At 45.8% G+C, this 123,692-nt stretch overlaps 30 protein-coding genes, 1 long non-coding RNA gene and 1 pseudogene across 46 annotated transcripts in view; 19 read left to right on the top strand and 13 right to left on the bottom strand.

Annotated features, from left to right (window-relative positions):
* LOC9631055 (RNA polymerase I-specific transcription initiation factor RRN3) overlaps positions 1 to 2,214 on the top strand; it is a 2,758-nt gene extending 544 nt beyond the window's left edge. The window contains exons 4-14 of the mRNA XM_002967922.2: positions 1 to 24; positions 78 to 377; positions 439 to 549; positions 606 to 716; positions 775 to 978; positions 1,033 to 1,139; positions 1,193 to 1,276; positions 1,330 to 1,426; positions 1,480 to 1,599; positions 1,652 to 1,836; positions 1,892 to 2,214. The exon at positions 1 to 24 is cut by the window's left edge and continues 48 nt beyond it. Coding sequence (XP_002967968.1) covers positions 1 to 24; positions 78 to 377; positions 439 to 549; positions 606 to 716; positions 775 to 978; positions 1,033 to 1,139; positions 1,193 to 1,276; positions 1,330 to 1,426; positions 1,480 to 1,599; positions 1,652 to 1,836; positions 1,892 to 2,150 — 1,602 coding nt within the window. The 3' untranslated portion in view covers positions 2,151 to 2,214. The remainder of the gene's footprint in view (positions 25 to 77; positions 378 to 438; positions 550 to 605; positions 717 to 774; positions 979 to 1,032; positions 1,140 to 1,192; positions 1,277 to 1,329; positions 1,427 to 1,479; positions 1,600 to 1,651; positions 1,837 to 1,891) is intronic.
* Positions 2,215 to 3,442: 1,228 nt separating this feature from the next.
* Positions 3,443 to 4,924, top strand: LOC9631054. Of its 2 annotated transcripts, XM_024672943.1 has the most exons (6): positions 3,443 to 3,678; positions 3,738 to 3,955; positions 4,070 to 4,198; positions 4,261 to 4,392; positions 4,452 to 4,611; positions 4,667 to 4,924. In XM_024672943.1, the coding sequence occupies exons 1-5, from the start codon at positions 3,459 to 3,461 to the stop codon at positions 4,581 to 4,583; spliced, it is 831 nt and encodes a 276-aa protein (XP_024528711.1). In that variant the 5' UTR covers positions 3,443 to 3,458; the 3' UTR covers positions 4,584 to 4,611; positions 4,667 to 4,924. The 2 variants fall into 2 exon arrangements, with proteins under 2 accessions (XP_024528711.1, XP_002967967.2); XM_002967921.2 differs by having other exon boundaries at positions 4,452 to 4,924.
* Positions 4,925 to 7,660: 2,736 nt separating this feature from the next.
* Positions 7,661 to 10,590, top strand: LOC9633139 (probable adenylate kinase 5, chloroplastic). 2 transcript variants are annotated; one of them, XM_024672445.1, is made up of 18 exons: positions 7,661 to 7,871; positions 7,951 to 8,046; positions 8,106 to 8,234; positions 8,288 to 8,422; positions 8,478 to 8,624; positions 8,679 to 8,744; positions 8,809 to 8,877; positions 8,938 to 8,967; positions 9,041 to 9,169; positions 9,236 to 9,271; positions 9,334 to 9,414; positions 9,497 to 9,635; positions 9,709 to 9,788; positions 9,857 to 9,922; positions 9,993 to 10,022; positions 10,077 to 10,186; positions 10,245 to 10,382; positions 10,439 to 10,590. In XM_024672445.1, exons 1-18 carry the CDS (start codon positions 7,680 to 7,682, stop codon positions 10,482 to 10,484), a joined length of 1,719 nt encoding a protein of 572 aa, XP_024528213.1. In that variant the 5' UTR covers positions 7,661 to 7,679; the 3' UTR covers positions 10,485 to 10,590. The 2 variants fall into 2 exon arrangements, with proteins under 2 accessions (XP_024528213.1, XP_002967965.1); XM_002967919.2 differs by having other exon boundaries at positions 8,670 to 8,744.
* LOC9633138 (E3 ubiquitin-protein ligase HOS1) lies at positions 10,210 to 13,726 on the bottom strand. Of its 4 annotated transcripts, XR_002992078.1 has the most exons (11): positions 13,591 to 13,726; positions 13,113 to 13,503; positions 12,913 to 13,047; positions 12,691 to 12,857; positions 12,245 to 12,634; positions 12,031 to 12,189; positions 11,491 to 11,979; positions 11,307 to 11,432; positions 10,716 to 11,256; positions 10,576 to 10,638; positions 10,210 to 10,503 (listed from the first exon to the last, which is right to left on the bottom strand). XR_002992078.1 is itself a non-coding variant. In XM_024672444.1 (9 exons), the coding sequence occupies exons 1-9, from the start codon at positions 13,663 to 13,665 to the stop codon at positions 10,807 to 10,809; spliced, it is 2,382 nt and encodes a 793-aa protein (XP_024528212.1). In that variant the 5' UTR covers positions 13,666 to 13,726; the 3' UTR covers positions 10,210 to 10,806. The 4 variants fall into 4 exon arrangements, 1 of the variants encoding a protein (XP_024528212.1); XR_002992076.1 differs by having other exon boundaries at positions 10,210 to 10,638; XR_002992077.1 differs by having other exon boundaries at positions 10,210 to 10,627.
* Positions 13,727 to 13,787: 61 nt separating this feature from the next.
* On the bottom strand, positions 13,788 to 19,964 carry LOC112345528 (DDB1- and CUL4-associated factor homolog 1-like). Of its 3 annotated transcripts, XM_024672443.1 has the most exons (14): positions 19,718 to 19,964; positions 19,555 to 19,636; positions 19,383 to 19,496; positions 19,171 to 19,325; positions 18,489 to 19,107; positions 18,348 to 18,436; positions 17,864 to 18,290; positions 17,240 to 17,812; positions 17,005 to 17,187; positions 16,523 to 16,954; positions 16,367 to 16,474; positions 16,198 to 16,313; positions 14,610 to 16,140; positions 13,788 to 14,544 (listed from the first exon to the last, which is right to left on the bottom strand). In XM_024672443.1, exons 1-14 carry the CDS (start codon positions 19,942 to 19,944, stop codon positions 13,864 to 13,866), a joined length of 5,337 nt encoding a protein of 1,778 aa, XP_024528211.1. In that variant the 5' UTR covers positions 19,945 to 19,964; the 3' UTR covers positions 13,788 to 13,863. The 3 variants fall into 3 exon arrangements, with proteins under 3 accessions (XP_024528211.1, XP_024528209.1, XP_024528210.1); XM_024672441.1 differs by having other exon boundaries at positions 17,864 to 18,436; XM_024672442.1 differs by having other exon boundaries at positions 17,864 to 18,436; positions 18,489 to 19,104.
* A 111-nt stretch (positions 19,965 to 20,075) lies between these two features.
* Positions 20,076 to 25,724, bottom strand: LOC9631051 (annotated as a pseudogene). The gene is made up of 8 exons (XR_002992074.1): positions 24,439 to 25,724; positions 23,980 to 24,179; positions 23,617 to 23,660; positions 23,092 to 23,331; positions 22,788 to 22,905; positions 22,052 to 22,205; positions 21,241 to 21,609; positions 20,076 to 20,899 (listed from the first exon to the last, which is right to left on the bottom strand). The product of XR_002992074.1 is annotated as an uncharacterized LOC9631051 (transcript).
* On the top strand, positions 22,023 to 23,988 carry LOC9633137 (dihydropyrimidine dehydrogenase (NADP(+)), chloroplastic). The gene is made up of 8 exons (XM_002967918.2): positions 22,023 to 22,355; positions 22,460 to 22,714; positions 22,770 to 22,940; positions 23,014 to 23,126; positions 23,183 to 23,369; positions 23,418 to 23,527; positions 23,587 to 23,769; positions 23,825 to 23,988. Exons 1-7 carry the CDS (start codon positions 22,095 to 22,097, stop codon positions 23,741 to 23,743), a joined length of 1,254 nt encoding a protein of 417 aa, XP_002967964.2. The 5' UTR covers positions 22,023 to 22,094; the 3' UTR covers positions 23,744 to 23,769; positions 23,825 to 23,988.
* Positions 25,725 to 26,751: 1,027 nt separating the features above from the next.
* On the top strand, positions 26,752 to 28,665 carry LOC9631050 (serine carboxypeptidase 24). 2 transcript variants are annotated; one of them, XM_024672932.1, is made up of 9 exons: positions 26,752 to 27,071; positions 27,121 to 27,228; positions 27,282 to 27,377; positions 27,441 to 27,533; positions 27,585 to 27,667; positions 27,727 to 28,049; positions 28,094 to 28,195; positions 28,254 to 28,362; positions 28,425 to 28,665. In XM_024672932.1, the coding sequence occupies exons 1-9, from the start codon at positions 26,837 to 26,839 to the stop codon at positions 28,602 to 28,604; spliced, it is 1,329 nt and encodes a 442-aa protein (XP_024528700.1). In that variant the 5' UTR covers positions 26,752 to 26,836; the 3' UTR covers positions 28,605 to 28,665. The 2 variants fall into 2 exon arrangements, with proteins under 2 accessions (XP_024528700.1, XP_024528699.1); XM_024672931.1 differs by having other exon boundaries at positions 27,121 to 27,234.
* On the top strand, positions 28,642 to 30,120 carry LOC9633136 (pentatricopeptide repeat-containing protein At2g33680). The gene has a single exon (XM_002967916.2). It carries the CDS (start codon positions 28,642 to 28,644, stop codon positions 30,118 to 30,120), a length of 1,479 nt encoding a protein of 492 aa, XP_002967962.2.
* Positions 30,121 to 57,140: 27,020 nt separating this feature from the next.
* Positions 57,141 to 58,934, bottom strand: LOC9631049 (shikimate O-hydroxycinnamoyltransferase). Its single transcript, XM_002967654.2, has 2 exons — positions 57,512 to 58,934; positions 57,141 to 57,364 (listed from the first exon to the last, which is right to left on the bottom strand). The coding sequence occupies exons 1-2, from the start codon at positions 58,932 to 58,934 to the stop codon at positions 57,141 to 57,143; spliced, it is 1,647 nt and encodes a 548-aa protein (XP_002967700.2).
* Positions 58,935 to 60,509: 1,575 nt separating this feature from the next.
* Positions 60,510 to 61,679, top strand: LOC9633135 (protein TONNEAU 1a). Its single transcript, XM_024672461.1, has 6 exons — positions 60,510 to 60,615; positions 60,693 to 60,819; positions 60,878 to 60,966; positions 61,021 to 61,128; positions 61,218 to 61,314; positions 61,370 to 61,679. Exons 1-5 carry the CDS (start codon positions 60,529 to 60,531, stop codon positions 61,308 to 61,310), a joined length of 504 nt encoding a protein of 167 aa, XP_024528229.1. The 5' UTR covers positions 60,510 to 60,528; the 3' UTR covers positions 61,311 to 61,314; positions 61,370 to 61,679.
* Positions 61,449 to 65,119, bottom strand: LOC9631048 (ubiquitin carboxyl-terminal hydrolase 5). Of its 3 annotated transcripts, XM_024672455.1 has the most exons (15): positions 64,834 to 65,119; positions 64,636 to 64,770; positions 64,371 to 64,580; positions 64,178 to 64,316; positions 64,073 to 64,126; positions 63,923 to 64,018; positions 63,575 to 63,871; positions 63,376 to 63,516; positions 63,139 to 63,309; positions 62,827 to 63,081; positions 62,637 to 62,773; positions 62,135 to 62,584; positions 61,803 to 62,073; positions 61,578 to 61,741; positions 61,449 to 61,533 (listed from the first exon to the last, which is right to left on the bottom strand). In XM_024672455.1, the coding sequence occupies exons 2-14, from the start codon at positions 64,749 to 64,751 to the stop codon at positions 61,583 to 61,585; spliced, it is 2,496 nt and encodes an 831-aa protein (XP_024528223.1). In that variant the 5' UTR covers positions 64,752 to 64,770; positions 64,834 to 65,119; the 3' UTR covers positions 61,449 to 61,533; positions 61,578 to 61,582. The 3 variants fall into 3 exon arrangements, with proteins under 3 accessions (XP_024528223.1, XP_024528222.1, XP_024528221.1); XM_024672454.1 differs by having other exon boundaries at positions 61,449 to 61,741; positions 64,829 to 65,119; XM_024672453.1 differs by having other exon boundaries at positions 61,449 to 61,741.
* Positions 65,120 to 65,293: 174 nt separating this feature from the next.
* LOC112345531 (uncharacterized protein At4g15970-like) lies at positions 65,294 to 66,920 on the top strand. Its single transcript, XM_024672456.1, has 3 exons — positions 65,294 to 65,769; positions 65,860 to 66,228; positions 66,361 to 66,920. The coding sequence occupies exons 1-3, from the start codon at positions 65,494 to 65,496 to the stop codon at positions 66,859 to 66,861; spliced, it is 1,146 nt and encodes a 381-aa protein (XP_024528224.1). The 5' UTR covers positions 65,294 to 65,493; the 3' UTR covers positions 66,862 to 66,920.
* A 109-nt stretch (positions 66,921 to 67,029) lies between these two features.
* On the top strand, positions 67,030 to 68,922 carry LOC9631047 (putative low molecular weight protein-tyrosine-phosphatase slr0328). The gene is made up of 6 exons (XM_024672460.1): positions 67,030 to 67,322; positions 67,369 to 67,481; positions 67,553 to 67,688; positions 67,740 to 67,807; positions 67,887 to 67,973; positions 68,052 to 68,922. Exons 1-6 carry the CDS (start codon positions 67,094 to 67,096, stop codon positions 68,112 to 68,114), a joined length of 696 nt encoding a protein of 231 aa, XP_024528228.1. The 5' UTR covers positions 67,030 to 67,093; the 3' UTR covers positions 68,115 to 68,922.
* A 33-nt stretch (positions 68,923 to 68,955) lies between these two features.
* Positions 68,956 to 69,641, top strand: LOC9633134. Its single transcript, XR_002992079.1, has 2 exons — positions 68,956 to 69,097; positions 69,153 to 69,641. It is a non-coding gene; the product is annotated as an uncharacterized LOC9633134 (long non-coding RNA).
* A 65-nt stretch (positions 69,642 to 69,706) lies between these two features.
* On the bottom strand, positions 69,707 to 70,935 carry LOC9631046 (carbonic anhydrase 2). 4 transcript variants are annotated; one of them, XM_024672457.1, is made up of 8 exons: positions 70,742 to 70,935; positions 70,615 to 70,700; positions 70,510 to 70,558; positions 70,349 to 70,465; positions 70,246 to 70,299; positions 70,109 to 70,194; positions 69,955 to 70,060; positions 69,707 to 69,890 (listed from the first exon to the last, which is right to left on the bottom strand). In XM_024672457.1, the coding sequence occupies exons 1-8, from the start codon at positions 70,913 to 70,915 to the stop codon at positions 69,720 to 69,722; spliced, it is 843 nt and encodes a 280-aa protein (XP_024528225.1). In that variant the 5' UTR covers positions 70,916 to 70,935; the 3' UTR covers positions 69,707 to 69,719. The 4 variants fall into 4 exon arrangements, with proteins under 4 accessions (XP_024528225.1, XP_024528227.1, XP_024528226.1 ...); XM_024672459.1 differs by having other exon boundaries at positions 70,510 to 70,555; XM_024672458.1 differs by having other exon boundaries at positions 70,611 to 70,696.
* A 211-nt stretch (positions 70,936 to 71,146) lies between these two features.
* Positions 71,147 to 74,469, top strand: LOC9631045 (sulfoquinovosidase). Of its 2 annotated transcripts, XM_024672901.1 has the most exons (8): positions 71,148 to 72,446; positions 72,493 to 72,625; positions 72,681 to 72,896; positions 72,970 to 73,125; positions 73,183 to 73,435; positions 73,489 to 73,883; positions 73,934 to 74,050; positions 74,117 to 74,469. In XM_024672901.1, exons 1-8 carry the CDS (start codon positions 71,470 to 71,472, stop codon positions 74,450 to 74,452), a joined length of 2,583 nt encoding a protein of 860 aa, XP_024528669.1. In that variant the 5' UTR covers positions 71,148 to 71,469; the 3' UTR covers positions 74,453 to 74,469. The 2 variants fall into 2 exon arrangements, with proteins under 2 accessions (XP_024528668.1, XP_024528669.1); XM_024672900.1 differs by having other exon boundaries at positions 71,147 to 72,446; positions 72,970 to 73,435.
* A 45-nt stretch (positions 74,470 to 74,514) lies between these two features.
* On the top strand, positions 74,515 to 75,250 carry LOC112345661. Its single transcript, XM_024672902.1, has 3 exons — positions 74,515 to 74,737; positions 74,801 to 74,908; positions 75,000 to 75,250. Exons 1-3 carry the CDS (start codon positions 74,531 to 74,533, stop codon positions 75,117 to 75,119), a joined length of 435 nt encoding a protein of 144 aa, XP_024528670.1. The 5' UTR covers positions 74,515 to 74,530; the 3' UTR covers positions 75,120 to 75,250.
* Positions 75,251 to 75,389: 139 nt separating this feature from the next.
* Positions 75,390 to 84,226, top strand: LOC9633133. The gene is made up of 11 exons (XM_024672373.1): positions 75,390 to 75,944; positions 76,006 to 76,536; positions 76,594 to 77,661; positions 77,726 to 78,004; positions 78,136 to 78,326; positions 78,380 to 78,565; positions 78,661 to 79,515; positions 79,563 to 80,826; positions 80,875 to 81,138; positions 81,282 to 81,486; positions 81,585 to 84,226. Exons 1-11 carry the CDS (start codon positions 75,390 to 75,392, stop codon positions 84,224 to 84,226), a joined length of 8,040 nt encoding a protein of 2,679 aa, XP_024528141.1.
* A 54-nt stretch (positions 84,227 to 84,280) lies between these two features.
* On the top strand, positions 84,281 to 84,722 carry LOC112345676. The gene is made up of 2 exons (XM_024672940.1): positions 84,281 to 84,352; positions 84,410 to 84,722. The coding sequence occupies exons 1-2, from the start codon at positions 84,300 to 84,302 to the stop codon at positions 84,663 to 84,665; spliced, it is 309 nt and encodes a 102-aa protein (XP_024528708.1). The 5' UTR covers positions 84,281 to 84,299; the 3' UTR covers positions 84,666 to 84,722.
* Positions 84,645 to 86,960, bottom strand: LOC9631044 (excitatory amino acid transporter). The gene is made up of 10 exons (XM_024672939.1): positions 86,549 to 86,960; positions 86,368 to 86,473; positions 86,147 to 86,314; positions 85,935 to 86,086; positions 85,809 to 85,870; positions 85,541 to 85,746; positions 85,276 to 85,468; positions 85,053 to 85,175; positions 84,817 to 84,993; positions 84,645 to 84,751 (listed from the first exon to the last, which is right to left on the bottom strand). Exons 1-10 carry the CDS (start codon positions 86,694 to 86,696, stop codon positions 84,737 to 84,739), a joined length of 1,350 nt encoding a protein of 449 aa, XP_024528707.1. The 5' UTR covers positions 86,697 to 86,960; the 3' UTR covers positions 84,645 to 84,736.
* Positions 86,961 to 87,637: 677 nt separating this feature from the next.
* On the top strand, positions 87,638 to 89,798 carry LOC9633132 (abscisic acid 8'-hydroxylase 1). The gene is made up of 9 exons (XM_002967910.2): positions 87,638 to 88,083; positions 88,145 to 88,454; positions 88,517 to 88,672; positions 88,728 to 88,988; positions 89,042 to 89,131; positions 89,187 to 89,265; positions 89,320 to 89,426; positions 89,481 to 89,599; positions 89,662 to 89,798. Exons 1-9 carry the CDS (start codon positions 87,878 to 87,880, stop codon positions 89,753 to 89,755), a joined length of 1,422 nt encoding a protein of 473 aa, XP_002967956.2. The 5' UTR covers positions 87,638 to 87,877; the 3' UTR covers positions 89,756 to 89,798.
* On the top strand, positions 89,786 to 91,597 carry LOC112345578 (zinc finger CCCH domain-containing protein 32-like). The gene is made up of 3 exons (XM_024672661.1): positions 89,786 to 89,906; positions 89,999 to 90,109; positions 90,209 to 91,597. Exons 1-3 carry the CDS (start codon positions 89,844 to 89,846, stop codon positions 91,532 to 91,534), a joined length of 1,500 nt encoding a protein of 499 aa, XP_024528429.1. The 5' UTR covers positions 89,786 to 89,843; the 3' UTR covers positions 91,535 to 91,597.
* LOC9633131 (GPI-anchor transamidase) lies at positions 91,536 to 92,721 on the bottom strand. The gene has a single exon (XM_002967650.2). The coding sequence runs from the start codon at positions 92,693 to 92,695 to the stop codon at positions 91,568 to 91,570; it is 1,128 nt and encodes a 375-aa protein (XP_002967696.1). The 5' UTR covers positions 92,696 to 92,721; the 3' UTR covers positions 91,536 to 91,567.
* Positions 92,722 to 92,790: 69 nt separating this feature from the next.
* Positions 92,791 to 94,558, bottom strand: LOC9631043 (lipid phosphate phosphatase delta). Its single transcript, XM_002967649.2, has 7 exons — positions 94,365 to 94,558; positions 94,209 to 94,304; positions 93,919 to 94,124; positions 93,738 to 93,844; positions 93,549 to 93,677; positions 93,376 to 93,491; positions 92,791 to 93,327 (listed from the first exon to the last, which is right to left on the bottom strand). The coding sequence occupies exons 1-7, from the start codon at positions 94,530 to 94,532 to the stop codon at positions 92,911 to 92,913; spliced, it is 1,239 nt and encodes a 412-aa protein (XP_002967695.1). The 5' UTR covers positions 94,533 to 94,558; the 3' UTR covers positions 92,791 to 92,910.
* LOC9633130 (thioredoxin domain-containing protein 2) lies at positions 93,137 to 95,286 on the top strand. Its single transcript, XM_002967909.2, has 5 exons — positions 93,137 to 93,289; positions 93,613 to 93,870; positions 94,344 to 94,799; positions 94,865 to 94,987; positions 95,045 to 95,286. Exons 1-5 carry the CDS (start codon positions 93,137 to 93,139, stop codon positions 95,189 to 95,191), a joined length of 1,137 nt encoding a protein of 378 aa, XP_002967955.2. The 3' UTR covers positions 95,192 to 95,286.
* Positions 95,223 to 98,204, bottom strand: LOC9631042 (uncharacterized GTP-binding protein YjiA). The gene is made up of 11 exons (XM_024672663.1): positions 97,843 to 98,204; positions 96,944 to 97,665; positions 96,799 to 96,864; positions 96,557 to 96,737; positions 96,297 to 96,493; positions 96,178 to 96,228; positions 96,042 to 96,133; positions 95,897 to 95,970; positions 95,715 to 95,848; positions 95,565 to 95,669; positions 95,223 to 95,512 (listed from the first exon to the last, which is right to left on the bottom strand). The coding sequence occupies exons 2-11, from the start codon at positions 97,268 to 97,270 to the stop codon at positions 95,369 to 95,371; spliced, it is 1,371 nt and encodes a 456-aa protein (XP_024528431.1). The 5' UTR covers positions 97,271 to 97,665; positions 97,843 to 98,204; the 3' UTR covers positions 95,223 to 95,368.
* A 142-nt stretch (positions 98,205 to 98,346) lies between these two features.
* On the top strand, positions 98,347 to 99,954 carry LOC9631041 (protein FMP32, mitochondrial). Its single transcript, XM_024672665.1, has 8 exons — positions 98,347 to 98,736; positions 98,804 to 98,935; positions 98,986 to 99,045; positions 99,104 to 99,180; positions 99,236 to 99,292; positions 99,346 to 99,412; positions 99,463 to 99,526; positions 99,595 to 99,954. Exons 1-8 carry the CDS (start codon positions 98,521 to 98,523, stop codon positions 99,648 to 99,650), a joined length of 729 nt encoding a protein of 242 aa, XP_024528433.1. The 5' UTR covers positions 98,347 to 98,520; the 3' UTR covers positions 99,651 to 99,954.
* Positions 99,955 to 100,267: 313 nt separating this feature from the next.
* Positions 100,268 to 103,280, top strand: LOC9633129 (polygalacturonate 4-alpha-galacturonosyltransferase). The gene is made up of 10 exons (XM_024672660.1): positions 100,268 to 100,667; positions 100,733 to 100,770; positions 100,847 to 100,903; positions 100,958 to 101,083; positions 101,138 to 101,231; positions 101,296 to 101,348; positions 101,404 to 101,675; positions 101,734 to 102,091; positions 102,145 to 102,720; positions 102,785 to 103,280. The coding sequence occupies exons 1-10, from the start codon at positions 100,520 to 100,522 to the stop codon at positions 103,058 to 103,060; spliced, it is 1,998 nt and encodes a 665-aa protein (XP_024528428.1). The 5' UTR covers positions 100,268 to 100,519; the 3' UTR covers positions 103,061 to 103,280.
* Positions 103,281 to 103,323: 43 nt separating this feature from the next.
* LOC9633128 (E3 ubiquitin-protein ligase RNF216) lies at positions 103,324 to 105,352 on the bottom strand. The gene is made up of 10 exons (XM_024672662.1): positions 104,633 to 105,352; positions 104,440 to 104,577; positions 104,302 to 104,391; positions 104,170 to 104,253; positions 104,054 to 104,116; positions 103,969 to 104,004; positions 103,835 to 103,909; positions 103,688 to 103,765; positions 103,563 to 103,622; positions 103,324 to 103,504 (listed from the first exon to the last, which is right to left on the bottom strand). The coding sequence occupies exons 1-10, from the start codon at positions 105,347 to 105,349 to the stop codon at positions 103,388 to 103,390; spliced, it is 1,458 nt and encodes a 485-aa protein (XP_024528430.1). The 5' UTR covers positions 105,350 to 105,352; the 3' UTR covers positions 103,324 to 103,387.
* Positions 105,353 to 109,204: 3,852 nt separating this feature from the next.
* Positions 109,205 to 112,234, bottom strand: LOC9633127 (uncharacterized abhydrolase domain-containing protein DDB_G0269086). The gene is made up of 8 exons (XM_024672659.1): positions 111,892 to 112,234; positions 111,649 to 111,828; positions 111,478 to 111,586; positions 111,359 to 111,424; positions 111,282 to 111,313; positions 111,076 to 111,228; positions 110,174 to 111,020; positions 109,205 to 110,106 (listed from the first exon to the last, which is right to left on the bottom strand). The coding sequence occupies exons 1-8, from the start codon at positions 111,948 to 111,950 to the stop codon at positions 109,327 to 109,329; spliced, it is 2,226 nt and encodes a 741-aa protein (XP_024528427.1). The 5' UTR covers positions 111,951 to 112,234; the 3' UTR covers positions 109,205 to 109,326.
* Positions 112,235 to 112,359: 125 nt separating this feature from the next.
* LOC9631040 (40S ribosomal protein S3-3) lies at positions 112,360 to 113,515 on the bottom strand. The gene is made up of 6 exons (XM_002967645.1): positions 113,412 to 113,515; positions 113,213 to 113,360; positions 112,991 to 113,162; positions 112,881 to 112,935; positions 112,687 to 112,818; positions 112,360 to 112,625 (listed from the first exon to the last, which is right to left on the bottom strand). Exons 1-6 carry the CDS (start codon positions 113,439 to 113,441, stop codon positions 112,470 to 112,472), a joined length of 693 nt encoding a protein of 230 aa, XP_002967691.1. The 5' UTR covers positions 113,442 to 113,515; the 3' UTR covers positions 112,360 to 112,469.
* Between the last annotated feature and the right edge of the window lie 10,177 nt (positions 113,516 to 123,692).

The raw sequence follows: 123,692 nt of genomic DNA, 5'->3' as shown, positions 1-123,692 counted from the left end.
ATTGAGAACCTTGTCGTGAATTTGGTAGGTAGACAGATGATTTGTTTCTCCGGAATGCTTAGATGTTTTCATTTCAGGCGACTTCTAGCGGTGTTTTGGTGCCCAGATGCTTGGACATGCTAGTGCGGAACTTTTTGCCTCCCTCATGTGGTATCAAGGTGCATCTTGACTGTTATACACAAGACAGGCTTGCTAGAAAAAAGATGACTTTTGAAAGTCTTAAAGGACTAAAACCGCTACATTTGTCCATGAAAAGTGACGTCGTGAATCGTGTGCATCTAGCTCTACAACGAATTTTGGAGTTGGTCCCAATTGCCGCTCTGAGGCTTCATCCGATCGTCCAGCAAAGAATGCCTCATCGAAGGGTTGACAAAGATGTAAGTTCGTTCTTCTTTTTATGTGATTCAAACGGCCTTACCTTGAACAAGTTTTGTGCAGTGGAATTCTTTGTTCCTGGAGAATATGTTACTTTTAGATAGCAAGCGCGTTAGTCCAGCTATAAGCAGCCGGATGCTGTTGGGGATAGTCGACAGGCTGATCGAGATAGATGTAAGAGCTTACACGGTTTTATTATTTTTTTTCTCTTATTCTCATTATCCTTCCAGGTAGAGATAGCTTGGGAGGACATTTTGAAGGATGAGGATAGTAGCAAAGTTTTGGTCTTCCATATGGATGTTGATGAATCCGATGACAAACAAGCGGCTCCCGGTAGTGAGGTAAATATCTCATCTGTTTATCTTTAGATAAGAATTCTAATGCGTGAGTTTCTTGCAGGCTCAATTGGAGCATGCGTTAGCAGCGCATTCAGGGAAGAAGCCTTTAGATGAAATAGCAGACAAGATGGACCATTTGATGGAACTGGTGTTTGAGCACTTGCATCAATGTGCGAAAAATGAAAGGCTCGACGAGGTGTATACAACACTAATGGTTTCTTTCAAGTCGACTGTCCTTGACACCTACAAGTCAAAGTTTACGCAGGTATGTCTTGTCGAAGTGAAGTGTGAATTTTAGTAACAAGCTTGTTTTCTTCAGTTCTTGATCTTCTATCTGTGCTCGTTATCTCCTTCAAGTTGCGGGGTGAACTTCGCTGGGTTTCTTTGCGAGACATTTGTGACTCGGTCTATTCCTAGCAACACAAGGTACAACCTCTGAGCTTTAGAAGGAAACCTCTCTAATTATGGTTCTTTTCCAGGATGTCTGCTGCCGCATACCTTGCGAGCTACCTTGCCAGGGCAAACTTCTTACCTTTGCCTGTGGTGCTTTCATCCGTTTCAAGGTACTGCTTTCATAAGACAAAGGGAGTCATTCTAATGAGATTATTATCTACAGGCTAGTAAACTGGTGTGTCAGCTTTACTCCTACAAGGTTCGACGTGTTCAAATTGACAGACACAGCCCTTCATGGAGTCTTCTATGCTGCTTGTCAGGTGATCATTTTACTCTGGCTTTGGACGGTCATTAACTTTCATGTTTCATGCAGGCAGTAATGTACATTCTCTGCTTCAGATTGAGGGAGCTTCATGCGGATTCTACGCAAAGACCCTTGCTGAAAGGCTTGAGATTGCAACAGCTGATAGAGCACAAGCTTTGCCCTCTTAAGGTAACCCGCAAGAGCATAATTGGTTGTGTGCTAATGCTCGTTATGCTACTAGGTGTGTCTTCCCTCCGTCGTCGAGGAGTTTGTCAGGCAAGCGACGGCAATTCAGCTTATCAGCTACAGCGGCACTGTAGAGCCTAGCTCCGGATTCGAGGTCTTGTCATTCAAATCCTATGGAGGTGACAACAGGCTAGAGATGTTCTTCCCATTTGATCCTTACTTGCTGAGACGATCGGACAGGTAAGACCATGGTAATTGTTTCTACTGTGCTGAGTAACAACAAAATGGTGGACAGATTTATCGAGCCAATCTTCACGCACTGGTCTGCGGCTCACTCGGCAAACGAAGTCGAGGAACAGAGCAGCGACGAGGAGGAGCCTGTTGTGGAGGAGGAAGAGGTGTTAGATCCGGATGATCTGATGGAGGCCGAAGAGGAAGGCTACGAGCACCATGATGGTGGCGAGGAAGCGTTCCGGAATTCTTTGGAGTGCATGTCCATCACGCCGCCTCGGATGCTACCGGCGAATTTGGCACAGATGCTTCCAATGTCTTGAGATCATCAAGTTTGTTTAAGGAAATGCTTCAAATATATATTTGTAAACTTAGGGTTGGATTTCATGGATTCCATTTGGAAAGATTCAGATCTGAAGTTGGACGGATATCTCTGCGTGGGGCTTGGGCACCTTCACCAGAATGTCAAGAACTCTTCACGGATGAGCTAATTGATTTGATTACTAACAACTGACAAAGTTGATTGATTTGATTATTAACAAGGCACCACTGACAAAGGTACCAGTTTTCCACAAGCTCATTGGGAAGAGGCACAGCCGCATTGTGATCCGGAGGTTTCTTGATGCTGAGTTTGCAAACGATGCTCTGGACTCGCTTACCCAGACATGTGATCAGGAGACTTTCACCAGAATAGTTGCTTATCCTTTTAAATGGGTTCCCTTTCAGAGAGACAAAGAAGAGTTTGAGCTACAAACCCTGCTCTTTCGCGAAATGGTTAAGGAACATCCAAATGTGGCTGCAGAACCAGATGTCTATCAAATAGTGTTTGACACGGTCTGGCCTATGGAGTCTAAACACTTCGTTGGTTTAGGGGCAAAAGCCAAGGGTTAAGTCGTTCTTCATAAGCCATGGAAGTGACGTGGACAATGGTCTTGGTATATTGCTTGAGATTGCTGATCCAGCACAAGCTTATCAGGTTGGGTTGGATAGTATCTCTCTTTGCATCTATTTTGAAAAGGGCTGTAGATGATTGTGAATCCAACTTCAAAGCTTATTGAAACGCTTGTAACGGTGAACAACAAACTGGGAGATACGTTTGTGAAGGATGCCATAAAGGGAGGCCGGCTCAAATTGGATGATAAACAACTAGCATAATGTCTATCATTACCACCTTTAGGTTATGATCGTAAGTGGAAAAGTCTTTGGGAAAGTCTTAGGACTAAGCAAGAGAATGCTAAATTACTTTTTAAGTTGGCATGCCAGCCATTCCCTTTAGCCCTGAAGGCAATACTAAAAAGAGACTTGCACGAAGATTGGGTGTCGCATTGCTACATTGCATTTTGCAACTTGATGAAACCTGATGCGGATACATGTCATAAAATGGCTGAAAGACTCTCTATAGTTATTTGCGGGATTACCTCGAAACCGTTTATTATTTATTAATCCAATTAGAAGTTTATAATTATAAACATACCATTAGACTAGAATATACTAGAAAGTAGTTTATAAATTATAAATATTTAAATGTCCAAGGATCGATTGTAGAATATCCTAAGATTTTCAAACATATTCTAAATATATCCATTAATTGCTTAAACCCGAGTGCCAAGTTAGGGTTTATCGCTGAAACCATGGCGGCATTTGTGGCTTCAATGCTGCCGCCACCGGCAGTGATTGTTGGGCGGGGCCGAATTGGGTCGGCTCTTGAAAAGCTGGGGCATGGCAGGGACGTTGTTTTGCTGCGAGGCCAGCCGTTTCCATCCAGTCTCTCTTCCGGCCCCATCTTTGTTTGCACCCGGAACAACGATCTGGACGCTGTCGTGGACGCTACCCCGGCACACCGTCGCGAAGGTATCCATAGAATCCATGGAATTCTCTCTAGGCTTCCTCTCATTCGCTTCTTCTCCCAGACTTGGTGTTCTTCCAGAATGGGATGCTGGAGCCGTGGCTGGAGAAGCGTGGATTGGCAGAAGCTACGCAGGTCCTCGTCTACTTCGCGGTCGCCAAGCTCGGGGACGAGCCCGTTGATGGCAAGACGGATGCCAATCCCGAAGGCCTCACTGCCGCGTGTGGGAAATGGGCTGCTGCCGTTGCTGCAAGGCTACACGCTGGAGGATTGTCATGCAAGGTACTATCGCAAAGAAACTCTCGTGAGAACCAGAGAGAAAAGAGAACTTTTCTTTCTTTCTTCTTTCGAAAGAAGCTCTCTCGACTTACTCCAATGGCAGGATGGATTCAACAGGTGCTGGACGCCCGCGAGTTTGCCAAGCCCATGCTTGAGAAGCTGATATGGATTTCAGCTTTCATGCTTGTTGGTGCCCGTCACCCTGGCGCAACTGTGGGAGACGTCGAGAAGAGGTACCGTGACGAGGTATATCATGTTCATCTCATTCTAGAAAACGGAAAGCTCCCTCTTTTTCCTACTTGCAACAGGTCTCCGAGCTTATAACCGAGCTTGCTGCCGCAGCCTCTTCGGAAAAATCCGTGGCTTTTGATCCCGGGCTCGAGGAACGCCTGTGTTCGTATGCCAGATCGGTTGCTTACTTTCCCACCGCTGTGAAAGAGGTCGTTACTCTTTTTTTCGCACTCTTTTCCTGTGATGACATGCTTCGTCTATGTCTCAGTTCGAATGGAGGAACGGATGGTTTTACGGGATCTCGGAGCGAGCAATCGCGTCTGGGACGACCGATCCCTGCCCTTTGCACTCTCGGTGGCTTCAGGAAGTGGAAGCGGTCCCCAAAGTTCTTGCAAAGTGATCACCCAAGATTTACATCGTTCTGAATCGTAAAAAACTCTACTGTGTGAGCGTTAGCTTGACAGCAAAGGAATCACATTTCAGGAATGCGATCTGGAGTTTGTGGCGGAAGAAAGTATTATCAAACTGTGTGATCTTCGCAACCAGGAGACCAGACACCGAGGCAACAACGTGTGTGCCAACAATTCCAGGATCTAGAAGATCAAAGTTGTGGCTTCGCAAACTCGAGAAAGCTCCTTTAGTGGCAGAGTGGGAATCGCTGGGTGATGCTCTGGGCATCCAAATAATGCTTGTATAATTGTGACGCGGTGAAGCAAGCAGTGCTAGTAATGCTCCTTCGAATCTCGTGATAGTCTTTAGTAATTTAGCTACTTCTTTGGGGATTTTGCCAGCAAAATCCAGTTGTTCCAGTAAGTTTGGGGGTGGAAACTTTGGGTGGTGCGCACAAATACTCATTTTCTTTGTTTTTTTTTCTGTCTCGTGTCACTTGCATGATTTTCCGGATTTTCGCACAGAAGCTTTGACAAGTTCTCGGTACTTAAAAGTTTTTTGGCGTAGTGTGATTCTCCACAAAGAGGAGAAATTCAATTATAAAAGTTTTATCGGCAAGGATCTTGGCTGGAATCTGTTTGAACAAGAAAGAGAAGAGCATCACTTATCTAATGATCCAGCTTGTCGGCTGCATTATATAAGCAAGCTTTGCTTGCTCTCTAAATCACTAGAAAAAAGAAAGAGCCGAGTCGGTTAGAACTCGCTCTTTCTTTTTTTTCTCCGCTCTCTCGCTCGCTTACTCGATTTCATCGTTGTTTGATCGACATGGAGAAGCAGCAGCAGCACGTCGAGCTCGAGTCCGGGAATTCGAAGATCATCGATGACTGCTGCAAGAACCCGGAGCAAGACAAGGAGAACAACAAAGCCACCTTGTTCCAAGCGTCAGTAAACTCCATCGTCCTGCTCATTGGTATGCAAGGACACCTTCATAATCTATGATTCTAACTTTCTTTGCTCGCAGGCCTGGGAACGCTCTCCTCCGCGTACGCGATAGAGAGATCGGGCTTCTTCGGGCTGTTCGTTCTGCTTATCACCGCATCCTTCTACTGGTGTGGATCCAAGCTCATCTCTAAGTGCCTCGTCCACGATCCAAGTCTCGCAAACTATCAGGACGTAGCAACCAAGGCCTTCCCATCCTGGGCTCCAATTCTTGTCCGGACGCTCTTCTACCTCCGGATCCTTGGAACGCTCACGGGTTACCTCGTCTCCATGGGTGACACCCTCACGCACATATTCCCGAGCTCCAGGATCAACGTCCTGGGCGTGATCCGAGGCAAGGCTCTCTTCACTTGCATGGCGTTTCTCCTGGTTCTTCCCACAACGTGGTTCCGGAACTTGCGGACGATCTCTTATCTCACGTTTTGGTGCGGGATGAGCATCCTCGCCACCATTGTGTGCCTCGTCGTGGCTGGAGCAGACTATGGAATTGGATTCGATCAGCCCGTGGCCGTTGTCAATGTCAAGAATCTTCCCCTTGCGACTGGAGTGTACACTTTCACGTTTGGATCCACGCCAGTGTTGCCAAACATTCAAAGATCCATGGAGAACCAGGGCGATTTCCCAAAAGTAAGCTTCCTGATGATCTTGTTCTAGTGCATTTATGTTATCAATTTATTTTGTTCTTCTTGCTCTGTCACCTTTTGGTTGGACCATGAAAATATTTAAACTCACAATTACACTCTTTAACAGGTGATGGTCATCTCCTTTGCGACCGCGATCACGCTCAATGTCATCGTGGGCATCCTCGGCGCGATCATGTTTGGCTCCCAGACCAGGCCCCAAGTTCACCTCAACATGCCGCCACACCTCCTTCCCTCCAAGATCGCAATCTGGGCGACATTTCTCACCCCTGTTACCCAGTTCGCCCTCCTCCTCTCCCCAATCGCCCACGAACTCGAGCAGCTCCTCCTGCCAAATCTCTCTGACTCGCGGCACAGCCCAAAGCTCGGCTACCTCGCCTGCGTCTTCCTCCGCAGCATGATCCTCTCCGGCATTGCTCTCGCCGCCGTGCTCTTCCCGTACTTCGTGAATATCATCCAGCTTATTGGATCGTCCCTCAACGTGACGCTGTGCATCATCATGCCGTGCCTGTTCTACGTGAAGATCTTTGGGGATAAGGTGAGCCGGATGGAGAAGGCGGGGCTGTGCGCCATGGTGGTGCTGAGTGCCATTGCTGGGATCACTGGAGCGACAGTGTCGATCAAGAATTTGATCCACAAGCAATAGCACAAAATGCGAATCAATCCATTATTTGAGAGCCCACCAATAACTCAATGAAGAGACTTGGTTTTTGTTTTCGGAAAAATGATAAGTTTTAAGTATACATAAATCTTAAGATTGACAGCTGCAATTAGGTCACATAACTTTTAGGCTGATGCACCTCTCTTATGAAGCAACAAAAGTAATCCAAAGTTAGAAGGTTGTGAACTACACATGTTTCTCCAGTACAATGGTTGATCAAACGCAATATTTTAACTTCCAAATACATCTAACTCTGTTTGTGCTTTTTAACTTTGTTTGTTAGAATGGGACTGAGTAGTTGGAAATTTGACCCTAGCAAGTAATAATGCCATAGAAGAGACATGAAAATAAAAATGGTTTACCACATAATGTTTTGTGCGTACTCATCCTAATGTGGAGTTTATTTAGCTAAACTAACTCAGAATGAATAACAAATGAAGTAGGGAAATCGGCTTGCCTATTTTTTACTTGGCTTAATATTTTCTTTAACAGGTTTTTCAATTTAATTATCTAATAATCCTTAGACATAGTTTCAGCAAATTCTCTATAAATTATAACTATCAATCTCAATTTGATACTTTTCACACGAAAGCATCTAAATCCCATCTTATACAGTGACTTCTATTCCATTCCACCTCTTTCAATAAGTAGCAATTTTATTTGGCATAAATAATCCACTAGTGTCGATAATCCTTCACCTTTCAGAGGTTCCAGGCATATTCTTGGGTCATTTTCAAGTGGCCGCGAGAAATCATGTTAAAATTACTAAAATATTTTCTTTTTCATTTGGCCGAAGTGAGAAGCTATGGCTTCGCACTCGCTTGGTGTTCTGGGCTCGCCGTGCTCGCCCCACAAGAGCACCAATGGTGCTTCCAGCTGTGGCGTGGCCTCCTGGTCCTTGTATCCTCCGGCCTGGAAAGAGAGGCAATCGATCATTACCAATGCGCCCTATAAGAGCGTCTCAATCTCCTCCACAAAGAAGACCACTCGGATAGTGGTATGGCCTCAATCCAATCCTTGATTTGTTATCGGCTTTGTGTGTGTGGTTGTCAATGGATTTGCTCGTTCTCGTGTAGATTTACGCTCGGAAGCAAGGGGGTGGCCTCAACGTTATGATCTCAGGCGCCCCAGCGTCAGGCAAGGGCACGCAATGTGAGATGATCAAAGACAAGGTATGATCCATCCACTGAAAGTTGTGTTGCAAGCTTACAATTGTGTGTGACAATTCTAGTACAATCTGGTCCATATTTCCGCTGGAGATTTGCTACGAGCGGAAGTTGCCGCAGACACTGATTATGGGAAGAGGGCCAAGGAGTTTATGAATCAAGGCAAACTTGTTCCCGATGATGTTGTGGTCTCGGTAAGTTCTATCGCATAATTCTCTTTCATTCTCACTCGCGAAAGTTTTCATAGATGGTCAAGCAAAGATTGCAGCTACCAGATGTTTGCGAAGCTGGCTGGCTCCTGGATGGATATCCCCGGAGTTTATCACAGGCTCAAGCACTCGAAGCTCTGAAAATAAGACCACAGCTTTTCATACTACTGGAGGCAAGTATTGCCTCTTTTCTTCGACTTGGTTCTTCCTTCACGCTGAATTTCTCAGGTGCCCGAAGACGTCTTGATCGAGCGAGTGGTCGGAAGAAGGCTCGATCCCGTGACTGGAAAGATTTACCACCTCAAGTATTTCCCTCCCGAGGATCCAGAGGTTGCCGCGAGGCTGATTCAACGCAGTGACGACACCGAAAAAAAGGTAAAGATGTTGTTTTTAAGAATGTTTCACAGCTAAACTTCCTAGGCAATGGAGCGCTTGCGAACTTACCACGAGAACCTCGCTTCTGTGTTGTCTGTGTACGAGAGCTGCATCAAAACTGTATGTGGTGATTGATTGATCTTTTCTTTTTTCGAGAGAAAAGCTTTGATGCATGCAATGCCAGGTTGATGGTAATCGACCCAAGAGCGAGGTTTTTGGAGACATTAGTAGCTTTCTGGACGATCATATCAAGGTTGGCTAGTTCGTTCTCGGTCATAGTTTCTTTCTAAACAGCGTATTTTCCTCTTTGAAGGCTGCTACAAAAGTATCCAAGCCTAAGCAGGTATTTTCTCAACTCGGTAAGTTAAGAAGCTTTCCTTTCCAGCTGAGAGCTCCATGCTAGAGCAAACTTCCAGGACAGCTGGAGAGGGATGCCGACTAAACTAAATAGCATCCCGCACTCGAGAGAAATCCGCGAGTATTTCTACACAGAGGTCTGCGAAGGCGTGAGAAATGCGGTTGAAGACGGCCTTCACAAGCTCAAGGTTTGCTCAGCTGATGATATATTCGCATAATAGGTACAGAAGCAAACAAAGTCTTATTACAATCAGGTTGAAATCACAATACCGGAGCTGAATCCTGAGATGGTATTTATCAAAAGACACAGCCTTTTTGTTCTGGCTTTTGATGATCAAGCTCTCTTGTGCAGGATGTTTACAGAGCTGGAACCTTGCTGGAGCTGGTGCGAGAGCTTGCATTTACGTTTGCCAACGATGGGAAAAGAGTCAAAGTATTTGATCTCTTCCTCCCTTATTGTTTCTCTTTTCAGTTCATTCACTAGGAAGAACTTGACGAGCTTAAACATCTTTCAGGTTTGTGTACAAGGCCCAATGGGAGAAGGGATCTTCAGAGGAATGCCACTGCAACTCTCGGGCTCCAGGAGGATGCTCGAGGTTATGGACTGGGGCGACTACGGAGCAAAAGGAACGTTTGTCAACATTGGTGCAATAGGTGCCAAAGTCATGAATGCTTTTTGTTTTTTATTCTTTCTGGATCGATGGATGTACTGATCTCTCTCTCTCAGCTGCAAGCGATGTGTTCGAAACGGATGACATGTTCATCCTCATGGCTCCGCAAAATGCCGTCGGAAATTGCATCATAGAGGTGAAAGTCGCGTGTTGATTTTCTCCTCCTTTTTTGTTCATTTCAAAGAGAGTTTTCTATTGTTACAGGATTTACAAGCAATGGTGCAAGCAGCCGGAGACAGACCAGTTATTCTCGTCAATCCGCAGCTCAAGGTGACGAACTCAAGTTAGAACATTATGGAAACTAAAACTCACAAGTAATGGTTTTCTTATGTGTTTGCAGGACGTTCCAGGCGCCGGAGGAGTGATGCAGGTAAACTTTAACTTGGAATGTATAAGAAAGCTTCGTTGTCTTTGATTTTCCTAGGTGATTGGGAGAGAGCAAAGGATGGAGTTTTCAGACTCTTTCTTCGTTTGCTACTCTTTCAGGCTCCTCTACAGAGCTGGAACGTTCTATCCAATCATGGGAGCGCTCAGGTGAGAGAGAGACCGAGCTCAAATTCCTCCGTTGAAAAAAAATTGTTTGATGTTGCAGGATGAAGTATCCTGGCCCCTACGAAGTCCACAAGCGAATTGACACAGGCTACAGCAGTGAGACATACATCCAGGAAGCAACATTCGCAGGCCGCCCCACCCCAACAGAGCTGCAAGACGTCTTCGCCGGGCGATCGAAGTAAGTTTTCGTTGCTCGTGACTTCTTCCTCACAAGGAATGCTGGTTGTGATCCAGAGAGGCAAGCAAAACCAAAAGCATCTGGTCCTTCTTCGGGATCTAGCAAGAGCAAGCGTTTCACTCTGTGTGTGTGTGAGAGAGAGAGAGAGAGAGGACGAAGATAAGAAACAAAGCACTTGCTTAATTCCAAGTACCTATCATTTTTCTCCCACTCGTGTCATCCCAAAACGGGGGTGTGGCTGCGCTCTGGAGAATTACTACCACAAAAAAACAAAGGAAAGAAAGCTTGCTCCTCGTGAGAAACTTGCGAAGAGAAACTAGAAAAGATGCGTACCCGAAGAAAACAACGAATGAATGCCTTGCAGAAGCAATTGGAGGAAGCTCCAGATTTTCAAAACATTAGCAAAATTAGACATGTTTACCAGCTACCAGGAGACAACCATGGCGTGGTTGCGGTCTTCGTTGGCAGGGACATGCTCTCGAGGAGCAGCTTCAAAGTCAGTAATGGTCTGCCCATAAAAGCTCGCGTCAGTGTCGTATCTCAAGCGCTTACCGAGCAGCGGACTCATTCCCGGGGTCACGAGTCCTCCGGGCTTGTTGGCCGCTGACAGAAACGGAGATCTCAGCGGCGACAGCACGGGACTCTTGGCCGGCGTCGTCGCTCGTTGTCTAAAGCCTGGAGTTTCTGGTATTGTGCTCGTGAGGGGCATGCTCGAAGGGAGCGTTGGAAGTTGCCGAAAGCTGAATTCCTCTACGCGCGAGGTTGCTTCTGCCGCCTGTGATGGATCAAAGTCCATGTTGTCGAGCCGGCCATCCTCCGTAGCGTTCATTAGCTGCTCACGCTCCACTTCCGGGAGTATCTCCAGCGATTTTTCCTGCACAACACAACGTATATTAGAGAGTCAGGAACAGAAGTACGACGTACCATCAGTTTTGTTCGCTGCTCACATATCCTTTGCACCACGTCTGTGCTCATGTTCTCCATTATATATTGCCGCTCAAGGCTGAGCAAGCGCCTATGGACTGCATACGCTTCTGAGAAACGGCACCGCTGGAAGAAGAAAAAAACAAAAGAAGTTAGGAAACTCAACAACTGCATAAAAACGTACCTGAAGATAGAAGACGGCCAGAAGACTTCCAGAGGACGATGATGGATCCTCAATCGCCTGCTCAAGAAGACATTTCCTCAGAACTTTCTCCTCGTCCAGCTTCCAAGGCAGCTCCAACACCTTTACCATGCAGTTCTGCCTTATGCAGATGAAGCATACTTCCCCTAACAAAACGTCCATTTCCTGCACCCAGTCACTGGCAACTACATCTTCGTCCTTCTGCTGCTTGGTGTTAGTTCGGATAGCCTTGACATGTGATTGTTGGTAGAGGTAAGCTTCACTTAGCATGCTGCATTCAAGCAACACTCTGACAACCGTCACCGCCTCGGACAGTGGTAGCGGTGTCAATATTTCCTCGCGTGGCCTAAACCGACCAGTTGATTGTAGAACCGACAAGGCTGCATCAGGCCTTCCTCTCTCCAGCAAAACGAGAGAAACTTTTGGATGTAGACTCGGACTAACAATCTCTGGGATCCAGCGACAGGCCTCCTGAAATAAGCGCATCAATACAAGTATTGTTAACCGCTGCCAAGACCTTACCTGTAATGCCTCATCACTTTTGTTGTCAAGAAGGTAGAAAACGAAGGACTCCAGCATTGACTGTCTTGGTATCGAGAAGGTCATGACGTAATCTTCGATGACATGTCTCCATTGAAGCTCGGGACACGTCCAGTGCCGATCAAACAAGTAATAGAGAAACTGGCTGTGTTAAGGACAACAGAGAAAACGTAATAAAACAATTGCAGAAGGATACGATTGCCTTTTTGGCGAAGAAGAGATCAGAGCTTCCTTCCAGAAAAAGAGCGTCAACCGCTGCACGAGTACTTTCTGGAGGATAGTCACTGTCAGGTGCCTGATACGTAGCGAGGTTTCCATGCTTCAATGATCCGAGATCAAGCATCAAGTTGCTCGAATCGCCGTCGTCCTTTCCAAGACCAATGCTCAAAGCGTCTTCGATGAAGAGTGCGCCCGCATGTTTTGGTCCCAGCCGTCCAGTGTTGGCCATGTACTCTGGCCATACTCTATCGTTTGCAGCCCATTTTCGTTCTTGAAAGGCAACCTTCCAGTGAGCAATGCTCGTAAAGCAGCTCGGAACATTATCAAGGAACTTTTGCCGTATGCACCATGTCATCAGATCCAAATGCTGGAACAAAGCTTCCAGCAATTAGTAAAACATCAGGAGAGAATATCAGCTCGTACCTGGATCACTATCCTAACGCTTTCTAAAAGCTGCTGCAACTCCACTAGAGATGCCGAACTAGCAGTAAGTGGTGCCTCAAGTGCATCCAGTACGTAGCACAACCCCTGTAGTCTCTTCCCATGCCTGTCTAAAACATCGGCTTTGCTTTGTGTTGGCTTGGAATTATCTGAAACGATGACAAGAGAGCTAGTGAGAAGAAAAGGAGGAAAGAAAAAACTTACATATATCGCGTAGCTTTCTCACTGTCGTGAGGAACGTTCTCTTGCACCACTCCTTCACGACGGATCCATCAAGAAGCATAGAGATGACAGGATCACTTGAAATCGCAGCTTCGTCCATGCAAACGTCGGTCACATCTGGCCACTTGTCAAGGAAGAACAAACAAAACGAATCGAAACAACAGCACGTCGAAAAAGGATACAGTGACAAACCAAGGATGCCATGCTGTTCTCCACAGAGATGTCAAAGAAGGAGCAAAGTCTCCAGGCATCCAGCGTCCAGTAAGGCCCGTCTTCTTCTTTCTCTTGAAACTCTTCCTCCTGGAAGAAAGGGAGGAGCCCAGCATCCACGCATTCGTCGTAGAGGCGGAGCTTGAGGGCCTCCCCACTTCTCGGAATTGGCATCCGGCAGATCGGGCAAATGTCGCAGCGGTGGCAGCATTCCAGGCACAGGCACGCGTGGCCGCAAGATGTGAGGAGATGCTGCACGGTTCTCCCACAGCTCCTCAAATCCCTGGTAGCCCTGCATTTCTCCACCTTGGCCTCGCTACACAGATCCCAGGGCTCCAGCCCCGCCAGCCGCTCCAGCACAGCCTGCACAACCCACAATCTCCATCACCTCCGGCCACATTCCCTCGCAAAATCTCCCGAAATTTGCCCGCAAGAACACACACAGCACACCTGTTTCCGAGAATCGCCGCCGCCCCGCGACGAGGAAGAATCGCCATTGCCGTAGCGCGTGGGCGCGTCCTCCATCACCAAAAACCCTAGACTCTAAAATTTCAACCAATCCCAACCGTTGGTATCCGACGGCTGGATACAACACAGTGCCAAGATCTCGACCGTTCCTAAACGAACGGCCCAGATGAGCGCAAGACTTCCCCGTGAGATCTACACATTATCCGTTAGAGCAGTTCCTGTAGAAGAGATACAAACATCTCTCCACTCTAGCGATCAAAAATCCAGCAAAGAGAACTCGGGCGATTGATCGCCAAAATCGCCATCGTCGCTCTCTTCATCATACGAGCTGCGATCGCCATTGTCGTCCGGCTCGGATAGAAACTCGAAGATCCCATTGGCCGAGATATCAGCATCCTCGTCGCTCAGATCCAGCTCCAGTTGCTCCTCGTCCTCCTCGCCATCTTCCGACGATCCGGGTGAGAGCAGCCGGGGGCCATCGTCGTCATCGTCGTCCTCCTCGTCATCGTCTCCATCCATCTCGTTCTCCTCGTCCGTGTCCATGCCATCGTCCGGGTCGGAATCATCGTCCGTGGGTCTCCTCCTTCCAACCTCGTAGAACTTCACGTACGAGTCCATCACCTGGTTGGGCTCCATCGCCACCACCCCGATCACCGACTCGCTGTTCTCGGTGGCCAAGTCGAGCACGCAGCGGTCCACCTGCGTCGTGGCAATGTCCGAGTAGTCCACCGCGTCGATGGTCCGGAACGCCGAGAAGAGAGGGTGCCGGGCTCGCTTCGAGTTCAAGGCCATACCAACCTCGTCCGTGTTGCGCCGGAGAGTCGCGTAGATCACGTCCCCTCGCGGGTTGAACGTAAGAACTGTCTGGTCCAGCGACGGCACGCTTCTCAGCAGCTTGAAAGTTCGAAGGTCCCATACTTCCGAGTTGATGATAACCTGGAAAAGATCCAAAACCAAAACTTTAGACTCAGCACGAGCTAGAAACAACACTAAAGGCTCACCTCGTTTCCAGCCGGATGGAAGCCACCACCGCAGTAGTCCGTGAACTGATCGAACCGGTGGACGGCTCCAGGGATGCGGTGATCCCACAGGACACCATTCCAGAGAACCATGATGTCGGAAGGACTGAAGTGGATCTGAGACGGAAACTGGCCGCGGACTGGAGTCGTGATTGAAGCGTCCGTGAGTGTGTGCGATAATGTGTAGTTATTTACATCATAGAGCATCACTTCCTTGGCGTGTTGCCCCGATCTCGTGACACCGATCATCGTCCCAGCGTGATTAAACCGAGCCGACTTGCAGTTGTCAAAGGTGTGAAGCGGGCCTGGTGTCAAGCCTGCCGAGTTCCAAAGCTTCACATCCGAGGTTGACGACGAAAGGAGGAGCTGTCCCGAGCCGGAGTCACCTGATATCGAATGCGGGGCCGATTGTAAGCTTGTTACCGGGGTCAAGTGGCAGCCGTGTCTCTCGAGCGTGGTTCCGTTGTTTGCATCAAACAGCACGATGTTTCCGCCGTGACAACCGGCAGCAAAACATCCGGTTTGGCCCAGCACAAACGTTCCGCACGTAAGTATCCTTGCGTCCTCGTCTCGGCTCACACGGACTAGCCGGAACCTGCTGTAGATGAAGTGCCTGTTGTGCCGTCGCCCGTGCATGCCACCGTAAGGTGGGTTGATCTCTCTCGTGCCGAGCCTTGTAGAAGTGTTATACGAGGCGTAGAGAGTTCTGCTGGCCTCCGGGCAGACGTGAGGATGAAGTAACGAGAGCGGCGGCAACGTGGTTATTGGAGCCGGACACTGGCGGTGTTGGTGCTTGAGGTACTGCACCACGAGGCTGTCTAGCGTTGCTCGCTCGTTCGCGTTGTGCTCCACGAGTAGATTTGGATGCGAGCCGTGGACGGCCGGAGTCGTAAAGCTCGAGGGCTCTGGAAAATCGTCGAGCTTCTCCGAGGCCTTGGCTCCCAAATCTTGAAGAGCTGGAGTTGTCGTTAAGGGAGTCTCACAAGTGTTGTCGGTGGTCTTAAACCGCACCTGTGGAGTAGTAAGCATTGCCGGAGCAGCGCCGTTAGTGGAGAGGTATGGCCTCTTGTTTGGGGATGCATCCTTATCGCTTAACTTGCGTTTGAGTGAGCTCTTTGGCAGCACCGGCGTTCTTGACGTGCTGTCCTCGGTAGTATTCAATCTAGTCCCCGTTGCATGTGTGTCCTGTCCCTCTAATGTAACCCCTTCTTTACCAGCACCTGTTTTTCTAGGAGTCAAGGCTAGCCGCCTCCTCGAACAATCAAAATTTTGTCTGTCGTCATCGCTGCCCTGCTTGTTGGCCAGAAATGTACCACCGTTTAACCGACCGCTTGGCCATTGCATCTCCACCTTTTGATCAGTGAGAACTTCTTGGGCGGTGGATGAACTTGGAAGTGATGCCGCTGGCAACAAGGGATTCAAAGGCGCCAGTTGAGCTTCTTTGAGCAGCGTTAAAGCTGTGCTTGTGAACCCAGAAGCTAGAAGATGCTCGTGGATAAGCTGTAAAAGCTCCCTGTGAACACGAGATATACAGTCAACTGAAATTGGAAATAAGAAGGTGATCACTTACCTGGAGTGATAATTTATCGGTGTTGCCGCAGCAATAGCAGCCCTCTCTATTCGTCGCAATGTAGGCGCCGCTGCCTCACTTGCAACAGTGCTAGCTCGACCTGCATTTGTCACAATCTGCCGTCACCAGGAAGTGAGTACAAGCACAACGAAGTTGGAATCTAACTTACCCCTATCAAGTCCAAGGCGGCCTGACTTAATTCAGTTTGCCATCTGTCTTGTCCTGCACGATTTGCTTGTGATCCATCCCTCAGAAGTTCTGACAAAAGTTTCCCAACCTGCAGCGAATAGAGGTGGTAAGAAACAAAGAACTATAGAGAACTTACTTGTAACTTCGTGAGGATTTGAGCAATGGCTTCGTCCCGTGCAAGTCCCAGTAGCACCCGACAGGCAAGGGCACGAATGTGAGCGGAGGGTGGCAAAACTGTTCGCGGATACAGCAAGTGCAAAAGAACTTTGATGCCGTTATTAGCTCGCACTGCTTCACGAGCAAACCGATAGCCTTGCTCCATAGATGCTGCTAGTCCAGGCCCTCCAGATCCTGGTCCCAACGATATCCTCGTGTCACCAACTAGAGGTGAAGACAATGAGAGAGATGTCCCGGCTCCGTTATCAGTTCTGTCGTCTCCTCTTTGCCTATCTTTCGTGTCTGAAACTGGCGCAGGTGTTGCACTAGCACCACCAGGCGCGGAGCGACTTGAAAATGCAGGAGGCGGACATACAAGATTTACCAGTATTAACAAAGCAGTTTGTATAACCTGCATAGGTACGAGCTCGATTAAAAAACAACAGTAGGAATGCATATTACCTCTGGCTGGTCTACAAAAGCGGCTCCACTAGCTGCATCTAGAAGAACTGACATTCCAGAACGTCCATTGCTCAAGACAGAACCGACCACCACTTTCCGATAACCTGGTACTAGAGTCACGATTTGCAAAACCGCAAGAGCATGTAGAGCACTTTCGTGCAGGTATTTTTCCCCTGGCGCAGCCTGAAAGAAACAAAATGAAATCATTTTCCACCTACAATACCATCAGACGTACCTGAGCTAGCTCGAGTAGATATATGTGTCCATTCTGGCTGATAAACTTCTCCAATGCGGGCCATTTGATTTTAACAAATTGGGCAGCGAGCTTTTTATCACGCCACAGTTGCTGTATGACCGCCTCTGTAGCTTCATTGCTCACGTCAATCGGTTTGTAGGAGTCCCTGGTGTGATTTGAGTTGCGAGAAGCTCCGCGATGGCCCTTGCAAGGCTTCAAAGAGTCCACCCAGAGCAGAAAGCTAGCTCTGAAGTACTGTCTCAGCGCAACACAAGTGTGATAAGTGATTTGCTTGTCAGTGGAAGTTAGCACTTCCGCAGAAGAACCACGATCGCTACGTAGATTTCCACCAGATCTTATAGCGACCGTATCCCGTAAAAGGTTTAAAAACGTTCGGAGGCCGTTTTGGCTTTCAAAAGCATCGATGATAGCTCGAAAAACGAACGACGATCCAAAGAATAGAGCAGCGTTTCGTCGTGGCGTATCTTTGGGGCATTCTAGCAGCTGAAATGCTAGCGCCACCAAGTCATGTATAACTGTCGGAGACAAAGCACAGACTCTCTCCATAACACCCTGCAATACAGTTAAACGTTAAATAAGAGATGGTGCTAAAAGTTTCCATACCTGTAAAGAAGCAATAGCGAAAAGGCACAAAGAGACACCAGTATAATGTTGCGGAACTCGTGGAATCGAGAGAAGCTGCTGTATACCTCCCAAATCAACGAATAGTGTGGCAAACTTTCGATGAGAAGCGAGTGCACAAACCAGCCTTAAAACATCTGCAGCCATGGCCAGCGCTTCAACGCTTTCCCCAGGACGGGCATATCTCCTCAGCAACTCAAGGCAAACTTCAACACCTCTTTCTTGCAGTATAGGTCCCAGTATGTCGATATACTCTCCAAGCTTCTCCAAGCATTGCACGCAGTATTGCGCTTTCAAGAAGTTCAAGCTTTTCGGATCCCGAATATGTTCTGTTTCATCCTTTTCACCTTCCTGGATTTTTGGCTCCATCTCCTTTGGCTTGGCCCTCTCTTTCAAGGAAGATTCCAACCTGGAAATTCCGAACAGACATAAGAGAGTAAGAAAAAGGAAACGGAAGAAAACAAACCTGACAACCCCGGCCGCATCTACAACTGTTGCCGCTGCAGCCTCTGCAGCAGCCAACACAGATGCTTCGTCTTCAGTTGTAACAAGTGCCTGTAAAACACAGTCTCTAAGAAAATATCTTATGAAAGGACGTAAGTTCTACCTCAAGTGCTGCGGCCCTCACAAGTTCGGCAGCCGCATCTCCGGCGGCCTTGATCGCCTCGTCGGAAGCATTTGCCCCTTTAGCTTCTGCCTGCGCAGCAGAGACCGCTCTCCTGGCAAACACCGAAACATCTACCTTCCCAGCCATGTATATTTTCACATCTTCATTCGTGCTGACCTGCGTCCTAGCTTTCTCCTTTCTGACATGCTTCTCATCTGTACCACTGTCGGACAGCTTCGTTTTCCCCCGACTTTTCCCCCCACCTCGATCACGTACCTCCGGCACTCTTAAACTCTCATCATCGTGGTTGCCTCTGATTTTACCTTCCGGAATGTCTTTCTTACGAGGTTTCTCCTCAGGTATACCGTCAACCATATCTTCTACAATCTGTCTCCCTGAACTTTCACCACTGCCACCTTCAACATTCGTTACTCGTTTGTCGAGTGTAGCAGCATCGACATGTTGCCGAGGCCGTATTCGACCTTCTTTGTGCCCGTTAGCTACACCACCGTTGCCATGGTCAGGTTTAACCGAGTCACCAAAGGTCCATACTCGTAAGTAACGCATGAATTTCGCAGGAAGGCCAGTGGCAAGAATTTCTTCCGCAACTTCCTGACTGCTGCCAAAACAGTTTTTTAAGCTCCAAAGTCATATAAGAAAGGAAGAAAAGAAAAAAACTTACCCGGAGAGGGCACATGAAAAAAGCCCAATAGCAAAAGTCCTTAATATTTCGCCATCACTCGGCTTCTTATTTGTGAACACGCATGGCCTATCTAGTTCTTCCGTCACAAGCTGCTTAATCAAGGAGAGTAGCAAATCTTCGAAGGAATAGGAATACTGCATAAAAAGGAAAATTTTGTTAGCTTCTATATCTGATGTAGAATAAGAACTCACCATCCAGCAAGACACGCAAATAAGTAGTAGTCTAGCGGCAGCAGCCCGGAGAGGCAATGGATCATTCTCCCTTAGCAGAATACCCGAAATTGTATCAATGAAATACTCATCTTCCTGGAGATGGAGAAGAAATGAGCACGAAAAAAAATAAAAATACGACCATTGAGCTTACTTTGATCATGACCAAAAGCCTCCCTATAGTGTGAGACGATCGCGAGAGTGTAGTTTCCGACGCCCCAAGCTTGAGCTGGAACCTGGAGAGAAGCCAAAGAAAAACATTACCGATTGAATTTCCTCGATTGCCCTAGAACACTGGAGATTTTCTCTCCAAATACCTCGTCTCCTCCTGCTCGAGGATCGCGGCGAGCTTGCTCACAAGCGCCGCGGGGGGATTGGGCCGGGAGTCTAAGATCCCCCGCATTAGCTTGTGCGCCTCCTCCACGACGTGATCCCGCCCGGGGCTGTCGCTCCCGAAGCTCTGCAAGAATGCCTGCCCCACCCCTTCCTCATCCAAGAAGAGCATCCCAGCTCCCGGCCCTAAAACCTCCTCTCCCTCCGCCATAGCCTAGCTCCGCTCTTACACTTGCTTTCTCCTCCTGGAAGCCCTCGAGCTTTTTAAGTGGACTCCGTACTAAAGTACGGCTCACGTGGACCCTGGATCGATTCCCTTGCCAGACAATCACTAAGATTCGAGAATATCCCTATTCGTTTCTTCGGCGTTATCTCTATTCACAACACAGGGATTTCCAAGCAAAACAAGACCAAACAAATCGATACGATCAATCGGGCACTCTCCCTATAACTCACGGTAGCGTCGCCTCCTCGGCTCCTTTAAGAAACGCTTTGGCGTCCGGAGCTCTCGACGCCGAGAGGAACCTCAAGCTCATCTCGTAGGCCGAGAAGATGGCGGCGTTCACCAGGTACGCTCGAGCCAGCGCGGTCCCCAATCCACGCCACAGCACCCCTCTCCCCTCCTCGCGGACGCTAGTCCTCAAGCAATCCACGATGCCCGTGTATCTCATCTCGGCTCCGGGACCCTGGGACTGGAGCCTTGTCTTGATCACGTCGAACGGGTAGCACACGATCCAGCTGAGAGCCCCCGCAAATCCTCCCGCCGTGAGCAGCGTGAGGATCGACTCACCACCGTTTTTCCGGCAGCTCGGGTGGAGCTTCTCGCGCAAGAACTCGTAGGAGCTGAAGTAGACTGCGTGAGCCGGGGCGTCCCTGATGAGCGTGATTCCAAGGCCGCGGTAGAGCCCCCGGAGGCCCTCTGTCTGGGTGATCTTCCGCGCGACTTGGAGCGGCCCGTGAAGGTTGGCGGACTTGGAGCACCCTTTGAGCGATCGCTGGATTTGCAGCTTGATCTTGACGAGTTCCACGGGTGTCAGTATCAGCGTCTGGAGCGCACCTGTTCCAAAGCCAGCGACAGCGACTCTTTGCAGAGGAAGCGTCTCGTTTCGTTGATCCGGTGACTGTACTCGACAAAGAGTAGCGTAAGTCTGGAAGGCGACGGCATTCTGTGCACATTAAAAAATTAGTATTGCGAACACCGCAAAAGACCAGCTTTAGAAAGAAACCACCACGAGATTTGTGATAAAAAAGACGTGTCAGAGACAAATTTCTCACTCTCAGGGACACCAAACTCCCAAGTTAAGCAACTCAGAGCACGACACTCTCACCAACAGGAACAATGGCAGCAGTACACTAGCAAGCAGCATTGTCTACTTTGAAACAATTGTACCTGGCAACCGGCACAAATTTTCTTTCTCAGGTAGCTAAATGCGAAACCTGGCATGAAAATCGATCCAAACAGGATTCCAACAAGGAGCTCTGAAGTAAAAATCATAAAAATTGGTACCTGGAGGGCAACGGTGGCCAGCGGCGACGACATTCCCTTGTAGAGCGCGCGCACACCTTCTGTTCTGAGCAAATGCCTCACCATTCCAGTGGCGGATGACGGCACCGACGAGAGAGCGTGGCGCGGCTGCTGCTGCCGGATCCTGATGGTATCAAGCGGATGCCCCGAGATCACGCCCGCCATTCCTCCCAGCCCGCCCGCCACGAACTCCCTCCCCCAGGATTTCTTCTGATCATATGCCTCCATCGCTGCCAAGAACCGAAATATTTCGGCGGAAGGGAAGATCAATCGATCGCACCGATCCCCGCCGATTGATCGATATCGCTGGCGCAAATCGACCGCGCGAGCTAGAGGCGATGCCGCTCCTCCCTAATCCATCCACCAGGGCGGGGATTTCCAATGGCGTCGGGGAATAGGCAATGGCTCCGCCGAGGCCACACACTGGGCGCCTGCCCTACAGAGAATAGCCACATCACCCTTCCTGCCAAATGGGAGCGCCGCCTAGACGCGGGCGGATATTCCGGTGGCGTTTCCAAGGTGTCCCAAGGGAAAGCGAGAGAGCCTTTACTTATTCTGGACTAGAATCTCCTCTATAGAAACAAAGCCTTGTCCAGCTTTCAAACCATTCCATGGGAGATTCTTCTTCGTCCATGGAAGATAAAAGGTGGAAATGGCATCAGCAATGAGTTTGTCCGTATGAACGGAAAAGAGCCCTAAAATATGTGTCCGTACGTTTTGCGTAACTAAGCCCTAAAATACAAAACTTTTGATTGCGGGGATCGAACCGCGACCTTTCCCTCGTGCTTATCACAGGGTTATCGTGGAGGGAGGGAGGAAGGTCTAGCGCAGGCGCTATGGCGGCAGCGGTTTCGATGCGAGGGCTCGTCCCAGCTCTCGCCTGTGATCGTCGCGGCGGCGGCTTCGATCGCGGCATTCCTACCAGGATCGCGTGTTCTTCCGAGAATCTGGCAGATGGAGCGCCTGATCTCAGCGTCAGTGTCAATGGATTGAGGCTCCCGAATCCCTTCGTCATCGGATCGGGGCCCCCGGGGACGAATTACACGGTCATGAAGAAGGCATTCGATGAAGGCTGGGGCGCCGTGATCTCCAAGACGGTAAGTCGATCGATCTCTTGCTCATCTGGATAAATCTGGAATCTTTATTCTCGGGAATGTTGGGCAATATCCACTGTGCGAATTTTTTTTCTTGTTTTGGACAGTTGTCTCTGGATTCCACGAAAGTGATCAATGTAACACCAAGGTATGCCCGCATGCGATCGGGGAATGGTCCCAAGGACGTGATCGGGTGGGAGAACATCGAGCTTATCAGTGACAGACCTTTCGAGACAATGCTGGCCGAGCTGCGGAGATTAAAGCAGGAATACCCCGACCGGATTTTAATCGGCTCGATCATGGAAGAATACGACAAGGATGCGTGGGAAGAAATCATCGAACGAGTTGAGGCCACTGGTGTTGTAAGTTTGATCACACTTGGTTGCTATTGCTCTAACATAGTTTTTTCTCTTCCAGGATGCTTTGGAGATCAACTTTTCGTGCCCGCATGGAATGCCCGAGCGAAAAATGGGAGCTGCTGTTGGAAAGGATTGTGATCTTCTCGGCGAGGTTTGCAGCTGGATAAATGCCAAGGCAACAGTTCCAGTCTGGGCTAAAATGACACCAAATGTCACAGACATCACTCAGGTAGTGGAGCTCTCACACTTTTTTTATTCTTTTTTTTGGTGCGTGATCTTTCTACTCATGGTGCATTTTATAGCCTGCGCGAACAGCAATCGAAGCTGGCTGCGAGGGCTTATCAGCAATCAACACTATAACGAGCATCATGGGTATCAACCTCGATACTTTACGACCTGAGCCATGCGTTGAAGGGTAATGCCTTTGAGTTCTAAAACTGGGATTTTCACGGTCAAACGTTGTTGTCTCAGGTACTCTACACCCGGCGGATACTCGTCCAGAGCTGTGCGTCCAATCGCTCTTGCAAAAGTGATGGCGATTGCGCAGATGCTCAAGTCCGAGTATCCCGATCGCAACATTTCTCTCTCTGGCATTGGTGGAGTTGAATCTGGAGACAATGCTGCGGAGTTCATTCTTCTAGGAGCTAATACAGTACAGGTTAGCTTGCTTGCTTGCTTCTTTCGACGTCTAGGCTTGTTTTCTCAGGTTTGCACAGGTGTGATGATGTATGGCTATCCACTCGTGAAACGACTTTGTAAAGAGCTGCAAGCGTTCATGGCCAAGCATAACTTCACATCGCTGGACGACTTCAGAGGGTATTCTAAACTCTTTCTCTCTCTCAAACTATATCTTGACTCGTGAATTTTGGTTCCAGGACATCTTTGCAGTACATGACTACACACACCGATCTCGTCCAAAGGCAGCAAGAGGCGATTAGGAGCCGACGCGCTGCTCGCAAGGGCCTAGCCTCGGACAAGGACTGGACAGGCGATGGTTTTGTAAAGGAGACGGAGCTCATGGTTTCCAATTGAAAGTACTTCTGTACAGAACAAGCAAAGTAAGTATTTTTGCATTAATTTCCCGAAGCTTTGATTAAATCACTGACTTTGCAGCGCAAGAGAATATAAATAAAATGATACATAATAAAAGAAGAATTACGGAAAGAAAGTTCCATGTATGAGTGAATCGTTTTCTCTAACTAGAGAAATAACAAAACCATAGCTATTGATTACTTGATTTGCAACTATATTATTAAAACAAGATTCACATTCTTTTCTATCCATTCCATCTTTGCAAGAATGACTTTCCCGCTTCGTAAGTCGCCCAACTGATGGCTGCCGCTGGGGTGTGGAACAAAATCCTGGGCATCATCCCTTTAAACAGTGCCCCTACCCCTTCGTGCGACGCGATCGTCCTCGCTACTTCTAGCACCGAGCTGGAGCTGAATCTCTCGGCGCCACAAACTCCCTACACGAGCAAAGCCCCAAAAGAGAGAAAACTTTAGCCTTCCGAGCGTGCGGAGGGGCGTCCTACAAAACTCCAAAGCTGGACAGTCAATCATGCAGCTCTTGGGAATCTAAAACAAGCCAGGAAATCTAGAACAACGAGCAAGCAATCTAAGCTACCAAGAGAAATAGAAATATGACAAACCTCATCGAATCTAGAAAACATCTAAACTAAACCGAAGAGCACACAATCAATCTCAAAGCAAAAGAATCCAGCATACCTGGCACTGGAGCCGGGTCTTGACAACATCCAGCGGCGTGGTGACAGCGCTGGCGAGAGCTCCCGCGGATCCACCAGCGACGACGTGAGTAACGAGGTGTTCCTCACTCATACCACCAACACCACCACCACCACCCTGGAGCTCCCCGAGCGCCTTCTTGGCCGCCTCGTACGTAGCAAAGTGAACGCCAGTGAACGGGACGTTCATCACCACCGTGGTCCTATACGAGGCATAGAAGCCTCTCAATCCCTCGCTCCTCGCGATCTTCCTCACGCAATCGCCCAGTCCGGCGTAGGGGCTGTTCTTGAGCTGGAGCCTTTGCTTCACCACGTCCATTGGAGTGGAGACCGCGTCGCTGGCAATGGTGGCGCAAGCTCCAGCGGACATATGAGCGATTGGATGGTAGCCCCCTCCCCCCCCGCCATCCACCTCAAATCTCCTCTTGCATTCTTCGTAGGCTGCGAAGTAGACCGCGTGAGAAGGCCCGGCTCCCAGAACCATGGCTCCCACGCCCCGGTATAATCCCAGAGGACCCTCATGCTTGAGCAAGCTTACGAGCGATCTGGAAATCGTGCTGCTCGATCCAACTGTAGCAGCGGCAGTAGCTCCCGACCCTCCGCACGGGCTTGTGATCATTTGGATTCTCGTCTTGAGCGTGTCCACTGGAAACATCGCGACGTGCTCCACGATCCCGGCCAAGGAGCCGGCTAGCATATGTTGCCGGAAACCGAGCTCGCCTTCTTCTCCATCTTCTTGCTGCTGCTCGACTCGGCGATCTTGCACGACCTGTAAGGGATTCTTGTGGAGCGGCACTCTTTCCCGCAATTCCGATGCTGTGTCGGTCGCCATGGCCGCGAATCTGCGAGGATCCGGCGCTCAATCCATCGCAAGAACTGGGAAGAGTCGAAATATTTCCAGAGAGAATGGAAAGGAACAGAGCCTCCCAAGATCTTCTCTCAAATAATTCAGCCCGGAAGAAAGAAAAGGAGTGGCCGACGACGGAAGAATCTCTCGTCCTAGCGACGTAATCGCTGCATAAGCACGAGGATCAAGCTATGGCGCAGCGTCGCCGCACATACCCTAAGATGAGAGTCACTAAGAAACGAGGAATTCCCGCGAGTCGCGATGGGATCGATCTGGCCGCCGTTACGTTGCGCAGATGGTACGATCCTCCAAAAGCTGCGCTTGCTGCTACTATGATCCGTGCTAGCGCTACGATCACACAAGCGCTCTTCACAGCTCTCTAGGGCTGTACATTTCCGTCGTGTTCTAGCCCTCCCATTACATTGGCGCGCGAGAAAGAGCTTCCATAGCCCTCTCCATCCAAGCCGTCCGTGCGCCAGGCGCATCCACGGTCGCTGTTGCGCCAAAACAGCAAGCTACGTGGGGTGATCCGGACTGTCCAGGTTTAGCCTGCCGACGGACGCGATGATGGCCCCTGACACGTCGGATTTAGGGCTCGCCGCGTCGCACTACGTGGCGGGAAGCATATCCCGCGGATATTTTGGGGTATATTCTGCGTGAAAGTTTTGTGAAAGAGGGGGTGGACCACATATCCAACTTTGTTTCTTGTCATTCATATCGTGGGTGGGCCTCCAACAAAGCTGCTCCAAGCTACAATGACAACATTTTGTATGGTTTTAATTGTTTATTCCTTTCGCGGTTTTGACCTAATAGCCCACCGGTGGAGGTTGCAAACGTCTTTCACCATCTTTCCTTTGCATTGTGAACTTTTACGTCCATACAATGAGCTGCTGTGTTGTTTGTACGCTTGCGTGGGCTCGATTGACGCTTCTTCGAGAAATCTCAGTCGCGGACATTTATCCGAATCGCGTGCCGAGCACAAGCTCCAGTCCCACACGCAATAATGCAACCCCACTTTTCTAATGTCCAGCCAATCCCATTTTGCCTATCAAAGGAAACGTATAAAGACTTCTTGTAGTCAAAGTGTCACTTTTGTCAGTGAGAGACACACAAGTTGTAACAAAGAAAAATGAGAGGAAAAAGCATTAGAATAATTTGCTGCATGTAGCATGCTTTGCTTAATAGTAGTATCATTCATAATCAAATTGATCAATAATTATAAACATGTTTATAATTTATATATCAAGATTAATATTATTGCATATTAAAACAAGAATACACTAGAATGTGTTTAGGAAAGTTTATAAATTTAAATGAATACAACAGTTAAATAGTAAAATATTCAAGTATATTCCAAGTATGTTTAATATTAGTCAATGAAAGTCAACAATAGTTTTGAAGATTTTCGTTAACCCTTGAGAAATAAATTACTAAGCTGTTCTGGAGCAATTGAAAGTCCTCTTCAAATCGATCAGGCCTTGATCTGTGTGGATAAGAGGTACGTGTCACTGTTGTGCTCTCGACCGTAGAGAGAATGGCGAGAGGATCATGGGTACTATGCGTCATGTTGCTCGACATCGCTTTGGCATTTGCAGCAGATCCACAACACCTGGTGCAAGACCTTCCAGGGCAGCCAGCAGTGGGATTCAGGCACTACGCAGGCCAAATCCAGATCAATGCCACTGCAGATCGTTCACTCTTCTATTGGTTTTATGAGGCAGATCATCCAAATGCTTCCTCATTGCCATTGGTGCTATGGCTCAATGGAGGTTTGTAATAAGATACAACCTGTAGATCGAGTTCTCTTTTCTCTCGCAGGGCCAGGGTGTTCATCCATTGGAGCTGGAGCTCTCGAAGAAATCGGCCCTTTCCGTGTAAATGCTACAGGCACAGGGCTGTTCCTCAACCCATATTCCTGGAACAAAGATCTTGGTTGTGATTAAGTCAAAGTTAAATTCAATAGTAATACTAGTTTACAGCTGCAAATTTTATCTTTTTGGAGGTTCCTTACAACACCGGATTCTCGTTTACAAATTTGCTATCAGATGATGGGTTCTGGACAGACAATCAAACTGGTCAGTAAACTTATGAATTTCTAAGTACTTTTGTATTATGAAGTTTTGACTGTGTAACCACAGCTGTGGATTCGTTGTTGTTTCTCATCGAGTTTCTATCCAAGTTCTCAGAGTATAAGCAGAACGAATTTTATATTGCAGGGGAGAGCTTTGCAGGTCCGATCTTTTCCATCCTTTATGGTTTTTTTTCATGTCCTTATATAACAGGGCATTTTATTCCAACATTGGCTTCTAAGATTATTGGGCATAATCAGCAGGGTGACAATCCAATCAAGTTTAAAGGATTTGCGGTAAGTGGTTTTCATGTGCTTGGAGAAATTAAAACCCATGGTTTTTTTCCTTTCACTAGATTGGCAATCCTTCTACAGATGACTTATACGACGTCCCTGGTAACAGAGAGACACTCTTCGCCCATGCGGTAATCTCCGAGGAACTTTATGAAGGAGAGAAGCTCTACTGTAACAAACCAAATGCAACCGAAGAAGAATCCATGAAATGCTCCAACATCTCTTTGCAAATCTTTATCTTGCAACTCCAAGTCAGTCCTTACAATCTTTACTCAGTGCCGACGTGCAATCCCTGCCTCGATGCTGTGACAAACTATCTCAATCTTCCGGAAGTCCAAGCTGCATTACACGTTCAGACCAGGCCGGTGCGCTGGACTAGATGCAAGTAAGTACAAATTACTAATAACTTGCTAATATCATTCTTTGCAGCCCAAGCATCGACAGGAGCTACTTGCCAATCGACAAGCAGCGGTCAATGCTTCCAGTGTACAGAGATCTGTTTGAGCATAATCTAAGAATATGGATTTACAGGTTGGTACATAAATGTTTTGATTATACTGCATTTTGTGAAATATTTCTTTAATTGCAGTGGGGATGTGGATAGCGTGGTTTCCACACTCTCGACTCGACGCTGGCTCAAAGCACTCAACCTGAGCGTCGTGACCTCATGGTATGGATGGGGGTACCCAGGCGAGGGGGTGAGTGAATCTTTAGAGTATCAATTCAATCATCTAGAGTTTGATGATGTTTGCAATTTAAGATTGCCTATCTGGGAGGGCGAGCGGAGGTGTATGATTCATTGACATTTGCGTCGGTGAGAGGTGCTGGGCATCAGGTTCCAAGAGACAAGCCAGGAGAGGCGCTGTTTCTCTTTAAGCATTTCATTGCAGGGACACAACTTCCACCAGCAAATGATCTACTTCTTGTTAATAGATTGTAGAGATCTTTGTCTATAGATAAAGGATATTTTCGATGGAATGCCTTCCATCGGAGAAGCCCAATGCCGAGACTCGCCCATCTTCGCGTCTCTCTTGCGGAGCTCCGGATCGGCCGCGGAGGTGGAGCGCGCACATTCGCAGATCGCAAGAAATGGCGGAGATCGCGAGACCTTTCTTGGGAATCTGCTGGTTCAGATGTATGGGCGATTTGGGCGCGTCGAGAATGCCGCGGCTGTGTTTGAAAGGATCGCCATCAAGAACGTCTACTCCTGGAATCTCATGCTCGCAGTATTTGCCGGCAATGGGCATTTGGAACGAGCGATGGAGAGTTTTGAAATGGCGCCAGAGAAGGATGCATGCTCGTGGACGACAATGCTCGTGGCTTACGCGCGCAATGGTTTTGTGGATCGAGCTAAGGATCTCTTTGATGCGATGCCGCGGCGAGATCTTGTGGCCTGGAACTCGATGATCGCGACTTATAGCCAGAACGGGCATCCCTGGCAAGCGATCTCTCTGCACAGGAGGATGAACCTCGAGGGGATCAAGCCCGACGAGCTGACGATCATCAGCCTCCTGGATTCCTGCTCGCTGGGAATTGGCGATCGCTCTTTGCTCGACGAGGCAAAGTCGATACACTCGACGATCATCCGGCACAGCAGCGAGCTCTCCACCAGCCTCAAAGTTTGCAACGCTCTCATCCACCTCTACGGCCGATCCAAGCTCCTCGAGCAAGCCATGGAGATCTTCCAGGGAATGGTTACCAGGGATTGCATCTCCTGGACATCGATCGTCGCGGCGCTCAACCAGAGCGGCGACTCCAAGCGCGCGCTTGCCGCCTTTCGATCAATGGAGCTCCACGGGATCAAGCCCAGCAGCGTCACCATGATCGAGGCCCTGGACGCGTGCGCGATCGCGGGTGCCATAGCCGAGGGCCGGGAGCTCCACGCGAGGACGGTGGCGGCGGGCTCATTCCTGCGAGAACTTAGCGTACGGAACGCGGTTCTTAGCATGTACGGCAGGTGTGGCAACTTGGTGGAAGCCCGGCTGGTGTTTGAGGAGATGGAGATTCCCGGCCGGGACGTTGTGACTTGGAACGCGATGGTGGCGGCGTATGCTAGAAACGGCGCTGGATGGGAAGCTTTCGAGCTGTTCCAGCGGATGAAGCTCGAGGGGATTGATCCGGATGGTATCACCGTGGTTTGCATCGTGTCGGCGTGTAGCCACTCGGGGCTGGCTCGCCATGGTTTGAGCTGCGTCGCGTCGATCTATGGCGACTTTGGAGTGGAGGCGAGGGCGGAGCATCTGAATTGCGTGCTGGATTTGCTGGGGCGGATTGGGTCTAGCGTGGAGGAAGCTGGGGATTTGAGCAGCGTGGATGAGGTTGGAGTGAGGACTTTGCTGGGAGCTTGCCGGGTTCACGGTGGTGGTCGTGGTTTGATTGGCTCGTCGGGAAATTTTGGTGGTGCTTGTTCGACGGAGCGGTATGTGATGATCTCCAACATCTGTGCTCAGAAGTAGCATTTTATTGTTTATCAAAAATGTAAATTCAAAAAAAATCTAATTCCACCAAGTCCATGCAATCTTCTTCATTTCCAATTCTCCATTTTGTAATTGGAAACCCACGGCTCGAGTTCAGATTTGAAGGGCAATTGACAGGATCTCAGTCTCACCAAGCTCATGGGCTGCTAGCAAGACCAAGAAGACCAAAGTCTCAGATAGGAAAATCAAGAAAAAATAAAATAAGGCACAAAGTAACAACACTTCGCAGTTTCACCAGATTGTCAATGCTGTGACATGGATTTTCACATCTTAATTTTAATTTCTGTAAATTTGAAGCAGCTAATGTTTTTTTGTGAATTATTCTATCCATTCTCGCTAAAAAAATGCTTGTTATCTCACGCAAATCTTGGTCTTCTTCTTTGTGCGAAGAGGAACTGATCCAAAATTGTCAAAGCTAGATAATTTGAGGCCTAATTTTCTCCAATCACTTATAACATGCACAGATTAGTTATAAGCGCAAGGATTACTAGAATGACTAGGAAATTTAGTGTTCTTTGAGGAAATCAGTGGACTGAAAAATAGTTGTCCATCTTAAAGTTTAGTGAGGGCAATGAGCAGTTCACAAATTTGTCCCTCTTCCATATTGAGTTTTTATTATGCTATTCATGTTTTAATGCAATTTTATGATTTTTTTTGGAATTTCAGGAATTATATTTATTACATGTTTCTCATTTGGTTTTTAATTATTTTTAGGTTTCTTATTAGAGAAGAATAAGATGAATATAATATATACCAAAAACCAAAAACATATATTTTTTAAGTTGATACAGTTTTGGTTTGCTTAAGCAAACATTTAAGGTGGTAACGGATATACCTAGAATATTCTTGGATACTCTGGGATATTTTACCATCTAACAGTTGTTATTCATTTAGAATAATCTTGTATAGTATATTCTAGTTATTCTACCGTTTAATAGTTAATATACAACATTTATCTTGTGTTTATAAATTATAAACATTTTATAATTATAAACTTTAATTTGATTAATTTGATTAATAAATAGGAATAACACTATTATTAAGCAAACCAAGGGTTGCTGCATGCAACATACAACAAATTATTTGGATTTTTATGTATTCTATTTTATATAATATTGGTGGCTAATTATAAATTTGTGATATATATTATTGCTTAAATATTATTTACATATGGCAAGTAACTTATGATTGCAAGTTTTTAGGAGAGGTACATCTTTCAAGGCGAGAAGTGTACATAAACTGGCAACATAGCAAAAAAATATATTAGCCTATGTAAGATATATGGTTTTCACCCTTTACCCTATGATAATTTATTATAGGATAATCATAAAACTGAATAGGGCAGTGAAATGGATTTTGAGTTTCAAGGCTTTAAGCCACTAAACAAAAGGATAGAGACCAACTTTCAAGCATACAACCAAGGATGAAAGAATTGGAGCACAAAATGATTCATAAGTGTAAGGCTCAAGGAGCATAGGGATAGGAGAATAGAACAACAAAGGAAGTTTTAAAGCATTTAACATAATATGAAATGCTTAGGCTTAGACCCAAGCTAAAACCAATAGGCAAAATGGAGCCAAATAGAGTTTGGTACAATTTCCCCTTAATACTATAGGTATTCTATCAACTAACATAGTATGGAATTTGGGCTTAGACTTAAGGTAAATGCAAAATAAAGACAAACACACAAGTAGGGAGTTAGACTATATCTTAAATTGGCTAGTCATACTTAATGAAGAATGCATGCTTTGGGCTTTCACCTTAGTTTGAGGAGTTAGTGTTTATGACAATTATGAAAATTTACTATATATGAAATGGTCATAAATTGTGAATCTAGATGCAAAAACAACACCATTGTGTTCAAGATAATCTCTACATTCTGCAGATATGTCTAACTAGTAAATCTAAACATTTTTCATGAATAGCCAATGGAACTAACACATAAATCATTATAGCAAGAGTGTCTTGGCAAACATGGTAAACTATCCATTAGTAAGTATTAAGGGACTAAACTTAATATTACAGGAGTTCTTAACATTAGTAAGTGTAAATTAATGAATGAATTTTTTTAAGCAAGTCAAGTATGCTTGACTAATAGCATTTAGGAATTTTTTTTTTAGCCAAGTGTACATATGAAAATTAATTTTTCAACTAGCTTATGTAGAGATTGATAAAAGGTTTAATAATACCAATCTCTTGCCGTCTTGGTAGTAAGTGAAGAATATCTAAAAAGATATACTAATAAATATCTTTTGATACCTGTAGTCATATTTGCGATAGTCTGTAAGATATATAAATTTATAACACATATACATGAATTATTTGAAGACATATATGTGACTTATAAAATAATCTTTTAGACACTATTGGTTTTCAAGATATATATGTTTACACATATATATATATATCTTTGTGTGTGTGTGTATGTATGTATACATATATATACACAGATATACATAAGTGTGTATGGAATATGGAAATAGAATATAGAAATATACATATCAATTAGTCCAAAAACCCTAGCTTATTTAAAAGAGCAAATGGTCCAAACTAAAATCAATTTGATAGTTATCAAAATCCCACAACGCTAATATTAGTATATGGCATAGTACCTATACACTTAGACATTATATCATCCCCTCTTAAAAGGGATAAAAGGTAGTTAGGGTTCTTTGGTTAACATCTAGAAGAACATTAGGAAGAGACACTAGTGCATTTATAGGTTGTGCCAATTGTTCCTAGTCTTTTGTTTTACCTATTACATATGTATAATTTTGGAGGATTGGCCTATTGAATGCCATGCTAAATTTTATAAACTTACAGTCTAAGTTGCCATAACACCCAATACAATCCCTTCCATTAAGCAATAAGCTCTTAAGACAAACCATGTACCATAAGATTATGAAAATGGATTAACTCCAAGTCATCAACTTTATACTCTACAAATGGATGATGATGGGAGTTGTAATGCCATTGTTATCCCATTAATACGTGGCCCAAGTGTTCAACAACTTGGACAAGTGGAAGAATGCTCTTTAAAGAATCTAACAGCAGTAGCTCATAGTAATCATGAAGGGGAACTCAACTCTGTTAGCAATATCTAATCATGACCATATAATAGTTTATATGGTGAAGCACTAACAAAGCTTTGTACCCATATAATATACATATACTGAAGGGATGGGAAATAACCATCCCAATCTAAATGTTGAAAGCTCATGTACTTTGCAATCATCCTTTTGAAGATCTAAACAAGCCATTCCATTTATCTAAGTATTTGTGAAAGTGTAGTATATCTCCAACTAAGACTTTAAAATATGAAATGCTCAATCATAAATATGGGACCATTATCCAAGAGAAATCCACTCTAAATAGAAATGTTGGAATACCATTCAATTGAGGAGGAAGTACTTAATAGCAATCGCAAATGCACTAGTGTAGCACATGTGGTTTGCACCTTTTACTTTGTGGTGATTTATTATAGGAAAACCATTGAGCAGAACCATAACCTTCAGCCATGTGTCAAAGGGTAGTGGAGTGAGTTTCAAGACCTAAGGGACAAATCCAAACTCTTAAATATGGAGCTAAAGAGCAAAGAAACCTAAGCATGAAACAACTCTCAAGTGTACAACTCAATGAGTAAAGGGACAAGAGCACGGAGTAACTCCTGAGCATACATCCCAAGGAGTGAGCGACAAAAGCACAAAGCAATATTAGGACAGTCTTAGAGCTTCTAACATTCCATTGCTAAAACTAGTATGCAAAATAGAACCAAATGAAATTTAACGATATTTTAACATATTAGTGGCCTAACAAAAGGATATGGGTACACCACTAATTAGCATGGTATAGAACTTGGGCATAGACCCAAGTCAAACACAAAACAAGAATAAGCATACAAAAGAAAGTTAAACTATACTTTAGGTTAGTTAGCCATGCTTAACCTACCCCATTATCCCTATTATACATTTGATGTTTAGTCCTAAAAGTTAATTTTTGGAACAATAATAAAAATTTACTAAATATGGAATAACACTAAATTGTAAATTTAGACAAAGGAACAGCACCATCATGTTTAGGACTTACATTTTATAAATATGTTAAACTAGTAAATCTAGACACTTTCTATAAATAGCTAATGGAAACAAACAGAACAAACATATGGGGGAATGATAATGAAAGTGTCTTAGTGAACACAATATGCTATCACTTAGCAAGTATTGAAGCACTAAACTTAATATCATGAATTCCTAACATTAGCAACTAGCAAGTGCAAGCCAACAAAATAACCAAGTCAACCAGAGTGTAAGCGACTAATTTTTCCATTCTACTTTAGTCACTTAACCACACCTCCGACCACTTGGAGGAGTCTCATTCACAACCTCCATAAGTCCCATTCAGGACTTGGGGCTTGCTATCCCCGAGAGTGGCATCCATGCCACTCAACCTTTGCACTTGGTCCAAGTGCTCCACGTGTCCGATCCCATGACTGACACCCAAAGGTACCACTGACATCTCGGCCCGTTACGCTAAGGCCATGCCCATTCACCTTTGCTGCGCAAATGGTCCAATACCACTTGCATCACCATCCCGTCTCTCCAAGACTGGGCCATCTATCTACGAGGGGTCATCCTGGATCCACTCCTTAGCATCCTTAGGATGCCCACAGACCTGGGGAATCGCCTTCCCCAAAGTCCCTTTGTCAGTTCCTACCAAGTCCCTTTCTGCCCCTGGCCGTGTTTGCCAACACTGCCACTGGATCGAGGCCCACAGGCTCGACCACTAAGTCCCACGGTCCTCTGGGACTTCCTCACCACACGACTGTGTCCTTGGTCACTACCCCAGAGGACTGCTCCTCTTCCTTTCCACAGTCTGGGCCTTTGGGACGACATTTCGGAACACCGTGGCCTTACGCAAGCCACCTGGTTACTCTCCCCACCTATCGCCTTTGGGTGCTCTAGCCATGGGCTTAGAGCGAGGTTCCGTTGAGCCACGCCTGGTATCCAAGTAGGTAGTGCCACCCACACTTGGACTGGGAGCATCGGCCAGTCGATCTCCCGGGGGAACTAGAGCCGGCTCTTGAACACTTCACCAAGCTACCCCGCTTGTCGGTCCGTATTCACTCTAGTCTTGGACTTCCCAGTGGTCAGTTCATCACCCAACACTGGGTCTGGCCTTCCTGGGCCAAACTGGCCTTTCCTGGCCAAACTGGCTCCACTGCAGTCCTCCCCCTACTATACTTTTGGAGCTCACCAAACCCCCCAGGGTCTGGGAGACGAACGCTTTGGGCTTTCACCCTCTCAGGCTCCGGACTCGGACTCGGACTCGGACTCGGACTCGGATTCGGATTCGGACTCGGACTCGGGCTTGGGCTCGGTCTCGGCCTCGGCCTCGGTCTCGGTCTCGGTCCCGATCTCGGTCTCGGTCTCGGTCTCGGTCTCGGTCTCGACTTCGGACTCCATCTCGGACTCCATCTCGGACTCCATCTCGGACTCCATCTCAGACTCCATCTTGGGTCCATCTCGGGCCCATCTCGGACTCCATCTCGGACTCCATCTCGGGTCCATCTCGGACTCCATCTCGGACTCCATTTCGGGTCCATCTCGGACTCCACTTCGGACTCCAACTCGGGTCCATCTCGGGTCCACCTCGGACTCCATTCGGGTCCATCTCAGACTCCATTTCAGACTCCATCTCGGACTCCACTTCGGACTCCAACTTGGGTCCATCTCGGACTCCATTTCGGACTCCATTTCGGGTCCATCTCGGGTCCATCTCGGACTCCACTTCGGACTCCAACTCGGGTCCATCTCGGACTCCACTTCGGACTCCATCTCGGACACTCCCACGTGTCATGTGTTGGTCCTTTTGGGTCCCTTTTTGGAGCCTCGCCTTTTGCTCGCTTCGTGCTCGTTCCTCGAGCACTTCGTTGGGAGTTCCACTCCCGCTCTTGACTTTTCAAGTCGGAGCTTTTGGTCCAAACGTGTTACGCTCGTTTGGCTCTCGCTTCGGCCACTACCATGTGGCGCCCTTCCGGCTCCACTTTGGGGCCTAGGGATTTTGTGTCTCACAACTCCACCACCCATAGACGAAGTTCGATGTCCTCATCGAACAGTGAACCATTTTATAAAGTAACACCCGCATGTGTTACCATTTCCATCCTTGGCGCGTAGCCAATATTTGTCAATGGTGTGACATTGAAGGCTCACCATGCCTTCTCCATATTCGTCAATGGTTGGACATTGAAGGCTCACCATGCCTTTTGCATATCCTCTAAGAAGGGTAGTCTCTTCAACTTAGAGACTGATTGGACCACATATAGTGGTTCTCTCCTTTTATTGGTTTAGTTCTCGCTAAACCTCTTAGAGACCCTTCTCTAAGTCAATCCCACTACTCCTTCTCGAGTAGTCTCAATTTCCATCGATATAACCTTTGCACTTTGGAACTTTGAATTTTGACTTCTTGGAGTCAATTTCCTAGGTGTCTCCGACACCTTGCCTTGCACCTTTTGTGCAACTCCACTTCCCATCCTAGGAAGTTCTTTACTCGAGGGCACCATCATCCTCTCTTCTATTTCGTGCCAAAGTTCCAGTTATCATACTTTGTGCTAGGGCTGTTCATGGCCCTATCATTTGGCTACCTTACCGCTCCCTCCCTTGGAGCTTCCACTTTCGCCAAACCGGAGCATTTCGGAATCCCTCCTTGGAAACACACTTCCTTTCCCGCAACTTGTTAGCGTCCAACACATTAGTGTTCCTCGCCTAACTTTGTCATTTGGATTCCCCCCAAGGGATTCCACGGCCCTATCTTGGCCAGTCATCTTTTGCTCCTATCCGTTGATTGTTGCACCAAGCAACATCGAATCTCTACCTCCCTCCTTGAGGTATTGTTTCGGTTCCATAGCAAAGACTCTTCTTTGCCAAGTCCGGAGGATGTTCACCCCTAGTACGTCTCTTTAGCATCTTCTGCTATGGGCTCTATCCACGGCCCAACTTCGTGACCCTCCCATGGGTCTTTTATAGAGACTACTTTCCTCGGACTCACTATGCCATCTCACGGACATAGTTTATTTCCCTTAGATGCTCTTCCCACTTGGTCATCACGACCAAGCCACACCACCTTAAACAGTTCAATTTCAACATTTTGAACCAGGAACTTCATTCCTTAGCCAACCAAGGACCTTGTCCTTATCTGGCCATAAGATCACCTAGTGATCTCACCTTGGCACCTTAACAGAGTTGCCAAGAGGTACTTGGTCTTCTAGACCTCCAAGTTGTTGACTATAACCCTGGGGCATCCCCCACACTTGGCGGTGCACCCAAGCCAGCCCTTACGGCCAAGGGTTCATAGCAACGGAGATTAGGTGTCCCCATCTCACTCACCACGACCTTGGTGCCACTTGCACCAAAGCGTTCAAGTTAGATATGCTGAGCTTTCACACTAAGCAATCTAACCGTGCATCACGACTCCGAGGCATCCCTCGCTTGGCGGTGTGCCCAAACCAGTCTCCCCACTGAGAGTCAATGACCACCGAAATATGAGTGTCCTCATATTCCAAACCATCACCACGCCCTAGTGATTTGGGACTCGAACCCAAGCACTAGAGGGTTGGAACTCGAACCCAACCTCCGTATATGTATCTACGGACGGCATCACACAAGATGCCTGGCGTGACTCCCCACGCCGGTGCACCAACTTATTTTTAAAGCGCGCTATAGATCACAGCTGAGGAACCTAGTTCCTCCACACTGCCAAGTCCTCTCACTTGACATGTCTGTGATCATGCATGGACTCCTCCATGCTCGGCCCCATGGCCCACCCTTTTTGAAGTTATCACCTTCAACTAGGGTATTTGTTCCCTCGACGTGCCAATCTCGCTTGGCAAGTCCTCCGACCACTGTAACATGGTTCCTGCATAAGCGTGAAAGTCCTTGACCATCGACTTTCGTTCAAAGCCCTCTCTTTGAACACTCGGGAACTACTTCCCTAACCTTGATAGCCTTGCCTCATGGCAAGCTTCAAGACCACGCTTCTGCTGCGCCACTCTGATTTCGCGCGTCCCATGAACCATTTACACTTGGCCTTTCTAGGTACTAAGCTACCTAGAATCGTCTTTGGGAACCTTGAAGGAACTCTGTCCCTCAGCTTGCTAAGGCCTCCCTTTTTGCAAGCCTTCCAAATGCCACATAGTCTAACATGGACAATTCCACATTTTAGACTTTCCATGGCATCACGGTTGCTAGCGGCAACACCCTCGAGCCCCCACTTGATTCTCCACTCCCAGCTGGCATAACCAACCTTGGTTATGCCCTTTGATTCCTACGGTTCGGTTCTATCCCCTTATTTCTTGCTTTTTGGCTTCACACCTTTCCTTTGGTCATTCTCCTCCAGACCCGGAGGATAGCTTTGCACTTTCTATCTTGCTTTAGCAAGTATTCTTAGGGATGAACCTACCCAATAGCCTAGGGAGTGGTTCCTCAATCCGGGCATACTCACCTTATAATCCCACACACTGGGATTACATGGTTGCTTATGGGCCTTTACATGCCCATCACTAGCCTTGCCAAAATTCCATTTTTGGCTTTGTCCAACTCGGGTAGACAGTCCTCTCCTGTCTCCGCAACCTTGGACATTTGGATAGCACCTTCTATCCATCATTCGCTAGGGACTTAGTCCCTTGGGCTTTATCCATTGCCCTCGCGACATCAAACACCACCTTCTGGTGTTCTAGAGTGTTCGGGTGTCCCAATGATGGCTTTCTTGACAATGAGTATTTCCTTTTATGACATTGACTTACTATATCGCAACACAAGCAACTTATCCCCCGTAAGGGTATATCCAACTTCCCTATGCTATTAAGAAGTCTTGGGTAGCTACCTTCTACCTGTTTAACCAGTTATTTTGCACCTCTTGCTTAGTTGCCTCATAGTTGTCAAGTCCTACAACTCATTGCTTGGTGCTTTCACACCTCCATCATTATCTGGGTCACCACACTCCAACTGCATGCTCTGCAACTTAGGCTATGCTATTCCCATTTCCATTGGGATTCCTTTGGCAAGGGGTTCTCATGAACCCACCAACATAGCCTCAAGGTATCACACCTTGGCACATTTGGTGTCTCCACACCATCGGCTCTATGAGCCTACCTCTATGACATTTCCCCTTCGTGTCTAAGTCTTTGCCAAGACCAACACCGCTCTTTCTTATGCCAACCATCCGTTAGCACTGCACCATAGAGGTCACACACAACTTTATGTCAAAGTTGTTTTCTTCTGGGAACACCTTTCCCATAACTTTAGCATGGCACATTCTGCTATTGATGAGATACCCTCTGTTCTCATCCTTGGATCCTATAATCCCCCCCCATCCTTTGTGGGGTACAACACACCTCAGTCCAAATGCTTCTATCAGTCCTTTCAGGACCATCCGTTGACTCTACTTGAGTCATCCAACAGTTTTGGACTTGGTTAATCTACAGACCCGTAAGGTCCTACTTGTGAGGCGCTAGCTCACTGGAATACACTTCTTGCATTCCTGTCCTACTCAAAAGGACTATTTTCACAAGTGTTACTCCGACACTTGATTTTGTTCTCTGGGGGCAACCTTTGCCCTTTAGGACTACTTGTCCATGTGATGAGAATACCAATTCATCCACTTAATACACCCCCAACTCCTTGGGTTGTTCCAGCATTTATTAGAGGTAGCCCCGGCTACCTTTTCAAGGGCTTGAGTCCTCTTCCATATTTGACCTCCCACGGTCATTACTTCTGGTCTCACATTCATGAGCACCAACCTCAACTATATGAGGAAAATCTTGTGACTCCTTTATTGCGTTGGAGTCTTTATCTTTCCCGTGATCCCAACTGTAGTTGTTTACCACAACTACATTAGCCAGTTTGCTAAGTCAAACGCTCATCTGGATCACATCCTCAACTTTTTTTTTTTTGAGGAAAACCATATACTGTTCCCAAGATCCCAAAGTCGTTCCATTATTGGCCCTTTTCTATCCACCACCCCGTCTACAAGTTCACACATGAACTATAATGGAGAGCCATGTCTTCCCGACTTGCTACTCCTCAAGGATAGGCCCACTACTCGGACCTTCCGATGCCAACACTAGTGGTGATATACTTGAGCACCAATAAAAGTCGGACTAAGGAACAGCTCCGAGACCAAATTGTAAGCGACTAATTTTTCCATTCTACTTTAGTCACTTAACCACACCTCCGACCACTTGGAGGAGTCTCATTCACAACCTCCATAAGTCCCATTCAGGACTTGGGGCTTGCTATCCCCGAGAGTGGCATCCATGCCACTCAACCTTTGCACTTGGTCCAAGTGCTCCACGTGTCCGATCCCATGACTGACACCCAAAGGTACCACTGACATCTCGGCCCGTTACGCTAAGGCCATGCCCATTCACCTTTGCTGCGCAAATGGTCCAATACCACTTGCATCACCATCCCGTCTCTCCAAGACTGGGCCATCTATCTACGAGGGGTCATCCTAGATCCATTCCTTAGCATCCTTAGGATGCCCACAGACCTGGGGAATCGCCTTCCCCAAAGTCCCTTTGTCAGTTCCTACCAAGTCCCTTTCTGCCCCTGGCCGTGTTTGCCAACACTGCCACTGGATCGAGGCCCACAGGCTCGACCACTAAGTCCCACGGTCCTCTGGGACTTCCTCACCACACGACTGTGTCCTTGGTCACTACCCCAGAGGACTGCTCCTCTTCCTTTCCACAGTCTGGGCCTTTGGGACGACATTTCGGAACACCGTGGCCTTACGCAAGCCACCTGGTTACTCTCCCCACCTATCGCCTTTGGGTGCTCTAGCCATGGGCTTAGAGCGAGGTTCCGTTGAGCCACGCCTGGTATCCAAGTAGGTAGTGCCACCCACACTTGGACTGGGAGCATCGGCCAGTCGATCTCCCGGGGGAACTAGAGCCGGCTCTTGAACACTTCACCAAGCTACCCCGCTTGTCGGTCCGTATTCACTCTAGTCTTGGACTTCCCAGTGGTCAGTTCATCACCCAACACTGGGTCTGGCCTTCCTGGGCCAAACTGGCCTTTCCTGGCCAAACTGGCTCCACTGCAGTCCTCCCCCTACTATACTTTTGGAGCTCACCAAACCCCCCAGGGTCTGGGAGACGAACGCTTTGGGCTTTCACCCTCTCAGGCTCCGGACTCGGACTCGGACTCGGACTCGGACTCGGATTCGGATTCGGACTCAGACTCGGGCTTGGGCTCGGTCTCGGCCTCGGCCTCGGTCTCGGTCTCGGTCCCGATCTCGGTCTCGGTCTCGGTCTCGGTCTCGGTCTCGACTTCGGACTCCATCTCGGACTCCATCTCGGACTCCATCTCGGACTCCATCTCAGACTCCATCTCGGGTCCATCTCGGGCCCATCTCGGACTCCATCTCGGACTCCATCTCGGGTCCATCTCGGACTCCATCTCGGACTCCATTTCGGGTCCATCTCGGACTCCATCTCAGACTCCATTTCGGGTCCATCTCGGGTCCATCTCGGACTCCATCTCGGACTCCATCTCGGACTCCATTCGGGTCCATCTCAGACTCCATTTCAGACTCCATCTCGGACTCCATCTCGGGTCCATCTCGGGTCCATCTCGGACTCCATTTCGGACTCCATTTCGGGTCCATCTCGGGTCCATCTCGGACTCCACTTCGGACTCCAACTCGGGTCCATCTCGGACTCCACTTCGGACTCCATCTCGGACACTCCCACGTGTCATGTGTTGGTCCTTTTGGGTCCCTTTTTGGAGCCTCGCCTTTTGCTCGCTTCGTGCTCGTTCCTCGAGCACTTCGTTGGGAGTTCCACTCCCGCTCTTGACTTTTCAAGTCGGAGCTTTTGGTCCAAACGTGTTACGCTCGTTTGGCTCTCGCTTCGGCCACTACCATGTGGCGCCCTTCCGGCTCCACTTTGGGGCCTAGGGATTTTGTGTCTCACAACTCCACCACCCATAGACGAAGTTCGATGTCCTCATCGAACAGTGAACCATTTTATAAAGTAACACCCGCATGTGTTACCATTTCCATCCTTGGCGCGTAGCCAATATTTGTCAATGGTGTGACATTGAAGGCTCACCATGCCTTCTCCATATTCGTCAATGGTTGGACATTGAAGGCTCACCATGCCTTTTGCATATCCTCTAAGAAGGGTAGTCTCTTCAACTTAGAGACTGATTGGACCACATATAGTGGTTCTCTCCTTTTATTGGTTTAGTTCTCGCTAAACCTCTTAGAGACCCTTCTCTAAGTCAATCCCACTACTCCTTCTCGAGTAGTCTCAATTTCCATCGATATAACCTTTGCACTTTGGAACTTTGAATTTTGACTTCTTGGAGTCAATTTCCTAGGTGTCTCCGACACCTTGCCTTGCACCTTTTGTGCAACTCCACTTCCCATCCTAGGAAGTTCTTTACTCGAGGGCACCATCATCCTCTCTTCTATTTCGTGCCAAAGTTCCAGTTATCATACTTTGTGCTAGGGCTGTTCATGGCCCTATCATTTGGCTACCTTACCGCTCCCTCCCTTGGAGCTTCCACTTTCGCCAAACCGGAGCATTTCGGAATCCCTCCTTGGAAACACACTTCCTTTCCCGCAACTTGTTAGCGTCCAACACATTAGTGTTCCTCGCCTAACTTTGTCATTTGGATTCCCCCCAAGGGATTCCATGGCCCTATCTTGGCCAGTCATCTTTTGCTCCTATCCGTTGATTGTTGCACCAAGCAACATCGAATCTCTACCTCCCTCCTTGAGGTATTGTTTCGGTTCCATAGCAAAGACTCTTCTTTGCCAAGTCCGGAGGATGTTCACCCCTAGTACGTCTCTTTAGCATCTTCTGCTATGGGCTCTATCCACGGCCCAACTTCGTGACCCTCCCATGGGTCTTTTATAGAGACTACTTTCCTCGGACTCACTATGCCATCTCACGGACATAGTTTATTTCCCTTAGATGCTCTTCCCACTTGGTCATCACGACCAAGCCACACCACCTTAAACAGTTCAATTTCAACATTTTGAACCAGGAACTTCATTCCTTAGCCAACCAAGGACCTTGTCCTTATCTGGCCATAAGATCACCTAGTGATCTCACCTTGGCACCTTAACAGAGTTGCCAAGAGGTACTTGGTCTTCTAGACCTCCAAGTTGTTGACTATAACCCTGGGGCATCCCCCACACTTGGCGGTGCACCCAAGCCAGCCCTTACGGCCAAGGGTTCATAGCAACGGAGATTAGGTGTCCCCATCTCACTCACCACGACCTTGGTGCCACTTGCACCAAAGCGTTCAAGTTAGATATGCTGAGCTTTCACACTAAGCAATCTAACCGTGCATCACGACTCCGAGGCATCCCTCGCTTGGCGGTGTGCCCAAACCAGTCTCCCCACTGAGAGTCAATGACCACCGAAATATGAGTGTCCTCATATTCCAAACCATCACCACGCCCTAGTGATTTGGGACTCGAACCCAAGCACTAGAGGGTTGGAACTCGAACCCAACCTCCGTATATGTATCTACGGACGGCATCACACAAGATGCCTGGCGTGACTCCCCACGCCGGTGCACCAACTTATTTTTAAAGCGCGCTATAGATCACAGCTGAGGAACCTAGTTCCTCCACACTGCCAAGTCCTCTCACTTGACATGTCTGTGATCATGCATGGACTCCTCCATGCTCGGCCCCATGGCCCACCCTTTTTGAAGTTATCACCTTCAACTAGGGTATTTGTTCCCTCGACGTGCCAATCTCGCTTGGCAAGTCCTCCGACCACTGTAACATGGTTCCTGCATAAGCGTGAAAGTCCTTGACCATCGACTTTCGTTCAAAGCCCTCTCTTTGAACACTCGGGAACTACTTCCCTAACCTTGATAGCCTTGCCTCATGGCAAGCTTCAAGACCACGCTTCTGCTGCGCCACTCTGATTTCGCGCGTCCCATGAACCATTTACACTTGGCCTTTCTAGGTACTAAGCTACCTAGAATCGTCTTTGGGAACCTTGAAGGAACTCTGTCCCTCAGCTTGCTAAGGCCTCCCTTTTTGCAAGCCTTCCAAATGCCACATAGTCTAACATGGACAATTCCACATTTTAGACTTTCCATGGCATCACGGTTGCTAGCGGCAACACCCTCGAGCCCCCACTTGATTCTCCACTCCCAGCTGGCATAACCAACCTTGGTTATGCCCTTTGATTCCTACGGTTCGGTTCTATCCCCTTATTTCTTGCTTTTTGGCTTCACACCTTTCCTTTGGTCATTCTCCTCCAGACCCGGAGGATAGCTTTGCACTTTCTATCTTGCTTTAGCAAGTATTCTTAGGGATGAACCTACCCAATAGCCTAGGGAGTGGTTCCTCAATCCGGGCATACTCACCTTATAATCCCACACACTGGGATTACATGGTTGCTTATGGGCCTTTACATGCCCATCACTAGCCTTGCCAAAATTCCATTTTTGGCTTTGTCCAACTCGGGTAGACAGTCCTCTCCTGTCTCCGCAACCTTGGACATTTGGATAGCACCTTCTATCCATCATTCGCTAGGGACTTAGTCCCTTGGGCTTTATCCATTGCCCTCGCGACATCAAACACCACCTTCTGGTGTTCTAGAGTGTTCGGGTGTCCCAATGATGGCTTTCTTGACAATGAGTATTTCCTTTTATGACATTGACTTACTATATCGCAACACAAGCAACTTATCCCCCGTAAGGGTATATCCAACTTCCCTATGCTATTAAGAAGTCTTGGGTAGCTACCTTCTACCTGTTTAACCAGTTATTTTGCACCTCTTGCTTAGTTGCCTCATAGTTGTCAAGTCCTACAACTCATTGCTTGGTGCTTTCACACCTCCATCATTATCTGGGTCACCACACTCCAACTGCATGCTCTGCAACTTAGGCTATGCTATTCCCATTTCCATTGGGATTCCTTTGGCAAGGGGTTCTCATGAACCCACCAACATAGCCTCAAGGTATCACACCTTGGCACATTTGGTGTCTCCACACCATCGGCTCTATGAGCCTACCTCTATGACATTTCCCCTTCGTGTCTAAGTCTTTGCCAAGACCAACACCGCTCTTTCTTATGCCAACCATCCGTTAGCACTGCACCATAGAGGTCACACACAACTTTATGTCAAAGTTGTTTTCTTCTGGGAACACCTTTCCCATAACTTTAGCATGGCACATTCTGCTATTGATGAGATACCCTCTGTTCTCATCCTTGGATCCTATAATCCCCCCCCATCCTTTGTGGGGTACAACACACCTCAGTCCAAATGCTTCTATCAGTCCTTTCAGGACCATCCGTTGACTCTACTTGAGTCATCCAACAGTTTTGGACTTGGTTAATCTACAGACCCGTAAGGTCCTACTTGTGAGGCGCTAGCTCACTGGAATACACTTCTTGCATTCCTGTCCTACTCAAAAGGACTATTTTCACAAGTGTTACTCCGACACTTGATTTTGTTCTCTGGGGTCAACCTTTGCCCTTTAGGACTACTTGTCCATGTGATGAGAATACCAATTCATCCACTTAATACACCCCCAACTCCTTGGGTTGTTCCAGCATTTATTAGAGGTAGCCCCGGCTACCTTTTCAAGGGCTTGAGTCCTCTTCCATATTTGACCTCCCACGGTCATTACTTCTGGTCTCACATTCATGAGCACCAACCTCAACTATATGAGGAAAATCTTGTGACTCCTTTATTGCGTTGGAGTCTTTATCTTTCCCGTGATCCCAACTGTAGTTGTTTACCACAACTACATTAGCCAGTTTGCTAAGTCAAACGCTCATCTGGATCACATCCTCAACTTTTTTTTTTTTGAGGAAAACCATATACTGTTCCCAAGATCCCAAAGTCGTTCCATTATTGGCCCTTTTCTATCCACCACCCCGTCTACAAGTTCACACATGAACTATAATGGAGAGCCATGTCTTCCCGACTTGCTACTCCTCAAGGATAGGCCCACTACTCGGACCTTCCGATGCCAACACTAGTGGTGATATACTTGAGCACCAATAAAAGTCGGACTAAGGAACAGCTCCGAGACCAAATTGTAAGCGACTAATTTTTCCATTCTACTTTAGTCACTTAACCACACCTCCGACCACTTGGAGGAGTCTCATTCACAACCTCCATAAGTCCCATTCAGGACTTGGGGCTTGCTATCCCCGAGAGTGGCATCCATGCCACTCAACCTTTGCACTTGGTCCAAGTGCTCCACGTGTCCGATCCCATGACTGACACCCAAAGGTACCACTGACATCTCGGCCCGTTACGCTAAGGCCATGCCCATTCACCTTTGCTGCGCAAATGGTCCAATACCACTTGCATCACCATCCCGTCTCTCCAAGACTGGGCCATCTATCTACGAGGGGTCATCCTAGATCCATTCCTTAGCATCCTTAGGATGCCCACAGACCTGGGGAATCGCCTTCCCCAAAGTCCCTTTGTCAGTTCCTACCAAGTCCCTTTCTGCCCCTGGCCGTGTTTGCCAACACTGCCACTGGATCGAGGCCCACAGGCTCGACCACTAAGTCCCACGGTCCTCTGGGACTTCCTCACCACACGACTGTGTCCTTGGTCACTACCCCAGAGGACTGCTCCTCTTCCTTTCCACAGTCTGGGCCTTTGGGACGACATTTCGGAACACCGTGGCCTTACGCAAGCCACCTGGTTACTCTCCCCACCTATCGCCTTTGGGTGCTCTAGCCATGGGCTTAGAGCGAGGTTCCGTTGAGCCACGCCTGGTATCCAAGTAGGTAGTGCCACCCACACTTGGACTGGGAGCATCGGCCAGTCGATCTCCCGGGGGAACTAGAGCCGGCTCTTGAACACTTCACCAAGCTACCCCGCTTGTCGGTCCGTATTCACTCTAGTCTTGGACTTCCCAGTGGTCAGTTCATCACCCAACACTGGGTCTGGCCTTCCTGGGCCAAACTGGCCTTTCCTGGCCAAACTGGCTCCACTGCAGTCCTCCCCCTACTATACTTTTGGAGCTCACCAAACCCCCCAGGGTCTGGGAGACGAACGCTTTGGGTTTTCACCCTCTCAGGCTCCGGACTCGGACTCGGACTCGGACTCGGACTCGGATTCGGATTCGGACTCGGACTCGGGCTTGGGCTCGGTCTCGGCCTCGGCCTCGGTCTCGGTCTCGGTCCCGATCTCGGTCTCGGTCTCGGTCTCGGTCTCGGTCTCGACTTCGGACTCCATCTCGGACTCCATCTCGGACTCCATCTCGGACTCCATTTCGGGTCTATCTCGGGCCCATCTCGGACTCCACTTCGGACTCCAACTCGGGTCCATCTCGGACTCCACTTCGGACTCCATCTCGGACACTCCCACGTGTCATGTGTTGGTCCTTTTGGGTCCCTTTTTGGAGCCTCGCCTTTTGCTCGCTTCGTGCTCGTTCCTCGAGCACTTCGTTGGGAGTCCACTCCCGCTCTTGACTTTTCAAGTCGGAGCTTTTGGTCCAAACGTGTTACGCTCGTTTGGCTCTCGCTTCGGCCACTACCATGTGGCGCCCTTCTGGCTCCACTTTGGGGCCTAGGGATTTTGTGTCTCACACAGAGTTATAGTTTCCCTCTATTGTCTAGCTCCCACTTGTGTGCCTGTCTTTGTTTTACATCCAGTTTAGGTCTTAATCTCCATACCATACTAGCTAGTGGAGTACTTATATCCTCATGTTAGGCCATTAATATATTGAAATAAAGCCAAACTCCATTTAGCTCTGTTTTGTGTGTTAGTCTTGGCATTGGGATGCCAGAAGCTCTAGGACTATTTTAATGTCATTTCATGCACTTGTCCCTTCACTCATAAGTCATTCTATACTTTAGTTCCTTTACACCTTTCTGTATTGCACATGAATTTGGAGCTGAACTCCAAGCTCATTGCACTACAAAACAAGGGTCCAATACAATCCCACAAGCACTAACTCCTTGTATTTAGTACCTACATGTAAAATGGTGTCAAATGGTGTTTGGCACAATTTTGGCATACCAGTGGCTTAACGCGAGGAGAAGGATACCCTACCAACTAGAGTAGTGTGGAGCTTGGGCTTAGACCCAAGTCAGACGCAAAACAAGGAGCAACACAACTTAGTGGGAGGTAAATTAATATTTCAAATGGTTGGACATACATTCCAATCACTATCTCTACTATACATTTGGAACCCCCTTACTAGAAACACATAAGAGTTCCTACCTTATGTTCATTTGGCTAAGTATAAATGCTAAACCTAGTAAACTAACACTTGGACAAAATGGGCTACTAAAGGGAATCAACAATACCAATCTTTTGCCATCATGGTAGTAAGAAAAGAGTGTCTATAAAGATTGGCTATGTCGCAAATGTGACTTTAGGTATCAAAAGTTACTTGTCAGCCAGTCCTTACGGACACTCTTTCCTTACTGCCACGATGGCAAGAAGTCGGTATTGCTAGACCCTTTATTAGTACCTCTTGTGCTAGTGGAGTTAACTAGGCATTTTGAGTGTACTTAAACCGGACGAGTATAAGGACGGAATTCCTACGTGTTATTACCTAAGCATACTTAGCCCGGTAGGGAGTTCCCGCTTTGTTTTGTCTTGCACTTGCTAGTGACAAGAACCTTTGCATATTGAGATTAGTCCCTCAATATCGCTAGATGATAGCTTACTGTGTCTACCAAACACCCTTGCTATCATGCCCTTTATGTTAGTCTCATTTTGGCCCTAAATGCTATTTATGGAAAGTGTCTAGATTTGCTCATTTAGCATATTTACGGAATGTAGAGATTGTCTTGAACACAGTGGTGTTCGTCCCATGTCCAAATTCACATTCTAGCACCATTCCATATTTACTAAGTTTTGAGCTTGTCCCAGAGACTAACTCCTAGTACTAAGGGAGGCTTGGGGTGAAAGCCCAAAGCATGTGTTTCTCGGGGGGGGGGGGGGGGGGAGGGGGGCTATGGGGGGTTCCAAATGTATAATAAAGATAGTGGGTAGGTTGGGTATGGCTGACCAATTTGAGGCATAGCCTAACTCTTGCTTGCGTGCCTATCCTTGTTCTGTGTCCGGCTTGGGTCTAAGCCCAAGTTCCACACCCTGCTAGCTGGTGGAGTACCTATGCCCTCACGTTAGGCCACCGGTATGCTAAAATAGCGCCAAACTCAATTTGGCTCCGTTTTGCGTGTTAGTCTTGGCATTAGGATGCTGGTTGTTCTAGGACTGTTCCAAGTCGCTCTAGGCTCTTGTCCCTTCGCTCCTTGGGCTGTATGCTCAAGAGTTGCTCTGTGGTCCGGTTCCATCATTCCTTGGCTCCATGCTTGGGGGTTTGGCACCATTCCTTCATTCAGTGGCCTAAGGCCTTGAACCTCAGGTTCCACACCACTATCCTATGGACACGTGGCATGTAACATGTGGCATATGACACATGGCACATGGAGAGTTTAGGGTTTAGGGGGGCTATGGGGGGCTCCAAATGTATAATAGAGATAGTGGGTAAATTGGGCATGGTTGACCAATTTGAGGCATAGTCTAACTCCCGCTTGCGTGCTTGTCCTTGTTCTGTGTCCAGCTTGGGTCTAAGCCCAAATTCCACACCATGCTAGCTGGTGGAGTACCTATGCCCTCACGTTAGGCCACCGGTATGCTAAAATAGCGCTAGACTCTATTTGGCTCCATTTTGCATGTTAGTCTTGGCATTAGGATGTTGGTTGCTTTAGGACTGTTCCAAGTCACTCCGGACTCCTGTCCCTTCGCTCCTTGGGCTATATGCTCAAGAGTTGCTCTGTGGTCCGGTTCCATCATTCCTTGGCTCCATGCTTGGGGGTTTGGCACCATTCCTTCGTTCAGTGGCCCAAGGCCTTGAACCTCAAGTTCCACACCACTATCCTATGGACACGTGGCATGTAACATGTGGCATATAACACGTGGCATATGGAGAGTTTAAGTTCCACTTCGTAGTGTTATCCTATGATAAATCACCATAGGATAAAGGGTGAAAACCACATGCACTATAGGCTGACAAGTATCTTTCAATTACCTGAAGTCATATTCATGACACTTTCACTCTTACCCTTGGCCCACATGTCCAATAGTTAAAGTTTTGCTTCACAGTTATTCTATGGTGGGTAAAGGGTGAAAACCACATCAAAAAATGACTCTCAACGAGTACTATCCAATAAGATTAAGTAACTAATTTTATTACATATGTAGAGATGAAAATGATGATTTAAGTGGGTATATATTTAGTTAATATGGCTTTGCATGTGTTCCTTAAGTATGGATTTTGGTTACCTTTTTATACTAGATTGTATGAGCTTTCGCTTGAGCTCATAAGATAGATTTGAGGTGCACCATTTGCACAAGTTTGTACTTGGGTTTATGAGTGAGGCACATTAGCAACTTAAAGTTACAGATTGAGTTGGCAAAATTAATATTTGTTTAACAATTATTACCATAAATAATTCTATGTTACTATGGGTAAAAGTAAACCTCCCTTGAGTTTGCTATAAGTGGCAAATAGGTTGGTCTATAGCTATTTAGTATGGCACTAATGGATCTTTCCTAAGCATGAATATGAATTAATCAACTAAGATTGTAAGGATTAGTCTATTGGTTTAGGTAATTGTTGTTATGCTCTCTTATACACTTTTCTTAGATTAGACTAAAGGCAATGTGAATATAAGTTTGAGGTTTAATCAAGTTGAGATTGATAAGGGATCATTTACAAAAATAATCTTATCTTTTTCGAGGGATGATTTGGCAATGAAATGTGACTCATTATTTATGTTCATATCATGCAATTAAAGTCCCTACTTCGATGTATATTGGTTATGATAATTTTACAAGTGATAGATAATAGTGAAACACTAAACCATTTGCTTAGACTTGTTATTGGAAGGGTTGGGTTGCAATGCTTAATTTGTTTTCGGCGAACTTTATTATTCCTCCTTGAGTAGTTTGGTATTGAATTAGTTTTAAGCTTGGTCAAAAAGAAAGTGCATAAGCTTATTTATATTGTGAACAAAGTTGATGGTGTTAGATATTGTAAATCTTTATCGATAGGGTGTGGCATTTATAATGCATTTTGTCAAATCTAGTTAACACTTGATACTCATGTAAACCTTTAAAGTAATAATGTGGGTTAACCCGTGATATTGTTCAATTGATGATCAAATCATTGTGATTTTTTATTTCATATCATAGTGATCATGACTGATGTGTTTACAAAGTTGTTTGGTCAAATGATGATCAACCCCAAAGTGGTTGATGGTAATGCTAATCTACTTGCACGTAGTAGCATTGTAGTGGCTTTGACTGGATTCTCTAAAATTGATCCATTATATTAAACTAGTGATATGAGAATTTATTTATTAATGTATGAAAAAGTTGTACCATTCATTTGTTATAACTTGTTGGTGAATTTATTAGCACTTGGATTAAATTGTTGAATGGTGGTGTGTAGTTGAGGCATTAGCTTTATGTTCTTGTGCTAGTGGAGGTGGTATTACTATGTTAAGTGATGAGGAATATTCTTTAGAGCTATGTCATTTTTCTTGTTAGTATTTTAACTTCATACTAGATTTTCAAAGTGATTAAAGAAGAATGCTAGTGCAATATATATATTCATAAATACGGTCTTCATGATCAAATCTTGGGCATTCATTTGCATTTTGTGGATGTCAATGTTTGATGTTGAATATATAAGAATGATATTTGATACTTAAGCATAATGTTGGTTCATAAAAATTTATGTTAAGGTGAATTTATATGAAGTTGTAAGTAGGAGGAAGTTGGTTGAGTCTTGAAAGTTTACATTTCTAAATTGAAAGTCATTTTTAGCTTTAGGATGGAAAATTTTCACAAATTTTCATAGGTTTTTTTAATGGTTGATTTATTGATTATTTTGTTCAAAAACCATCTTATTTTTATAAGCTAGCACAAATTAGTGAAAAGGTTGAAGTTTACTTCAGTTGGCTTAAACCCTACTAAGTAGTTTGTATGATACGGCCCGAAAGGGATGTTTACTTTTAGGGCTAAGGCAATTGAGTTGAATAGAGTCTAAAGATGGTGTAGAAAAGTGGTTGTTGCATTTTTCTAAAAATATAACTCTTGTGCCTTTTTTTTGTAACATCAAGTTTAGTAGTAGGTTGCACTTTGCATTTCATAAACTCTATGAGAGTAGTAAACTTACACTAATCTTGACTTAATTTTGGTACTCTTGTGCTTTTGTTGAGGATGGTGATATCTAATTTAGTTGTTTGTAATTAAGGTGTTAATACTTGTATTATAACTTTGTCTATTAGGAGGTTGTATACCTAAATGAGTTTATTTTATGGTCTTCACTTTAGTTTCAATTGAGTGTTGATCGTGCATATTTAGCCTCTTCAAAGTATGGTTAGAACTATTAGTTATATGTGTTGGAGAGCTTATTGTAGTTTGATTAAATTTGAATGGTCATTTAATTCATGTCTATCCATGATTCTTTATGTTGTACTTAGAGTGTTACCTTCTTCTTGGACAAATATATAACTCGATAACATAAGGTTACTGTTTGGCTCTTGTGAAGTGAGCTGAAAAATGATTATTACTTGTTTTATAACTAGTGGTTATTGTAGACTTCGTTGAGGACTAATGACACTTTCTTCACTCGATAATGATTTAGCATTGGTAGCTTCTTTTAGCAAATGGTGTTGCAAAAGATTCTGTTATTAAACTTTTATGGTTTTTTCATGTTAGTATGTTGATTTTACCTCTATCTGTATCATTTGGTTGGATTTAGTTTATAGTATTGGACTTCATTGAGTCTTAGATGTGGTGAATCACTCCTTGATGATGTATTATTTAATGCTAAGTACTATTGCAGGGTTAATCTCAGATATAAAGTATAGTATTTTTTATCTTAGTTAATTTGGTTGCTAAAAAGAGTTTTGAGTGGTGATTCATTTTTGCTTTATTCTAGCTTTATTTTAATGTTCATGGCATTAAAGTGATGCCATATCATTGACATTATTGATGTTAAGATTCAAGTGAAATGAGATGTCTCTATATAAGATTGATGTTGAGTTTGATTGTATCAATATAGATAGTGTTGATGATTTTGTTGTAACTTCATATTTTTGGCATTTATGTATTTGTTAGTTAGTAATTATGTTAGTATTTAAATAATTAAGTGGCAAATTAAGTTAATTTTGTTCTATATGGGGTTTATCTTTAGTTTTTCCTTGAAAAGTGATTTTGTCATAAACTATATTACCCTTGTAAAAGGAAGAGTTAGTGATTAATATTAGAGTGATTGATTCTTTATTGGATTGATTTTAGATTATATCATCATTAATGATTTTTTTTGTATTTATTATGAAGTGGGTTACATTTTGTTATAGAAAATGGATTCATGAGGACCGTTTAATGATTATTTATTGAGTATATCTTCATTATACTTAGCTTTTGGATTGATGCAAACATGCTTTTCATTAGCTTTAGCATTATAAAGTTGAACTTCTAAATATGTTGAAAAGGATATTGCGGGTTGTACCAATGATTACTTCTTTAGCATTGATATTAGTTCATTTGAGACTCATCATCACTATTATATGAGATTTATCTATAGGCTTCTTCAAGCTTTTACATCATTAAATTCTCATGCTCATTATTCCAATTGTTAATAGTTGTGAAAAAAGATATTTATGCTCTTTAGTTTCAATATTTATGCTAGTGTTTGCATTGGTGATCATTAGTGATGATTGATTATCATTTAGGATAGTTAATTATCTTCTTCCTTGTAACACACTTTATCTCTTAATTTATCCCTATTTATCCCTCAAGGTTTCAAAAATTCACAGTGACAGTATATCCAAATCTCATCCCATGATCACATGTGCTACACTCACCCCCCTTCAGAGATGTTAATGTCATCCACCCGTACTGCAGTCCCACGGTGAATACCTTCATACCTAGGAATATACTGAAGGGATGTTAATGTCATCCACCCGTACTACAGTCCCACGGTGAATACCTTCATACCTAGGAATATACCTTGTTTAGGGGTATATTATATTTTTAAGTAGCCACTAATCAATGGGAATTGAACCCGTGCTATTGGCTCTGATACCAACTATAGTGCACCTTATCTCTCTCCCCTTAAGCCAACTAAAAAAAGGGCAATTGCTTGATGAGAAAGCCCTTATTAATTATTTTATCCCCATTTATCCCCTAAGGTTCTAAAGATCCACGGTAACAGTATATCCAAATCTCATTCTATGATCACATGCGCTATAGTCCTCAATCGAGTGGTGTTTCAGTATTTCTGTTCGGAATAAATTATTTCAGATAATAGTTCCACATTTATGGGTGAGGCATTTCATGTTTTGATGCCTCAATTGGGGATTTGCCACACTTTCATAAGTGTTTATCATCCATATACAGATAGTGTGGTGGAATAGCTCATTTGAACCTTTATAAAGATGATTGTGAAGTATGTAAACTTTCAATATTCAGATTGGAATGGTTATTGCTGTCTTTTCGATATACATATGTCATAAAAATGTAAAGTTCTATTAGTGCTTGACCATAATATAGTTATAATTTGATATTACCAATAAAGTTGAGTTTACCTTCACGATTGCCACAAGTTGCCAATGATAGGTTTTGGGATTAATATTTGATGAACATTCTTCCATTTATTTGAGTAGAGTCTACTGAACACTTAGGCTACATATAAGTGGGATAACAATGGCACTACAACTCCTATCATCATTTATATGCAAAATATAAAATGGATGACTTCATGTTAATTTGTTTTCCCAATCTTATGGTACATGGTTTGTCTAAGGGGCTCCTTGTTAAGTGGAAGGGACTGTACTAGGTGTTGCGGCAAATTAGACCACAAGATTATAAGGTTTAATATGATATCTAATAGGCAAATCCTCCAAAATTATACATGTGTTGAAATGCTTTGTACAAAGAGATTAGGAACAATTGACATTATCAACAAATCCACCAATACCTCCTTTTTATGTTCCTCTAAATCCTAGTTCATCCACGAGAGAACTCTAATTGTCTTCCATCACTCCAAGAGGAAGAAATAATGTGAAGTCCAAGTGTATAGCTACAATATTATATATTAATATTACAATAGTGGGATTTTGGTAGTTGTTGGATTAATTTCAATTTAGACCACTTGCTTCTGTCTTGTTGTTAGCAAACTTAAGGATGCTTAATCTAACTATCTTAAAATTTAACTAATTAGAAAAAAGGGGTGCACTCTAATTCATGGCACTTTTCCTTTATATTAAAACCCTTATAAATCATCTTTTGAATCATTATTTTTAATTGTTTATATATAATTCAAAATGTTTGAATAGCTAATTAATTTTACCAAGATTTTAACTTTTCTTTAAATATAAACAAAACGACTTGCTTTTTTTGCAATGGGGAAGAAAGGAAGAAGCATCTCAAATTCAAGTAAAATTTTATTTTTTTATAATGTGAAGCTAAACTTTTATTTTTAATAGATCCCACAAATATTGAGAGTAAATTTATGAAATTTAAAGAGCTTCTAAAAAAACAAAAGCTTCAAAACATGATTTTTTGAAGTAATGAAAGAGGCGTTTCATGGATCATATTTTAGTGTGGATGCTAATATGGTTTTACATTTGTTCTAATAATGATAGTAAAAACAATATTATAAACAACACATATAAGGATTAAGCTATAGTCACCTATAAGAATTGAGCCTAGAAGGATAGAGTTGCAATAAATTTCTATAAAAAATAATAAATGGATATGTTTTAAATAGTTATTCATGGTTTTTGTGTAGGAAAAAAAGGGCAAATAAAAACTAAAGATCCATTCATGAAATAAATGGTCATCCTTCTCCTATGATCAAAATTTTCAGAATTTCATTTATTAAAATCAATTAATGTTTTGGGATAAAAATTAAAACTTTTTATTCTGAGAAAAATATAAACATCACAAAACTAATCAAATTGTTTTAAGTATTTTGGGGTAATTTCAGCTTCTTTTTTTTTATCACTTATATGTACCACTGTAATGTGTAATTGCTTTATAAAGTAATTTTTTTTGCAAAAAACTACAATAGATTTAAAATAGTAAATCTATATTTAGATAAATTTTTAGTACTAAATTTAGTTATTATTATCAGTAATAACATATTTGAAAAATAAGATATAATTAATATTAATAACTTCCTATTTTTTTGTTAGAAAATAAGATATAAAATTTAGTAAAAAATTAAGTTAGCAGTAGCAGTAAGGATATAGATAATAATTTCAGTAAAAATTTACTTGGATGTATTATTTACAAAATATATTCATAAATATGTAAATCAACTTTTAGCTATAATTTTTAGTTAGAATAAGCTTTTGAAAGTAACCCGATAAATGAGTTAAAATTTCAACATCAAATTTTATTATGGTTAAGTGTTTGCTTTGGCTAGCTTTCATTGCTAACAATATCTTTTTGCCATAAATGGCCATGGGTGTATCACTGGTGCTGACAGAACATATCTCAAGCAGGTATAGAATGATTTTGGTCAACACTCTTATGTTCTTGTTCTTCTTCTCATGTCTGGGCAGTGGTTAAAGCTTTATTGGAATTTGTTACTACAATGCAAATGATTGGAGATTTTTAAATCTTACATAGAAAAATTTAACAATGAGGAATATCTTAGAATATACTTGGATATTCCAGGTATATTCTTTACACTTGTTTTCGTTTCACACAATATTATTTTTATCTAATGTAAATTATATCTAGGTTTTCTAAAGAAAATAAAAATTAGTAAGATTAAAATAAATGTGCACCTTTGCACTGAGGTACAGGTTCACTCAATCTTTTTTCTTGTTTGCTCTTTTTTTTTCGTTTGCTATTAATGGAGGACTGGCTTTGTGCACAAGAGGTGTACAGCATGGTCTCCAGCTTTGGATCAATCTCTCCTGCAAGTTGAAGTTTGTGTTTTCTTTGTTCCATCAGAGTATCAGGATCGAGCCAAAGTGAATCCGGTGAGCTGGCCTTTGCTTCCAAAAGCTGGCCAGCCTTCCAGAGTATAAGTGAAGGTGTTCCGATTTCCAGTTGCATGGTCACGTCGAGGTACATGGTTGGTGGTGCTTGGAGACGGTGTCATGGTGTGAAACCTGTAGCCATCGCCAGGCAGCCTCTCAACGAGCCGTGTTCCAACACGGTCCGTTGTCATGAACACGACTACATTATTGCATTTTGAATGGGTGTTAAAGTTATAAACAAACAATACAAAATAATTTGTCACACTATTTAAGCTAACAAATTACAATGCAATATCATATTGTGTGAAAGGCAAGAACTACTTTGGGACTCTCCTTAATGCTCTACGTATGCGATCTCCAGTCCACAGCTTAATCTCTGACGCTGAGAAATAGCGTGTGAAGAGATGGTCTTGTAGCAACACTTCTCTGTCCTGGTGATGCAGCCCAATGACAATCTCTATTGACTTGGGTCTTGGCGAGGGCAGCATTGCAACAAATGGCATGTGTGGTGGAACTTTGCTGGGCAGAAAGCAAAGTTGGGAAAGTGCTCCTCCTCGCCACCCAAAATCGAGACCATACATGTGGAAATTGGTCATGGTCGTGGACATGATTCCCCGCCTCCAGTGAAGTTCCTTGTGAAGATGAGCAGAATTCAGCTCCAGCCAGTCCAGCATGCTCTGCACCGACGCTCTATTGCAGGAGATCTTTGCTTTGTGTATGAGATGCGCAGCATACGATAAGTCCGAAGCAACTATGTCGCCAGCTCGAGACGCATGAACCTGACAATTGGCAACGGCATTGCCGAAATAATTTTGGGGGACGACTGCTAGCTTCTGGCCCCGCAGGTTGATAGAGAACAAGATAGCCGTGTCAAGGTGTTGAGGGACTCCCTGTGCACGTAGTATGGACGACCACAGCAGGGACAACACGGCCTCAAAGCCCGTAGCTTTTCCACCGTTGTATGCAAAGGCGCCGGTTTGAGCTTCTCGCTTGCAAGCGTCTATAGCAGCTTGCTCCATTCGAAGTGTCACCAGATTGCAAGGCGTGATGTTGCTTGGATCAATTTGCTTGTCGCGTGCAGCAGCGTCAATGATGAAAGGCACCGGTGCGTCCACCTTTGGAGGATCCCGAGCCAAGAGCGCCCGTTCTCTTCCAAAGCTCTCACAAAATAAAGTGCTGCCACGGTGAACTTTAGCCCATGCGTTGAGGAAGTTGTAGAGGCTGGAGCCGTCCAAAACGATGTGCAAAAAATGGACTGCTATGGCAATGCTCCCACAGTGAAATTGCGTCAAGTGGAACTTGATAAGAGGAACATCGCTGGGGTTGACAACTCCGGTGTCGAGTGATAAATCTATGTCTAGTGGACACTGGCGTATGTCTTGCCAATCTTGGAAGCTCGAGTCCACCTTTGACTCCACAAAGTGGACACCTTGACCGTTCATGTTTACCTCGATCCTTCCACTCTCGTTTACCCTGAGCCTTCCAGCGAGAACAGGATAAAATACTAGCACCTTGGAAAGTGAAGACCTGAGGCTGTCTACAAGACTCTTAGCTCCTGTGGAAGGCGAGAAGCAATCCTTGAAGAAGAGCACAAGTGTGGAGAATTCTGGCTTGCTGTAGCAAAGATCAATGCTTGAGAGAAAATGAGGTGAAGGTGGTGGAACTTTCTTAGGCCGAACGACATGGAAGGCATATTGAACAACTTTACTGCTGCTTGGTTGATTGCAATCTTGAAGAGATTCAGAATTCACCTTAGTAATCGCATCCATTTCTGGTGCAGCAGTGTGTAAAGCATGATTTTTTATAGTAACTGCAGGTCAAACTTCCCCAACGTGAAACAGATGCAACAGCTAGCTGGTGGATTCTGGTTTAAGCATCACTTGTTTAAGAAGAAGTGGAATCTATATAATATAAATTATTGCTTTTCCATAACACGTTAGGGCTATATAAACGTCAGCTTTTTGTTTTGATTTCGCGTGTCATTTCTTCTGGATATGGCCATAAACTAATTGGCAGTCAGCAAAAAAGATGATGTCATATATGGAGTAGGCCTCTGCTCTCGTGGCCTCGTTTCACATCTGGCGTAAAAATTATTGGTGCAGCATCAAAGACTTGGCAAACGGTCAACTGGCAGCGCCAGACTTGGTCACCTTCCAAACACTGTAATGCATGGGAACGTTCGCCGCCCGTGGGGTTCGAACCCAAGGTTAAAAGCCTGGCCGGCTTGGGATTCTTAAGCAAGCTTATTCAATAGCACCGTTTTCGCGCCAAAGAGAATCGAGGAAACCTGCCGCGACTTTGCAACGACGGAGGAATATAGTTTGGTAATAATCTTAACCATTAATTAGCTAACCTTAGAATATGCTACGCTTTTCCTGGTTAACTCGTCACCAAAATGCTGGAGAAGCTCGGGGATCCGGTAGATTTCCCTGTGTCATGCACTGAATTCTTCTAATCCCCTTTTGGCGCAGGCAGAGCTCCGGGCTAATGTGCTTGAGACGCCAATGCCTTTTCTCTCAGCGATCAGCAGCTGCAATGATCGAGCAATATCAAGGAAGCGTTTGTGATATGCGCATGCTCTTATTTACCGGAATCCAACGTTGTGTACCACTTTCATTCTGAAATTTATTATTGTTTTCACAGGAAATATCGAAATGTTTTTGTTTACAGTTGAGGTCAGTTAGAGTATGGTTCAGATCTCAGTTTCAAGCTATAACGTGACTGCACGTGAAATTTGTTTAGGAGACATGTTTGATGAGTAAGAAACATTGCATTCCAAGACATTTCCAGGACACTTCGTTTTCACGAGCCATTTCTTGGAAAGTTTTTACACAAGCATTGGAAGCGTGAGTGTGAGGAATTTGCAGCGATAGAGTCATTTAATATCAGTCTCCAGGCACCAAGTCCGTATTTTCTCTGTTTTCATTGTCAATTCTCCATTTAAACCCAATGGTTCATGCTGTGTAATCATCAGGATCTCAGTTCCGGATGGAGTCCAACAAGATCAAGCCCAAGAAAAAACAAGAAGCAATTTGTGCCATACTTTGCAGCTGTAATATTTTTTTAATGTTATTCCCAGGCAAGATCGATCTAACAAGAGGGTTCTTTTGACCATCCATCTTATAAGGCTTAGAATTTTGGAGAAGCAGAGCCCTCGACTTACAAAGTGCAATGAGGCCAAACCTAATAATCACCCGGTCAAAGACCTAACTACGTCGTTATGTTAATGTGGCTGTAGCTTATTGGTTAGAATTCCAAGTTGTAGCCATGGAGACGTGGGCTCGAATCCCAGCAGCCACATTCTTTTTCGCTCCATGTTAACGCATTAATACAGGGCAGAATATACTAGGGTTTGGGTAAACAATGGACGATGCCGCGCGGGAGCTCATGGAGCTCAAGGCGCTCATCACCAAAACGCTGGAGAAGCGCGGCGTCCTGGCCAGGATCCGGGTGAGTGCCTGTCGATTTCCCCGTGCCAGATCTGGGCCTGCATTGTGTGAATTCTTCTCATTCTCTTTGGCGCACAGGCAGAGCTCCGGGCCAATGTGTTTGCTGCCATCGAGGAGCAAGAGCGCGCCGATGGAGACGCCAATGCCTTTTCTCTCATCGGCGGCTGCAATGATCGAGCAAAGGACCTACACTCGTCTCAAGCCGGCAAGTGGAGAAGAAATTCTTTTGTTGTCCAAACTAATCCCCGGGTCCTTTCGATCAGGAAAGCTCTTGAGTGGCTTGATATGCGAGTATCTGGAGTGGTGCTCTCTCGATCGGACACTCAAAATCTACTTGCCGGAATCCAACATCGTGAGTGGTTTTAATACCTCTTTCGTTGCTGTCTCACTGTCCCGATTTGTCCAGCCCAGAGGATTTTCCAGAGCTGAGCTCCAAGACAAGCTTGGATTGAATGGAACCGACGAGTCGTCTCCTCTTCTACTAAAGATTCTAGACGAGTACCTAAAGCTCGAGGTAGATCACTGGCAAGTATCATGTCTTGCTAGTATTGTCTCTTGCTCTCGATCAAGCTTTCTGGTTTCTTACTGGAAATCTTCACGCAGAAACGAGGAGGAAGAGGCCAAGCGCTAAAGCAGCCATCGTCTAGCACTGGAGAATGTATAGAACAATTAAGGGGACTCAACATCGGCTCTTAGAAAGGTACGTAGCTCGATCAAAAACGAATTTTGCTTGACAACTTTCGCTTTTCTTGCAGCCTCTTACCTTTCTATGCTTGTACAATAAAGTGAGACACAGCCACACACAGCAGCAGCGTACTTATACTTTTCATTCGCTAGCTTGAATGTTTGTTTGTGATTCAATGGAAGGAAATTACAGCTCTCCATGGCAGTGGGAGGAACGAGACAACGCTGTGCTTGCCTGCCGCTACACAGAGATTAGATCGGAAAGAGAGAAATGGTTACCAGCGTCACAAAATTGGGCTGAGTTGCCCATTACTGGTGGCATTATCGGTGTTCTTCTTTCGTCTATAGAATAAAACGTACGCTGCGGGACTCTTGAGATGATCTTCGCTTGCTGGGGTGACGTGACTGTCATCGAAATTGTACCACTGGCCGTCAAGGTCCAGCTGAAAAGAACAAAAGGAAACAAGAAACTTTAGATGCGAAACCTCTATAGATCGTTCTTACGTTCACAAATGCTGTGTAATGGCCACCTCCTGTTCCACCGTAATGGTTGCTCACTGCGTAGAGCTCGTACTCGTGCTGCTGTGGAACGCTGCGGTGTGCCAGGTACTTGGTCAGATCCAAGTCGTGAATCGGGAAGTTGACGAACGTTTCCAGCTTGTTCTGGTAGCGGACGTAGGAGAATCTCTTGAGGTGGACGACCAAGATCTCGGGTAGTCGCCACAGATCTAGTTTCTTGCTCGCTTGTTGCCTTTGCTTGCAGCGCGGGCAGTACCTTGGGATGGGAAGAACGCGGCATTAAAGACGATCCAGAGGAAAAGAAAAGTTCTACATACCACATGTCGTGCGGCCCCAGTGGTTCCTCCTTTAGAAACGCTTCCAGGCAAGTGTAGAGAGACACTGCCTCCTGCCTCAACTTCTTGGAAGTCGCAGCCTTGCAAACGTCTGGGAGCCTGTCCAGGAAGCTCAAGTCGTAGAACTCTGAGACCCTGTCGGACCACTCCACGAACACGTACGTGTACTTTGTGTTGATCCGCGCTGGATAGAGGTCCGAGGGGATCGGTTTGTCAAACTCGATCAGGTGCGACTTTGTGGCTCTTTCGTCCGTTGTCCACAAGCTGAACGGGCAGTCCGACGACGCCCGGTCTAGCATATCGGAATCAAACATCTCCGAGTCCGTTTTCATCTGAGAGAGTAGCTTCTCGAAGGCACGCTTGATGTCTTCGCCCGTCCTGAAGCCCTCCGGTGGTATGGGAATGATGAAAGGAACTCTGAAACGATCCTTTCTGCCACTTAAACAGGTTAGCATTTCCACGGAACATATTAACACAGACTTACTCTTCCAGTTGTTCCTGGATGAAGGCCACGAACTGCGCACTCTCTGACAATTTTGGAAGCCTATAAGCCACCAGCTGGTCGGTATCTGGTATGGTCGACAGACCCAAGGTGTCCTCTAGTAAATGCTGGCTTTTGAGCTGCAATGAAAGGTTGAGCTATGGATCCAGAAAACAACCATACCAGCGCCAACCTGGAAAAGCTGCAGCATTTCGTCGGTGCTCAAGCCGCAACTGTTGCCTACGGCTTTTGCTAGCTCCCTACATTTGCCCTGTCGTGGAACCACAACTGCGTGTGCCTTTGGCGGTGAGCTGCCGTCGGAACTTATCACCGTAACTGTCATAGTACGAGTGTTCGTAGGGAGAGGCAAAGACAAATACATGAAAGGGTCGAATGTCACTGACACTTTGCTGCAAACTGGACAGACTAAAGTTGATTTGTACTGGCCCTGTGACAACATCAGCGTTAGCAACTATCTTCTGCTCGCCAATCATAAACATAATACCTGAAACACATCAACAATTACTGAATCGTTCCGAGCCCTGTGAGCTTCCCAATATTCGTCAGCGACCTCTTCATCTGGCCGACCATCCTCATCTTTCACTTCGATGTAAGGCTTTGTTTTTAAGCGGTTTAGATCTTCGTGCAGTCCATCCAGTAAATATGCCAGCAACTCCTGCAAAACAAGTTTGAGAAAAAAACTAAGAAAACAAAAACTTAACGCCAAGAGATTTATAATTACCTGTGAATCGTGCTGATTAAACCCACTGAATTGCGGAGCGAAACGAGAGAGCTTCATCTTGAATGAACGTGGAGAATACGGGGATGATTTTGGTGACCATACTTTGCGTAGAAGCTCTCCAAATGCGACTGCCAGTTCTCCCTAGCATCAAAATGCAAAATTCAGTACAAGATTTAAAGAAAACATTGAACCCACTCACTTTTGTTCCCATCATGTTGTCCCTGTTAATTTCCTTACTGTAATCTTGGAGGAAAAAAGTGGTAAGCTGAGGCGTGTGCACTAAACATTGAAGAGCACTGTTCATGAAGCATGTGTTTCCAAGGTTCTGGAGCCCCACCAGTCCTTGCGGTCCGCCTCCCCAATAGGCAATCGAGCCAGAGTGCTTTGTGATGGTGCTGCTAGCTCTGCTTCCGCCAAATGAAAAGTTAGAGCCCCTTCCACCGTTGAGAAAAATTTCGTCTGGCCATTTACCATTCACTCGAACTTCAGATAGGATCTGCGTTCATCAAACGTGAGAAAAAGATAAGATTATAATCATTCAGCTTACTTCTTGCCCCATTTGCAAGGCTGCGTCTTGTAAAGTCTGACTGACATCAAGAAGCTCTTTTTGCCTCGTCCGCCAGCAGTATTTCCAAAGTCTTATCTGCATACGATTTAAGAATTAGAACCATAACATGGTAGACAAAGACGGACATACTTCACTGGTTTCCAATAATTCACAAACCCTTCGATAGAGTTCCTTTACAGTTTCCTGCCAAATTTCCCTCCCATTAAACATGCAACAACAAATGAAAATTCCTACCTTCGAACTTATATTCACAATAGTATGATCACCACTTGGTTGGACGATAATCTTGAGCTGCAACGGGTAAACTTCGACGCAGAGTTCCGTCGAGCCTACACTGATCACCTTCCTGGATAAAACTGGACCTCCTCCATACCTGCAAGAGCTTGTTAAACTTTGGCACAAAGCTGTACGATAAGAAAATACGTACCACTTGTGTAGCGATTCCCAGACCCTCTCAGGCAAAAGAACGTAATCACGCTCTTCCACCAATGTGTTCCGGAGCGAGTCAGTGGATTCCTCTAGCAAATCAGAGTTATCTATACTAGGGGGGCGCTTCGAGCCATTTGGTTCGAAGTAAAACGCCTCCAGAGAGTCTGCACAGTCCTCTTGAATGTACTCTACCCATTTCTTCCACCATCTAGACAGAACGAGACCAAAGCTAGAATTTTTGAGCAAAGAGAGCGAGCACTTACTTGGCAGAAACAAGGAAATACGTATCGCCTTCTTTCGTTTGCACTTCCTCCGTCAAAATTTTGATTGCTCCTTTCTCCTGAGCAGCATTCTCCACGCATGCCTGGGGCGCGAGCATGCTTGATTCGCCTGGATGCCTGCATTTTCGGCCCGGGCGCCACTGTGAAGTGCAGCATTGATCGGGATTGCGAGAACCTTACCGAATCTAGGCCGCTGTCATCCGCGCCGAGGAGGAATTCGAAAAATTCCGAGCCGCTGGGGTGGGAGGGGGAGAGGAGGCGCTCCAGCGACTCGATCCGGGGCGAGCAATCGTCGGGCCGTCGACACTGGCGCGCGGATAAACCCTAGAAGTAGCAAAATGCATCTAGCATAAACCCTAGGTGGGAGAGAAATTGAAATCCTCGTCGAGGGAGGGACAATGTGGCCGCGATTATTAGGTCACCAATTTGGCTAGATCTCTATCCAGGAGGCCACCAGGAAAGAAGATCCTGGAGGAATTATTCTCGATCATAGCAGTCACAAATATTTCCCTAGGACAAGATCTCTGGAAAATGTATATAAGTTTGCTAGCTAAGCTTGGCTTCATTCCCATTGACTGGTCAACGACTCTAGACTTCCACTCGAGTTTTGGCGATGGTCATGGTCGGTCAACATCGATTTTTCTTGCTAAAACATCAAGGCCGATAGCGCTCTAGTTCTTGGGCAAACTCTCTTGGGCGAGAGAATCACCGACAAAATTCCAGTTTCGAAGGTACGAGATATCACTCCAACGCTCCCCTGGATTGGATTGGCGGGGCGCCAGTAGAAATGTAGCTCGGGAAGGCCGCCGCGCGGCATCCTCGATCGATTCCTCCACAAAAATGGGGGCAAACTCTTCCAATCCATGCTGCTGCCGCGGAAGATCCGCGCTCGAGGTCACGGTGCTAGCGCTGTGCGTGGGCCTGGCTCTTCTCCCCTTCGCCGCCATTGGATTCTTCTCGCGCCCGGCGCTGATCTGGAAAATGGAGCTCGTCTTTGGCAGCGAGAGGATCTGGAGTAGCAGCGGTAGCAGCGGGTGGTATGGCAGGAACACGCCACAGCGCTCACGGAACTTGGCGGCCCCGGCCTTCGCAGATCTTGCCAGGAGCAGTAACTTCGTAAGTCATTGTCTCCCATCAAGTTCTAGATTATCTCTTCGTCTCACTCTCTCTCTCTCTCTCTCATGGTGATTTCTTCGTTTTCTCTAGAGTGTCAGGGAGCTCTTGCATCTGGATGCGCTCTTGAGCAAGGCCGCGTTTCGCAACAACACGGTGATCATCACCACCTCCAACCAGGCCTGGGCCGCCAAGGGAAACATGTTGGATATGTTCTTGGACAGCTTCCGCAAGGGCGAGGGGATCTCGTCGTTCCTGGATCATCTCCTCATTGTCTCGCTCGACAAGATCGCCCACGACCGCTGCGTCCGGATCCACAAGTTCTGCTTCGTGCTCAAGACCGACGGCATCGACTTCTCGGGCGAGAAGTTCTTCATGAGCGACGACTACCTGAAGATGATGTGGAGGAGAGTCCATTTCTTGGGCGTGGTTCTCCAGCTCGGCTACGACTTTGTCTTCTCGGTAAGCACCAAAGTTGCGATCTTTTTCTGGAGTTTTTGTCAAGCTCTCGATGATATTGTCTGGGAGTTCTTGTCATGCTCTCGATCTTTGTCTCGGAGTTTTTGTTCTTTCTAACACCAGTGGCGATTCCAGGACGCCGACATCTTGTGGTTTCGAGATCCTTTCAAGCACTTCCATCCGGGAGCCGACTTTGAGATAGCTTGCGATCAGTTCTACGGCAGTGCAGTGGATCTCCGGAACAAACCAAACGGCGGCTACGTCCATGTCCGATCGAACAACCGCACGGTGGCGTTCTACAAGTTTTGGCACGCTGCGCGGGTGTTGTTCCCGGGGAAGCACGATCAGGACGTGCTCAACGCCGTCAAGTATACGGAGGGGTTTTGGAGTTTGGGATTGAAGATGCGGTTCCTGACCACGCAGTTCTTCGGGGGGTTCTGCCAAGTGAGCAGGGACCTGGAGGAGGTGTGCACCATGCACGCGAATTGCTGCACGGGGCTCCAGCGCAAGATCAATGATCTCAAGCTGGTGGTGGAGGACTGGGACGAGTTTGCGTCCATGACTGCGCAAGAGAAGCAGTCCAAAAGGATCTACTGGAGAGCCCCGCGGGAGTGCTTGCATTCGTTTGGATCATAGTAGCAATCGGGAAGAAAAAAACAACAAAACAATACATTTTTAAAAAGTTGGTGAAAAAAGGTAAAGTTTTTTAGGGTTCTTCCGAAAAAGACGGAAGGCCAGATACAAAAATCCAAAAGTAGAATATTCGTAAAGGGTTAACTGGCAAAATTTGCAAGTTGCCCTAAACAAATTTTGGGTTTAAAATTTTTTAGGGCTTTGATGGGAGGACTAGCCAACACTAGCAGCGGCAATGGCCGCGGTTTCGACTATTTTGCTGCCGATTAGCCCAGTTCTTTCCTCCAAGAAGCTGCCCCTGCATTCTTCTTCGAAGATCCTCCGCGAATTTTCAGTTGGATTGGCAGTAGCGTCCTCTCAGTCGATTCTCAATTGCAGGAAGGCTATGGCGGCAATGGCCGCAGGAGAGAACGCGGCAGTAATGGCTTCCAACCGGCCATTTGGAGTGCTCTTCGTGTGCTTGGGTACGATTTTCTCCTAGATTGAGCTGAAGCTTTTCTCGTTTTCCAGGGAATATATGCCGCAGTCCATCCGCCGAGGCTGTGTTTAGATACATTGTTGAGAAAAGGGGATTGAGCTCTCGATTTAATATCGACTCGGCTGGAACTATTGACTATCACGAGGCAAGCTTTTCACGATCGCTCTGGTTGATTGTTTTTCTTTTGCTTGACGAGATTGTTTCTTCTTGTTGCAGGGCGATCCAGCAGATGCAAGGATGAAGGCAGCAGCTATCAAACGTGGAGTTTTGCTCACATCGATTTCCAGGCCGATCAAACCATCCGATTTCGATGAGTTTGATCTCATCCTCGCGATGGACAAGAAGAACAAAGGTAGAGAATGCAATTTTTCAGTTCTTCGTTCTTAGAAATCTCTCGTTACAGCCGATATCTTGAAGGCTTATACAATATGGAACAAAAACCAACCTTACGATGTGGACTCTAGAGACAAGGTGAGCACGAAAACTTTCATTCGATCATCAACACCAAGGACGCTGGATCTTCGTCTTCTAAAAACTAAAACTCTTGCAGGTCAAACTCATGTGTTCTTACTGTCAAAAGAACGAAGCCACCGAGGTTCCCGATCCGTATTACGGTGGTCCTGCTGGTTTCGAAAAGGTTCTCGTTTGATTCATCGTTCCACTCACTGTTACTACCCTCTGTTTTCTTTTCCTTTTGCGTTGTCGTGATCGACAGGTGCTAGACCTCTTGGAGGATGCCTGCGAAGGCTTGCTAGATTCCATCATGGCGGCGAGCTAGTCGAATAATCTTTCAGAGACGCGAATATTCGGTGACGTCCTGTTCATATTACAGCCGTCGTGAAGTAAAAGGCATCTCCCCCATCGTTGTCTGATAAGTTTCCACGATTCTTCTTTGGACTTTACACTTTCTCGCTCGGTGCTGTTCCAGGTAGGGTGTTTAGAGGAAGGCGAAGAGCGCGTAGTAAATAACGGCTTCTCGATTCCTTCAAATCAGGAAAAAGGAAAGGAAGTTTTACTTGGAACTCTCGAATGGCTGCGACACTGGCTACTGCTGGATCACACAGTCTACTCAAGGCGAAGCTTGGAAGTTCTCCCTCTCCAGAGCTTCTCGGGGTCTTCAAGAGGTTTGATGCTACTGCTGCTGCTAGGCTGGGATCTCGCGGGGCCGCCGTTGCGAGCTCCTCTTCCTCCGAGTCTGTCCAGAGCGTGACGAAGAAGAAGAAGAAGAAGCTTCCCGATGCTGCTTGGCCGGTTCTCTTTTACAGAGACTGGGTGGAGAAGTACGGGAGCTCCAAGTTCCACGGGGAAGAAGAGGACGAGGACGAGGTAGTGAGAGTTGGAAGCTCCAGCGATGGCGATTCCTCTTCTCGGCAAAATCTCAATGGGAGTTCTAGCGGCGACGAGCAGTCAAAGACGACCGGTGGAAAGATCTGAGGGGTGAGTAACAAGAAAAAGAATAAGTTTTCTACTTCAACACTTTTAATAGCTTCCAAGAATCGTGCAACTCGTTTCAAATAAAAGTTGAAAGAGGGTCCCAAAGAACACGAGCTTCTTGTAAATTAACAAAAATCTATGACTATTTGTAACCGTTGACTAGATGTTGACTCTCTTTGGGCAATTTAGGGTTAGAAGTAGCGCGAGATATGACGAGGGGGAAGCAGAAGATCGAGGCGCAGAAGCGCAATGCGGAGCGCAATCAGAAGCCCAAGGGATCACAGATCGAGGCGCGCGCCGCGGCTCTCAAGATAAACTGCCCAATCTGTAAGGTATAGAAGATAGATCTCGCTCGCTCTATCCACATTTCCACTTGTGGCAGTCGCAATTGGCCAATTACAACCAGCTGCGAGACCACTTCGCGTCCAAGCACCCTAAAGAGATTCCCCCGCCCGACACCACCCCAGCATCGTCGTGATTTCGCTCGCGCCCCCATCCAGAGATTGGGACAAAACGCATCACTCGGGTAAGTCCAAGCGCACAGGGAATGGAAAGAAGAAAATCTCTTCATTGGCTTTTGGGTGGGCTCATAAAAATTCGATCGGCTCTCTATCTTTCATCGTCTCCATCCGACCCATTTTTTTTTTCCCACGTAGAACAGGCACGCCATGACAAGAGGATCCGATAAGCTGACAAGTACGGGAAGAGTACGGCCGCGAGAGCAATCAACCCGAGCATTGGAGATTTGGCAGGAGGAGCTGCAACATGGTTGCGCCGATGATGTCCCTTTTGTGCAGCTTTCATATCTATGCTTATTTGGATTAGGAAAAGCAAACTTCTAAGAATGCAAAGCGCGGCAATCAAATTAAAACGTGATGGGTTGCATCGTGAAGGTCGACTGCTTCATCAACCTGATTCATCTTTATTTTTCTCCAACCTCTTTACGATTCTAAAACTTCAACACTTTGCCCGACTTTCCATTAGCTCCAAACTTCCAGTACTCGAAAGAGCCTTCAGCCAAGTTGTAGTAACCACCGTGGAGTTGGAGCTTGGCATTGCTTACTGCTTCCTTGACGAATGAGAAACGCAGAAGATTTACCAGTGAACCGTTCACAGAAGTCTGCCCATGGAAGTGGAAGGCGCTGTTTAGAAGACGTCTCTGTACAAGAACATTAACCAATTACCCTCTCGCATGTCCTGCACTTGTGCTGTAATGACGGATTCTTCCGAGTTGCTTCTAAGGCCGCAGCTCGAGCCGGAATACCGATTTTTACCCAGTTATCAATGAACCTGAGGACATTGCACTTCGCTAAAAACTTAGAAAGCATTCAGAAGTACCTCCATCTCTTTGTGTTCTCTTTCAAAGTCATGAGGGCGTCTATACCTCCGCATCTGCTATGCCCAATCACCAGAATGTTCTCGACCTACAACCGAAACGCTGCTATCGCTCATCTTTTTTCCTAGAAATGCTATACCTTGAGAACTCTTACTGCATACTCGAGAGCTGCACTCGTTCCAGGATAACCAGCCTGCGAGGAGGGTATTTAAGAGGAAGACAGGAAAACTTCAAAGGAATACCTGTTCCGGCGGAGGCACCATGTTGGCAATGTTCCGAACAACAAATGCTTCTCCTGGTCGAAAGTTCAGAATCGTCGTGGGACACACTCTTGAGTCGGAGCATGCAATAACCATGAACTAGTGAAAATATGACGATTAAAAAGTGAGGCCAGGAAATGTACCTTGGGATGTTGTCCAGCTGCTAGATTCTGGTAGAAGCCTGGATTCCTTCTGAAAATTGTTGCTTGAGCGAGAATGAAAGCGCAGAGATTCGAGATCATACATACTGATATACACTTTTGAATGTCTTGAAGCCTTGCTGAATTCTTTCAGCAGGTGTCTTCTTCTTAGTAGACCGCGGTTCCCAGACTTTCTGCACACAATCAAAACCTGAAGCTTGGGAAAGCAACTTACAAATGGGCGCCAACACTTTCTGATGCTGTGCGCAGCTGAAGTGAGCCTCCTCCGCAACAACGATCTTCTCTCAACCTTTACGTCGACCTCATCACCGTCGGTGAAGGGGACGCAGCAGGAGAGAAGAGACCTCCTCCTGAAGACGACCCACACTTGGTCGTCTGAAGCTGACATTGAAACGGTGGAACCCTAAACCCCATTCCTGGAACCGGATAAGACTAGATTTGTTGGCATGTAAATGTAAGGACACCTGTTAGAGTAAAGAAAACAGATTTACCTTAATAAAATATAGAATTTAAAAGAACATTCAGTGAATCTGGACAGGTGGAGACACATCGACCAGGATCACGTGGATTAGAACCCTAAAATTGAAATTTTGTACGTAGAACATTCAGTGAATCTGGACAGGTGGAGATTCAGGGACCAGGATCACGTGGATTAGGGTTTGCGAAGAGGAAGAGATGAAGAAGCGCTGATCGATCGATTAGGCTAGCGTCGCGGCAAAATGGGTCAAAGTGGGCTTGTCGCGTGTCACAGGGAAGATCCATTATGTCTCGGGATTATCTATGGTTTGCAGATGTGGACTTTGAAGTGGCCAATTTGGCTATTTACTCGGTTTCTTCCCGTGTTCTTTATCTATTCCTTTCCATCGCGATCCACTCTATAAAAGCCACCGATCACATTTGTAGCTACCATATAAGTTTTTTGTTTTGTTTTTCTTGAGCGGAATGGATCAGCAAGAGAGGAGGAGAATGGTGAATTCTCCCTTCCCGCGGCAGCCCAAATCGATGGGTTTCGTCCAGGGGAATTTGTTCTTCGATCGCGAGGCTCTTGGGGAGGTGGTGGTGCTTCCGGTGGGCGATGGATTCCTGGTTTGCTGGAACCCGGACAAGGGGGGATTTTTAAGCGTGGAGCATCGCAGCGAGCCAGGTAGAAGCCTTTGGTCCACAGCTCCTGGGTTTTCTTTCGTCACCGCGGCTCTGGGAGTGGAAACGGTGGAGGAGTTTCGGGGATCGTTTGGGATCCAGGACGAGGTCAAGCTAATTTGTAAGCACCAAAGTGTTGACAAGATCCTCTCTTTGGCGGGCTCAAGCGCTCAAAGTCAGCTAGCGGATGATCACGTTTCGTTGTCAAACCAAAAAGATGGAGATGGGACCCCGTTGTCCGTGAGTGGGGGCTCGTCAGTGGTGATCACTGGGACTTTGTTCTCGGCAGAAACAGCGTTAAATTCTCCGCGGCCTTTCTTTCGTAGGAAAGACTGCTCCAACAGTGTTGCTGTCTGCTACACGCTTTGCTTCACAGAGAAGAGGCCTCACCACCTTGGTTTTACGATCAAGCTTGATAAGCCGTTCTGGATCGCGCCACCAAAACAAGTGGAGAACTATTATCACGAGCTCCAAGCCGAACTTAAAAGTGATTTTGACGTGCTAGAGAGGATTTGGACGGAACGATCAATTTTTAGACGGAGAAGCTATGGCTCGCTACGAGTTCGACCGGTTGAGCAAGCCAATATTGACGAAGTTCCGGATTTTAACAGGGTCCAGCTGACGTACATCTCTCACAGAAACGAACGATTCTTTGGATTTGGCGAGCAGTTCTCTTGCTTAGATCTGAAAGGACGGAGAGTGCCGATCCTCGTTCAGGAGCAAGGCGTCGGAAGAGGTGACCAGCCTATTACCGCTGCAGCAAACATTCTATCTTACAGGTATGCTTCAAAAGTTTCAACTTGTTTCTGGAATTTCTCTTTCTAGATCTGGAGGAAGCTGGCACACAACTTATGCACCATCGCCATATTACATGACCTCGGATATGCGGTGTTTGTTCCTTGAAAACTACGAGTACTCCGTCTTTGATCTGCGTCGTCACGATCGAGTTCAAATACAAGTAAGTTCTGTTTTTGTCTCTCCTTTTCTGAATTTAAGATGAGAGTGATTTTCAGGTACATTCGGGAACGATGGAAGGCCGGATCTTACATGGACAGACACCCGCAGAGCTGCTTATGCGCTATACTGAAAGCATTGGAAGAATGCGAGAGCTTCCGGACTGGATTCATCAAGGGGCTGTCATTGGTATGCAAGGTGGAACGAACGCTGTGAAGAAAATACATGCTGAACTTAAGAAGCACGACATTCCTATAGCTGCCTTCTGGTTGCAAGTTCGTATTTCTTTTCTCCATTTTTTTTTTCACCTCCGACTTCTGTTAAAGATTTCGTTTTCTTTGTGCACAGGACTGGGTTGGCCAAAGGAAAACAAGCATAGGATGGCAACTTTGGTGGAACTGGGAAGCAGACACGGATCATTACCAAGGATGGGGGGAGCTTGTGCAAGAGCTCAAATCCCAGGGCATTCGAACAATGACGTACTGCAATCCTCTCCTCGCTTGTGTAAGTCTCTTTTCAGAGTTTCCTTTACGATGCCAATGTCTTACCTTGAATGTAAAGGTTGAGAGCAAGGAAGCGAAACGAAGAAATCTATTGCAAGAAGCTTTAGCTGAGAGTTTCTTGGTGCGTAAGCCTGGTGGAGGCGTCTACATGATTACGAACACGAGTTTTGACGCAGGGGTCATTGATCTTACAAATCCCAAAGCTCGTTGCTGGCTGAAAGAGATACTGAGAGACATGATCAGTACTGGAGTTTCGGGGTGGATGGCGGACTTTGGCGAAGCATTACCTTTCGACTCGGTCATTCACTCAGGTAGTTTTGTGGATGTTTTACTGGATGGTTCCTGACAAGCCTGTGTACAACAGACGAGAATCCAGCGCTCCTTCACAATCGATTTCCCGAGCTGTGGGCTCAGCTCAACAGGGAGGTCGTCGAAGAATGGGAGCAAGAGCACAAGTTACAAAACGGTGACATCGACAAACTTGTGTTTTTCATGCGAGCGGGGTTTATGAGAAGTCCGAAGTGGTCGACCCTGTTCTGGGAAGGAGATCAAATGGTCAGCTGGCAGAGGAACGATGGCATAAAAAGCGCTGTTGTTGGACTGCTGAGCAGTGGCATCTCCGGATACTCTCTGAATCACAGTGATATTGGCGGCTACACAACGGTGAATTTTCCATTTCTAAAGTACGTGCGAAGTGAGGAGCTTCTCATGCGCTGGATGGAGCTCAACGCCTTCTCTGTGATTTTCAGAACGCACGAGGTACGAGAAAGAGGTTCTTAGAAATGGTTTGCAAAACTTTCCTTTTCCAGGGAAACGATCCTGGAGCGAACTCTCAGTTTTACACGAATGCGCGAACTTTGCAACACTTTGCTAGGTGCGCAAGGATTTTCAAAGCGTGGAAGTTTTACCGCAAGGAACTTGTCAAGGTGCGTATAACTCCTTGCATAGATTCGCGCTTACGCTTGGAAGGAATGATTTTTTTTGCAATCTAGGAAGCGGCAAGTCGAGGTATGCCCGTCGTGAGGCACCTCTTCCTTCACTATCCACAGGACGAGTTCGTGCAAAGAATCACTTACGAGCAATTTCTAGTTGGCTCGGAGCTTCTCGTCGTTCCAGTGCTCAACAGAGGCAAACGAAAGGTCCGTGCTTATTTTCCAGCGGGAGACGTGTGGGTGCACGTCTGGACGAACAGGAACTACGGCTCTGCGGAGCAATCCTCGAGTGCCTGGATCGATGCACCGCTTGGACTTCCAGCCGTGTTCTTCAAAGCCGGATCGACAGTTGGATCAACCTTTATGTCCAACTTGGCCTCTCTCGAGGCCTCGTGACATTGGGAATATGCTTTACCGGTCGATTACACCGTGGCGTGGAAAGGAACTGTTTCAAACAGTTTTGGCTACAGGGAGATGGAGGAGCGGCTAGACGCGGCGGTGGCGCTCGAGGATGACGAAGAGAAACTTTGGGAGGAAGAAGAAAGAGAGGAAGACCCGGAGGATGATCCAGGACGAGCACTGGAAGCGGTGGAGGAATTGCTGCGCGAGAGAGAGGCGTTCATCCGGAAAGTGAGAGCGAACGAGATGAGCTTGGAGGACCTTTGCAAGCACGTCACGGAGGTTGGTTTCTAGTTTTCTCGGTTGCTCTCTTTAGTTTTTCTCACTAGATCTCGAATTGCTCAGGCAAAATCCAGGGCCGAGAAGGAGAGAGACGAGCTTACGTCTCAGATCGACAAGCTCAAGTTTAAGATGGCATCGCAGTCTGTGTTGATCGATCAGCTCAACGAACAGGTAGCGAAAGAAAACCGATCTTTTCTCTCTCGTTCTCTCGTTTTACTTTTTTTCTTGGAGTTTTATCGAATCAAAAACTGGAATTTCACAGGTTGGAACTGCGAGGAACAACGTAAAAAACCAGCGCGAGCAGCTGGAGATATATCTCCAAAAGGAGAGGCAAGAGGAGTTCCAAGAGAACGCTTTGGTGGACGGTGGCGATGGTCGCTAGAGAGAATCTTACGGTGGCCGGGGTTTCACGCTCGTATAGGTCGGGACGGCCTATATGAATGGACGTTGATAGGAAATGTAAAAATTTTGGTGCTCGTTTTAAATTCTTACGGCTTTGCCGCTCGCGGCGCTCATATTCTAGGGCTCTGCGTGATCGATCGCGATGCCTCTACGAAATCGGTAAATGCAGGTGTGCCGATCGATCCTCTTCCAGTTCTAGGCCGATCGCACCTGGGTTCTTGCGGTTCTGGGACGATCGTACTTAGAGGCGATGGAGCAAGGTGAATATTCTAGTGATCAGGAGGCGCCGGATGCGATTATCGGCAGAGGGATGAGCTCCTGCGAGTCGGCGCCAGGGAAATCGCAGCATATCGAGTGGATGGATCCGAAATCCATCAGGTTCTCACAGCGGCCGGTGTTTGAAAAGAGTGTGGCTTTGCTAAGGAAAGGCGCTGAGAAGGAAGGATCTTCGCAGAGCTTTGCGCAGGTCGCGGCGGAGGGCAGCCTGGAAGGGCTGCTGGCCAAGCTGAGAGATGGCTCGGTCGGGGTGGAAGAAGTTCCACCCATTCGCGTGTTCTACCACGAGAATGCGTGGTACACCTTGGACAACCGGAGGCTTTGGGTGTTTAGGGAGCTTGGGAAGCGCATCCCCGTGGAGGTTGTCGAGGCCTCCAAGGAGTTTCTCAAGAAGCTGGAGCCAAAGTTCGCTGGGAGAGAGGTTTCTTTCCGCAATCCAGGAATGGCCGCGGAGGAGCAAACTCTTTCACGCCAAGTTCTGGCATGGTCTTTGGACAACATAAACAACGAAAGCTTGCTCGTCAATCAGGTTGGTTTTCTTCTTTTTGCTCTTGGTGATTGGCTTCGAGTGACTGTCTTGCTCTCGCCAGGTTGACAAAATTCCCTTGGAGTTTCCGGATTTGAAAAACTATCTGAGCGTATTCCGACCTCTTCTACTTGAAGAGACCCGCGCCGCCTTGCAGCAAAGTCTTGAGATGATCAACGAGTTGCCTTGCGTTCTTGTCGAGATGGGCAAGGAAGTCCGTGGTCGGGATGGCGATGACAAGATCAGAAGGTTTAAGATGCAAATTTCGAAAGACATACTAAAGCCGAAGGATTTGGTTCTCCTGACAACAGCAGAGCCAGACTGCCTGACGATTCTGCGAGATAGTGGCGAGTTTTATACTCTTGCTCTTATTATCGCTGGCGACGACATGGACAGTGACGAGCTCAAAGTCGACGTATACGCTCCTATCTACAGTTCCGAGTACGACCCCTTCCTTGAAACCAATCGACCGTGGTATGCTGTCTACTTGAGCTCCCTCGCCACTGGAATGCGAGTTTGGGAGGCTCTGAAACGTCCTTCACTGGCTCTAGCAGGTCAATATCCTATATTTCAAGAAGTTCTCCAAGCAAACTCGGTAAGAAACTTCATGCTTCGTTTACATATCTAGTTAAGACGCGTTTTTGTTTTGCAGGGTGAACCGGAGATAGATGACGTCGAAGGTATGACAAGCTCCGAGATTAGTTGCGCAAGGTGGTTTAAGCTCAACGATTCTCAAATGGAAGCTGTCTCGAGGACTGTTATCGCTCTGAAGAGGGAACAGAAGCCTTATGTGAGACTGATCCAAGGACCGCCCGGAACAGGAAAGACATCGATGCTCATAGCTCTGATCTCTGTGCTTGCCGGCTCCAGCAAGCGGATACTTATGTCTGCTCCGACAAATGCCGCCATAACTGAGGTTGTGGTGAGGCTTTTTACGTCGATAACAAAGCAGCCCTCCTCTTTTATCGGGTGTACAAGGACCGTATGTCCTCGTGACGTCGTGTTGGTGGGCAACAAAGAAAATCTTCAAGTGGATGACAACGAGATCCTTGACGCTGTTTTCCTTCAGAGCAGAGAAGAACGATTAGCGACTGTCCTCGCTACTGCTTGCGGGTGGCAACAGAAAGTTCTTTCTGTCGTGGACTTTCTGGAGAATGCAGAAGAACGCTATAGGCAGTATAAGCAGGATAAGAAGCCCGACGAGCCTGCCGAGAGCTTCCTGGACTTCTCCAGGGAGAGAATGACGTTTCTTGGGGATCAGATGCTGAGTAGCATTGACTTAGTGTGCAACGACCTGCCGTCCACCTTTCTCAAGTCTACTGATATCCTTGGAGCCAGACACCACGTCACCGAGATCAATGCAGCCTTTGGACGATTTCGCGAAGACTCTGAAGTTCTGAACTACGTCAGTTCTACTTCAGGGGCCGCAGCAGCTCTTCTGAACCTGTTGAAGACAAACATGGATTTTGTGACGTACCCGCCTGGTAAAATTCCTACTGGTGAAGAACTTCTGCGGCACGCGTCTGTAGTCTGCTGCACGGTCTCCTCTGCAGGCATGAGAATTGTGCAGAATACCTCTCGACATTTTTATACAGCGGTTATCGATGAAGCGGGCCAGCTTGTGGAAGCAGAGACAGCAATTGTGATGGGTCTACAAAACGTGAAGCAGCTGGTATTAGTTGGGGATCACAAACAATTACCAGCGACTGTTATAAGCAAGGTAACTTTGTTTGGTCAATAGCCTCCTGGTTTCATCTGAAATTTCGCTTCTCGTGGTTTCCCAGATTGCTCAGGACTACAGCTATGGCAGAAGTCTTTTTGAGAGGCTGCAGCTCCTCGGACATCCTAGTATAATGCTCAACGTTCAGTACCGTATGCATCCTTCTATCAGTCAGTTTCCAAATTTCCAGTTCTATGAAGGTGCAATCTGCGACGGGCCAAATGTTGTGGATGACTTCTATGGCCAGTTATCACAATCGCAGCTCTTTGGTCCTTACACATTTTTAAACGTGCACGGTGTTGAAACGAAAGACGAAAAGCACAGCAAGAGCAATGCTGTGGAAGTACTTGTTGTGATGCACCTCCTCAAGATGCTTCACCAATCAGGTGCGGAGTCTTTTTATTCTCCTGAAACTGACTTTTGTTTCCAGGCGAAAAATTAGAAGTAGGCATAATATCTCCATACGCTGCTCAGGTGAAGGCCATCAACGATCGGCTTAAGTCCTGGGACCATGGAAGTTTAAGCATCAATTGTCGTTCTGTCGATGGATTTCAAGGACGCGAAAAAGATGTTATTATCTTGTCCACCGTTCGGTCAAATGTTGGTGGTTACCTGGGTTTTCTCGAAGATCATCGACGATTGAACGTTGCAATAACTCGCGCAAGGTAGCTTTCGACTTGCCTATCGAGCAGCTTACAGCTGAAAAGTTTTGTTGTAGGCACGTTCTTTGTATTGTCGGTAGCGCCAACACTTTGGAATCCAGTGACGGTGTTTGGAGACAGCTTCTCAACGATGCGCGGCATAGGAAATGTTATAGAGAAGCTTCACAGGATTCTACCGTAAAGAGAACTATTCAAAGAGCTATGGCGGAAATTCACCAGCTGGAGTCTCTCGTGGATCCCCGGTCAGATTTTTTTAGCAATAACGTTTGGAAGGTAAGACTCAAGCTGTTTAGAGTCCTGTAATGCTAACAAAGAGCTAGTTGCAGGTGTTTTTCAGCAAAGAGTTCAAAGTTAGTTTCACGTCCATCTCGTCGGGATCGACAAAGTTGCATGTGCTAAATGCCATTCTCAACCTTGCCAATGGACGTCGTCCGAGACACGCGTTTACGGCCCCCGTTCCCACGAAGCGAAACTACGTTCAGTTTCATCTTACGATGGAAATGTATCTAGTTTGGACGGTTGACTTGGACGCCGATTGCACAGTTCAAGTCCTAAAGTTCTGGGATTTTCTAAAGCTTGATGGCCTTCCTAGGATTGTCAGCCGTCTTGAGAACCTGTGTGCTACATACTCGGGTGCTTATTTAAGAAGATCGAGCGAACGCCTTACGGACGGGTACATATGTCCCAACTTCTCAATATTGAAGGGACTCACAGTATCTTTTTGTAGGAAGCTGGCCGTGCCTGCTAGATGGAGCTCTGGAGCTGAAATAGCTCGGCATAAGTCCTTCAAAGAGATTGCAAGCTCTGAGGCGAACGAGGAGACCACGACTGGCGAGAACTCAAGCGTGTCAGAAAGCTTACTGTTGATGAAGTTTTATTCTCTATCAACAGGTATTGCTAGACAGCTCTTAACAGCCACCGACGGTAGCCAAATCGATCCTCCATTCGAGGTAACAGATCAAGAATCTCAAGTTGTTAAGTTCCCCTGGAGTTCCTTCGTCGTCGGAAGGTCGGGGACAGGAAAGACAACAATTATAACCATGAAGCTGCTTAACCGAGAGCAACAGTTTCGTCTATCTCATGGGCTCGCTGAAGGTGAATCTCCGGCTCAAACTGTAGTACGTCAAGCTCTGATAACTGTCAGCTCAAAACTATGCGCGGCAATTAAGCTTCACCTTCAAAGGACACGCAGGTAAGAGTTCAGTGCCTTTTTGTTTGATTTAACTTTTGAAATCATAGATCTCTTCAGCGAAGCAACGCTGTCAACAAAGATGACATGTATGAGAGAAAAGGCTTACTGCTGGACGAGGAAGCAGAAGAAAAGTTGTTCAGCGACATACCTGACAGTTTCGTCGACATATCCCCGCAAGCATTTCCTCTCGTCATCACGTATCGAAAGTTTTTAACCATGCTCGATGGCAGCGTTCCGAGACCTTTTATCGCCAGGAGGGACATGGAGACAGCGCAAGGAACTTTTATTAGAGTTGAAGATTGCGACGACAGCGATCGCTTGGATACAAATGACGACATTGATATCTCTTATGAAACTCCGAAGACATCTCAACGGATTCAGCCCAGAAAAGAGGTGGATTTTGATTGCTTTGCCGCAAGCTATTGGCCGCATTTGAACTCTAGCTTCACCAAAAAGTTCGATGCCTCAGTCGTCTTCACCGAGATCATGTCATCGATTAAAGGAAGGCCTGAATCTCTACGAAGCCATAAAGGACGGCTATCTCGAAATGACTACGTTTATATGTCTTCTTATACTTTGGACCAGAGCCAACGAGAAAATATTTATGAGCTCTTTCTACAATACGAGAAGCTAAAGTCACAGCGACACGAGTATGATATATTGGACCACGTCAGATATCTATATCGACAGATCGAGGGTGGGGAACCTTTAGGACCGAAGCTTCAGTTTATATACGTCGACGAGGTCCAAGACCTCACTCTGGCTCAGATCAGTCTTCTCAAGTTCGTTTCTGACAACGTTGCAGAAGGATTTGTTTTTGCTGGAGACACGGCACAAACAATCGCTAAAGGCGTAAACTTTCGTTTCGAGGATATCAGGAGTTTGTTTTACAAGGAGTTTTTGGAAATTGACGACAGGAGGCAGATCACGAAAGATGGGAAGTTGCGGAAGCAGGCACTATGTAATATCCATCAGCTGACGCAGAATTTTAGAACTCACCAAGGGGTTGTCGAGCTCGCGGACAGCATTATGCAGTTGCTGTTGTTCTTCTTTCCGGAAACAGTTGACAAGTTGGAACCGGAGCGGAGTTTGATATGTGGCGAGAAGCCCGTTGTTGTGAAGTCCGATGAGAATTACAACCTCATCACCTGCCTATTTGATCACAGTGGAGGTTTTGGACAGGAGTCCGACTTTGGAGCCGAGCAGGTGATTCTAGTGCGAGATGGTGAATCCAAGCAGAAACTTTTAAAGCGACTAGGAACGCGAAGCTTGGTGCTTACTGTAGAAGAATGCAAAGGTCTCGAGTTCCAGGTAAGTCAATTGATAGAAGTTTAGCGGTTTAAATAACAGTCTCTTCAGGATGTTCTACTGTACAACTTTTTTGCGCTGTCGAACTTCGGCTCTAAGTGGAGAACTCTGTACACCTATCTCGACGAGACAAGTCTTGTGAACTGCTGCTGTCAGGGATATCCCAAGTTCGAGAAAAGGCTTCACAACATCCTGTGTAACGAACTGAAGCAGCTATATGTGGCTATTACAAGGTCCAAGCAGCGTCTTTGGATATATGACGAGGACTTTATTTTCCAGCAGCCCATGCTAGACTACTGGATTACGAAAGACTTGGTTCAGTCGAGAAGTCTGGACGAATCCCTCGTTTCTTCTTTCCATAGAATCAGCACCCGGGAAGAGTGGCTACAACGAGGACGCCAGGTTAGTTTCCAATGCTCCACAAGTCTCTTCATAAACTTACGTGTTCTTATCGACAGATGTTCAACGACCGCCAGTATGATATGGCTGTCTTGTGCTACCAACGAGCTCATGATTCGTATAGAGCTCAGTGGGCACAAGCTGCTCTGCACCAGCAAAATGGGGAGAAGAATCTCGTCTGGAATCCCACCATAGCGACTCAGCAGCTACAAGACGCAGTGAACCTTTATGAGAGAATTGCGAAGTTCGAAGCTGCGGCAAGATGTTTGACGGAGATCAAAAACTTTAAGCAAGCTGGTAATTAATTCATGTAATCGTGATACGTAGCGATTTTGAATCACTAACGTTTCTGTCATTTCCAGGTGTGTTGTACAGGGACAAGTGCAATCCGCCGCGCTGGGAAAATGCTGCCCAATGTTTTGAACAAGCAAAGATTTATGATGAAGCAGCAGAAGCATATTCCATGGTAGAAGATTTTCAGAGTTGCTTATCCGCATGCCTGGCTGGAAAGCTGTTTGAGAAGGGACTGAACTTTATCCGGGACCGAGAACAGCAAGATGCTTCATTCCTCAGCAATAAGTACGTGGTGAATCTCTTGAAGACCTCGGCGGAGCACTATCACAGAAAGAAGGACGTTGACAGGATGATGAAATTTGTTCACGCGTTTCCGGGCATTTCCATGAAGCGGGACTTTTTGAAGAGGCGTGACTATCTGGAGCAGCTTATGCAAGTGGAGTTCTTCTACATGAACTACGAAGAAGCTTCTCAGGTAGCCGAAGCGAAAGGAGATCTTATAGCCGCTGCAAAGTTCCTAGAACTAGCTGGACATCGAGCCGAAGGAGCTAGAAAAATCATCAAACACATGCAGCTGAAACTTCTATGGGCGAACAACAACCTGGGGTGGCCTTTGCGGCCTTTGGAAGATGAAAAGCTCGTCACTGAGGCTCACAGAATGGCAAAAGGGGATCCTCGAGCAGAAATCCAGCTTCGAGTCCTAAGAGATGACGACGACCTCTCGCTGTCAGATGTTTTCGAGAACTGGAAGCTGGCGAAAGACGACCCGACTATAAACATCATAGTGCTGCGTCAGCTCTTGGAGAAAGGTCTAGAGTTGGCTAAAGGTTCGACTTCGCTCGGGCTTCTTACTCTACAGGTTTTGGACAGGCCGTTGAGAACAGCTAGTGACATGACCAACACTCTGCAGTTTGTGGTCGCTGTTTGGAACACTTGGTTCCAGAAGATAAGCTCGCTGCTGAAGGCACTGGCAAAGATCGAGAAAATTATTCCGCAAGGCGACGCACTTCTGGATTCTTGCTTGGAATTTATGGGCGTTACTCGGCACCATCTTCCCGGGCTGTGCATAGTGGAGGACAGCATGGTTGACTGGCTGAAACGGGGTGGAGACTGGACCGTCGGCAGTGGAAAGGCACAGCTGAAAACGGAAAAGTTTCTGTCTCTAGCAACAGATTTTTGGCGGGGTCAGCTAGAGTCGACGAGCGCAATCTTCTGTGAAGTGCTGGAAAGCCACGCAGGCAATGCTGGTGGAGCCGAGAGCTGCCTGTCAGTGTTGAAGATTATGGACGTGGTCAGTAGCTTGGGGAAGTCCGAAACTCACGAAAGAAGACTCCGAAGTCTCAGGATGGAGGTTTTCCGGTGTTTATTCGTACGCCGAGGGAATACTCCCGTTAGCTTACGGGACCATCCCAAAGTTACTCCTCACCTGGGCGCGCTTGCCAGAGACATTACAGCAGCGAGTGATTCGGTCGAAGAAACAGTTATGCTACAGATTCTGGAGCCTTATTTGAGGAATGGTCCCGGGCAGGATTTTATTGCCAACGAGTACTGCTACCACTTTGCGATGCCGATGAGCCAGTGTGCTCAAGGGCTGCACGACATCTTTAGCATGGAAGGCTTCCAGCATTATATCACTCCGTCGATGTTCATCTACATGCTGGAGCGAATACTTGTTTCTAGCATTGCGTGCTTATCACACATCGTAGAGGCAACGCTCCCGGAAAGCCTGGCTATGGAGTTTATGACGGGGTCTACGCAGGAAATTCTGTACACGCGGATGTTGAGGATGGGCTGCTCCGTGGAGAAAGTTTGCAAGAGTGTTGGGACAAACTCTCTGGAAGTCATTCAGAAGATTTGCAGTTCTCTGCTACTCGGATACCGCCTGGACAAGTGGCTGCTCGATATCCCAAAGTCAGAGGTAGTCTTTCGGATTATTCGAGTGCTCTTAACCATTTTCATGGAGTTTGAGAACCAGGCAGTGAACAGCCACATATTCAGAGATCTGAGGAGCTTGGTGACCCGGCAGTCTTCTGCGCTGGACCATCTTCTTCCGAGCTTGAGGCAGGGGCTGCAGTGCCTCTTCGAGACAGGTGCAAACTACAATCACTTCCGGCTACTCTTCTGCCGGTTCATGGTTGAATGCGGCGATCAGTTTCTGCTTCTGAGGCGGAGAGACAAATTCAGGCATGGATTTAAGTCTCGGTTCCAGACTTATGTCAACGTGGAGCCGGAGCCGTGGAAGTTCAGCCTGGCGTCACTGCAGCAACCGGATGATATGATGCTGCAGACTGTGGATGCTGAGGAGGAGGAAGTTGATGACACAACGGAGCTGAAACCTTCCGAGGTCGAGCTGACATTCGAGTGTCCGGAGCCAGAGATGACGGCTCCCGCAAAAGAAGAAGCATTGTCTCCATGGTACCTGAAAGTTGGCGATTCGAAGCTCGGCTTTTTCGTGGTCTGGAGGCTGCTGAAAAAGCTGCAAGTTGCCAGAGAGAACTTGGTCCAGGATGACGAGTATGTCCGGGAAGCCAAAAACGCGTTTACCACTATGGCTTGTAAAGACGACGGCTACGTTTCGTCATTCATCTCCGAAGTGTGTCCTCTAAAGGTCTGCATACTTTCCTTTCTCTTTTTTCCTCCGGTTCTTTGTAACACTCTCCTGGCAGGCGGACTTGGTGAGTTTCGTGCTGGACATGGCTTCCGCCATTGAGATTCTGAAAGGCCGAACCTTTGCCGGTCAGGATGGGCAACTCAAGGCCGATCGAGACGACCTCGTGGAGAAGATGAACGACTTCAAGTGCGAATGCGAGGCTTTGTTGGAGCTTATGGATCCTAGGTGAGTGAAGTGTTTGCTTTGCTTGTATGGATGATCTATAACTTTACAAACTCTCAGGCATGCCGACCACCAGAAGCAGGACTCGGATTGGCTACTTCTATCTGTCACAAATCCAGCAACAGAGAAACTAGGTTATGGCAGATCCAAATTCAACCATTGCCTTAAAGACGTGCTCGGTGATGCTCTCCAGCGCAAAGAAACTATCTCCAGTGAGCCAGCAAAGCCTTGCTCGTCCGCTACTAAGCCCGCGCCTAAGAAATCAAACAAGAAGAAGAAAAAGTCCGGGAAGAAAGGAGGAAGAAAGAAGCAGTGACTTAATGTTGATATATACATATTTTGTGTCTATAGATAGTTTGATCGGAATTATACTTCCAACGAGTTTTATCAAACTGGCGCCACCTTGGGAATCACAAACAACTCATCAAAGAGAGAGAGAGAGAGAAAGAAGAAGAAAGAATGGCTACCTGGTCGGGAAATTCGAGAGGTCGTTGCTTCCTGGAGAATCGCTTGTTCCAGGTATCGACGACGACGCAGGCACAGGCATCACCCCAGATGTTAACGGACGTGCGAAACATCCCCAGCAGCCAGTCCACGGCAAAAAGGACCGAAACGTCACCAATAAACTGGGGAAGATTCACAGCCTGGAGAAGAAAAGATTGAGAAAAAAATCTTCGCATAGTCTTGCTTAAAGCTGGCTTGCCTGTAAAACAGTGATCATGGTCACCAGAGCGGAGCTGGGAATGGACGCGGAGCCAACAGCGGCGAGAGTGGCAGTGATGGCGATGACGAAGAGGCTGCTTACAGGTAGATGGATTCCATGAGCCTGGATGGAGGACGAAGAGAAAAAAGTGAGTGAGAGAGAGATGGAGGACGAAGAGAAAAGAGAGAGAGAGAGAGAGAGAGAGAGAGAGAGAGAGAGAGACCTGGCAGATAAAAATTGCTGAGACTGCCTCGTAGAGCGCGGCACCGTCGCGGTTAATGTTGGTTCCTAGAGGAATCACAAACTGGACGATGCTCTGGTCGCAGCCGTGTTCTCCGCCGCATTGCATTGTCACTGGCATTGTGGCGGCGCTGGAGGAAGTTCCCAGTCCCATGCACAGCGCTGGCAAAAATGATCTGGTAGATACGCAGCAAATCGCTTTATACCAGCTTGTGATCTTCAAGAGCTCAAAGAACCGGGCTGCTTACTTGAAAACTTTGAGGGGATTTTGCCTCGACAGGAGGAAGACTGTGAGTGGCAGCACCAGCGTGGAATGGATGAAGAATCCGCCCAGCACCGTCGCCATGTAAAAGCCGAGAGATTTGAGAAGATGGACGGCGTTGCATGCCTTGAGAATGGTGCCTGCGATGAGCGACGCAACTCCGACGGGCGTGAACATGACCACTACAAAGATCTGATCGGGAGAAGAAAAAAGCAATGTAAGATTGTGATCAATCGAAGACACAAGAAAGTTACGATTTTTATCAAGATGGTGTTGCAGAGCTCGATGAGATGAACTAGAGGCTCGGCTCGCTCACCTGGAGGTACACAAAGGAGAGAGTTACGAGCTTTTTTCCTTGACAGGTTTAGAGATTTTCTCACCGAATGTATTGGTGGCGAAAGCGAAGACAATGGCGAAAGTCATGACTCCCAAATAGTTTGGCTTCGCAGCGGCCGCGACGATGTTTGTAGGAAGCAAGTCGCGGCCAATCTCGAGCAGGGAATCCACAGTCCCAGCTGCTGCCTTTGGTGTGCTAGAAATAAAAAAAAACTTCAAGTAAGAACTGAAAACAGCATGAAAGTATCACTCTCACTCTGTGGGGGAAGTTCCATTGCGAGTGGCACACTTTGTGAAACCCGAGTCGTCGAATGGCTTGTCTCTCCCAGGCTTGATCACCGACACCATGACGATTCCCAAAACCACGGCAAGCATCATCGACAGTAGATAATACAGTAGAGACCACTTGGTGATACGGCCAACTCTACATTTTTGCCAAGAAAGAAATCGAGCTACATCACAGGAAAAATATCATACCCACTGGTTGTGTGTCTCAAGCTGAACACTCCAGACATCAATGCGAGCATAATCAATGGCAGAACCAGGGCCTGTAAAGCTCGGATGAAAAGCTCTCCAGGATACCCTTGAAAGCAAAAAGGAAAAGAGATCGAGCTTTTAGGACAAACGACGGGGAGATCTTTTCTCTTATGATACATACCCAGGAGCTCCACTGTTAGAGCAGAGGGATGCGAATTGTAAAGCCCAGCTCCCAGCGCGATTCCCACAAGCACTCCCAGCAGCGTCCACCACACCAGCATCTCCATCCGGAACGCCTTCTTCTTAAACCGCGAGAAGAGCCCCGCCATGGCGGCCAACAAACAAACAAAGAATGGCGCTCTCTTCCCAGAAGTTTGGAGATGTGTGGAGTTCGCTCCCTCCCTCGCAGAAGAGATTCTTGCTTGCCAATTGGCTGGCTGCCCTATGAGCTACTTAAGGAACTCCATACCCAGACTTCCGTAGACGCATTTGGCGGGCTCGGATTTGGACCCGAGGTGACTGCAAATCTTTTCTTCGTTTGTGGTTTTTTTCTCTCTTTGCTTTCTGCCACTTTGTTCGGTCCCCAGAGGAGCTCTGACCTCCAGGCCTACTAAGACAAGCACAGTGTTGCGAGCTCGACATGATACACAGCATCACGCAAACTTGATGGTTGAGTTCCTGAGGTTTGGAAATGCAATGTTGGCTTTTTGTATGGAAAAACAATTCACTGCCTTTTGTCAATGTCGATTTGTAATGCAAACCATGGGAGCATATCACCGACCATGCGTGGTAATTAGCACAGTGGTAATCCGTAGGCGCATATCTAGTTCTGATTTATATGACAGCATAGAAGCAATGAAAGCTCAAAAACTTTAAAGCTTAGAACACTGGTGAAAAGTGATCTCTACATTGACAAGAAACTTAAAATCTCTCGATACCTTGGGAAAGCTTATAACATGGTTTGGGGTTTGCCATCCAAAACTACTTTGGCAGCTATTTGACCATTTAGAGCTGTCTTGACTCTCGAACCTTCAAAAAAAAAGGGGAAAAGGGAAGAAAGATCCGTTACATTACTAGAGAAACTACATAGTGCTTTCCGTTAAGCAGGAATGGCTGTTAGCATACAAGAAAAAATGAGTCTATGCATGAGGCTTCCCTGGAGCATTTCCCAGAAATTTACCTCAGCTGAAAAGTTTAGCCCCCTTAAAAACGTTCCTTCCCACCAGGAACTAGGTCATTGGCTAGTGCAGTCAAGCATAAGCACACGAGGAAGCCTCCGTTCGAAGAATTTTGCATGGAAAAGCCTTCTCGCTACAGGATATTTTAAACTTATAAACAAAAGAATGCTATGGAGTAGGCTTGGTATTTGATCTTCTTTTGTGCTGGGCTGTGTGCTGTGTTGTGCTCTCTCTTCTGTCAAAACATATCAGCTGGCACAACAATCAGTCAAGGCAGCCTGGTACTTAAATCCCAAAACTTGTGCATCCTTCGTTCCTCCTCGAGAGAAGCTATGGAGCTTTTACTGCTGTCCTGGAATGCTCTTTACGTCCTCGCGTTTCTACTCTCTTTCTGGCTGATCTACCGTAAGTTCTACACCTCCCAAGGATCATCCACGATCAAACTCCCGGCGGGAAGCCATGGCTGGCCTCTTGTCGGAGAATCTGTCTCTCTCTTCCTGGGATCCCCTCTAGACTTCCTCACCACTCGACGCAAGAGGTTCTCCTAAGTTGACTTTCGCTCAGATCTTGATTTAATGAAGTTTGTGACCGATTTACAGATTTGGAGGAGTTTTCTCGAGTAACTTGCTTGGATCTCCCACCATTGTCACAACAACAGTAGAGGCAGCCAAGTTCTTCCTCAGCTGTGCTGAATGCGGTCCCTCAGGCTTGTTTGGCCGATTGTTTGGGCCGGAATCTATAAGCCAAGCCGTCGGGAGTGACCATGCGCTCTACCGGAGAATCATGTTGGGGATGATGGTTCCAGAGGTGCTCAAACACCATGTCGAGAAGATCGATAACTTGGCTCAGGAGATTCTAGAGTCGTGGGGATCGAAGAAGACGGTATCGGTTATGGAAGAAACTGTCAAGGTTTGATCACATCGCACGCCAGATTGATCGCTTGATCTGATTATAAACATTTGACATGCCAGTTTAGCTATTGTACGGTGATTGGATTCGTGTGCCAGAAACTGCTGCCCACCACTCCGGACACGATCGATCTCATGCGAGACGTCCAAGCCATAGAGACGGGGCTGCTCCAGTTTCCAATCGACATACCCTTCTCACCTTATCACAAAGCATTGCAGGTTTGTGTCTGATAAATATAACTTTCTAGTTCTGGATCTATTGTGATTCGATCAGGCCAGGGCAAGGCTCCACACATTCTTGGATGGGCTCATCAACGAGAGGAGGGCACAAGTAGCTGCCAAGGGCGAGACACACAAAGATGCATTGGGCGAGTTTGTTACGCACAAAGATGACAAGGTTGGAACCCTCTCCAATCAACAGGTGGAAGACAATCTCATGGCACTGTTGTTTGGAGGCCACCACACTACAGCTCTGGCTCTCCTGTGGCTGATCAAATACTTACATGAGAATCCACAAGCTTTCAAGGAAGTGGAGGTATTATTATTATTATTATTAAACTGTTGTTTTGAATTAATCTTGATTTCCAGGAAGAGCAAAAACAAGTCCTCCTTGAGAAAGGCTCCACAAAGTATAAGTTAACATGGGAAGACACAAAGCTGATGCCAGCCACTCTAAGGGTTGGACTGAGCTCCACTTATTTTTATATTAGATTTAATTGGAGTGTTTTTGCAGGCTGTCCACGAGACTCTAAGGCTTTCTAATGTTGTGGGGCTGGTGACACGTAAAATCACCAAGGACATCAGCTACAATGGTTTGATTACATGTGATTGAAGCTAATTCCAATCGTTCTCTTGGTGTTATACAGGTTATACCTTGCCCAAAGATTGGATGGTGCACGTCCATATGTCAGCAATCCACTTAGATGAGAGCATTTACCCCAATGCAACAAGATTTGATCCATCTAGATTTAAAGTATGGCATTTGTCATGTTTATACTTACCAAACCTTTTTATATCTTCCCTTCAGGTCCCAGCTAAAACTGGCACATTTATTCCATTTGGCTCTGGACAAAGAACATGCCCAGGAAGTGCACTAGCTAAGTTAGAGCTATGCATTTTCATACACAGGCTTATCACAAAATACAGGTACTTCCTTTTCCTCCATTTTCTTGCCATTTATACTCAAACATTATTGTAAAACACTGTAGATGGGAGCCAGTGAATCCAAATAGTAAAACAAGCTACTGGCCAATGCCCACAGTGAATGATGGATACCTCATACAAACTATGTCCATCCAGTAAAGAAACAAGGAGAAAATAAAAGCCCCTGGATTGCCTTTGCTGATATTTAGGGTTAGGTTTAGGGCTTGTTTTGCCCAGATCTGGCGTGATGGAGGACAAGAAGAACACGGACTGCGTTTACTTCCTCGCGTCGCCGCTCACATGCAAGAAGGTGAGAAATGTGGAATTCTCCCGCAAGATCGCATGCCGGGGCACGAACATTCACCAAAAAATGTGTTTTTCGTCTTTCTCTCCGCGCCACAGGGAATGCAATGCGAGTTTAGGCACAGCGAGGTCGCGAGATTAAATCCCCGCGACTGTTGGTACTGGCTCTCTGGGAACTGCCTCAATCCAGACTGCCCGTTTCGTCATCCCGTGAGTCTTCTTCCTTCTCCTCTTAGGATTTTTCATAGTCTTTCTTTGATAGAGAGTCTTTTTCTTTCTTTGAGGATAATGGTATTTGATTTCTCGCAGCCGCTGGACGTGTCCGAGGAGGAGAATCCCAGCTCCAATTCTCGAGTCCCCTGTTACTTCTACTCTCAAGGATACTGCGCAAAAGGAGACCAGTGTCCGTTCATGCACGGCTTTGCTCGTCGCTCCCAACAGGTCCAAACTTTGGCCCAGCAGCAGCAAACTCCATCCCAGCCTCAAGTTCCTGCTGCCTCTACCGTCACGCAAAACGGGGGCTCCAAGCTCTCGATCGGCCAGAGAAGCGGCCCGGGCGAGCCTCCACACCAAGTCCAGCTTGAAACTCCGGAAGAACACGAGCAGCAGCACCAGGTGGAGAGCAGCAGCTCGCCGACACAGGACGAAGAGCAGCAGGAGAAATCCGACAGTGGCGACGGAAAGTCCGAAGAACTCTACAGGCTGCACCACCACGAGTGGCCGATGGGAGGCAGCTCCCCCGACTTCGACGACGTAGATCCCGGAGCCCAGCAGGATTTTTACTCGGACGATGGAGATAACTACGACACCGTCCTCGATCCAGTAAATGGCTCCTCCTCGCAGCTGCTTGATCAAATCCAAAGCCAGCAACACCGTCTCCTCGACTCTGCTTCGTACGACTTTGGAGGCTGCCGCTACGAGCGAGGAGCTTTCCAAAACGGCCCCAGCGCTGGCACACGGAACAGCTTCAACGAGTACAAGCCTTACGATCCACCGTACCAGCCATCGCTCCCTTACGACTGCATGATCAGCTCGCGGCAGCCTCTCGTCCAGGAGCAGCGGATTGATCCCGACTTGGAAGCTCTTCTCATGGCCAGGAACTTGGAGGGACTAAACCGAGGGAGGCTCGAGGACCGGCTGGTGTTTCCGAGAGGGAACCACAGGAGCCTCTTTGCCGCAAACCGCTTAAAGCTTCTCAGCGACAACAGTAGTGCTCACAACAGGCTAGTTTACGACGAAACCAATCCTGCTCTTCACCATCGACTGGAAAGCTGGAGGGTGGCGAATGGTGGCAGTCGCAGCGTCCATAGCAGGCTCGGAAGGCCCAGCGTGAAGACCCGGCTCAAGTATGCTGCTAACCAGAGACTCCACCAGCACCAGTTTCACAACTTCCAGCACCACCACCAACAGCAGCAACAGCGTCACCACGCCCGGAACTCGAGATACTTGGGAGTGATGCAGCAGCAGCACTGGCGACACAACAAAGTCGCCAAGAAGCCCAAGCTCGCCGCCGCTGCCGGTGCTGCTCCCAGCAGCACCTCTGCCAGGAACAGCGTCACTTTGAGAGAATCTCAATTTGACGGGCCAAAGAGCCTGGCGGAGCTGAAAGCTGCGAAGGACGCTGCTGGAACTTGAGGACACGAAACGAAAAGCTTCTCTTTGGGACGCTCAGTCTGTCCTTAGAGCTTTGTGCCACAAGACGGTGGTGACTCCAATCAGCAAGCAACTCACCCCGAGCACCCAATCTCCCTCGTCTCCAGCACCGACCTCGAGCTCACTAGCAGCAGCAGCAGCAGCAGCAGTAGCTTCTCTTTCCTCTCGTCGAGGCTTGGCTTCTCCTTCGCTGCGGCGTCGATCACTTCGTCGAGTAGGATCGCCAGTGAAGCCACTGTATCCCGACGGGGTGTGCTTGACGTCCATGACGGATCCAAAGAACTCGGTCACGCGGACCTCGTCCAGCTTCCTCCGGAACAAGTCGTCCCTGAAGCTGGCGTTGGACATGAGCAGCCGGGGATCGTAGACCCGGAACAAGCTCTCGAGGGTGGCGGCGCTGTCGGTCCTCACGCCCTCGAGAAACTGGAGCGTGTAGTACGTGAAGCGATCGATCACCGAGACGCCAACGTCCATGTCGAGGTGGTGGGAGTAGGAGTTCTCCCCCTTCTTACTGCTGCTCGCGGCCAGCACTCCAGGCGAGTAGACTTGCGAGTAGAGCGTCGAGGCCTGGCAAGTGTCCACCATGAACAAGATCTCCCTGTATCGCCCCTTTTGATGCATCTGCTGGATGGCGTCGGCCAGGTCGTGGCTCTGGATCTCCTCCGCGTCCTGGAACTTGATGAACTGGTCGCCACCATGGCCGGTCATGTAGAGCAAGACGTTGCTGGACTCGTCGCTGAGGAGGCGCTTGGATCGCGGGACTGCCGGATCGTGGCGGCCGGTGAGGACGCGCAGGAAATTGTCCACGGTGACCTCGTAGCCGCGGTAATCCACCTCCACATTCTCGCCGTAGAGGTTGAGCTTGTGATCCTCGTTGTTGAAGACCTGGGCCGGGCGGGAATTCCTGGCGTTGCACGCCATGTCGTCGGCGAGCATGAGGAGGATGTGATCGTCCGGGATGCCCAGGCGCTTGACGGTGTGGTAGATCGAGAGGGTGTTGGCCATATGCCTGTAGTTGAACCAGTAGCGCGAGGTACATACCAGCACCGCCCAATTGCTCGTGTGCGCCGGCGCTGCCATGGCGCTCGGCGCGATCGACGAAATCAGCAGTAGCAGTGGCAGTAGCAGCAGCAGTGGCGCCATGGCGCTCCTTTCCCCCCCGCAAGAACCCTAAAAATGTGCCGTGCGATCCTAGCCGTAAGATTTTCGCGGTAAAATTGCTATTAAATACCACCATGGATTGCAAAGAACTTGTTATGATCAAAGTTGCGACTATGGTACAAACATTCCAGCGAGAGCTTTTCTTCCACCACGATCATCCTCCCGGACGAAAAAAAAGAGGTTCTTCGTGGTGGCTCCTAAACTCCCAGGTACTGGAAAATGGACGGAGCGAGCTCAGCGACTGACCATCCAAGAGCAGCGTATTGCAAAAGCCGGATGCCCGTGTCCACGTCCAAGTGATCTTCATCGATCACAGGCAGCAGTCTTAGCCACAAATTTCTCGTCTCTTCGTCGCGGGGAGAGCTCTTCTTGTCGCTGTTCTTCGCCTTTTCTTGCAGCGGCGGGACGTAGGAAGAGGAATAGATGGGGACGAAGAAGGCTCGGCATACCCACGGAAGTAGCTGCTTTGCGAGTTCCTTGGACAGCTCCTTGACAGCTAGAACGGTTGGAAATCCAATCGCGAGTCTGAGGATTAAGTTGAGCGTGTCCTGGAGTGTTGAGATTGAGAGGGCTGTCGTTTGGCCATACGAGTAGAATCTGTGTGATCCATATACCTGAGAATGATCGATGAGAATCGAGGATAGAACAGAAGGAGAGCTTACCACTCCCAGTACGACGCCGTTGAAAGCAGTGTGAAACTCAAAGCTTGGTGTCTTGTATTCTGGCCTTGGATACGCGAAGAGAACGAGAAATGACATGCTTGTCCAGAACGGAAGAACTGCAAAAAGAGTGTCTTTTGTTCGTCGTATCATGTAACTGGATTTTGGCAGCATACCGTTTTCACCCTCCGTGACAAATTGGTCGATATGATCGTCAACGCAGCACCAAAACATCAATAGGCACAAGCCAATGGGAATCCCCGCATAGACATCGATGGGCGTGTGCATGCCCAAGTAAAGTCTCCCTGGAAAAAGCAAGGAACACGTTACACCACGCTGAGCAAAGACAACTTGGCCGTTCTTACCGTAAGCAACAAGAACAATCACGAGGCAGATGATTCCCAACACAAGCCACCACACGCGAGAATCGCTTGGAAACTGCTGGTGGTTCATGAAGTAATTAAAGAGATACCTGGAGAAAGACAAACAAAGAACAAAGTAAGACAATGGAATGGATCACCTCAGCACGCGAATACCGAAGCTTACAGTGATAAACAGATTGTGTTGATAGTGTGAGAAGAGGGGAGTCCAAACTCCATGGCGGACTCCTCCTCGCATTTAATGGCAGTGAGACGCCTGACCGGAGGAGATGCTGGCCGGGGGGCCGAGACAACGTCCTTGACACAATTCCCAACGTAGATGCAAACAGCCATAAGGATCGTCATTTGCCTCGCAAGCCTCGTCTGGCCACACTGGAAGAATGAAGAACAAAGAACAAAGAAAGAAAAAATTCAAACCCGGAGGCTACTACTTAGAACAAACGCGAAACTATTTACCCAGAAGAGAAGCGGGAGAAACGCAGTGTAGAACTCCACCGATACCACCGAGGATGCGACGGCGAACACGACATCCCAGAATGGATTCTTGGAACGCTGCAAGAAATCTTCGCGGATCAATCGATCTAGCTCCAGATTCGTGACGAAGAAGCGTACCTGGATGTGAAGGATCGTCTCAGTCCCCTTGAGAACCCGCTGCGTCACCAGCGGCTGGAGAATGGATCGAGCGCGCAGGGTGAGATTGGTGAAGCTGGAGAATCGCAGCCAAGAGAGGATCGTGACGAGCGTAATCACTTGCCAGACGGGGACGCCGACAGCCTCCATGAATCAGAGATTTCCCCACAGCTCCAAGGAGAGAGACGAGCTCGCATTCTCCCGAAGCGTCCAGCGCTCTTTCCCAGAATCGCCCGGCTCAAGAACCCTAAGTCAAGAACGCGTGGCCAAGGGATATTCCTGGGATCAATCAGAGCCCTAGAAAAGGCAAATTTGCGCTTCGATTCTTTGGCGATGGCGACCGAGACGGTGTGTGCGATCACCAGCGTGGAGTTGTGGCAGGCCAAGTTCAAGGAGGCGGAAGAGGGCAAGAAGCTGGTGAGCGGCGCCATTGCTAGGGTTTAATCGTTTGATCGATCGATTTCTCCTCTTTCCTTTTGCAGTTAGTGGTGGATTTCACTGCGACGTGGTGCGGCCCTTGCAAGGCCATAGCTCCGATCTTCCTGGAGTACTCCAAGACGTTCACGGATGCGATCTTCGTCAAGGTGGATGTGGATCAAATGCCTGTGAGTTTAAAAATTACTTTTTTTGTGTGTTCTTGACTCGATCCTTGCTCTTTCCAGGCGATCACTACCGAGTGGAAGGTCGAGGCGATGCCTACTTTCCTCTTGATCAAGGAAGGCAAAGTGGTGGAGAAGATCGTTGGAGCGGACAAGGACCAGTTGAAAAAGAAGCTCCAGCTCCACACTGGAGCTGGAGTGCACGCCTAGGCTAGTCAAGAAAAGAATGGGACGATTTCCATACTACTAAGAAGTAAGCATTCGTGCTTTTAAGTTTATAGAAGAAGAAAACCTTTGTCGTTGAATTGGTTTGTATCTCATAGCTTGGCTGATAAAGGAGAGCTCTGGTCCTATTCGATAGCTATAGCGATGGTGTTTCCAAAAACTTTAGCTCTTCACCAAGCAATCCATGAAGCCTTGCTTGAGCTCGGCTTCGTTGAGGTTCTTCCCAATGAACACGAGCTTGTTCTGGCGTTTCTCGTTGGGACCCCATTCTCTGTCCATTGTTCCCTCGTATACCGCGTGAACACCCTGAGTAAAAGAGAAAACTTTCAGATCTTGCAAACACTTCTAGCATAGTCACCTGGAAAACAAATCGCTCCTTGCAATCCTCGATGGACAGGATGCCTTTCATTCGATACAAGTCTTCGCTCCGTTCATCGAGCAGGTCCCCGAGCCATGTGTCGATCTGTGCAATAGAATGAGTAAAAGGAAGACGAGGAGAACAGCTTACTTTCTCCAAATCCAAGTTCCCCTCACACATGATGCTCACGGACGACACTCCAGGGTCGTGGTGATGGTCGTGCTTGTGCTCGTGTTTGTGCTCGTGCTTGTGCTCGTGTTCGTGCCCGTGTTTGTGGTCATGGCCTTTAGTTTGTCGGGTGTAAGACACACTAAAAGAATATAAATTCTTACCGTGTTGGTCATCGTGAGCATGAGCATTGGCTTTCTCTTTCTCTTTCTCGATCTCAACCTCCAGGCCCGCTACTCTGAAGTACAAAACAATCAATTAGCTTAGACGGGTTCCTCCAATGAAGCAAAGGAAAACCAGAATGCGTACTTCTCCAGGTCAAAACCACCGACACCGAGAACGTAATCCATGTCGACTTTGCCATACTGCGTTGACTTAACACTCGCCATTGCATTGATACGCTGCAAAAGAAGATTTTGAAAAGCTAGAGACATGATCTTCATACCTTTATTCTCTCGGATAGAGTTTGAATGGCCTTGTCGTCAACTAAGTCCACCTACAAAGAAAGCAAAAAAGAAAGAGAAAGGCCGGTTGGCAAAGATATCGCGTCGTGAAAATGCGAACCTTGTTGAGTATGATACGGTCGGCATAGGCTACTTGCTCCACGGCTTCATTCACCGCGCCATCTGGCTTCACTTCGTCAAGATGCATAGGAGCGTGCTTGGCGTCCACCATCGTGACAACGCCGTCGAGTCGATAATGGTGCGCTACTCTGTCTTCCGCGTAAAATGTCTGAATGATCGGAGCAGGATTAGCCAGGCCTGGAACGATGACAAAGATGAAGAAGCTCTCGAATCAAACTTGACAAATCCAAGAGCCAGTACCCGTAGTCTCGATCAGGACGTGATCATACAAGCCTTTCTTTGTGAGGAAAAGGTCCTTGAGCATGTTGACGAGGTCCCCTCGCACCGTGCAGCAAAGACAGCCATTGTTGAGCATCATGATATCTTCCGTGGAAGATTTTCGGCCAACAACGAGGCTGTCATCGATGCCAACTTCTCCAAACTATGAAATCACAAAAGTAAAATGAGCGATAAGAAGAAAAAAGAAAGAGAGAAACAAGTACCTCGTTCTCAATGACAGCGATCCTTTTCCCATGCTCGCCAGTGAGCACGTAGTTTAGCAGCGTAGTCTGCCATCAAGACATGATAAGTTCATGGTTGAAAAACTTACAAAGAAAACTTTGCATGAAGAAGAAGAGAAGATTTTACCTTGCCAGCGCCAAGAAATCCAGTGATCACAGTGATAGGAACCCGATTATCGACGCATACATGGCTCTCGGGAATCTCAGTTGGAGCAGTCTCCTGCTGGGTGGTCGCATTTGCCAGAGTTCTAACGCTCAGCTTCCTCGTCGCAGACATTCTCCCCTGAGCGCCTATTCCTTTCGCTACCCTTGGAGCTAATCTCCCATAGAACCTCAATCCACCGCCACTGGCCTTGTTGAAAACCATGACCACCGACGACGCGCTTGCGCGCGTCCCATGCGCCCACGCCAATCCTCTTCCACACAATGCCATAGCCGCGCTTGCTGCCGCCATCGCTCGCGCGCTTCGATTGCTCTTCTTTCCTTGCTAAACCTGCGCCGCTAACCTGGAATTCTGGCGGTCAAAAAGAGTTCTTTCCCTCGATCGCTTCCACGAATGCGATCGCGCAGAGCTCCAATGCCGCGGCGAGAGAGGGAGAGAGGGAGGGACTGGACCTTTCCTTCTAGAGCCCTCTTTCCGGATTACCCACCAGATAAACGATGGACGGCCAGGGATTCGCGATCGGACGGCCGCTAAGAAATATCTATCTCCTAGAACCCTAAACCCTACCCTCCTACGTAGAAAATTTTGCCTCAAAAAAGAAGCAAACGTAAATTTATGGATTTGTGTTCTTCAAGTTTTGATGTTCTTCAACACGGCCAATTCAATCTTCTTGAGCGTGGATTGAGCTGCAACACATTCCAATCGATCCAGAGTGAAAAACCCTTCTCAAACACGAAGCTACAAACTAAAATGTCTGATGCAAAACCTGGAGATCTAGGGCAGTATCATATAGAGAGGAGAAAAGAACTGTAGAAAAAGGAAAAAAGAGAGAGAGTGTGTGGATTCCAAGCAAAGGTAAATACCTGAAGAATCCAGCCGCCGCGATGATCAAGGCTTCTTTTTTACAGTCTTCTCCTCGCTGGGAGCAACGCTTTGATAGTATGCAAACGTGATCACGCCCGTGACGAGCAAAACTCCAGCAAGAAACGCCGGATACCTCCCCGATTTCTTCAACGTAACCCCGCCCTCCTGGTGTAGAACTTGCCTGGATTCGTGAGCAAACATCTCCCGGTGCGCCGCATCTTTCGCTGCCCCGTCCACATCCTTGCCGCCGCCGCCAGCCATGGATTTGGAGATCGGATCGCTCGCGCTAGGGATTCCCCAGGGGAAGAGCACGAGAAAGAGCCCTAAATTTTTTCTACCCCAAATTCTGTGCCCGGGCCTGTTCTTTCTTTCTCGTGGTGTGCTGTCACCTTGCCAACGGCCTATGCTGCCACGTCGACACACATTTATTAATGCACAGTAAAGGGGTCGCGGGATCGAATCCTGGGAGAGGGCCTTGACATGAAAGACTAGAAAGTTTTTGACTTCTCGCGAAAGATTATAGGGTTCTTATTGGATTTGTTGCTCCTAGGTCAGCTGGATCGATTTCCCGGTTCCTCGAGCTGGATGACGCATCACAATGGATAATGCGATAGCGCAGGTACGAGAAGGGATAGCGCTGCAGCGAATTCGGCTCGTAGAGTAGAAGAAATTAGGGAATGGCGTGGGCCGTGAGGAAATCAGGGGTTCGTAGCTTGAATAAGATCTATGCGAATTGGGACAATGCGAGAGGATTTCAACCGCTTGGTGAGTTGAGGAACAGATTAGAGAATGGAAGCTCGAGGAACTACTACAGGACGAACTCCTCGAATCAACTCGTGGTCCAGCCATCGTACAATGGGAAAAGAGCGTTTCTTGTGGACACACTCCAATTGGTATCGTATAGTTTTGTGTGTTGTGTTTTTGGATTGGATGGCTATCTAAGCTGTCCATTTAAAACAGGTAAGGCGGCTTGAGAAGCAGGGTCTAACCGATAATCAAGCTGAAGCTATCACCGCTGTGATTACCGAAGTGCTCAATGATAGCTTGGAGAATGTTGCTCAGTCCTTCGTTTCCAAGCCAGAGATGCAGCGTGTAAGTGATTGCTTGACGTCTTCGTCACTCACCCGTGCTTTTCTTGTTAGAAAGAGTTGATGCAAGAGGCAGTCCTTTCGAAGCTGAGAGCAGAGATCGTCAGCCAGCTCGTGAGCTATTTCATTTTCTCGATTTTTTTCAAGTGTCACTTCTGGCTATTCATCGCAGGAGCATCATGTGTCTACCTCACAGCGGGAATCAGAACGACTACGGACAGATCTTGACAAGCTGAAAAGCGAGTTGAAGTAAGTCGTAAGTAAAGTCCTGAGTTCCTCCTCAACCATTGTTTTCCGCTTGTAGATACGAGATCGACAAGGTTACAGCAGGCCAGCGCCTTGATCTCAACCTTGAAAAGGGGTAGGCAAACTCTGCGATTTTGGTTTACTAGAACTTTGTCACTCTCTCTCCAGGCGCATCAGGGATGTCCTGGCGAATCAAAGCACCGAGACAGCGAATCTGACAAACAAGCTGGATAGTGTAAGCAATCATTTTCACTCAAAAGAATTCTCTGAACGCACCATCTACAGGAGATCCACACTCTCAAGACCCAGCTGGAAGTTGCCAAGTATGATGTGATCAAGTACTGCATTGGTAAATCTCTTACGCTTCTAAATCACACCGATAAGATCTCTAAAAGAAAATCTCTTGCGCTGTGACAGGTTCCATCGTCTCCGTAACCGCGGTTGGCCTTGGTCTACTACGTATCATGATGTGAAGAAAAGAAAACGTCCAAGAGTTCGTGAATAACAAAAAACTAAAAAAAAAATCAAAGAGAAACGAAGAACATAGAAGATGGTGATCACGTCGCATTCTTTTTTAATCTTTGAAGCGAAACAATAGTGGAAGGATCGCTCACTGCCCAAGGTTGGAGCTTGCATTGTATTCAAGCCATTTGGACATGGCACAGAAGGAAGGATCCTATTAAGCGTAGTTTGGTGGAAAGAGGGAGGACGCCATTAAAAAATTCCTTGTTGTCCGTTGGATGAATTAAATAAAGAAAGATGAGAAAGATGGTAGCTTTGACGAGTGAAAAAGATGACAAAAACGCAAAAGCGAGGAACTTCACGATCCCCAACGTCTTTCTACCGCGGCCCCGTGATTTTACTGGACTTTTTGACCCGGGTCACCGTGGTAAAAACGCTCGCACGGTTCGAAACCGCGCGTGAAAACGGAGCGCCGGACCGGAAAGCCAAACGCGGCCATTGAGGTGTCGCCAGCTGGCAGCACGGTGACGTGGAGAATATGACGTGCTGACGGCCGCTTTGACGGGCGGCAAGGACACTATGAAAAGGACAAGCTAGAGCGCAGTGTAAGGCATTGTTTTACCTATAGAGTGCATTGGAAGGTTCAGGACAACGAACAGGCTAGGGTTCTTGCTCTTCTTGGAGGCGTAAGCGCGTCTACGCGATCGATAGCGATCGCGCATTGCCGGTGGGCGCGCATTTTGGGGAAAAATCTGCCGCGCCGGAGTGGATCGATGCGGCGGCAGCAAGCAGCGGCTCGGGGATGAGATAGCAGGATTTCGCGAAATGTAGGCGAGGAGGTCTCGGGATTTGGATTTCTTGCTCGCGCCGGAGCTGGATTATGGCGACATTCAAGAAAGCGGCGACAACGCAGCAGCGATGGCGAAATTTCGGATGCCGCAAATCTGTCGCGGTCTCTCTCGTTGTTTCTGTGATCGCTCCCCTCCTTTTCCTGGCCGGGCGAGCGGGGAGCTTCACATCAGCGTTTGGTGAGGTTTGCCACGGTTTTCGTCCAGGACCCTGGAAATCCTAACGCATTGAATGCTTCGCGCAGGTCACAAGGAATTCACCACCGACTGGGCATCGACTCTTGTGAGTAAAACCTCGCTAACTAGTCCATTTGTCCCTTGCGTGCGCTCACTCTCCCACCCTCTCTCGATTTTTCCAGAGCCACAGCGAAAGCACGAGAAAGCTGAGCGCATTAGAGCAAAACTTTCCTCAAGAGGTTTGCTTGATGGTTTCTCACCGGCACTCATCCGAATTTCCGTGACCCTGGCAGGCCCTTAAAGCAGCGTCTACCGATCCAGAGCCCTTGAATCTCAACATCGTTGGCCAGGATTTGTCATCCTCATTGATTCAAGAAGAAACAATTGATGTCAGCAGGACAGATGCAACCTCTTATCAGGTAGAGATTAGCTCCTTTTGCGATTGTTAAGCAGCAATTCTTCGGGTTTTGCAGCAAGAGGATCCGGCAGAGCACACTGCAGACAAGCTGGAAGAACAAAAATTGGCACTGAGAACTAGCAGCTCAGAGGAGCAGCGAGATACGCCTGGTATGCTGTCATGGCTTCGCATTGCTTGTTAGTGCGTTCGTTTGTTTAATACCTCTCCGTACAGACAATTCTGTTGTTGGTGGACAGCACGATGGACCCCAACTCCTTCAAGTTAAGGTACCCTGTTTCCTTTCCATTTTAAGCTGTGCCGTTAAGATAGCTAGAACGTCAGGTGTCGGACTCGGGTGCGGACCAGATTGGAAAAGAGGAATCCAATGCCAAGGAAAACCCCGTCCCCGAACCAAATCGAAGGAAAGAAAAGAAAGGCAGCATTCACGATTCTTTGATTCGAGCATTGCGAGACCAGCTTATTATGGGGAAGGCATACGCAACGCTGGCGCAGGCTCAAAACAACTTACGGCTGCTACAGGAGTTGAAAGTTCAAACCAAAGAAATTCAGGAGATTCTTCTCGAGGCAGAGACAGATTCTGAGCTCCCAAACAGGTTCGTACTCATGCATGCTGTTTTCGTTTTCATCTCAACCTTTCTTCTTTCGGTGCAGTGCTCGCTCAAAGATCAAGTATATGGGGGAAATACTGGAAAGAGCAAAAGCTCAACATTATGACTGCACGGCCATGGTTAAAAAGCTTCGAGCAATGCTGCACGCCACTGAGCAAGAAGGACGTATGCTCAAGAAACAAAGCGTGTTCCTGAGTCAGCTAGCTGCGAAGACAATTCCCAAGGGCCTTCATTGCCTTTCGATGCGGTTGAGCGTGGAGTTCTACTCCCTTCCTCCTGAAAGGCGGGAATTACCTCACCAGGAGAATTTGGAAGATCCGAACCTCTACCATTATGCGCTGTTTTCTGACAACGTATTAGCGACATCAGTGGTCATCAACTCGACTGTTTCTACTGCGAAGGTACGGAATGTTTTCTCGAGACAACGACAGGATGTTCACATGCGAGTTTGCAGGATCCCAGAAGGCACGTATTTCATCTGGTAACAGATAAGCTCAACTACGGTGCTATGAAGATGTGGTTTCTGGCAAATCCGCCGAAAGGTGCGACAGTAGAAGTCCAGAACATCGGCGATTTCAAGTGGCTGAACTCGTCGTACTGCCCGGTTCTTCGTCAGCTCGAATCGGTGACGATGAAAGAGTACTACTTCCGCTCAAACAATCCTTCGGTGGCAACTGGCTTGAAGTACAGGAATCCCAAGTACCTGTCCATGCTCAACCACTTGCGCTTCTATCTCCCGGAGATTTACCCCAAGCTGGACAAGATTCTGTTCCTGGACGATGACATCGTGGTCCAGAAAGACTTGACACCTCTCTGGTCCATCAATCTCCGCGGCAACGTCAACGGAGCGGTTGAGACGTGCGGGGCCAGCTTCCATCGCTTCGACAAGTATCTCAACTTCTCCAACCCGCTCATCTCCAAGAGCTTCGATCCCAACGCGTGCGGCTGGGCCTACGGCATGAACATCTTCGATCTGCGCCAGTGGAGAGACAGAGACATCACTGGCATCTATCACAGATGGCAAGACATGGTTCGTCTTTTGTTCTTCACGGGACGTTTGTTTAATGCCCGGTGTTTGTTTTTGTTTCGCACAGAACGAGGACAGGACGCTGTGGAAGCTGGGGACCCTTCCGCCAGGCCTCATTACGTTCTACAACCTCACGTACTCGCTCAACAAGCACTGGCACGTACTGGGGCTGGGCTATAACTCGGAGGTGAAGAGCAAGGACATCCACAGCGCCGCTGTTATACACTACAATGGCAACATGAAACCGTGGCTGGAGATCGGCATGGCCAAGTACAAGCACTACTGGAGCAGGCACGTAATGTTTGATCACCCCTACTTGCAGCAGTGCAACATCAACGAGTAGAGAAAGTTTTGGTTGAGAGGGTCGCGCGGTCGTTTTCGTAAAAGAGGCAAGCAAAGCGCGCAGGGGGTTTTTTCAGAGAGACATGGTCCAATCCAATCTACTAACCAGGAATTCTTCATTCAAGATTTTTCATTCTTTTTTGTTGTTTTCTCTGAAAGCCGGGTTTACAAATTTGTAAAATATATCCTGAAAATAAAAGCATGATATAATACACCTGGAATATTTAAGGACTTCCAGACCATGAGAATGATAAAGTTGTGATATTGGGAGGGTAAAGTGATTAATAACGCTGTTTAAAAACTAAACCGCTTTGTACAGGAGAATCAATTATCTCACACGTCGCTCTTGCGGGCCAATCTTTTTGTTTAGAATACCAGGCTCGTCACAAGCAGCTGCTTGCATGGCGGCTTCTTTTGCTGCCTTCACCACATCGTCGGATGACTCCTGAAACATGAGACAAGCAAACGAATCAGACGAAGTCTTGGATTTGTGAATGACCCACCTGAGCCCACAAACCGCAACGATTGCAGCTGCGACAGGACTTTCCTGGTTCTCGAGCGTGCTAAACATAAGACAAGAAAGGAAGCAGGAAGCAATTCAGTTCGCTAAGATGTTTGGAAGCCAGACCTGACAAAAGTGCGAATAGCCGGCCGAGATTTTCTGTCGACAAACATAGCACATCGTCTGGCCACACCTACACGTGATCTGCGCAACAAAAGAACCGCAAAAGCGCAAGTTTTGATGGGAAAAAAGAACTACCAGAAAGAGACAAACCTTATTGCAACCATCGGTTTTCACAAGCTCGGCTTTGCACGAAAGACATTCTCTCACGAGAGCCTTTGTCATGAGCTGCAACAAAGACATTCTGTTCAGCTACAAACCCCTGCATAAGATTTTGCTTTTCTCACCTCTTCCACTTGCCGTCTCAGCGAGGTTTCAGTTTTCTGGCAAGACCTTGAGTGACTAGATCACGAGTAAGAACTCAAGACTTACTTTCTCAACCTCGTGGCACTCTAGCGGCAGATGATTCGGCTCCTTGCATTTCACGCACGAACTCTGGGAGATAACCAAGCCGTCATGCCTTCACTTCAACTTGCAAGGAAAACAACCTTCGCACACATTATGTTTGGACAATCTAGCACTCGAAATCCGGGATCCAACTCACACGGGAAATTGCAGAACGGACAATACACCTGCACAATAACTTGGATCAATCAACACGGCGAGACGATGATACGTACTAAACCCTCTAGTCTGGCTCGAGCAACCGATTCCTCGGCCAGCCTTCTCTCGTACTTGGACAAGACGTCAGCAGGGAGTGCTCTTGATACCTGGCATGAGAGTACTTAGTGGAAAACTATTAGAGGAAATTTAAAAACCTCAGAGGCGGGGAAAAAACCCGAGCATCCAGCAGTGTCCATGCATGACAAGACTGTGTAACTCTGTCCTCCTCCGAATGTGGCTTCCTCTACATGGCGCCTCAAGCAGCTAAAACAGAAAAGATGGCCATCGACACACTGCAAACACACATTTTACTTCAAAGAAGAACTTGAGGAAATATGAAGCGAGTACCTGCGCGAGCTGCTCGAACGAGCACTCGGAAAAGCAGCACCCACACTCAAAACTGGCCTCCTTCTCTTCCTTGGCAATGCGTCTCTTTACAATCTCAAACTCCCGATCAAAGAGCGGGCAGGACTTTCGAGGACGAACCAATCTTCTCGGAGATTTATTGAGCTTGAATCCCTCTGCCGGGAGCCAGCTCGAGCTCTCGTTCTCACCACCGTGGTTACCATCCCGCTCTCTTGCCAATGCCTTGTGATACTCGCTGCGAAGGGCCGCGTAAGAAGGCCCCAGCTTCCTCATGTGCCGCTTTAGAGCCTGCCTCACGCAGAGCACGGTTGCTCGCGGGAATTCGCTACACAGCGTGTAGACACACCACTCCTGGTAAATCTCCCCAGCCTCCGCCGGCGGCGGCTTCATCTCAAACACATTCTCGTCCTCTTCTCCCGCCGCCGCCACCGCCACCCCGACCGCCGGTGATCGCGATGATCGGCTGGGAGTGGCCCTGGAACTCGCACTTCGACACCTCATCCGCGAGGCTAGCACTGCCGCATCGAATTCCTCCTTGGAGACCGCTCTTACCTGCAATGCGGCTTCCTCCTCCTCTTCCTCGAGCTGCTTGCCGCGGCAAGCTCGATACCCGTGAGCTCTCTTGGGAGGCAAGAGCGGTGCACCGGAGTCGCCATCGTCGATCGTGATCGGTCGCTGCGCGGGGTTCCTTTTCCTCATGGAGAGAACCCTCAGAACCCTAATCCAAACATTCTCATGTATACTTGTTTGATAAATTTTTCCCATGCCGTAGATAGGTATCATTTAAACCAGTAGACTGATACTTTGCCCGGCAAATTCGTCACTACAAGAGGATTCGTCCACCAAAGACAACCGGCAGGGGAAACATGTGCCAGAGACGGAAGGCGGGCCTGTCGCTGAATCCCGGCGGACACTGAGAGGGGATCCCTGCTAACCTTGTCAATCCATGGCTCACTTTTCAAGTGATATAAATAGAAAATAATAATAATACAAAATCGAAAATTATTGCAGATATTGTATAATAAATTAATAGAGGATATATATATATATATATGGAAGTTCTAACTTTGGCTTATATTTAGAAACATATACCACACACACATAGTAGAAAGAAATAAAGAAATAAAACATACTTTTTTTTTCTTGCACATTGTTTCAGTGTCAAGACCAACTATAAAAAGCTTCAATTTATCGGTATCTCTGTAGCTCTCAAGCGTGCAACGAACCTTTAGATTGTACATCTTCAATCGAATAGAGTCCATTACAGCAAATCATCATCTTGTAGCACAGCTAGTTTACATGCAGCTTTAGAAGACAAGTTGGTCACATGGACAAAACTGATTGTGTTGTAACTAGCAACCATCTATTCACACAGCTGTGAAACATCTTCTAATTCAAGATCAACCAAAAGGGTAGAGCCACCTATGACTGAAATGGACTTGCCATTGTATTACAAAGTATTACTGGATGCTACAACAGAAGAGTATTCAGCCAAGAATACAGCAACACTTTACCATCCCCATTTGGTGATGTGTTGGCTCTCATTAAAAACTTCAAGGAGTGTGGTTTGTCAATCTAAGACCTTGTAGTTCTCTCAAGTATAAACCAGTTTCAACTTCCATCTCTTTCCATCCTATTTGTAAGTAGTCATTAATGCTACTCCCACACTGATTGATTGAGTGGCCAGTCATGTTCATATCAGTGGCTGCAGTGATGATAATTCAAGAGTGCCAGTGTGCAAAGCTGCTGCATCAGCAGTCTACTCCTCCTGGAAAATTTCTAGCAAACACTGGATATATCGATCAGCTCCATAATTGTAAAATAGCTATAAAACACAAAATTTTAGGATTGTATTCCACCCAAATCACTGCAAGAATACAGCACCCAAAAATTCTCTGCCTTTCAATTCTTTAACAATAGAAAATCTACAACAAAACGACATGAAATTAATGTAAAAAAAAGAAGAAGAAAAGTGTTTCTAAATTCATCATACCTACCTTCAGATTTCAATACCCAAGGTCTCCAAAGAAATGCAGGATTTCTCAATAAAATTGGTTTTCTTCTTAAAACTAAAATTTCTAAAGCTACAAATTTAGAATTCAAGAGGCACCAACATTTTGCCACCTGTAATGATCTTCACCATTGCTTTAGAGTGTCAAAAATCTAGTTTGAATTGGATATTTGTAAATTGGAATATCTGATTAAATAAGGAATATTTAATGTGTGGCTCAAGAAAGAATCTTTCCTCCTACATCTATTAAGGGCATGATCAATCCATTGTCTCATTGCCTCAAGTACCACAAATTTAAGTATTGCAAAATTGTAAAATAGTTTCAAAAGGAAAGACAAAATTTTTACAACCACATGGATTACTGTCAGAAATAGAAAAGAGCCGTTAGATTAAAGGAATAAGTGGCACTAATTGTCAATATGTAGAGAGAGAGAGAGAGAGAGAGAGAGAGAGAGATTATATTTTTATGGAAGATAATCTACTCTTATCCTAATAACTGAATAGCTATCAATGCTTGCATTAGAGACTGAAACAGGCCAAATACACCTTATAATGGTTCACCTTATATTTAGTTTATGATCTCATATTTCATATTTATCTAACATGTATAATATGAAGCGAAATGTAAATAAAAGTTAGCTTTCTTTCACCAACTAATAAATTATAATGATATAACAAATGATATTTTGTTTGCTTAATAGTAGTGTTATTCCTATTTATTAATCCAATTGATCAAATAAAAGTTTATAATTATAGATATGTTTATAATTTATAAACACAAGTTTAATTTTATTGCATATCATCTATTAGATGGTAGAATAAACTAGAATATACTAGAAAGTGTCTAAAGTTTATAAACTATAAACATGTTTATAAATTTTAAATAAAAAATTAATCTAAATGAATAACAACCGTTAAATGGTAGAATACCTCAGAATATCCAAATATATTCTAGTTATATCCACAAAAATTAACCTTGTATGCAGTTTGTCAACCAAAATACATTATAGAAAACCTATTGGCACTTGGATTTTCCAGCAGAGTTGGGGTCCCTTCTAAAATGGTGAAGAATATTAATCATTATCTCACACTTACAATGCCTTTGTTAAGAGTTATTTAAGAGTTCTCTCTTCATTTTGTTTTTTCAAGTAAGTCCTTATTGCATAGCAATGCAAAGCATCAGAAGCTTGCTGGAAACTATGATCTACTGAATTTCCAAGAAGGCATGAGATTTGCTTGATCCCAGATCCATGACAACACATAATCCATGATAATCATATGGTCAATTTCTTGGTGCTCTACAATATGGTGCTCAAATCACCCTTGCATGGATTTATAGCTGCTACTGCGTCACCATGGATATGGGATCAAACATTGTTGATCTCAATCATTTTGATTATGCAAACAAAGGAGCCAATGAATAGGATAAGGATGTAAGCCAATCTACTGATCTACCTCAAACTTCTATTGGCAGCTTCAAGCCAAGGACACACACCTTTCCATTCTACACTGAAATTCCAGTAATGGTGCTTCCAGACTGATATATGGTTTGATAATGTCTCTTGCTTATTACTTTCAACAAAGCTCCTTCCTTGGCAGAGACCCTCTTTGGTTCCACAAGAGATATCCGATAAAATAATTCTCACCATGGGCTTTCTTCCTCGATCTTTGCTGGTTGGGACTTTCGTCCTCAATCCTGCCTTTGCTGTTGGCTGGTTAAAATTGGAAAGAAATATAATTTATGCTATGGCCATAGATCATGAATGAAACAAGAATACTGTATTCTTCCTCAAAAATAAAAGCATTTTCACAGTCTACCCTAAAATATTATAACCCACCTCTTTGCCATGTCTAAAGTCCTTTTGGAGAGTCATAATCTAATTGAATCGGATATTCTTAAAATGACACCAATGCCAAAATAGCAACTTTAAATAAAGAGTATATATATATAGCAAAAGTAACCTTAGAGGGACCAAAAATGATAAGGAAATCAATTTACATGCATTGTATTGTGGTCTCATAGTACTCTAGAAGACCCTCAAAAACATGTATAAAAAAATAGAAATACGAACTCATTATTCTTCAGACTGAACTAAATGCTTGATATGATGTTAATATTAAAGATTAGTTCACTCCAAGTTGATTGCAGACAAGCTCTATTCATTGTTATTCATCTAAGTAACTTCATATTATAGAGAGATAGATTGACCTTCAAAAGTGGTCTTTGCATCTGGAACTTGCCCTAGGATGACCACTCATGGGAAATGGTAATAAAGATGATTTCATTAAACCACTAACATATATTATTAAAGTGTGTTATTATTGGAGGTGTCATCCATCTTTGTGTTATACTCCATCTCTTTCAAAAGCCATACTCTGATCTAAATTTTTTCTCTTTCAAAAGCCATACTCTTGTCTAAAATTTTTCTCCTGACCCCATCAAAGCCAACTGATCTTGATCCTTCTTGATCCTTACCAGAGCGTTATCCTGGATGAGAGCAAAAGTTCCTGTTGTATTCTTGGCCTACATTCTACTTCCAGCAGATATAAAGAGTAATCTACATTAAATTAATATTAATTACAATACTAATTATAATAAAAGACAGCACCAAAAATATTCATTCAACCAAAAAATAAAAAAGAAAATGCAAGATAAAAGAAAGGCTCACACATTGTACGTCTGTACTAAAACCATTGGAGAAATCGAGACTGGTGCAATTGGAGCAATGTAGTCTCCGCCATCTCTCGCAACCGCTGCTACTCCAGGAGGACCAGGCTCGACGTTTTTTTCGGGCGACGATGTTCCGGCGTCGATAACTCTCGCCGGGAGAAGATCATCGTCTGCGGTCACTGGAGCTCGGATCACCAGCGTCTCTGCTTCCATCGCTGCTGCTGCTGCCGCCTCATCTCCATCCTCTTCTTTTTCTTCGACTCGCTCAGCCTTGGAGTTTACGTTGATCATTGGCGATGAAACCTCGTCGTCCTCCAGGTCCGTAGCAGCGGCGTCCAGGAACTTCAGTCCACTGCTCGCAGCCTCCCCAGAGAGTCTCCCTATTTCCCTGCGGTGGCCTGCCCCCATGCTCGAGCTCCTCCTCAAGGCCTCCGACGAAGGCATGCTTCTTCTCAAAACTATGCTGCGCAGCCTCGCGTTCTGTGAGCGAGCGTCGTCCTTCAGATTTGCCTTCGTGGCGATGGCCTCCGGTTTCTCTTGCTGGACTTTTCTGGGATTGTCCAACGCCGGGGCGGGTTTGCGGCCTCTGCTGCCCTGAGAATTGCTGCTCTGAGTTGTGCTTGCTCTTTGAAAAGTTGGCAATAGTCCTTTGCTCGACGTGGCTTTCGCTGGTAATCTTGGAGTAGAAGCACCTGAATGGGGGGAGCTTGGAGCAACTTTCTTCTGTAATCTTTGCAAGCGAAGCTCTTCCAAACGCTTCCGTTCTTCCTCTTCCTGGTTTTAAAAAAGAACGAAAACGAAACAGTTCAGAATTTGAAAACGGAGGTGATAGAAAATTTACCTTTGCTCTCTTCAACTCCAGGAGACCAGCTTTGAATGCTCGTATTTTTTCCGCTCGTAGACGTGCCTCGGCCAACGGATCGTTCTTACTTGACCTCAAGGTTTTGGCTACCTCTGCTCTCCTTCTATCCAGACTCTCCTGCATAACTTTCAGCCTTGCTTGCTTCTCGGCTTTCTTTGACGTCCCTTCTTCTTTGAGCTTAGCGTCCCTACGCTCGCGGTACGTGTCATACAGCCTTCCCTTCGTATCCTTCAAGGACGGTGTTTCGCTCAAGACGCTCTTTTGATCGTCGCTAGGCTCTGGCTCTTGCAACAGCGGTCCGGCGTTTCCTGTCGTAGACACGTCCTCAATCGCACCAGTAGCCAAATCTTCTACAACACTGCTATCTACAGGTCCCTCTAGTTCCTGCTTTATCTTTCCTCCCATAGAAGACTGGTTCAAGTCTTTTCCCTTTTCCACTAGCTCCGACGGTTTTCTACCAAGCTTATCAGCAGCTAAACTCCACCTCCGCAAGACTGGTTTCTGTGTATCTGTCCGTCCAATATCAGCTACTCGACGCCTATCTTCGATCTCTTGTTTCTTGCTTTCGAACATAGTTATCTTTTCTTGAACACTCGTCCTTCGTCCCGAGGCTTCCTCGTGATCGAGAATGACCTGTACGCCCCTTTCTGATTCCGCTGCGGCTTCCTTACTGTCGCATTCCTTACTGTCGTTAATGAAGTCTTCAATCAGGTCGAAGTTGGGACCGTCTTCTACGTCACCACGAGAATGCGACTGCATTCCCTCCAACCATATCTCAGTTTCCCGCTTTTTCATGCAAAATCTCATATAGCTTTCACATGCATCACTGCGAAAAGGAAAAAGAGAAATCAAACTCTCTAACAAGGCTTGAAGAAACTCACCTTAAACGGCTTGCCCCGAACTGTTGGGCGAACCTCATCAAATCTGACGTATTTTTCGCACTGAATCCAGCAGCCTCTGCTCTCGCAAAAGCCATGGACTTCTCCTTCTGCAATATTGCCCGACGAGCTTCCAACGCTTTCAACAACTGTAAGCTGCAGATTTATAACATCAGAAAATGCTGCATTTTTATGAAGATGCCGCTTACTTCGGATTCTCTTGTTCACCAGCCGAAGAATTCTGCATCTTCAAAGTTAGCAGCTAGTCATATTCACGAAGAAGTACCTGCAAATTTTCAAGATGGCCTTGCGATGCTTCCCCATTGACAGATACTGGAGTTTCGGGTCCGCTCTAAACAGAAGGAAGATTCATTAGCCACAACAATGGGCTTCCGCGAAAAGTACCACAGAACCGTCATTGTGTCTGCTTAAAGTTTCTTCCAGTTGAGACAGTTCATTGTCCACGCTATCCACGCGCTCGAGCACTTCGGGAGTACTCACAAACCTTACAAATCTACAGGCAAATAGAATAAGAAGAGTTCAATCCATGATAGTCTGATAGATCGCAAATCGTACCTTTCCATAGTACCTTTAGTAAACCAAGACGCAGCATCGTCTCCAGATGGCTCTAGTTTGATCGAGCAGCCACCCTTGTCAATCTCCTCGTTCACCGCCTTGATGTGCGACGAGAAAGGCTGCAGCAATCCCGACGCTAGCTTTTCCGTCTGATCGCCAGAGGAAACCACAAGCTCGCATCTACACACCGCAGATAGACAGCGACAAGATTTCTTTAACCAAAATGCTCGATCGAATTCACACCTCGTGCGCGTGGGCGTGAGCAGGAAGTGAGCGCAATCCAAAGGCGCATCCGCCTCCATTCTCGGCTGGAGCAGCGCAAATGCACCGCCAGCGGTCGACGCGATCGGCTCCCAGATATCGATCGATCGCGCAAAACCCTACCCGATCAGCCGCGCGGCGCGCGGCAGCTAGATCCAATCGCCGATTTGCCAGAATCACCTTACGCTGCTAGCGGATCAGCTGCTCTCCATCCCACCAGAGAATCCCACCGCCTAGCGCATAACCCTCGCTCCATGACGCTACCCGTCCAGGTAGAAACTTTTATTCTGCCATAGCTTTCTTATTTACAAACTCGTCGCTTCCACCTGGCCGTCCGATCGATTCCATTTAGACATTCTATTTGGGGTATATATCAAGAATATCTTCCTTTCTTTATTAATTAACTGGGATGATTAGTTAACCAGTGCAGATTAATGGTAGAAAGTGGTATATCATCTGACAAAACTAAATATTATTAAAGACAAAATGATAAGATTGTAAAATTTCCTACGCTACATTTTTAGTTTGGAAACACAGGACTCAAGAGAGAGCTAGTGGCTTTACACATCCTCCTTGCCAACGTAAGGACGTGGAACATACTCCTCTTCTTCCTTGGGTACTTGGATCGTCACCATGTCCGGCAGCGGTGTCGACGGCCCGGTCTTGCCCTTTGGATCCCAGTCCAGCATGATCTTCACCTTGATCCCCAAAACCCCCTGCCAGCACAATCCAATGCTTAGAAACTGGATCCAAATCAAAACGATCGAGTTCTTGCACCTGGCGCAAAAGGACGTGGCGCACGGCCCTGTCGATGAACTCGTTCACGGGGCTGCCAGACGAGATCATGTATCCGTCCTTGAACTTCATCGACTTGGCGCGTTGGGCTCGGAGCTTGCCGCTCACAATCACCTGAAAGGAGCCAGGAATAAAGTTACAACCTGAAGAGCAAAATGCCGAGAGTTCGTCCATACCTCACAACCCTTGGCTCCAGACTCCATGATGAACCTGAGAACACCATAGCAGGCCCTGACGAAGTAGAGAAGTCTTAGCACCAAGGCCAAAAAAGAAAGAAAAATCAAACCTTCGGACGGCCAGTCCTCCCAGGAGCTTGTATCGCAAAGACTCGGCTTGAGCGATGGCGCAGAGGCCACGGTTGTTCACCTTCTCGGCATACAGCTCCACTGTGCTCTCGGGGAACGAGAACCTCTTCTGGACGACAGACGTGAGCTCTCGAATTCGGCGACCCTTTTCGCCTAGAATCAAAGCTTACTAAGTGAATCCGCCTAGAAACAGAGGAATTTACCCAAAACGCTCTGCGTTCGCGTCGCCCGGATGATGATCTCAGTGCGCATCGGTGTGACACGCACCTCCACGCCCGAGTATCCATCCTCTGCTAACTCCCGCGTGAGAAGCTCGTTGAGCTCGGCGTAGAACACGCCATCGGCGACGAACTGGAAGAATCAAATCAGAGCAGAAGGGGAGAGCGGCATTGCTGAACAAACCTTTCTCTTCTTGCTGATCTGAGTCGCCATGCCGCCAAAGCCCTAGCCGTCCTAATTAGGGCTCTTCTAGGGCTTTTGACAAATTATTATGCAGTATGCCATTTGATCACTCTGGCATCCTTCTGTGTTTAATTCTGTGGCCATTTTATTTCTTCATTAATTCAGTACATGATCTTGCAAAGCCCCCCATAAAGCACAAGACCAGTCGGTTAAGGTGTGCTGAAACAGTCCTAACCCTGGTGACTCTCAGCAAGCCATCTCCCACCGAGAGGAATGCGAAGACGCCATGGAGGACAAGTTAGACCACGCCAGCGGCAGAAAGGGCCACTCCCCGGCCATGTTCTTCGTGTTCGTCAGCATAAGTGCTGCCATCCTCTCGCTGGTTCTCATCGTGCTCGTTTCATAGAGAAGGAACAGAACTCACTCAAGCAAAGGCATTAGTGCTAATATTACCCAGGCTTCCTTGTAAGCTGGGTTTGTCCCTCCTAGCCTCTATTATCTTGTGCTCATGCTTGTTTTTCTTTATTCTAAAGTAATATGATGAGTGCTACACCTTGTTTATAATAGAATCAAATTCTCATCTGGACAGTTAGTATGTAGTGGCTGTTATATAATTTTCCAAATGGCAACCTGAAACAATGGTATGACATAACAACTCCTTAATACTTCCCCAGTATTTTCCTCACCGAAATCTTAATTTATTTTTCTTATTGGTATATAATATATTCAAGTATCTACATAATAATAATAATAATTTAATACAATTAATAACTATAATATACTTAGTATAATTTTAATTTAGTAAATATATAATAAGATTATATATATAAATAAATAATTTATATGTTTAACAGTTTTCGTCTTGTAATATTTTAAAAGTATGGAGTTCAGTAGATATAATCTCTACTGACACAATTAATGATCTATCTAGTAATCGAACTTGACCACCCATACGCCTTATTACACAATTCCGTTTTATAAATCTAAAAGCTTGTACTATATCAGTTTCTGCAGATGCTATATTCCTAGTTCTCCTTTCAAGTATGTTTATAGTAGTTCTTAAATTTCCATTAATATTTCTATATGTTCGTTGAAAGGGATTTCTTCGCCATTCACTTAATATATTTCTTATTGAAGAACAATAATCAGCATTAGAAATTCTTAACTGTCTACCATTTGTAAAACAAATTTCAGTAGCAGGCCTTGAATAACAAAGGCATTTGGAAACTAAAACTAATATAATAAAAAATTGTAAGTAGTGAAACATTTGATAATAATAATTTTTATTTCATATATTTATATAAAAATAGAAATAAAATATTAATAGTTTTGACTATATATGTTACACCATCTGTTGCTCTATAAGGGTGCTCCACCACACTCTCATGCTTCAACTTTACTTGACCTCCACATGGCAAAGTTTAAGATAGTCTCTATCCTTGCTCTCATCATTGCCACTATTCCTTACATGCCACTATTCCACACACACACACACATATAGTTTGTATTTATAAAATATATAGGGAATAGTGGAAAGGATGTGGGCAAGAATAGAAACGCGTGCCTTATCTTCTCTCATGTGACATGAGAAAACTACTTATTATCAGAAGGATGACTACAATTGGAAGAACATAATCAAATGTAAAAACACTACAATAATATTACAATTACTTAGAACACAGTATATTTGTAATAGAATAGAGTTTGCATCTATTTTTTAGCCAAGCTGCCAATTTTTTTATCTCTCTAGATAGATCTGCCAATGTTTACTATATAGTAAAAAGGGTTAGAGCTCTTCTAAGCTGCACTAAATTGCCATTGTAAATGTGTGTGAATCTTTCTGTCATTGCAATAACACTTGAGTTACCTAGAAATATGGATTAAGCATAAATAACTAGTTTATTTTCACTACAGTGCCTTCATCTTCATTGTATGGCATATTTCTCTTGAATCCAAAGCTCTTAAACCACTATTGTTGTGAGGGAATTTTGCACCCTTCCTACTAGCTAAAAGGTAAAAGCCAAGTCTTGCATGTTAAATTTGCCATGTTAAAAAGAAAATGGATAAAAATAATTAGCAAAGAGAGTAGAATGAGAACATAGTATAGAGTTTGAAAACACTTTGAAAAAAACCATAAAGGAAAAACCAAAAGTATAGTAGGGAGAGTGTGGGGGTTAGACTTTAATGGAGCCAGTTTGGCTAGGAAAGGCCAATGTAAGAAGGCTATGCCCATGTGCTAGGTGATATATCTATTAAAGAATTTAAAGCTAGAGTGAATACAGACAAACAAGTGGGATAGCTTGGTGAAGTGTTTAAAAGCCAACTCTAGCTCTCCCGGGAGATCGAATGGTCGATGTTTTTAGTCCAAATGTAAGTGGCACTACCTACTTGGATACATGGTATGACTTAATAGAACCTCGCTTTAGCCCCATGGCTAAAGCACCCAAAGGCGGAAGGTGGGGAGAGTACTTATGAGGCCTGGAATGTTGCCCCAAAATCCTAGACTGTGGAAAGGAAAAGGAGTAATCCTTTGGTGTAGTGATAGAATATGGTCATATGGTAAAGAAGTCTTAAAGGATAGTAGGACTTAGTGGTCGGGCTTATGGGCTTTAACCCAGTGGTAGTGTTGGTGAACACGACCATGGACAGAAAGGGACTTGGTAGGGATTGAAAAAGAGATATTAGGGAAGGCTATTCCCCATGTTTGCGAGCATCTTGAGGATGTTAAAGAGTGGATCTAGGATGATCACTCATAGACAGATAGCCCAATCTTTGAGAGATGGGACTATGATGTAAATGGGGTTGGATCATTGATGTGACAAAAGTAAATGGGCATGGCCTTAGTATAACGGGCTGGTATATTAATGGTACCTTTGGGTGTCGATCATAGGATTGGATATATGGAGCACTTGGACTAAGTGCAATGGTTGAGTGGCATGGATGCCATTTTCAAGACTAACAAGTTCCTAAATCTAGAATAGAATTTATGGAAGTTGTGAGTGACACTTCTTTAAGTGGTTGGATGTGTGGTTAATTGATTAAAGTAGAATAGAAAATTCAATCGCTTACAACCTATTAGTGAGATTTAGATAGACTAGAATTATTTACATGGTCATGCCCTTATAACAAAATTAGAAATATTGAAAGAGCAAGTTATATGACTAGTTGATAATAACCATCCTATAACTAAAGATTTCACCATATATATGAAGTGTGAAAGCCAATTTTCCTATAATGGTGTAAACGTCAAAATCAATACGATGAACAATATCAAAGCTAAAGACAAACATATCTTAAAGACATCAAATTATCAAATAATAAGTCTTAGATTAGAATACAAAAGTAGTCCAATTACATTATTATCTAATAAACTAGTTAATTATAGGAACCACCAAGATCACTAAGACATAGAATTAAATTATCTTAAGATAATTCAAAAGTAAATATATCACCAAGTGAAGTTAGTAATAAAGCTTTAACTACTAAATATCTAAAATAGCATAACAAATAACTTACAAAAGACACCTAAATTTATGTAAAGTATTATGGTCTAATAAGCAAAATGCCTGCAAATGTATTACTTAAAGGAATAAAATATCCCAATCTATTAGAAATAACTTTAGTAATAATCAACACCATCAAAATGAATGTTATAAGGGTTAACAAATATTTGTTCATATTAAATATCACACTAGCTAATCTAAATAGATTCTAGTCATACTAAGGAACCAAAGTTGCTAAATGAAGCATCAACAATATCTTATTAATGTCTTAAACCCAAAAGATGAACCATAAAAAACTTGTGGTAATATGGAAAGCCAAAAAAATAAAAAATAGCTAACTATCACTAAAGATTATCAATCACTTCATCAAAATAGATGCACAATCATTGTTACCAATAAGCCAAAATACCTTTCCCTAACAAATGAGTATGAAAATTTTAAAAACTAAAAACTTGAAAAAGTCTACAGTCAAATCCTATACACTACCTCGGGCCTATTCATGCACCAGCCCAGATGGGTGCACCCAATTATTGGTTGGCTATGTAGTCTCTTTGTAAATAACAATCATAAATTTTGCATTGACTAACTTCAATTCTCAAGAAGAAATTATGGTACAACTTATAATATCCTTTTTAACATATCCATAAACCAAAACTTTATAATGCAAAAACAAATGAAGAGCATATCTACATTACTTTAAAAGATAAACACAATAAAGCTATACTCAAGAAGTGATCACTAAACCATTATTCCATGAATCTATCTATCTATAGTAAGATACAACTCATTTTATAATGAATATAATATACATAAAAGGTACCTTATTATGAATTTTATTATTTTTTACTGATGTGTAAAATTGATATGAGTTTTTGTTAAAAAATAGAAGTGAAACTAATATGTGTTTTATATAATAGTTTAACTTCATAATTCATATACTAGTTTAATATATAGTTTATATAACAACTTTAATTCATAGTTTATTTAATTGTTAGACATATGGTTTATTTATTAGTTTAAATTTAGTATATTGTGAATTTGTAATCAAACATTTCAAGATTGATAGGAAAACCAACTATCACCATCTCATATCAGTTCCAACTGCTATCTTTCATGACTATATCCCTAGTTTGTCCCAATCCTAAATTCCACTTCTAGCAATTCTATGTTGATGTTCATGTATCTCAATGGCCCCTAAATGTTCTTCAAGCCTCTAAAGTTCAAAGCATAAGAGATTCACAAGGAAGTAAAAGCAACTTGAAGCTTTTACCTATACAAGGCCATCATTAAAGACTCCTTAACACAAATATCTAGTGAAGATAGAGTGAGAACAATCAAGTAGCCTCTTTGAGTCGTAAAAGAGTTTAGAGAAATTAGGTTTTAAACAAAAAATAGGGGGATTTTACCAATGATAGTTATAGCATGCAAAGGTTGTAGTGTTACTAAGAGCACCACAAAAAAAAAAAAAAAACCAATTCTTAAATATAGAGACATTCTAGAAAGAAAAAACATTTGTATACTAATGTAAGCAACTAAAGAAAATGATTTGAGAGATGGTCCATGGGAAAGGGCCCATGAATAAAAGTGCACTTCTTTCTCAAATCGGTTAAAGGTCTTAGGATATTTGGGGTTAAGTGTCCTTAGGTTTAAATAATACTAGGTTAAGTGACTTCCTGGGAAGTTTAAATTCAAAAGCTTATTTTTGGTATTAAAGAAGTCTCGAGTCCAATTTAGTTGCTTGACTTAAGGAAATTGTATTACATGTTGATTGACATTTGGCAGGTTTAGTTTACTTCAACTGGGCTTGACTGTCAAAAGAGTGAGGCTCTCAGAAAAGCTACGGCTGTTAGCTTCCGTTCACGAGAGCGAGGTTCTCAAGAGAGTTACAGCTCTTAGCTTTTGTTCATGAGAGAATGAATTTATAGGGAAACATAGTGAATTGTAAGTAACTAAAAAGAATGATTCAAAAGACGATCTATGGGAAAGGGCCCATGAATAAGAGTGCACCCTCTTTTCCAATTGGTTAAAAGTCTTAGGATATTTAAAGTTAAGTTTCCTTGGGTTTGATTAGTACTAGACTGGATGACCTTTCAAGAAGTTCAAATTCAAGAGATTACAACCAAGCATTAGAGTTAATCATTCTTTCAAAAAGGAAGAAAAAATAACAGTGCCACTATGCCAATAGCACCACTATGGCTACATTGTATAGTTGCGGCTACCCTATTTACAAAAAAATTAGTTGAATTTAGGAAGAAAAGGGGGGAAGATCACTATAAAGCCCCATTGATGTTGTTGTTGGCCAAATCCAAGCTACCATTGCACACCATCACTACTAAATGTTTTTAGAGAGGTAGTTTAGCTGAATGGCTCAAAGTCGGGAGCAAAATTCTTACCTCATGGGTCTTAATACCAGCACTATAGCCAAGAGATTACCAATACCTACCATGATATCTACATTTTAAAATCCTAAACTAAAAATAAAGAATTAGGTGAGTGTTCAATATATATCCCATGAGATGGATAACTAATATTGATATATTATCATTGTAAATCCTTGAAATTTTAGGTGATAAATAGGGATAAAATAATTTTTTTAGTTAGCTTAAGGGGAGAGAGATAAAGTGCACTATATGCTCTATGGGTTTACAAGTTTTTTTGAGCACTATAGCAATTGCCTAACAGCAGGTCTAGAATATATGCACATGTGAATGTATAATAGATTCAAGAATGAGTTATGAACATATACCCACTATCACTTCATGGTGAGAAACAACATCCCCTTAGGAAATATTGCATTGGCTAATGAAAAAGGAGTTTTTAGGCTATATTACAAAGAAATGTAAATTTTAGAATTATTTTACTGTATTACATTACTGTTTCTTTTAAAAGAAAAAACTATATAATGAAATGATATTAATTGTAGGATATTGGTATTGTGGGGAAGATTTACCTTGCATTTGTTGAGCCATGGCTTTTGTATACTCAGGGAGACTTCTAAATCCTCAAATTCTAGAAACTCTAGGTGACTGTGATCTATAAAACAAAACAAAACATATTCTAAAATCTTAATAAACATAATTTACCTCCTTGAAGTTGGAAGCAACTCACAAAATCCTCTAAGTTAGCATTTGAAAAAATGATGTTTTTCAATAGCAAACATTGACTTACCAAAGTCACATACTGCCTCCATTATAGAACCACTACTTACTCTACAATCAATCATAACACTATATAGTGGGTAATAGAGCTCAAACAAAACTTGCATTGCTGATGGAGATCAAAATTAATACCCTAGAAATGGTTGCAAATTTGCTCATCCATAAGGTTGGGTATGATATCAGTAGAACTGTCGTACCTAGGCAAAACATGTGTTGCATGCTCACTATCACAAAACCCATCATATGTGTTTTTACAAAAGGCATGATAACTCCACATTATAACTTGGAAAATAAGAAAGTATAAAAATTAAATAAAAATATGAAATACATACTCACCTTTTTAAGGTTCCCTTAGACACCCTTAGTATTGATACCAATAGAATCCATGATGCACCTAGAAAAGAATCACTTGAAACAAACTTTTGCTACACACATCATAAACTTATACATCTAATTAGGTGTAAGCCACAAATTTTTTCTTTCCAATTTGCCAACTTACCTTGTTTATTCATCCAACATTGCCTTGGTTTTTGTTAAGTTCCCTCGCCAAGGTTCCCGCCTATGGTACCAGCTCCTACTTGGTCCTACTTGGTTTTCAACTACTCACTGCACGAGCAACGGAGTGTTAGCCATCCATCCACGAATTCCCAAATCTCTCCCAATCCCCCCTCCCCGAGTTAGACTGGACTTAAGGTTCGGCTACACTCCCCATAAGCACAAGCAGCCAAGCATACCAAGCTTCCAAGTTCCTAACCTCCTTTGGTACCACAAGACTTAATCATGGGACCCTCTAAATCCCAAGTCTCGAATGCAACACTTGCTTCGGGACGCCGGGGCAAAACAACGTGGCCTAACGGCCCGGTATGGGTACTTCTACCCCCCCACTTCCATCCCGAAGGGAAGGTCCAAGCCCCTAGGAAGGGCGAGGACTAATGAGCCGCATGGTACTTAAGTGGGGCACCACTCCATATGAGCCAGGAGCACCGCAGTTGGTTTCCCTTTCGGGAGTGGGAGCTGCTCTTGAGCACTTCCTTGGATGGCCCCTCTGGCACCAACCAAGTCCATGCTCACTCCCACCCAAGGCCCCTCGGTCCTAGTCCCAACCTCAAGTTGGTTTGGAAGCTCCACTGGAGAGTTCTTTCAAAACTGGTTTCTAGATCTCACTATCCCTACTATACTTTTGGAACCCCCTGCAGCCCCCCCCCCCCGGGAGACGCATGCTTTGGGCTTTCACCCTCGAACTTAGTCTCTAGCTCGATCTGGGACTCGATCTCGGATCTGACTTCGGTTTCGGTCTCGGACTCGATCTTGGACCCGATCTCAGACCCGACCTCGGACTCGACGTCGGACTTGGTCTCAGACCCGATTTTGGATCTCGGACTCGGTCTCGAACTCGGTCTTGAACTCAGTCTCCGAGTCGGCCTCAGACTCGATTCTGGACTCTATCTCGAACTCGGTCTTAGAGTCGGTCTTGGACTCGATCTTAGACTCGGTCCCATCCGATGAACTCTTTATCATTTTGGTCATGCTTTTGGGGCTCCTTTAACCTACGACACCTTAGCGAGTTGGTTCCTTACATTGGGGTTATTAGGCAGGATGAAGATGATATAGCCAACTTTGAACATAAGTGTTTCTGATAAAAGGAATGCATCACATTTGTGGTTGGGTGTGAGAAAGTTCTTGTCCTTGACTTTCCCATCAATATTTGAAAGACCATTTGGAAAGTCAAAGAGAATGAAGTTTGCAATTGGGAGTAAAAGCCTTTATATCTTTCAGCACCAATAATCAAAGTAGTGCTGTATATCTATATTCATATCGTCTTTTGTGAAAGATATCAGCAATCTATTATAGGAGCCAATAGAAAAAACCCATAATGCCTCGTTGTGTTATTGGGGAACATGATGGACCTATAGAAGAGCTAAGTGAATGAAAAAAATAGTGAATAATATGTTACTGTTATATGGCATATTGTCAATGAGAGTTTCTCATCACAAGCATTTCGTTGAGTTAGAATAAAATTACTACCAATTATTACCACCTTTAGTTTGTAAAATTCACTTTTGCTTACCTCAAGATCGATGTAATATTCTATGAACCACTTAATCATCATTATTTACTAGTGAAACCTGGCTTAGATCTTGGCTGTATAATGGTTGAACTGAAGTGTAATCTTAGTTATCAGTGGTGGCACACAAATTTGATCTAGAGCTTCTCCATCCTCCTCTCCATCATCACTTGCATTTGCATCAATGCTAGCATTGATAACTCCTTTTGGTCTAGTGTAAGGGTCTCTTTAGGAGCTCTAACTCTCAAAGGTATTCTATCTTCCATATCTTTGGAACTCTCATGAATATTGTTAGGTACATTCTTCCATCCCTTGCACCCTTTGCAATATGTCAAGTGCAAACTAGTGCCCCAAATGGCATGCCTCTATATTGAAGATATCTGTAAACAATACGTATTTAAATAAGATCTTAGAAATTATATTATGCATGTAAGCTGTATGTTGCATGAAATAAGGTTGACCATGTTGGCAATCATAAGTTATTGTGCTTCTAAACTTCTCTAATAACCATCCCTTTTAATTATAAGCTTCTAAATTTGGACTTCCCGGGAGGTCACCCAACCTAGTACTATTCAAACCCAAGAACACTTAACCCCAAATATCTTAACACCCCTTTTAATTGTAAGCTCCTAAGTTTGGACTTCCCGAGAGGTCACCCAACCCAGTACTACTCAAACCTAAGAACGCTTAATCCTAAATATCCTAACACCTTTAATCGATTGGAAAAGGGTGTTTATGGGCCCTTTTCCTCTATATTTGAACCCTTATGGATCGTTTCTCAAGTTGTTCCCTTTAGTTGCTTACAATCCACCACACTTCCCCCTACAAATTCACACCCTTATGAACGGAAGCTGAGAGCCGTAGCTCTCCCAAGAGCCCTACTCTGTTGACACCCTACCCCTCAAGTCAAGCCCAGCCAGAATATACTAGACCCTTGCCAAATATCAATCAATATATGGTATGATTCCCTTAGCTAACCAAAAGAGTCGGACCGAGACTTCTCTAATACCAAATATAAGCTCATAAGTTTGGACTTCCCAAGAGGTCACCTAACCCAGTATTACTCAAACCTATGAACACTTAACCCTAAATATCCCAAGACCCTTAATTGATTGGAAAAAGGGGTGCATTCTTGTTCATGGGCCCTTTCCTTCTATATTTGAACCCCTATGAATCGTCTCTCAAATTGTTCCCTTTGGTTGCTTACATTAATAAGTTAAAGTGGAGTTGGAGGTGAAATTATAAAACTTACGCAGGCCAAAATAAATCTTTTGGCAGGCCAAAATAAGTCTATTGATATTCAAAGGTCCCCTTGCATAGACATGGCTAACTAAAACATTAGTATGGTAGATGGGATCATTGCAAAAATAATCATCAATACACTTCATCTAAACCCTATATTGATAGTTTCCGTCAATAATTTGGAATATTGTCTTTACAAGTTGTCAAGTCTTAGGATGTTTGATAAATATGTTATCGAATTCAAAGGACTTCCTCCCCCAAATAGGATCCCAGCTATTCATAATCTTGAGTGTGATGGTAATGATCTATATTG

This window comes from Selaginella moellendorffii, unplaced genomic scaffold (genome assembly GCF_000143415.4).
Source record: "Selaginella moellendorffii unplaced genomic scaffold, v1.0 SELMOscaffold_9, whole genome shotgun sequence".
Taxonomy (NCBI): Eukaryota; Viridiplantae; Streptophyta; class Lycopodiopsida; order Selaginellales; family Selaginellaceae; genus Selaginella; species Selaginella moellendorffii.
This window is presented reverse-complemented; position numbering and strand designations above follow the sequence as displayed.

Excerpts from the sequence above, each read along its gene's own strand:
- LOC9631054 (XM_024672943.1), top strand. The coding sequence starts at position 3,459 with ATGGCGGCATTTGTGGCTTCAATGCTGCCGCCACCGGCAGTGATTGTT. Across the intron at positions 4,199-4,260 it reads AGAAGAGGTACCGTGACGAG|GTCTCCGAGCTTATAACCGA; the intron begins GTATATCATGTT and ends TACTTGCAACAG. Across the intron at positions 4,393-4,451 it reads TTCCCACCGCTGTGAAAGAG|TTCGAATGGAGGAACGGATG; the intron begins GTCGTTACTCTT and ends TCTATGTCTCAG.
- LOC9633139 (XM_002967919.2), top strand. The coding sequence starts at position 7,680 with ATGGCTTCGCACTCGCTTGGTGTTCTGGGCTCGCCGTGCTCGCCCCAC. Across the intron at positions 8,625-8,669 it reads GTGACGACACCGAAAAAAAG|GCAATGGAGCGCTTGCGAAC; the intron begins GTAAAGATGTTG and ends TAAACTTCCTAG. Across the intron at positions 9,923-9,992 it reads TCGTCAATCCGCAGCTCAAG|GACGTTCCAGGCGCCGGAGG; the intron begins GTGACGAACTCA and ends ATGTGTTTGCAG.
- LOC9633138 (XM_024672444.1), bottom strand. The coding sequence starts at position 13,665 with ATGGAGGACGCGCCCACGCGCTACGGCAATGGCGATTCTTCCTCGTCG. Across the intron at positions 12,635-12,690 it reads GCGTTAGGATAGTGATCCAG|CATTTGGATCTGATGACATG; the intron begins GTACGAGCTGAT and ends GCTTTGTTCCAG. Across the intron at positions 12,190-12,244 it reads TCTTCGCCAAAAAGGCAATC|TTTCTCTATTACTTGTTTGA; the intron begins GTATCCTTCTGC and ends TAACACAGCCAG.
- LOC112345528 (XM_024672441.1), bottom strand. The coding sequence starts at position 19,944 with ATGGCGGAGGGAGAGGAGGTTTTAGGGCCGGGAGCTGGGATGCTCTTC. Across the intron at positions 19,326-19,382 it reads TTTGCGTGTCTTGCTGGATG|TATTCCTATTCCTTCGAAGA; the intron begins GTGAGTTCTTAT and ends CTTTTTATGCAG. Across the intron at positions 17,813-17,863 it reads TCGCTATTGCTTCTTTACAG|GGTGTTATGGAGAGAGTCTG; the intron begins GTATGGAAACTT and ends ACTGTATTGCAG.
- LOC9633137 (XM_002967918.2), top strand. The coding sequence starts at position 22,095 with ATGGCGGCAGCGGTTTCGATGCGAGGGCTCGTCCCAGCTCTCGCCTGT. Across the intron at positions 22,941-23,013 it reads ATGTCACAGACATCACTCAG|CCTGCGCGAACAGCAATCGA; the intron begins GTAGTGGAGCTC and ends TGCATTTTATAG. Across the intron at positions 23,370-23,417 it reads TAGGAGCTAATACAGTACAG|GTTTGCACAGGTGTGATGAT; the intron begins GTTAGCTTGCTT and ends TTGTTTTCTCAG.
- LOC9631050 (XM_024672931.1), top strand. The coding sequence starts at position 26,837 with ATGGCGAGAGGATCATGGGTACTATGCGTCATGTTGCTCGACATCGCT. Across the intron at positions 27,378-27,440 it reads CTGGACAGACAATCAAACTG|CTGTGGATTCGTTGTTGTTT; the intron begins GTCAGTAAACTT and ends GTGTAACCACAG. Across the intron at positions 28,196-28,253 it reads CTAAGAATATGGATTTACAG|TGGGGATGTGGATAGCGTGG; the intron begins GTTGGTACATAA and ends CTTTAATTGCAG.
- LOC9633136 (XM_002967916.2), top strand. The coding sequence starts at position 28,642 with ATGCCTTCCATCGGAGAAGCCCAATGCCGAGACTCGCCCATCTTCGCG.
- LOC9631049 (XM_002967654.2), bottom strand. The coding sequence starts at position 58,934 with ATGGATGCGATTACTAAGGTGAATTCTGAATCTCTTCAAGATTGCAAT. Across the intron at positions 57,365-57,511 it reads GTGGACTGGAGATCGCATAC|TCGTGTTCATGACAACGGAC; the intron begins GTAGAGCATTAA and ends GCAATAATGTAG.
- LOC9633135 (XM_024672461.1), top strand. The coding sequence starts at position 60,529 with ATGGACGATGCCGCGCGGGAGCTCATGGAGCTCAAGGCGCTCATCACC. Across the intron at positions 60,616-60,692 it reads GCGTCCTGGCCAGGATCCGG|GCAGAGCTCCGGGCCAATGT; the intron begins GTGAGTGCCTGT and ends TTTGGCGCACAG. Across the intron at positions 61,129-61,217 it reads ACGAGTACCTAAAGCTCGAG|AAACGAGGAGGAAGAGGCCA; the intron begins GTAGATCACTGG and ends ATCTTCACGCAG.
- LOC9631048 (XM_024672454.1), bottom strand. The coding sequence starts at position 64,751 with ATGCTCGCGCCCCAGGCATGCGTGGAGAATGCTGCTCAGGAGAAAGGA. Across the intron at positions 63,517-63,574 it reads ACAACATGATGGGAACAAAA|GGAGAACTGGCAGTCGCATT; the intron begins GTGAGTGGGTTC and ends TTTTGATGCTAG. Across the intron at positions 62,585-62,636 it reads ATCCAGGAACAACTGGAAGA|AAAGGATCGTTTCAGAGTTC; the intron begins GTAAGTCTGTGT and ends TTTAAGTGGCAG.
- LOC112345531 (XM_024672456.1), top strand. The coding sequence starts at position 65,494 with ATGGGGGCAAACTCTTCCAATCCATGCTGCTGCCGCGGAAGATCCGCG. Across the intron at positions 65,770-65,859 it reads TTGCCAGGAGCAGTAACTTC|AGTGTCAGGGAGCTCTTGCA; the intron begins GTAAGTCATTGT and ends CGTTTTCTCTAG. Across the intron at positions 66,229-66,360 it reads GCTACGACTTTGTCTTCTCG|GACGCCGACATCTTGTGGTT; the intron begins GTAAGCACCAAA and ends TGGCGATTCCAG.
- LOC9631047 (XM_024672460.1), top strand. The coding sequence starts at position 67,094 with ATGGCCGCGGTTTCGACTATTTTGCTGCCGATTAGCCCAGTTCTTTCC. Across the intron at positions 67,689-67,739 it reads GATGGACAAGAAGAACAAAG|CCGATATCTTGAAGGCTTAT; the intron begins GTAGAGAATGCA and ends CTCTCGTTACAG. Across the intron at positions 67,808-67,886 it reads ATGTGGACTCTAGAGACAAG|GTCAAACTCATGTGTTCTTA; the intron begins GTGAGCACGAAA and ends AAACTCTTGCAG.
- LOC9631046 (XM_002967652.2), bottom strand. The coding sequence starts at position 70,915 with ATGTCAGCTTCAGACGACCAAGTGTGGGTCGTCTTCAGGAGGAGGTCT. Across the intron at positions 70,466-70,509 it reads CAGCTGGACAACATCCCAAG|TTCATGGTTATTGCATGCTC; the intron begins GTACATTTCCTG and ends TATTTTCACTAG. Across the intron at positions 70,195-70,245 it reads ATGCAGTAAGAGTTCTCAAG|GTCGAGAACATTCTGGTGAT; the intron begins GTATAGCATTTC and ends TTTCGGTTGTAG.
- LOC9631045 (XM_024672900.1), top strand. The coding sequence starts at position 71,470 with ATGGATCAGCAAGAGAGGAGGAGAATGGTGAATTCTCCCTTCCCGCGG. Across the intron at positions 72,447-72,492 it reads GCAAACATTCTATCTTACAG|ATCTGGAGGAAGCTGGCACA; the intron begins GTATGCTTCAAA and ends TTCTCTTTCTAG. Across the intron at positions 74,051-74,116 it reads ACCGCAAGGAACTTGTCAAG|GAAGCGGCAAGTCGAGGTAT; the intron begins GTGCGTATAACT and ends TTTGCAATCTAG.
- LOC112345661 (XM_024672902.1), top strand. The coding sequence starts at position 74,531 with ATGGAGGAGCGGCTAGACGCGGCGGTGGCGCTCGAGGATGACGAAGAG. Across the intron at positions 74,738-74,800 it reads TTTGCAAGCACGTCACGGAG|GCAAAATCCAGGGCCGAGAA; the intron begins GTTGGTTTCTAG and ends CGAATTGCTCAG. Across the intron at positions 74,909-74,999 it reads TCGATCAGCTCAACGAACAG|GTTGGAACTGCGAGGAACAA; the intron begins GTAGCGAAAGAA and ends GGAATTTCACAG.
- LOC9633133 (XM_024672373.1), top strand. The coding sequence starts at position 75,390 with ATGGAGCAAGGTGAATATTCTAGTGATCAGGAGGCGCCGGATGCGATT. Across the intron at positions 78,566-78,660 it reads GAGTCTCTCGTGGATCCCCG|CAAAGAGTTCAAAGTTAGTT; the intron begins GTCAGATTTTTT and ends GGTGTTTTTCAG. Across the intron at positions 81,139-81,281 it reads ACTGGATTACGAAAGACTTG|ATGTTCAACGACCGCCAGTA; the intron begins GTTCAGTCGAGA and ends TCTTATCGACAG.
- LOC112345676 (XM_024672940.1), top strand. The coding sequence starts at position 84,300 with ATGAACGACTTCAAGTGCGAATGCGAGGCTTTGTTGGAGCTTATGGAT. Across the intron at positions 84,353-84,409 it reads TTGGAGCTTATGGATCCTAG|GCATGCCGACCACCAGAAGC; the intron begins GTGAGTGAAGTG and ends ACAAACTCTCAG.
- LOC9631044 (XM_024672939.1), bottom strand. The coding sequence starts at position 86,696 with ATGGCGGGGCTCTTCTCGCGGTTTAAGAAGAAGGCGTTCCGGATGGAG. Across the intron at positions 85,871-85,934 it reads TTTCGCCACCAATACATTCG|GTGAGCGAGCCGAGCCTCTA; the intron begins GTGAGAAAATCT and ends GTGTACCTCCAG. Across the intron at positions 85,176-85,275 it reads CAGCAATTTTTATCTGCCAG|GCTCATGGAATCCATCTACC; the intron begins GTCTCTCTCTCT and ends TCCTCCATCCAG.
- LOC9633132 (XM_002967910.2), top strand. The coding sequence starts at position 87,878 with ATGGAGCTTTTACTGCTGTCCTGGAATGCTCTTTACGTCCTCGCGTTT. Across the intron at positions 89,427-89,480 it reads TTGATCCATCTAGATTTAAA|GTCCCAGCTAAAACTGGCAC; the intron begins GTATGGCATTTG and ends TCTTCCCTTCAG. Across the intron at positions 89,600-89,661 it reads AGGCTTATCACAAAATACAG|ATGGGAGCCAGTGAATCCAA; the intron begins GTACTTCCTTTT and ends AAAACACTGTAG.
- LOC112345578 (XM_024672661.1), top strand. The coding sequence starts at position 89,844 with ATGGAGGACAAGAAGAACACGGACTGCGTTTACTTCCTCGCGTCGCCG. Across the intron at positions 89,907-89,998 it reads CGCCGCTCACATGCAAGAAG|GGAATGCAATGCGAGTTTAG; the intron begins GTGAGAAATGTG and ends TCCGCGCCACAG. Across the intron at positions 90,110-90,208 it reads ACTGCCCGTTTCGTCATCCC|CCGCTGGACGTGTCCGAGGA; the intron begins GTGAGTCTTCTT and ends GATTTCTCGCAG.
- LOC9633131 (XM_002967650.2), bottom strand. The coding sequence starts at position 92,695 with ATGGCGCCACTGCTGCTGCTACTGCCACTGCTACTGCTGATTTCGTCG.
- LOC9633130 (XM_002967909.2), top strand. The coding sequence starts at position 93,137 with ATGGGGACGAAGAAGGCTCGGCATACCCACGGAAGTAGCTGCTTTGCG. Across the intron at positions 94,800-94,864 it reads CGGAAGAGGGCAAGAAGCTG|TTAGTGGTGGATTTCACTGC; the intron begins GTGAGCGGCGCC and ends TTCCTTTTGCAG. Across the intron at positions 94,988-95,044 it reads TGGATGTGGATCAAATGCCT|GCGATCACTACCGAGTGGAA; the intron begins GTGAGTTTAAAA and ends TGCTCTTTCCAG.
- LOC9631043 (XM_002967649.2), bottom strand. The coding sequence starts at position 94,532 with ATGGAGGCTGTCGGCGTCCCCGTCTGGCAAGTGATTACGCTCGTCACG. Across the intron at positions 94,305-94,364 it reads AGACGATCCTTCACATCCAG|CGTTCCAAGAATCCATTCTG; the intron begins GTACGCTTCTTC and ends GATTTCTTGCAG. Across the intron at positions 93,328-93,375 it reads ACGGCGTCGTACTGGGAGTG|GTATATGGATCACACAGATT; the intron begins GTAAGCTCTCCT and ends GATCATTCTCAG.
- LOC9631042 (XM_024672663.1), bottom strand. The coding sequence starts at position 97,270 with ATGGCGGCAGCAAGCGCGGCTATGGCATTGTGTGGAAGAGGATTGGCG. Across the intron at positions 95,849-95,896 it reads TGCTCACGATGACCAACACG|GCCATGACCACAAACACGGG; the intron begins GTAAGAATTTAT and ends GACAAACTAAAG. Across the intron at positions 95,670-95,714 it reads GGAACTTGGATTTGGAGAAA|ATCGACACATGGCTCGGGGA; the intron begins GTAAGCTGTTCT and ends TCTATTGCACAG.
- LOC9631041 (XM_024672665.1), top strand. The coding sequence starts at position 98,521 with ATGGCGTGGGCCGTGAGGAAATCAGGGGTTCGTAGCTTGAATAAGATC. Across the intron at positions 99,293-99,345 it reads GATCTCAACCTTGAAAAGGG|GCGCATCAGGGATGTCCTGG; the intron begins GTAGGCAAACTC and ends CTCTCTCTCCAG. Across the intron at positions 99,527-99,594 it reads TGTGATCAAGTACTGCATTG|GTTCCATCGTCTCCGTAACC; the intron begins GTAAATCTCTTA and ends GCGCTGTGACAG.
- LOC9633129 (XM_024672660.1), top strand. The coding sequence starts at position 100,520 with ATGGCGACATTCAAGAAAGCGGCGACAACGCAGCAGCGATGGCGAAAT. Across the intron at positions 101,084-101,137 it reads CAGATGCAACCTCTTATCAG|CAAGAGGATCCGGCAGAGCA; the intron begins GTAGAGATTAGC and ends CGGGTTTTGCAG. Across the intron at positions 102,721-102,784 it reads ATCACAGATGGCAAGACATG|AACGAGGACAGGACGCTGTG; the intron begins GTTCGTCTTTTG and ends TGTTTCGCACAG.
- LOC9633128 (XM_024672662.1), bottom strand. The coding sequence starts at position 105,349 with ATGAGGAAAAGGAACCCCGCGCAGCGACCGATCACGATCGACGATGGC. Across the intron at positions 104,254-104,301 it reads GAGCCAGACTAGAGGGTTTA|GTGTATTGTCCGTTCTGCAA; the intron begins GTACGTATCATC and ends GTTATTGTGCAG. Across the intron at positions 103,910-103,968 it reads TGAGACGGCAAGTGGAAGAG|CTCATGACAAAGGCTCTCGT; the intron begins GTGAGAAAAGCA and ends TCTTTGTTGCAG.
- LOC9633127 (XM_024672659.1), bottom strand. The coding sequence starts at position 111,950 with ATGGAGGCGGATGCGCCTTTGGATTGCGCTCACTTCCTGCTCACGCCC. Across the intron at positions 111,425-111,477 it reads GACACAATGACGGTTCTGTG|AGCGGACCCGAAACTCCAGT; the intron begins GTACTTTTCGCG and ends CCTTCTGTTTAG. Across the intron at positions 111,229-111,281 it reads GGTGAACAAGAGAATCCGAA|CTTACAGTTGTTGAAAGCGT; the intron begins GTAAGCGGCATC and ends ATAAATCTGCAG.
- LOC9631040 (XM_002967645.1), bottom strand. The coding sequence starts at position 113,441 with ATGGCGACTCAGATCAGCAAGAAGAGAAAG. Across the intron at positions 113,361-113,411 it reads AGATCAGCAAGAAGAGAAAG|TTCGTCGCCGATGGCGTGTT; the intron begins GTTTGTTCAGCA and ends TGATTCTTCCAG. Across the intron at positions 112,936-112,990 it reads GGAGGACTGGCCGTCCGAAG|GGCCTGCTATGGTGTTCTCA; the intron begins GTTTGATTTTTC and ends CTACTTCGTCAG.